Genomic DNA, 121,896 nt, shown 5'->3' with positions numbered 1-121,896 from the left:
CATTGGCCCCCTTTACAGTGGGTGTTTAATCAGTCAAAATAAACAAACAGTGTTGGTGGCACCCTTTGATTGGGATATTCTCACAACGTTCTATCTTCATCCAATTTCTTTACATAGGCACCTTTTAAAATAGGTGTTAATTTTCACGTTTAGGATGTCGTCTCTACGACAAGCCTATCTAAACCCTGATGTGTGTAAAAATGACTACGCTCTAGTTTTAGATTTTGCTGCAAATTGTGTGGAATAGGCAGTATATAATAAATCAAGCGGCAGCTTTTCAATTGGGCCATTCGTTTGCCCCGCAGAATTGTCTACTATAAGCATTACAGAAGACATTCGTGCACTGCAGTCGTAGAAGTTTTGCTGATGTCTACGTATTCAGCAGTGGTATCGTGGAGTGCTGGTAGAACGCCGAGCAACTAATCAGTAGGTCATAAGCTTGAACCCTCGTCCAGATCAATGCATTTTTAGGCTATATGTGGAGCCTGAAATTATCCAAGAAATGCCGGGAGGCAGTGGATAGGTGCAACGAAACTAGGAAGGGCCACTACGTTCCTCATGACTCATGCAATTAACCCGTTGACCTTTGACCGAAGCGGAGGCAGAGCAACTGATGAAGGTAGCGGTCAGACCTGCGACGTCACCGACGATGCATAGTATATCTACATAATATGTACCTGGCAAGGTTTAACACGCGAGCCATCTCGATTGAAGCAGGTTTAGCAGGGCTGTTTGCGGAATTATCAGGGACTGCTTGGGATATTATTAGCCTTAGTGAGATCATAAGAACTGGCGAGAATATTGCAGAGCTAATCAAGGGCAACGTAGTGTATTACAGAGGTCTTCTTACTGATAAAGGATAAGGATTACGATTTATATTTCTTATAAAGGACATCGTGGCCAATATTGATGAATTCTACAGCACTAAAAAGATTCTAGCAGTCGCTGTAATAAAGCTCAATATCATATATAGAATAAAGGTAGTACCAGCCTATGCTCTATTCACAAAAAACACCTAATAGCACTCTTCATAGCAAGGGGGATTATCATTTTGCACTTAACTACCAATAAATACTCCATACTTGTATTACTAGGATTGTTAAATACTGTCAAATTGTAGTGACGGTGAAAAAAGCGTTCAAGGGCATCGGCTTTTTATACATCAGTCTTCGAATGTTCCAGAGTAATCGCTGAGACCTGCGTGTCTTCCACAAAGCCCTACGCCATTCGCGTCGCGCATACATTAAATCAGATTACACAAGTTTCGGAGACAGACAGCGGCTGGAACCATCGATAAGATTCCAGAAAGTTCCGATCCATGCAGGCGCACGCTGCGCTGTACGACAACATTTGTTAGGCAGGGAAACGTGGTCACCCGGTAAAAATGAACAAGTACACGTGTCAATACCCCACTTTTGAAAAGCATCGTCCCGATGCTACAAACGTAAGAGAGCGAAACACAAGAAGAGCCTTATTAAACAAAAGTACAACGCGCAACATGGACTATTTTAGGTGGGGAGCGGCGCCGCTGTGATAGCGAAATGCCGTCTCGTACGACCTCATAGTCTAGTGCACCAATGCGTCGGATGATCTTGTAGGGCCCGAAATAGCGGCCTAAAAGCTTCTCGTTAATTCCGCGTCGGCGAACTGGGGTCCAAACTTGAAGTACCCGGCCTCGATTGACTCGGGCAGGACACTTGAACCAAAGGTGATGATTATGTGCTTCGTCTGAATTTCTTTACCATCTCGCCTCATCGGAATTCTTCTGACATTGATCACATTTTGCTCACTGAAGCCCTCCAGGAGATCCGCTTCAGTCAGCTCAAGTTAATCATCATCCGACACAACACCGCGGGTGGTGCTCATTGTACTGTGCCGGGTTTCTGTTATGTTAACAAACTACCGAAACACTAGTTTCAGTAGTTTGTCATATTGCTTCTGGCCGCGGAGCTCCAAGAGGAGGTCACCGCTTGCCATCCTCGACGCCTTGTAACCTGGTCCGAAAACATCAGTCGGTGACGTTGAAACAAGGAAGGAACGCTGAAATGGTTCGCACTGGTTTGTCTGACTTTTCCGAGTGACTAACGTGAAAGCAGTGGAAGTTCTGGATTTGGCATCCGAAAAACTGGAATAAACCTTCGGTGCGCCATCGTTTCTGAGGGCGATCAGGAAGTGGGGGGAAAGAAGTTTCCATGAAAATATAAAAATTCGGCAACAGCGCTGACCGCCCACCACGGAGCCAAACGAGGGGACGCGGCAAAGCTTGCGTACAAGTCTGCACGACGCCAGTCGTACGCCATCACTATAACTAAATATGGTGTACCCGAGGCAGGATAGCCACACAAGCTTAACCCTTGCCGCCAAGGAGAAAGGAAGTAAAAGGAAGGGAGAAGAAGACAGGAAAGGTCAAAAGTGAGGGAGAAAAACGAAGAATTGAGTAGAGAGAGACAGGAAAAGGCGACTGCCGTTTTCCTCCAGTGGTTTAGTCTGGAGGGGCCGTCTATGTAAAGCAGAGGAGAAATAGGTGTGTTACCTCCGCCGGTGGGTCATAAAGGATCAAACACCCAGTATCGGCTCAACCCCCAGGATCCCCCTTGCGCCAGACACGGCTAAGCCGCGCACGGCTACACGCGGGAGGGTGCAACCCTCGTGTGCTCGGGTACGTGGTGTCGCAACACACGAAACGCCTGCTGACGCACACGCCCCTGCGGGGGCGTAGGAAAAGAGCCAGAACTATCATTCACAGTAGATATGCACTATTCTTATAGCACATCATATCATGTTATCAATGTCACTTTCATTACAGATGCGAATCGCGTCGGCGGCTTCAGTTTTTCGTGCAAATATGTGATGTTCTTTTGCCACACAAACCGATAGTTTATTCCCTGCCTTTTCCACTTGCTAGCCAAAGAAGGCGTTTCTTGAAAGGTATCAGGTTGTAAAAAAAAATTCACGTTTGTTGCTTCACTCTCAAGGGGCGTGCGATTGTGCATCCACATTTCCTTAAGTAGGACGGATGAAAACCAAGCAAGAAGGATAGGCTTCTTTCCCTTTCGTGCAGATAGCCTATGAAGTGCATCAAGGTTCCTGTTTTCAAGCTACGGTAGCTGAAGTTTGCATGCAAGATCATTCATTTTCGCGAGCGGGTCTTCGTTTGCCTCTACTGCGAGGCCATGTACTTCCATGTTATGCCTGCGACTGTACTGTTCCAGCTCATTTAGCTGCAGTTTGACTTCGTGCTTTGGAACGTTCCCTTGTCTATGGTCTCGACCCTACTTTGCAAGACTGCAATGTCGTAGTTTTGCTTGTCTAACTTAGTTAATATTGTATCATATTTGTCAGAAATGTGCTGTATCGATGTTTCAATGTCACTGACTGTTTTCAATAGTTGTGTAAAATTGTCAACTTTAGTGACGAGGGGAAGCATGAGAGTTATCTTGTCATCTAGCTCTTTCAATCTCTTCTGAATGTTTGAGTCTTCTGTTGGTGTCACGGCGTTGCCACATCTTATTTTTTTCCAAGTTCACAGGTTGCACAATTCCAGCTAGATTTTAGTGAGTCACCCTTGGGAGGGAAATTGGATGTTTTTACTCCCGAGCATTTCTCTAGATGGTACGAGTACTTGCAACCACTGAATGTTATATACATGCCATCCTCAGGCAATGCACTATGACATGTCATACACTCTTTTCCTTCCATATCCGAGATCACCAAGACAGCTCTAATAAACACCTCTTTGTGGCAGCAGTGGACACAATCAGATCTACATTCCTTACAAGAGAAGCTAAAAATACCACCAACCTGTGAACAAGTGTAGAAGTTTTTTTAAAAAAGCGTTCAGTCTACCGTACACTGCTGTCACTGCGTGAGTGCCAGCAGAGCCGGTGGAGTCCATCTTTTTTGCAACCAGCGTGCGGTTACGTGGCTTGTCCGCAGTTATTGATGGGAAAGTCGACACGATGATTCTTCGGCTGTCGGCCAGGCGTGCAGGCGCAGCTCCGATAATATCCCAAGGCCTTCGTGATACCCCATTGTCTTCCTGTGAACAAGTGTAGAATTTTTTAAGAACATGTTCGGTCTGCCTTCCGCTTCTGCGACTGCGTGAGTGCCAGCAGAGCTGGTGGTGTCCGTCTTTTTGTAACCAGCATGTGGTCACGTGGCTTTCCCGCAGTTATCGATACGAAGATCGGCACGATATTTCTTCGGCTGTCAGCCAGGCGTACAGGCGCAGCTCCGATTAAAGCCAAGGTCCTTCGTGATATCCCAGTGGCTTTCTGTGAGCAAGTGTAGAATTTTATAAGAACGCGTTCAGTTTACCGTCCACTGCTGCCACTGCGTGAAGTTCCACATCCACAAAGATCCATTATGTACGTACTTTCCACAAAATTGTTCTCCATTACGGACTGCGCTGGAGGACAGTTCCACCCCTTCAACCCGCTATCGAACAAACCTCAGGCTAGCACACTCAAACTTCTGCAAAGCACTTCGAATCCCACTTCTCGGTCCCTTAACAGGATAGATCCTAACCACTCACAGTTTTGCCCCAAATGTGGTCATGACTCCTGCTCTTTTGAACACATTCACTAGCTGTGCCCAGCCCTTAACGCCTTTCCAGCCACCACGAAAGAACAATGGGAGGAATCCCTCAAGAGCAGCAATCTCCACATTCAGCTCCAGGCTGTCCAGAGGGCACACGATATTGCGGCGAGACTTCATCTTCCCGTCCCATCGTGGACGGAGCCACCAATTTGATCTTGAGGTCTCTTCAGCTCCCCTAGATCTTACTTCGTCAGGACTCAATGACAGTTCTTGTCAAGTCATGTCACCGTGGCGCGCAGGCGAGTCTACATAGCAGCATTCAGCTGACTGGGCGCTTCATTCAAAGCGCTGACTAAATTTACGCGTGCTTGTGGTGGATGGGAGGAGGAGTTGAAGGACGGAAAATAGGAAGTAAGAAAAGTTATAAGGAAAACGTGCTGCGCCAGAGACAAGCAAGGACGAGAGAGTACAGATACAGACAAGTACAACGTCGTCAGAGGCGTCCATATAAGGGCTTTATCAAACAAGCGCAAAGAAGCCAAACCCAAACTAGCCATTGAAATATGAGCACGACAATCACATCGGCACAGCATGCCGCGCATGAATCTGTCTTCGCTGTTGAACAAAGAAACAGAAGTTTCATTAATGTATGCGTTCCCTGTCGAGGCCACAGAAAACGCTTCAATCAGCTATCTGGCCGCGGAATTCTTGATTCTGCCCGAAATATTGATCCCCCAAAGCCGCGTAGCACGTATGCAAACTCGACAACGTGCAGACAAATGCACAATACCGTTTTTTCATAACGAAAGCTTATGTTCCCTTGCACGATCTTAAACGCAGCGGCCATTTGGCCCAAATTATCACCTGCTCTACATCCTTCGGTGTGCGTTCCCTTTCTTTTAGGTCGGATTTTGATGGGGGTAAATTGCGAAAATGCCCGTGTACCATGCATTACGTGCATGTGAATAAAGCCCACGTGATCCAAACTAATCTGCAATCTATGGCATGCCTCCTAGTCATATCGGGGATCTGGCTAGTAAAAATCCAGAATTTAATCTAGTAATTCCTTTTTTTTAAAGCTTCATTTAGGGGTAAGTCGTACAAAAAAATACTTTAAAGATAATCAGGAGCAAAATCTGCCTATTACAGGCTCAGTGTTGTCTATAGAGAGGCAACTTAGCAATGTTGGCAAGTCCTAAGGAATGTCGGTCTAACAATTGCGGCCTTGTTGCGCGGCAGTGTTCATATGTCTATTGCATGTGTAATACGAGTCAGCATTGGATCTCTATCAGAATGTCACAGCCCATATTTGCGCCGCGCTGTTAACGTAAGGTCATCATGGGACCATGAATTAGAATGACACAGCTCATATTGAAGCCACGCTGTTAACCATGAGCGTTCATTGTTCCAAGAACTACCAATTCGTATCAAACACTGGCCCGAGCTAAGGTGCCGCGTGTAACAGTTCACACTCTAAGGGTGGCGTGGTGTCAAAATTTGAAAATTTGCCTAAACTTTTCGGGGAAAGCAAATCATTCAAAGCGAATCATTTACCCGTGTTTATAATGATTTCAATTGACTCACTTTGGAATTTTAACATGAAGCGCATTTGAACACCTACCGTTTTAGTACAGGAACATGCGCAAAATTTGAGCCACAGAAAATTTTATTCGTGGAAGAACGGGCTAGCTTCTCAGTAGAGAGCGAGCCAGCGCTGGTCTGTTGACTTTTGCCGTCTCCGTCTTTGGAAATGAGTCCACAAAATAAACACCCCCATACAGGTGCTTGTGCACAGCAAGGTTACCTGCAAGGTAGTAGAACAAAGCGAGCAATTACTTAAAGACTGCTGGGTAAGAGAACATCTGCCATGAAAGGGCACAATTCTAGCCAGTGCTAATCATCTCTTACAGCAAAACAGAGGCGATAAAAGGACTTGCTGAGGGCCTAGTTGGCACATACCAAAGCAATTATTCTGCGCAAAAAGCAAACACAGCACGACAGAAAATCCGGTGGAGACGGAACAAGCTCTACTCGCGAGCGTTTCTTCCACGACATCTTACCGAAACGTACTTACATATATACAAGTAAGCGCAATAATGTCATGTGTACAATAGACGCGTGTGCAAATGCAATAATCAAAAACAACTGCAAATGAGAGGTTTGACAATTTGATATACGTTTCAAGGAATAATGTTTCTTTAGCGCACAAACAAACAGAATTCCCACTCAGGAAACCCTCTACATTTATTTATGTGTAATTCGTCAAGTATGAAGCAGGATAGCTCGTTGCAGCTTTTGTGAATGAGCAGATTTTCGAAGAAATTCTGCTCGAAAATAGAAATTCTGCGAAGTAAATAGCCGTAAAAATTCACGTCCTTAGTCAGACGGGTGCATTAATTGCTTACTTTGTTCAAGGCTTTCTCTCGGAAGCACTCCTTTGCACACCTTGACATTGTCCTGAGAAGCTTCTGTCAAAGGACAATGGTTAACATAGCTTCTACGTAAGCCATATTACGTCATGACCACCTATGTGTTCTAAGTGCAACAATTAGGCGTTCTCGAGCGTATCATCTTTAATAAAGCGAATAGCTGTGCAACAGTGCTCCGCTTACCTTGGAAATCATTCCCCATGGTTAAAGCACAATGTTCTTTAACACTGCAGAACGAGCAGCGCCATCCTCAATTTGTGTCCCCTATCAATCTTGTCGTCCAAAGCTTCGTGAAAGATGATTCATCTTTCACATTTGCACTATCGCGCTCATCAATCGTACCACGTATCCATTGTTCCTTGATTTGTATGATTTCGTGATGAGGCCTCGCACTAAGCCATGGGGATTGTTGCATTCAGTGATCGTTTTGAATTCCTCTTATAGCATGATTGTGGAATCTGCAGCTATCGAACAAAACAAAATGAAGTGAGACAACCGTCTTCGCTCAGTAGGGTTTTCAGTGTCTAAGGAAGGGATTAAGTTTGTGCTGAGGGCTTGTGCCGAATGGAGCAACGAAGCCCCTGAGTGCACATTTCCAAGCATGCCCATACGTTACGTTGTAGGGAGCATGACTTTTTTGTTATATTTAAAGAGAGTAAGGCCCGTGCACACAAAAGCTGTTTGTGGCTGTTATGCAGAACACCTAACGAACTTTCTCTGAATGTATCGCGCATTCAGACTACCAACTGGAGGCACACGAGTGTCCATTGTACACGTTTAAAATAGCGATGCCAATCATCCTGAATTTAGTGGCATAGTTCCGACATTTGAATCCCGACTACCGACTTGAACCGCACAAGGCGGGTAAATGTCCTGACGTTTACATCATTCCGACTGAGCACCAGGCAATTAACCAAAGTTCCCCTTTTTGCAGACAGGTGGTTGCACATCATGTTGCACATCCTTCTATTTTGTCTTCTGTTGCATTGTTATAAGCATAGGGGTGGGTAAATTTTTGTTATGGATTTAGTTTACTGCAGACTCTGACCTTTACTGCATCTTTATTCTATTGCTAGCCGTGTTGATAGCACAATAAAGCTTGAGAAATTTTACTGCACTTCAAGACTAGCGGCTCTTAGCAATGAAAGGGTTGGCTGCTGCCGCGAGCCCCTACCCCTTACCCCGTCTGTTCCAGCCTCGTCAACTTGAGAGCTGGCAAGCATGTTGGAACCCGCCTTAACGAATACTGGGGGCTCTTAACCAGTTAGAATCATAAACATTTTCGCTCTGGAGCTGGACCTTAACCGAAAGAAGAAACGAAAACCTGAACCGAGTGCCAGAAAACGTTGGATCGACAACCCGCCAAGAATTCAAGGGCAGGTCAAAAAAAAAAAAAAAAAACATGCGGGTCCCACACAATGTAGCAATCAATTGAACCGAAGATTTCTGTCCAGCTTGCCTTCATTGAAAATATTTGCGCGGGATGGGAACGGCTCACGACAGTCGTTATTTGGTGTTAATTTTTATTTTGAGCATACCGCATGTGTTTGTCCAAATAGAACACAAACACACAGCGAGATGCCTTTGCTAGAGACATTGTACACCATTCTTCGTAGCATGCGAAAAAATGTTCTCATTTTGGAACAAATCTACATTGCATTGTGGCTAAGTGTTTGTTTGCTGGAGAGCCAATTGGGTGTTCTTTTCTTGGTGCTGAAGTGCTATAGAGGAGCTTTGTATGGGCACACCCTGCGTCAGTTGTCTGCATCTGCAAACTTGCAATGTATTTATTTTTTAAAATAACTGAAACAGGTCATTCATACCTTGACTCAAATCTTTTAGTTTGTCCGGAACTGTCGCATTGTCTACTAGTAGGGTTTCTTTTATATAACAGACACAAAACGAAGCATGCTTTCTGAGGTCGTCATTTCCCTACCGCGCGATCATTCCATGTCTGGAAACTGCCAGGAGCAACAAGTGGCTATTATTAACCCGTTTCATCATTGCATTGCCTTTGCATATTCTCTGTCTCCTCTTTCTACCACTCTTTATCTGTTCTGGGTTGTTGCACGTATTTGAAATGTAAGCGCTACAGCTTCTGCAACATTTTTGCGGGCGACTAATGCTTAATTACCGCCGCAGTCCAGAGGGCACAGGTCAATGGCCAGGGAGTTACAGAGAACCTTGTGACAATGACTACGAAACTCTAGAGGGCAGTGTGGCGATGCCCATGAGGTTGTCGCTGGATAGAGCTCAAAGAAGCCTGTCCCGCATCCCTGCCATACGCTACATACAAATTCTCAACTCCCCTCCCCCCCCCTCGCGGCGTGCAACACGACGACCACAAAGACGGCGGTGGCTGTGGCGGCAGCAGCAGCAGCAGCAGCAGCAGCAGCTGTGCAAAAGTGGAGAGAAAAGGGAAGGAAAGCGGGCTTTAAATATTTAATAGGACGTGCGCGATTGCGGAGGACTGCACTCGCTCGTGATGATGAAGAAAGAGCTCACCAGTAAGGCTGCGTTGGCTGCTTAGTAAGTCTTTCTTTAAGCACCTTTAACTTCAAATATTCTTCTTTCTAACTAGAATGTGGAATAGCATGCGCAGTATGATGATTACATTTCTTGAAATTATCAGAACTCAGAAACGAAGGCGCAGAGTAAAATTCTTAATTATAGCATTGTTAGCAGACATATTTCTACGATGGGGAAATTTGCATCGCCAACATACAATAAATTGGGAATAGATAATACCATGCAGCCGAATATGAATCGATAAATTTGCTGTTAAGTCAGTTATGATTCTTTACTGCACTCCCTCATATTCAGATATTTTGCAGACTAATGTTCTAAGGGCTCCCTATAGCTCCTTGCTTGTCATTGTTGGGACTGATCTGCACAAATCAACGAGGGCATCGTTTTTCGTCAAAAACAACTCACTGGCAACAGTGGCCTTGATCCTTTCGGCGAGAGTCAGCAGGTCGTGCCTGCTGCCCACTTCCGAGGGGACAATGGCAGCCGCAGGTGCCTCGCCATAGTCAGAGTGCGGAAGGCCCACCACGGAAACCTCGGCGATTTCTTCCGCATGCTGACGGAGTAGCAGTTCTTCCAACTCTGCGGGGACGACCTGGTTGTCCATGCACTTTATCAGCTGTTTCAGCCGCTCGACGATGTACAGGCGGCCGTTCTCATCATAGTAGCCTGCGTCACCTAGGTGAAAGTAATAATTATATCTACACCCTCTAATATAAAACAACCAAATCCTATTCTGGTTACTCTAATTTGTCATCGCAAGCCCTTTAATCTCTTCCAACTGTTATGCACGAGCGAAGAAGGGAAACCGAACTGCGGATTTTTTTTTTATGCAGGAGGGTACAAACCCAAGGGACAATGAAGCCAAAGAAGGCCTATTAGAACATAGCTCTGTTCAAATTGAAATCTATAAAACAATGACGATAAAGGAAAGTAAAGTGAGCGAAACGATAACTTGCTGTCGTTTAAGACCAAGGCCACAACCTCCACATTATCTTGGGCATTTATGCGTACCAGATGTAGCCCTAGGACCATTAGCCAGCGCTACTCAAAGCCATGACGGCCGGAATTGGAACATCTATTTTTGACCGATGGTGTCACCTAACACATGAGCTTGAGAGAGGGGTCACGTTGCTAATAAACCTCTTAAGCTACCTATTGGCATCAAGGTTGGCAGATATGAGACTGTTTGTATGAATGAACGATAGCAGGAGGGAAACTTATGGGATATATATTTCTTAATCTAGACGATATAACGCTAAAAGTTAATGAAGCCAAAAAAAGCATATCACAAATAATAAGTGGTTGAAATCACCCTAAGCAGCTCTGGTTTACATTCCTTGGGCTAGCTCTGGCACACACACATAGTGGAGATAATGGTCAGAATCATAGCTACTACTCTAGCAAAATGGGTGGCGAAACGTACGCGTAATGCGGAGGTTGTGGTTTTGGCTCCCACTGTTGTCCAGTTATCTTCTCGTCGACTTTTATTTGCATTTTCTTCATTTTTCCATAGCATGTTCCTACGCATCGGCATTGATATAAATTGCCAGAGCTAATAAGCAGATAGTTGGTGCGCCCAAACTGTGAAGCCATGACCACGGATGCAAAAATGATTTTTAATGATTAGGGTTAGGAGAGTGAAAGTGTAATAAATTATGCAGATCCCACGCACTGTGGGAATCCATGTAAGCGAAGCCTTCCGTGCTGGATGCTTATATTGACGATAATCAGCGCTTATGTTGACAGCTAAAGTTCAACTTCTTCAACGTTTAGTCGAACACGAGAGTGGTGAGTTGATGTCACACGTTATCTTGCGTTCAACACTGCTGTTTGTCTGCGTAGTACACAGGACACACAGGGAGAGGTGTTTCCTTGAGGCGTTGTGCGCCATATTTTATAACATCTAAGAGGCTAAAGAGTTCCCGTTTTCTCTCATGGCACGTCGCATCATGACAGAAACATTAAACTTGAATTGGATTATGGGGCGGTACGTGCCAAAATTTGACGCCGATTATGAGGCAAGCCGTAGTGGCGGACTACGGATTAATGTTGACACCGTGATGTTCTTCCACGTGTCCCGAAATTTAAGTGCACGTGCGTTTTCTGTTTCGCCTCCGTCGAAATGCAGTTACCGCGATTGGGATCAAATCCACGACCTCTAGCAATGCCATAATTTCAAACCTACCTCCAGCTTCTGATTACATGTACATTTTTGGAGATGTTAATTATCCCAAAATTAATTGGTCTTCCCTGTTTTCTCCCTGTCGTAAATGTATGGACTTCAATAACTTAGCTTTAGATTTTAATATATTTCAGGTCATTAACAAACCAACTGGTGGTCAGGATTTCTTAGACCTAATTCTTAACTCTGCTCCTGATACAGTCGGACAAGTACTCATCCTCGATGAATTCAGTGATCATAAATTACCACAAATACCTCTTTACATACCACTTGAAAAGGCCAGCTTTACATCCAAGAAAATACGGTACTACAATAAATGTAACTATAAAGATAGTTACGACAGCTTGGGTTGAGTACAAGAACTCTGTAAAAAGTTACTGCTCTGCTACATCTGCGGGCAAAAATAAATATTACGACCATGATTTACCCTCACTCCTGAAGTAGGACCCAAGGAGGTTTTGGAAAACAATTTCACCGGACAATGGCTCAACTTGCATTTCCCTTCATGGAGCCAACAATATACTTCTAGCTGACCACGACTTCCCTGTCGCTTTTAACAAATTCTTTTAATCAGTATTTGCGACGGAGGATCAGTCCACTGTACCCCTTATCCCTGATCCCGACTACACTTTCATGAAACCTATTCACACTACCATCGAAGGTATTTCTCTTTTAAATACGAACCTTAAATTATCTACTTCTGCCGGTATTTATAACATTAGCTCCAACATACTAAAAACAGTCTCCATTTCCAGCCAAAAAATATTTCACATATTCCGAGAATCATTATCATCCGGTCTCCTTCCTTCTCAATGGAAAATTGATAAAGTAATGCCTGTATTTAAGGCGGGAGATAGAAATTCGCCTGATAACTACCAGCCTACCTCCTTAACTTCCGTTTCTTGTAAATTACTTGAACACATCATCGCTTCTCATGTCTACAGCCACCTTGAGTCTAACAATTTTATTTTTACTACCCAACATGGCGTCAGGAAAGGGCCTTCATGCGATTAACATTTATTTGAACTTACAACCGACCAACATTTTAGCATGAATAACAACAAAGAATTCTATTGTATTTTCCTCGATTACTCAAAACCCTTTGACCATGTCTCTCATTATCGTCTAATCTCGAAATTATCTTCACTTCGGCCAGATTCGCTAGCACTCTCTTGGTTACAGAATTTTTGTCACTTCGCCAGCAGATAATGTTATTAACAATTTGTATTCACCCCATTGCTTTGTCACTTCCGGTGTTCCACAAGGCAACGTTTTAGGACCCTTACTATTTTAGGTATACGTCAACGACCTGCCTACTAAAATATCTTCTTCCATCCGTCTTTTTGCGGACGGTTGCATAATTTACAGTACCATTAGTTCTATCGACGACCACATTGCAGTTGAAAATTACCTCAAAAATGTTTCTCATGTTTCGCAGTGGCGTCCATTCCTCTCGTACTCACGCCTGTAATCTATATACACGCTCTGAACCACACCCCGAGGCGGTGTGCGTCACAGCATCAGCCACAGCAGTCCACAGCAGCTCACAACACCAGCAGCAATAGTGGGAAAGTCGAAGGAAGAGCCAAAGAAAGCTTCGTTTAAAAAACGTGCATTTGCGTGAAGTGTCGAACACCGGTTGTGTGGTAGAACCCTGCAGATGATGGGGAGCTTAAGCAATCGTGTATGTGTTCATGTATATGTATGACTGCTTAAGAGTATGTATGTGACAGGCTTGTACATGTTACAAAGAAACGTAACCCATCGCCATTGCAATTACTTCTTTCAAAAATGCAACTCATTACGGTTCTCTATTACTGCCCCATGAATTTAACTGAGCAACTATTTAAAAGTAATTTAAGAGTATTTAAAAGCGTGGAGACCGGTCGGATGGGCTCCACATCTGCTTTGCACAGAAGCTACATTTTCGGCGAAATCACCTCCGCATCCAGATTCTACGTAATGACCATGTGCCTGAAGTCAGCCAGAGCACGTCAACACCAAACTTGAGGATGTAAATGCAATATTTTGCATTTTACGGCCACATCAAGTTTCGAAGCGGGGTCGCCCCGCTAAACCCACTTCGCTAGTGGCGAGGCCTGGCAAAGGCTTCGGCTGCCGCACCGCTGCAGATGGCAACGCGCTGCTCAATTTCAACGCCGACAAAGCCCACCAATCGTCCACCGGACCCTGGAGGAAGAAGACATGGAAATTCGCGAATCCCAAGGACTTCTTCCGGCCGCTGAGTAGAACGAAGAAGACAATGAGCCTTGGATCAATGTTACCAGTCGTGTCCGTCGCCGTCGGCTGCAGACACGCTTCACCATGTCCCAACTTTCCCGAACACCCCCGAAGCCCGTTCTCCGCCAAAGACGACCGGCGATGCGCAATCCCCGACAACTCCCCCTTCCTGCCGATGATTGCAAGTTGGCGGTTCGTCCACGGAACGGCCTCCAGCTCAACAAGGTGAGCCCAGGGAAGTTAGTAGACGCCATCACAAATGAGGCAAAGCTACAAATCGGCTCCATCGGATTCAAAATACGCATCGACGAAGACCAAAACATCCTTGTCCTGAGCACTGCCTCAGAAGCTACGGCATCAGCGCTAAGCAAGATGCAAAAAATTACAATTGATGCAACAACATATGATATTGCATCATACGGAATTTCCCCCGATAACTCTTGCAAAGGGGTAATATACAACATCGATCATGACACCACGCCCGAAATATTACTTAAACGCATTGAATCTCCCCGATACGAGGCGCTAACATGTAGAAGACTGGGAAACACAACCACCATGGTGATCACATTCCTGGGGAAAACACTGCCACATTGCATCGAATTTTCCGGCCTTCTTCAGCGGTGCTACCTCTACAAGAGAACCGTGCCACATTGCCGAGCCTGCAACGAGACAGGCCAGAGAGAGGACGTCTGACCGCAGCCCCCCACCATACCCAAGTGCAGAGAGTGCGGCACTTCGCTACCAACGGAGCAGCACGAGTGCCACCCTCGTGCCACCCGACGGCAGCGTAAACCTGCCGCAACAGGTTCCTGCCTCCCGTCAACCGCCGGAAACCGCAGCAGGCCCTGAGAGCAGGCTCCTCGTTTCCAAGGCCACGTGGCGAGCACTCAGAATCCCGCAAGTCGCGGTCCCCGAAACGACGCTGAGCTGTCCACGGGAGGCGCAATTCCAGGCCGCGTTCCGGTTCCGGTTCCAGGCGCAGGACCTCATCGCAACGACAGACGCCATCCCATGGCAGGAGCTCGAGCCGTGGTGGTTCCGCAAGCGGCAGGAGGGGAAGCAAGCGAGCAGCGCAGGTCATACAACAGGTGAGCTGGGCACAGGTGGTTTCTCCCAAAGCTCGCCCCCCCCCCCCCCCCTGTTGACACAGAGCTGGCACAGGCACACGCCCAGATAAGGCGTCTCACTGAAGAAAACGCAAAACTCAAATCAGAAATCACTAGCGTACACGCAGAATTCGTAGCACTTAAAGATGAATTGCTTGGAAGAAATAGCACTACCCCTACACAAAACACTTCAACCCCACCCCGGAGAAGCGGAAACGGGAAGAGCAGCCCGCTCACACAGTCACTTCAAATCCGACACAGCAACGAGCAACCGCACAGCCCCCTGCACCGCAAGGAGTCATACCCGTCCAATATGCCACTCTCCATAAAGTAGAAGAGGTAGTAGCAAAGGCAATTCAGAGCCTTCAGACATCCCTACAAGCTACTATGCAGCAACAACTCACAGCAATAAGAAGTCAGCGGCACAACAACAATTAGCAACTCAACAACAACACTCTAACACTCAGTTGGCGGACCGCATTATGAGATTAGAGGAACGCATACTAGCACTGGAAGCTCGTCAAAGCCGGCGCCCCAAGAAAACAGCTCATCAGACCCTACCAGAATTGCCAGATTCTCTGGGCTCCCCAGAACCCCATCTTGTGCACGCATCACCACCCCTTGATAACCAAGATGACTCCTCAACATATATGCAGTAAGCGCGGTGGCTCCCCAGGCGAAACCACGGTGTGGCAGTGGAATTGCCGTGGTTACAAGAACAAGTATGGATCACTGATACAATACATCGCTACATGAACAAGACCACCTGAAATCATTGCACTGCAAGAAACGAACACACACGTCCGCCTACCCGGATACGTCACGTATGGCACCGATACAGGCGACAGCCTTCACACCCTGGTCAGTAAGAAGCTAGTGGCCGTTCAACACCATCTCCAGCCATCCGACCCGCTTGCCGTTTTGCTCGAAATTAACCCACAGGCAACAAAGAAGAAGGGTCCCATGTTTGTTCTGAAGGTCTACTGTCGGCCGAAAAGCGTGCCATCGGTCCTCAAACTGGTTTTCGAGCAAGCCACGCACGCAGCAGGCAACCATCCGCTTCTAATAGTAGGCGACTTTAATGCAGCCCACCCTCTCTGGGGTTATACGTACACCAACCCCAGGGAAACATGCTTCACAAAGTTATTGAGGACATGGATCTCACACTCGTCAACGATCCAAGGAATAGCACGAGACTCAGCACAAGTGTTCATAGCGAAACAAACCCCGACTTAACCCTCACCAGAAGTATCTCCCAAGCTTGCTGGACCAATCTGGAGGAGTACCTAGGCAGCGACCACGCACTGCTAGCCACCACTCTCCATGGGCTCGAATACAAAGCCAGGATAGGCACTTCTCGCCTCACGGATTAGACCAAGCTGCGGGTGATAAGAGAAGAAAGAGCTGTAAACGAACAGAGCCAACAGCTTCAGTCAATTAAGGACTGGATCACTCAGCTTCACCAGGATGTGAAGGCGCACACCAAAACGCTTGAAACATCCACCACTACTCCGAGCATCGACGCTCGCTCGCTCAACATGTGGGCAGCCCGGCGTAGCCTGTTGAAGCGTTGGAAAAGGAAAAGATTAAATCGCAAGCTCAAGAGGCGAATCGCACTATTCACACAAGAGGCTGCGGAATACGCTGCCACGCTATGCCGAGAGAATTGGCTATCCCTCTGCGACAGCTTGAGAGGAAGACTGAGTACTTCCAAGACGTGGATGTTATTGAGGTATTTAATCAACCCGGCCAGCAGCAAAACGGAATCCTACCACAATATGGCCCGAGTAATTCCCCAATTTCCTGGAAATGAGGTGGACCTCCTTTTGACTCTCAAGGCCCCGTACTTCCCCACACAGCCATTGGAGCCTCTGCCACCCTACACCGGCACCCCTAACGAGCTCCTAGATGGGGACATTCGTCTACATGAAGTAACAGCGGCGATAATGGGCTTGAGATGCCACACAGCCCCGGGAATGGACCAAATTACCAATAAGGCACTTGTAAATCTTGACAGCCCCTCGCTACTAGAGCTTACCGCTCATCTTAACGAAGTATGGAGGAAAGGTAACCTTCCCGAGGACAGGAAAATAGCCGAGGTTCGTCTGATACCGAAGCCTGGGAAGCCACCAGCCATTGAGAACCTACGACCGATCTCCCTCACTTCGTGTGTAGAAAAGCTCCTAGAGCACATCGTTCTCAACCGGCTAAAACCATTCCTGGAGTACTCGGGAAGCTTCCAACAACGATGATAAGATTCCGTCCACATCTCTCAACTCAAGACATCCTACTTCAGCTGAAAGAGGAAGTGATTGTACCAGCGACACGCAACTCCCCCACGGCTATCCTCGCCTTAGATCTTAGAGGGGCGTTCGACAACGTCAAGCATACAGCAATCGTACAGAGGCTAAACGGGCTGGGCTGTGGGGCCAGGACGTACTCCTATATTAGAGGTTTCCTCTCAGATAGAAAAGCCATCCTAAAGGTCGGGGACAAAGCCACGAACCCCTTCCTCCTTTTCAATATCCCCCTAATAGGCCTATCGCCGCTCCTCGATAACATCCCAGGGATCCGGCATGGCCTATATGCCGACGACATTACCATCTGCTCGTCCACAGGGTCCATCGGGGAAATGGAGAACCGCTTGCAGGAAGCTGCAGACGTGGTGAGCCACTATGCTAAGTCATGCGGGCTCAGCTGCGCCCCCCAAAAGTCGGAGCTACTCCTGGTCTCACCGCGAAAGAAGCACACATCCGACTCGCCCACTATCAACATACAACTGGAGGGACACACCATTGTTCCCTCTCAGAGCGTAAAGATATTGGGAATGGTTTTCCAGTCGGATCGCACCAATACAATAATAATTCAAAAGCTTAAGAATATAACAGCGCAAGTTACGCACATGATCCGGCGAATAACAACCAAGACAAGAGGCATGGGGGAGGCGGACACGCTTCGGCTTGTCCAAGCCTTCGTCGTGTCTCGAATGACTTACGCTATTCCATACGCACTACTCAAGGCAACGGAACTCAATAAAATCGACACAATGATCAAAAAGGCATATAAGCAGGCGATCGGCCTGCCAATCAGTACGTCCACAGAACGCCTACTACGACTAGGTGTGCACAACACGGCCCAGGAGCTGATCGAGGCACATTTATCCAGTCAGCGAACAAGGCTGGTGGTTACGGAAGCAGGGAGGTCCATTCTCTTACGCCTGGGGCTCTCTGCCCCTCTGAGCCATCCGCCGCCTCAGACTGCGAGCTTACCCCATGCCATCCGGAGCAACATCACCGTACGTCCTCTACCTCGCAAAATGCACCCAGTGCACCACGCAGAGCGAAGGGAGGCCCGCGCCCTGGCTATACACAAGCGATACGGGACTCTACCCTCTACAGCCTACACTGACGCGGCTTCTTACTCCAGACGCACAGCCACAACAGCCACCGTAGTCGTCAACAAAGAACATCGGAGCAGCATTTCGCTCACACGAAACAATCCCCTTCAAGCCGAGGAAGCGGCCATTGCCCTCGCGCTCTCCCAAACAGAGGTTGAAGTCATAGTCACCGACTCTCAACAGGCGTGCCGCAGCTTTGCTAGCGGCACAATTCATGCCACTACGCTCCGGATTACCAATCAAAAGCCGCCAACGAGATCAGTAATGATCATCTGGGCGCCAGCTCATCAAGGCATTCCTGGCAACGAGGTCGCCAACCACGTGGCTCGAGATCTGACCCACCGAGCCGACGCCGAGGAATCTGAACCCGAGCGCATGCACCCTCTAGTCTCGTACCAAGACAACACAAAACACTACAAGCTAACCCGCAGAACATATGCACCCCCACACAAGTCATTACCTAGAGAGCAGGACCGATTCCTCCGAGCTCTACAGGTTAATACATTCCCCCACCAAACCAGAAATCACCTCATAGACCCCACACAATTCCCTCCGTAATGCCGCTTCTGCGCAGAGCCCGGGTCCCTCAGGCACTTAGTAGGGGGTTGCAGAGTGGCACCAATAAATCCTCCGAACCCTTACCCCACTAACGAGCCTTGGGAGAGAGCCTTGGCCCGCTCAGACCTCGAGGAACAGCAACGGCTGATTGCGAGGGCCCAGGACGCGGCCCGAGCTCAAGGCATTCTGGAATGAGGACGTCTCTCCAAAGCTGCATTCACCCAATGAAAATGTTCCTTCTATCTCTCTCTCTTGCCTCAACGCTATTGCCCTCCCTATTTTACTAACATCGCAGAAATACCGTGAATAAAACTAGCCGCCCTGGCTGTTTGATTGCGTCCCCTTCAGCCATTCACACGCTATCGTCCTCACTACGCATTGATTTTCGAAATGCGCTTCGATACTCTTCCCGAGTGTTTTTCTGGAGACATAAGCAGAGACACTGAAGACTTGCTTTAAGTGGTCGTACACGATGAGGGTTGTGTTGTAGCGTACAAGAGCCTTGCTTCCGATAGCGGGGAGCAAGATCGCGACAGGGCAAGTGAAAAACTTAAAAATAAGCTCTAGGTGATTCACTGGCTTCAACAATGGACGTTACTATCACTCCATAGAAACAAAGCTTCAGTTGAGGTGATTCACTGGCTTCAACACTGGACGTTACTATCACTCCATAGAAACAAAGCTTCAGCTTCATCATATGGACCTTTCCTGTACCCTTTACTCGTTTTAGGTGACATACCAATGAATAATTGTAGCAGACGCAATCAAAGGTTCCCGTTTCACGAAAAAGTGGGAGAATATGTAACAATGTAATATAAAGCTGCATAATGTTTAGCCCCACAATAATGTTTGCATGTTTCATTCGCAAGAATAGGCGGATGTAAGTCAGGTACGCGGGGGTTATTTTTTCTGGTAAATCAATTTGCAGACATCACCGTTGGCACGTAGAACAAATCCGCTTCGTTAGATACAGCTCAGAAGCGGACATTAGTTGCCTGAGAAATCAAAGTGAATATATGTTTAACAAAGTTTCGCTAATTCGCTGTTTACTTATTAACTTATTCGTATATATTACCATTTATGAGTTGTAGCTGTTTACATGAAAATTGACATCCACATGGAAAGTATTCTGAGAGTGACACCAGTTTCGAAATAATCGTTCCCAAACTTTGCAAGGAAACGCGTTGCTGTTCCAGTAACTTCGGAGTTTCAATGCATAAAACAGCCGTTTTATTCAAGTATGCGGAAGAACACTGCATTTTTACCGCAATTTTAGCTGCGGATATGTCAAAACTGCTGATACGTACAAAATTAGTTCTAAGTGAATGTGCCTAGTGAAATCACTGGCTTCAGTGCCTTCCCTCGAATATGTGCTCTGAAGGTATCGTTAAAAAGCAGATTAGCGAAATAATCGCAATACAATATAGTTCGATGCACATAGAATATAGTTTGTAGCTAAGCTTCCGGGATGGGTTACTTGCGCACGACTGTTTATACGTTCCCCGGGTCTGGTGTTTAGGCATCTTGATGTTTCTCCGATATACTGAGCTTCACCTCTTAAACGTCATACTCATCAGACCTCGGCGCATGTTCAACAGCGCATTTCTTTAACTTCCCGTATGTATTTTGTACCATTGGCTTTTTAGATAAGTTTATCAATTTTTCTGTACGGAGAAGTTGACGGGTATACCGCGTTTGCATTTCTTTTTTTTGCAGCTGAGCTGATATACGCTAGCTTCTGAGGGTTTCTGTGCATGGGCAAAAGCGATTGCAACCACCGAAGATTTAAAGAGCTAACACATCAAGCAAAAACGTATTGCCGGCTATGTCCCCAACTACGTTTAATCGCGAGAAACGTCAAAACGTAATGTGATAAAAGTTATCGTAATAAAAATAGCCAGACCACGTAACCCTATCTCAGTTTTTTTGCACCCGTGCAATGGGTAGGCCGCGTGCGGTGGGCTTGCGGCAGAACAGTGTGCCTACGAAGAACACCGTCTGCTAAGCATGAGTTGTCGAGATCGAATCCCGGACACGGCGGGCGCATTTCGATGGGGCGAAATGCGAAAATACCCGTGTATTTACATTTATGTGCACCTTAAAGAACCCCAGTAGGTCCAAATTTCTCGTGTCTCCCATTACAGCGTGCTTAATAATCGTGTCCTGATTTTGGCGCTTAAAACACCACAATTTCAAGAACACCGCCGTGATCAGAAGCGGAAATGGGCGAGGCGACGGCGTGTGACACGTAATACGGACGAAGATCATGCCGCAGGCGACAAGCGTAGGCACCTTTGGTTTCATCACCCCTACTAACAGCACTCCCACCATTATAGTGGGTGATTTAACATATACATGTCTCGGCCAGACGGAAAGTGGTTCCCGGCATTTCTCGTGGGAAGGTTCGGCAGTCAATGTCACACAAACATCAGGGTCTCCACGACGCGTCGTTGGTCGCGTACACAGAGCTCACATTCACCAACAACTTTTCCAGCGTCACCGCAGAGCCACTGGCCGCATGTCATAGCGATCATAGAGCGGTAGCCACTATGGTGACAGACCATTAAATAAAAGAAGCAAAAAAAAGTAAAAAAAATAAAAGATTGCGAATGTTACTTAATAAAACAAAAAAATTAGAAAAAAAAAGATTCTTCGTGGAATGTATCTCATTTTCAGTCAACATATTGATTACCAACACATCTACTTCTCCGCTGCTCATCCACCTTCACAGAGTGGATTGCCTCTGTGCTTTTTCCGGAAAAGCTTTCGCACTCTGTTATGGATACATGGGTTAATTACCACCTTTTGTTACAATCTTCCTAATCCTAAGTTTGTTGTCTTTTTCCCCGAATCATTACTAGGCATCTTTTCAGCGATAGAAACAACCGAAAAAATCATGAAGCGCAGTAGTCATTAACCTTGTCTCTTGCACGTTGCAAAATTTTGAAGATAACGTTTTCACATAATTAAAGATGCTAATAATTAATATTGAAGTGTAGCTACACGTATCATCACAATTGCTTTGTTAATGTTATTTTAATTTATTTATTGTTAATGTTGCATTGTTGTTAATTAGGAGTAGTGCGCTACCACATTGGCAAAAGTATCATTTTTGATTCGCTTGTATTTGGTAACTTAAAGTGCTGATTTATCCACTAGAAACTGACAAAATATTCGTATTAAGAATTATGTAATGCTGAAGTTATGTTTGAATTATGTGCATCTTAGTTGAAAAAATAAGAAATATTAAGATAATAAGGCATGATTTGACGAACATGACGTTATTTGTATAGGAATGTTTTATCAATGTGCAGAAAAAAGCTAGTTGACCTCGTTGTGTCCTAGGCTTGAAAAAATATGGAATTAGGCAAAATAAAAAAATCGGCAGAGACACTTTCGGCAATTACGACGCTGTTGGCGTCGCCGTGAAGTTAAGTATGAGTGAAAGCGTGGGAGGGTGAGCCGGCGAACGCGGTTCAATCTTGCGTGCGTGAGCCAGGAACGCGGCTCGGATGCTCGCCCTTACCGCGCAAGGCAGGGGGCGAGGCGAGAGAGGGGGGGCGTTATTCTGCGGCGCCTGATACGGTGCCTCGATCTCCTCCTCGCCTGACGCTCCTCAAGGAGTGGAGAAAACCGCGGCGTTTACTACGACGTTGGCCACGCGAATCGCGAACGCCGTGGTACACGGCTTTGGCGGACACCGTAAGGACGCGTTGCCGGCACTCCTGTGTCTTGAAAGCGGCCTGAGACGCGGCCAAAGTGCGCGCCCGCGTGGACCTCGTCTTCAAAGCGATCTGCAATGTTTGCAGATTGCGCGTGGTTCTGGTGCCTTCGTATGCGCTGTGCTTTCGACGTCTCGCACGCATTGAAGCCACAGATGCACGGAGGTCAATTGGATCGAGGCTGCTGCCGCGATTTCTAACTCCAGCGTTTTTAGAGACAGTTTCCTCTGTCATTGAGCAATGTGCGTTTATGTTTACCTGTGCGCACGTAACACCGTGATGGTTCATTTAGTTAAAACACGTTGACGGGCTAGTTGGTTTGAATCCATGATAGAATGTGTAAGTGCGACTGAACAAGGACGTACAAAGAAGCAGACACACAAAGACAGCGCTGTTTTTTATGTGCCTGTTCCTGTCTACGTCCTCGTTGAGTCACGCTTGCACATTTTATCACTGTTAATTTAGTTAGTAATCGAATGTTCACAAGTTTATACGGCCGATAAAGCTACCATCCTGATTTCGTACAGCTATCTACAAATTTGCTATCGCAATCAGTGCGAAGCAAAAACTGGCAAGTTTTTACTCTTTGCGCCGTCAGCCACTTTTGGTACCCCCCCTAGGTGGCGACGACGACGGATGCCCGCATACTGCGGCATATTATGCTTTCGCATCAAAATAGTGTAACTTGCTCGATGCAATAGCTGAGAAGAAATATTTGGCCGTCCTTCCACAGTGCTGTGGCATATTTCTGTTCTGGGCTAGTGTTAGCAGGGGCACATTGTTTGTGCCATCAAGCATTTAACAAAACTTTACAAGGGCTCAAAAGCGCGCCGCTATTGGTAACGGTGTGCCTACCCGAGATACACCAGCCCTCTTCGTCGAAGAGTTCGGCGCTTTGCTTTGGTCGCTTGTGATAGCCCCTCACCACAGTCGGTGAGCGGTAACAGATCTCGCCGGTCTGGTGGGGACCCAGCTTTTGCCGCGTGTGCACATCCACAACCTGGGAATGAAAAACAATTTTTTTGCTTTGGAATATGTGAAAATAAAGTGAATTCGACATATTTTATATATGTATGCGCAAAACCTAACCTTTGTGTCATAAGGCAGGCCACGATGAGCAGAATGCGATAGTGAAAGTATGCTCCTGATAATGAAGGGCAAAGCATAACTTGCGAATGGCTTAACTGTATCCAGGCATGCCATGTGTGAAAACCACGCCCGTGTAATGTAATTGTTTTGAAAGATAAGGCATACAGCAACAATTAACATTATTCAAATTCGGTGTAGGTGTCAGGTCACGATGTTATCGCATGCGCGCGGAAATGAACAGTTCTGGTAAGAACACACAAAATTACTTTGAATGATCTGCGAAGCTAGGTTCAACACGAAGATGATAGTAAATACCTGATGTGTTTGAAAGGTATTGATTATCAAAATTTGCGACATTTAGTGAACGCCAACAACGGAATACAGAAGAAAACTGCATCCGAACGCCAGCCGATACGCAACAATTAATTGTCATACATGTTTACAGTGTAATAAAACCACGGGACAAATAGAGAAAAAAACTCCTACGCAATGCAGAGAATAATGTTAGTAAGCCAACTTATTCCGAGAAGGACATTGCACCTGGAGCAGACGACGCAGAAAACGGGTGTGTCTGGTGTGCAGGTTGTCCAACATCTTGGCTGCTGCTGTGTACCTCGGTGTTGATACATTGGAAATAGTCACACCTCGTGTCATTTTACGGAACAATATTCTTCGCGAGCAGCGGGGCATAGTGTATGAGACCCGCTACAGAGAAGACAAAGTGGCGAGAAGAACGTGCGGCTGGTTTGGGCAACCGTATTGCGTATGCATCGTTGCCGTAGTTTTCACTTGTAAATTACTTGTAAGTACAGCTGTCATTCACTAATTCAACCCTGTAGCGTTTTGGTGGAGGAGCGTGGTAGCCCCGCGAGCGCTACCACATGGAAGTTCGTAGTGGTCGTCCCCTTGGTATTATAATATTATGATGGAGGAGGCAGGACCTGCGCCATCGCCAACAACCCCAGCCGTTGTTCTGGCCCACGAAAGACCCACGAACGTTCTGTGGTACACGTAACGTCTAAGTGGCAGATTGGATGGCCATGCATGAACGTGTGCGTAATAAAAACATATACGATGCAACTGTCATGTTGGCCAACCTGATGTTCAACTTGCGAGGCACAGCGAGGTTTTGGTTTGACAAACACGAAAATGAGCGTGTTGACAGGAAAAGCTGTCAGCAGAGGCGGAAGGACTTCTTCGGTTCTTCGTTATTTTGACGGAAGACCGCCGCTAATTGTTAACAAGAAAGTAGCCAAAAGATTACGCACACAAGAAACATACAAGAAGAGAGGAAAGAGGCTGGAAAGAGGCCGCTATTCTAGATCTCGCGACGCGCGCGCGAACGTCCATGGAATCGTGACCTCGCTTACATCCAGGCATGCTTTTCTCTGTGCCGCAAGGCTGACAGGGACTAGTGCTTGTCGAAGGAGGTCACGGCGTACAATGCTTTCAGCTTTCTAATGTGTAAGCTTTGTGAGACAGTCGCCGATAACTTGAAGGAGTGCGAACTCTTTCAGAAAGCAAAGAGCGGCCCCATTGCAACATTGTTCGCCTGCTTTTTGAAGGAAGGCGTGACTCCCTGACCGGAGGACTGCAAGCTGCAGCGGCCATCGACTTCAGCAGACGTGACACCAATTGCTCGGCGCAAAATTGAAGAATCGCAGCTGCCACTCTTTTCCCGCGTGTCAAAGTTCTCCACAGCTCACGCGATAGCGTTAACAGGAAGCTTTAGCTCTGGTCCCACTCGCAAAAACGCGTTTCTTGGGTAACCTGTGGACAATTGTCAATGAAATTTGTCGCATTTGAGAGAGAAAGCTTTGTTCTAGTGACTGTTGGAAGCGAAATTTCGATTTTGCCTGAATTTTGTTGAAAGAATTTTTACAACGTCGATAGTTCGAAACAAAATAGAAGCACGAAGTTTACAAATTAACAGCCCTGCATCAAAAACAGATATCGCGGTTCTGTAAACGGAATTGATTAGAACATTCAAAGCCGACAACTTTGATGTGGGAATTTATAGCGTACGTGAATTCTTTGCGTTGTGCACTAGGGTGCCGCAAAAGCTGTATTTCCATATCATCAACTTTTTTTTATGCCAAGGGCCAACAACCCTTGGCTGAAACCTAGGCGGGGTCCAGGCCTACCCCACCAAATCGCAGGGCACTGAATAAAGTTATTTGAATGAATGAATGAACTTTTTTTTTAGATTCGCGTGTAACATATCAATTTCGCCCGCTTTAGATCTACTATGACATGTAATTCGCATAATTGTGATATCATTTTTATTGCTGTGTTATGGGGTTGAAGACTTGCTAGTTTCGTTTTCTGAAAATTTTTGATTTTTGCCAGCTTTTAGTAAAAACTTGACGACCTAAATAAAAAAAAATTTAACACAGTCACTACATTATCATTATTTTTTTTTAAATGCAGCAAACCTCGTCATGTTTGGTGCAGTAGTTGCCGAGAAGACGAAGTTTACTTTTACGTGTCTTTAGATAGGAGCACCCGAGCTAAAGCTTCCTCTTAAAGGCCCGTCTCGCAGGAAATCCGGTGTCACAGTGAGCGACCGTGGTCATGAAAACCATGCAGAACGACCGATCCCCAAACACGCAGGCCCTCTGCGTGGCCCAGGACATTACTGATTGAACTAATTTCTTATGGTAACATGCGCCACAAAATAGCAAAATACGACTTACACACAATCTACAGACATTCTAGCGTTGGATTGTAATATGAATGTACGAAAAAACATAATTCTCTTACATGGAAACTCAAACACAAACTTATTTTCCAGCGGCCAACTTCATTGCTTGCAGCACCATCAAACAAGAAAAGAAAACCAGAAAGCAAGGTCCATCTAAATAGGTCGCGAAGCTTGAAACGAAAAGCGTGCGTAATACTATCGCCAGAGATATCATTTAGCGGTACGCGATTGACTCACGACCAGGTTAGGGGTGGGGGAAAAACACTAAATCTAGAAAACATATGTGAAAAAAAAAATTTCAAAATTTTAAACCAGAATGTGTCCAATGAGTACACACTCCGCCTCAAATATTTTTGCTGTGCGAAAACTACAAATGTTACCTTTTTTGATGTCAGCTATCAACCAGTGATTATGGCGCAAGACCTAGCAAGACCTCACTGTGCAAACGAGCGGGCTTTTATGCCGTGCGCAATGGCGTTGCTTCCTTTGACGCGGCGGACTCCTTCGTGTTTCTTTAGTAGCATGCGTTTCTGTTCAAAGTGGGGCTTGCGCTTCACTTGAGATTTTGCCTGACCTAGCGGACAGCAGTCATTGCCGCAATGTGTGAGTTCAGTTTTTTTGTTAACGTGCGAGTTCCCGCTTCGGCATCCGACGCGCGGTGTCTCGTCGTGACAATATATGCGGAGCGCTCCGTGAAGAAACGTCGCGCTATGTTGGTTTGCTATGCATAACACAGGCTCTGACGGTCCGACGGAAAGCAAAATTAGTAAGTCTAATATTTTTTAAATTTTAATTGGGACAATGCTGTTTTCTCTGATAACTGCTGGATAAGCATACATGTTGTCACACGGAATTGCGGATGATTCGGTGACAAGCTTTCGCATATGTTGCTATACATTACAACTGTGTGCTGACCGTAGTACTATTTCATCCTTTAAAACATGTTTTGTTTGGTCAGTTATATGGGCCGCCTTATTCTAGACTAATAAAAGCAAAGTTGCTTTTGAAACCTTTGTGCCACTGTCATTTGTTTCCATCCTATTTTTTATCTCCTTCTGGAACCTACTGAAGCAATCGCCATCAATACCACCCTTATTATGTTCACATTAAGACATATGTCACTCCTGTAGTTTAATGACACGCTAGCGCTTCAGCTGAGGCGCCTCGGAGCCTCGGAGTCACAAGAAAACGAATTCCTGGCGTAGCGGTCCAAATGCCGGACGTTATAAAAATTCAAACATTCGCTCCAAGCAGCATGAGATCTACACAGCATTGCCATTTCCAATAGTGACGTCGCTTTCTTTAATTTTTGCTTGCTCTTCGTTGTTCTCCATCATAGACAGATGGCGGTGGTTGCAACTAGCTGCCAGTTTCTTGACAAGTGGACTTCTATAGAAGCTTCGCTACCAGTTTACATATACCTTGCCGAAAACTCTCCTGGTGGTTTACCACCAGCGTTTCAAAGAAAATATATGGTCACTTAAGCTACAGCTGACGGGCAGCATGAGCCGCAGTCAGAGATGTTTTAATGCTATCGCGCTCCACTCTAACAGGCGAGCATTGAGCGTCCTTCAAAATTTCGAAGTGTTAGTTTGCGATGAACATCAAAATCTCGGAGTTCATTTTGTCGGCTCTATTGGCACTTTGCAACTTTCTGATTGACCTTAACCTTCGCCTAGCCAGTAAAAAAAAAAAAAGAAACGGCCGAGAGGCCTACTGCAGAAGATATTTTAACATGCGTTGACTTCCGTAGCATGATACACATTAGTTTTTCAACGCTCTAAACCTAGCCTTATCCGGCCATCTTATCCGCGCATTGCGCACGCTGTGGATGCAAGCCTCTGTTTTATCGCACGCGTTCGAAGGCGCGAAACCCTGACCAGCTCCCATGAGAAATAGTAAAAGCTGCAGAGATTAGAAACAGGAATTGTGGAAGTTGCCCATTTTTCTCTTTATCGGATAAAGAAATGTTCTTTTCACGTTATCCGCCTGTGTCAGTTGAATTTGCTAGATAGATTCGTTTGTATCTTCCTCTTCCCTTCCATTCATGTGGTGATATATATATATATATATATATATATATATATATATATATATATATATATATATATATATATATATATATATATATATATACATATATATATATATATATATATATATATATATATTGTGAGACAAGGCTTAGGCAGCCAGCCTGTTCTTTATTATCCCGAGTGAGATCCTCACCACCAGGCCCCAAAACAGTGATGATTGGTATGTACAGGTGAGAATATGAAGCGCATGAATAATGCTCACACTAATTCCCCGCGCGCGCAAGCGGCTAGCCAGACCGCGACTTAGCCAGGAGGGTAACGCCGAAAGAATCGTTTGAGGCACGAAACGTGAACAATCTCCCAACTACAATAACGATGGTCCGAAGGAGCGTCTACGGGAGTAGCGCGATAGTTCACGGGGCATGTTTGTTCATTAATAATGTAGGGCCCAAGGAAGCGCGATTCAAATTTCTCACACAAACCGGGTGTATGAATGGGCGTCCAAAGCAGCACTTCCTCTCCAGGACTAAAGAAGACGTCGCGACGAGAGATGTCGTAACGTTGCTTGCGATACAGCTGACTGGCTTTTGTGATGAAGCGAGCACGTTGGCGGCATTCCTGAAGCGTTGAGACGAACTGTTCGGGTACACTGACCGAGGGGTTAGTTGGGGCATTGAAGAAGGCGGCGTCGATGGTGAATGTCAGGGAACGGCCGTAAACTAGGTAGAAAGGTGAGTACCCCGTAGTTCGTTGGATGGCGGTGTTGTGAGCAAACGTCACAAAAGGTAAACGTTTGTTACTGTTGTCGTGGCTTGGCCCGACGTAGATTGATATCATATCTTTTCGTGTGCGATGAAATCGCTCAGTTAAACCATTTGTTTGAGGGTAATATGCGGATTTCATCTTATGAACTGTTGTACAAGCTCCGAGTACTTCTTTGATCATTGTTGACAGGAAAGTCTTGCCACGGTTACTTCACAGCACACGAGGTGCACCATGATGCAGCACAATGGCATCCAGAAAGAAGGTGGCAACGTCTGAGGCCGAACCAGAGCGTAGAGGAGCGGTCTCTGAGTAACGTGTGAGCTCGTCAACAGCTGTCACGATTCATATATGACCTGCCGGCGTTATGGCCAGAGGGCCGACTAGGTCTATCCCAACCATGGCAAGGGTGTCTCGGGACATGGGATGGGCTGTAAAAGCCCAGCAGGAGGCGAAGTCGGTCGATTCCGCCGTTGACATTGGACATAAGAAGCGACGTACTTGGGCACAAAGGTAGGCATGCCTGGCCAAAAGAAACGGCTCCGAACGCGGTCGTATGTTTTCTGGAAACCCAAATGGCCAGCAGATCGGTCGTCGTGAAAGGCTTCAAGGACTTCTGTACGCAGCAAACGGGGAAGAACAGGCACCTAGCGGTGTCCAACGGAGTACAAAATGTAGCGGTTCAGCAAATCGTTGTCAAGCTTAAATAGTCGCAGTTGTCGACGTAACCTGGTATTTGGTGCAGAAGTAGTTTCGCACAGGCGTTGGATAATGCTGTTACAGTAGGGATCAGAACTTTGACACGAGGTGAGCTGAGTAAGGCGATTGGAAGATAACATGACAGTAACCGCTAGAGATAATAACGAGAGTGTAGACTTCGTCTCATCAAGTGGCGAGCAATGAAGAGATGTACTCGAAGGTAATAGTGGCAGGGGGCAGCGAGAGAGAGCGTCGGCATCTTGATGCTTTTTCCCAGACTTGTAAACAGGGTTAAAATCGTGCTCTTGTAAGCGGACCACTGAGCGACCAAGGTGTCCAGACAAATTTTTGGTTGACGACAACCAGTATAAGGCGTGGTAGTCGGTTATGACCGTGAAGTGGCGTCCATAAATATATGGTCGAAATTTTTGTATCGCCCAAACTACTGCGAGACATTCGTGCTCTGTGATCGCGTAGTGCTTTTCGGCAGCAGTTAATGCGCGACTGCTATATGCAACAAATCTCTCTCGTGAGGCGGTATCACGCTGTAGGACAGCGTCGATCCCATGGCTACTAGCGTTGGTGTGCAAACAAGTTGGTGCGTTCTCATTGAAGTGACGGAGGACACGGTCAGTCGTTAATGCTTGCTTGAGCGCTTGGAAAGAAAGTTCGCAATCCTTTGTCCAAGGAAAAGCAGTGCCCGACGTGATCAACTTGTGCAGCGGTGACGCCACGGCAGCGAAATGACTGATGAAGCGGCGAAATTAGGATGCCAGGCCCAAGAAACTGCTCAATTGCTTTTGATTTTCAGGGCGAGGGAAGCAAAGCACGGCCGCCACCTTTACGGTATGTGGTCGAACGCCATCTTTACTGATAACCTGGCCCAACACTTTGATGTTCTTTCTGGCAAAATGGCATTTCTTCATGTTGAGTTGGTGTCCAGAGTTGGAAAAGCACGTGAAAACTTCGTTGAAACGCTGAAGGCGATGACGAAAAGTAGAAAAAATAACGATGTCAACTAAATAGCACAGACAGGTCTTTCACTTAAGGCCACGTAAAACTGTATCGATCATAAGTTCAAATGTTGCAGGAGCATTACATAACCCTAAAGGCATGACGTTGAACTCCTAAACTCCGTCTAGTGTTGCAAAGGCTGTCTTGTCCTTGTCCGCTTTGTGCATGGGGATTTGCCAGTGCGCGGATAAGAGGTCTAGACTAGGGAAATATTCTGCACCCTGGAGGGAGTCAATGGCATTGTCAATTCTTGGCATCGGATATACGTCTTTGCGCGTGATCTTATTAAGGGCTCGATAATCGACGCAAAATCGAACAGAGCCGTCTTTCTTGCCAACCAACACAACAGGAGATGACCAAGAAAAAAAACATCAAAATCAAAATCACATTATTTCAGGGCATTTCCTGCGGAGACAGAGACTAGAGGCTGGAATAGCCTGACTGGGCCCTGCCCCCGTTCAGATCATACAGCATGTACGCGTACAATAACATATACAGTAAGGTGCACATTATATTAAAATTACAGTTGCACTGAATGTACAGCCGATGAAGGAAAAGAAAGTGACTTCTAATACATCAGATAAGAAGTATGAGATGCATACATGTGCACAAAGACCACGCAGATAGATATACATATAGAAAATGTCACACCGGATTCATGTGTTAGATAGCTAGTAGACCCTTTATCATGTTACAGATATGTAGAGAACGATTATGTACCAGTACATTGTGCTTACAAAACAAAAAAAGAAAACCAGAAATGCCATGGACATAGTAGAAAGTAATGTAAAAAAGTCTACAATACACATGCTGTTCTGACAAGGAACGTTTGGTACATTCTTTTATGTTTACCACAGCTGTCCGCCCAATTTATTATGTCTTTCTGTTTATTTAGAATCTGTCTAGCTTGATACGTTACCGATTGTTTCCCGTAATTTGTCCTAATCTTCGGAAGCGTCCTCCTATGCTGCCTAAACCCGTACTTATGCTCAACTACCATATCACTGTCTTTGTATATGTTTGTGGTGTGGATATGTTGCACTAACTTATACAGATAAATTTGATTGGCCATAAGCATGTCGTGTTTCAGAAATAACTCCCTGGTACGTAAGTCACGGATATCTCCTGCATAATTTTCAAGAATACGTAGCACGCGCTGTTGTAGTACCGTTAATCTATTGTAGTTGCGCTGAGTGGTGGTGCCCCATACTAGCGAGCAGTAGGCAATCTTAGAATATACTAGAGTGTAATAAAGAGTTTTTTTTAGCCGAAGCGGTATTAATGTAGAAATCTTTCTAATACTTCCTATTGGTCGAGCTATATCGACTGCCAAATGGTCGGCGTGACATGACCATACCAAAGACTCTTGGAACCAAAGACCTAGGAATTTTCGCTCAGGTGTTTGCTCAGTAATCTCGGTTCTATACGTAATATGCATGTCATGTCGGACGCGTTTATTTGGAGGAGAAAAAATGATGTATTTAATTTTAGAGGCATTTAATTGTAGACAATTATAATTTAGCCATTTGGATAGGTTTTGTAGATAATGATTAGTTTTTTCTTGAAGTACACGTTTCGTCCGGGAAGTAAAAAGTACGTTAATATCGTCCGCAAACATTACTATATCAAGGGTGTTGTCAATCTGAGTTATGTCAATAATGTATAACAAAAACAGGGTAGGACCTAATACTGATCCTTGGGGTACTCCATTTGTTACATTTAATGACTTCGAGGAATAATTATTAACATCTGTAAATTGGAAGCGTTTCTCAAGATAGCTGGTTATTAATTTCAATGACATGGCACGTATTCCATAACACTGCAGTTTTAGAAGTAGAATATCCTGATTTACCGAATCAAATGCTTTCCGCAAATCTAGAAAGAGACCTAAAGTAAAATCCTTATTTTCAATACCTTGAATAATTTTCTCCTTTGCACGAAGTAGTGCCTGTTCAGTTGGCTTGTGTTTTTGAAATCCGGATTGCGAACTAGATATGATATTATATTTCTCTAAGAACTTTGTTATGCGATCATTAATTGCCCACTCAAAGACTTTTGATAAAACAGGTAATACCGATATTGGCGGATAATTTGCAATGGCGTTTTTGTCTCCGGATTTGTGTACCGGAATAGGACGATGGCAAAATTAGGTCTCTTTTGAGCGTCTCATTAACGTTATCCGCAATGATTTTCCGTTCTCCGGAAGACACGCGATACGGGTGGCGGCGTACAATCGAATCGCCTTCGGTTTCAACGCGATGTACAGCGATGAAAGTGCGCCCGAGAAGCTTGGAGTGAACGTCAAATAAGGCACTGTGTTTGTGCAGGAGTGCCAAAAGGTCTTCTCTCTGCGCAGCAGTCAGATCTGGATTTATCGCCGCCGTTAAAGCAGCGGCGGCAGTATGATCATCAGTTGTGGTAGACAGAGGTGGTGATTCGGTGCGAAGCTGTACCAGCGAAAGAGTTTCGGTGTCAGTGAAGCAAGTCACAGTAGTACCCTGGGAGAGCACAACTGGCGAAGGAAACCGCACCAGGCTAGAAGTAAGGCTAAGCCCACCAGAAATGCAGCGACCGCTCGGCGCAAGGAACACATCCCCATTAACAACTGTGTCTAAAGTCAGTGTGAGAATATGCTCATGGCCAGCGCGAACGAAACAGTCGGTAGACGTGACGAAACGTAGGCTGTGAGCATCGAGAGCGGACGAAGATTCAGTATCCGTCATATTAATAGTTCGCTGACGGCAAGAGATGAAAACTGAGGCGCAGGACAGGAAGTCCCATCCCAAATCGTATGTACACCAAGACATCACAACAAACTGAATGTGGTGAAGCATGCCATCGATGAAAAGATGCGCAGTGCAAATACCGGAGGGCTCAACCAGAACTGCATTGGCACAATGGTACAATGGCACAATCAAGGCTTCGGTTCGGACACCTTCGACACACACCATATGTACAGTTGACGGGCGCTCTGGAGGAGTTTCACGCTGTCCAAAGGATGCAGATTTCCCTCCTGGAGCTGTACCTTTTGGTTTTCCTAGCGGTGATCGGAGGACGAAGTAGCCGGTCGAAGAGGGGAAGAGGAGCGCTGCATCGGTGATGGAGAGCGACAACGCGGGAAACGCAATGAACCGGCAGCGTTGAAGTCCTGCGGAAATGGGGAACGTCGTGGATAATAATCGTAGTAATAACGCCGACGTTGTGGTACAGGGCTAGAAAACTCATCCCTGTCAAACGCGTCATAGGCACGCCTTTCATCTTGTTGACGGCGTCGGCAAAACCTGGAAATGTGGCTACGAATGCCGTAATAGTAGCAAACCGGTCGAGGTGGGCTCCATGCGTTATAAGACGGAGGAGGTGATGATCTTGTAGTGATAGGACTCAGGGGAATGTGCGGTGAAGGTGCCTGTTGTTGTGGCTGCTCGGAGTGTGGCACTACAGAGGCAACCTGAGCGTATGTTGGCGTAGGGATAGGGTGTGGGCTCGAGACTTGCGGGCAGGTCAAGCCAGCTATATCTACCCTCACAAGGTGGCGTAGGCCGCCACAAGGAGGCGTCATATGGACCTCAGGAGGGATTCACGAAGTTTGGCCGTGCAGTTCCTCACGGACGATGGAGCGAATCAAAGCGCGTAGCTTACTGTCATTGGACACCTTGAAATCAGAAGTGTCAGGCTGTAAGAGGAGCATTTTAAGCTCGTGGAGACGCTGACAGGTACTGATAATGTCTGCCACGATATTGGGGTTCAGCACTACAAGAACATTGAATGCCACAGTCCTAATACCCTTGAGCAGGTGGCGTACGGGTCACTCTCTGCCATCGAATTGTTCACGCGCCGGCAGAGGGCGAGGACGTCCTCTATTTACGAAGTGTGCGACTCGCCCGAGTGCTGAACACGCTCAGCAAGCTGCTTCTTGGCGATATCGGAGCAGACAGACAAGTTCGCGAAAATCTGGCGTAGGTGGTGTTTAAAGGTGCTCCAGTTGAGGAAATCGAGCTCACGATTGTAAAACCAAGGTTTTGCTTCGCCGGTTAGGCAGAAGGCGACGTGAGGAAGTTTTGAGGTTCGTTCCAGTGGTTAAAGTCCCTCACGCGCTCGTATAGCTCTAACCAGTCTGGTTAGAGCTATACGTCAATACCTGGAAGTCGCGGGATCAGGGATCCACGAGGTCGCGGGATCCAATCCCGGCCATGGTGGCCGCATTTCGATGGGGGCAAAATGCCAGAAAACCTGTGTACTTAGATTTAGGCGCATGTTAAAGATAATGCAGTACCCGTTCAGTTGGTAGCGCTCTGACCCGTGTGTTTTTTTCGCCGTTGATGTGCTTCTACACTGCCATGCAAATAAGATCTATTATTATGATTGTAATATTGCGCCGCTGCTTGAACGAAGTTCTCCCACCTGCCGCTTCAAGAACTCTCCACGTCACCGACGTAGGAACGCCCACCTTGATCGGAATGTCCATTGCTCACTTCAGCTTCTCAGGTCACCTTACCACATTTTGTTGCATGAAAAAGCAGTTTTTTTTTTTTGAAAGAAAAGAAAGTACCTGGAAGGCCACTACATTTGGTCGGACACATTGAAAATTATTATTTCGGAACTGGTGATGTCGATAGAATTTGTTCGAAGTGAATACATCCTGCGAACTCAGCAGCTATAACCCTTAGATTGAAATATGCGGTGCGATGTAATTACCGTAATTACGGCAAGCATTATATTAAAGATTTTCATTTCTCGATGGTATAATGGCTGCCTCATCGATTAATTTTAATCAAGGGTTAGAATTGTGCTGGCTGGAATAGGTTATTTTTAAAAAGTTTTGTGCAGCTAAAAGAAAGCACCCTGTATGTTGTACTAATTGCTTTCGTATTCCTCATTGTCTTGTAATTGTTGTGTTCCAGTTGAGTTCGCGATTACGTATAGTTGCTGTGACCATATGGGTGGTAGGTTTATAGAGTTTTCATATATATTACTTCCAATGAGTGTTTTCCTGTATTTCATGTATTTTAAAATACTGAAAGTACGGCATTTCGTGTTTCCTTTACCTGATAATGAGACACCTTAGTTCTCAAGTTTGTAGCATGTGTGCCACTCGCTGTATTTCTGTTAACCACATATTGTGGAGTGTTAAGGTGGCTTCAAGCCGCTCTTGTGGCTTTTCACCCCTAACCGGTTTCATTTCCTATAAAACCAATGAATAAATGCAGTTATACAGCACTAAGTCGACAAAATACTGGCTTAAGGCGTCTTCGTAGATTTTTCTAGTCTGTTGACCAAGCCTGTTGTCCTTCTTGGGAGGAAGGGTGCAAATTGGCGCTTGTGCGTCGATGAGCGACTTCTGAATGAGGTGACGCGCTGAGACGTCTACCCGCTGCCACGTATTGATGACGCCTTCAACTGCATTCATGGAGGCAAGTACTTCCCGTCCGTAGACTTTCGCTTTGGGAATTCGCAAATCTTTTTAGATGACATGGAATGTGAAAAGACGTTTCATAACAGACCACGATATTTACCAATTCAATTTACTACTTATGCCGCTCGGTCATTGTAATGCCCAGGCAACCTTTCGCGGAATGATGTAGTTGAAGTATGATGTTTATTGACCACATAAGAACATTGATGTAGACAAGTGGTGCGGATGGCTGTATAAAAGCTGCGTAACGGCAGCTTGACTGGTCCCGCCTCCCCGTGAACGACAGGCACGAACATATACGCACAGACACACAAGCACACACAACACACACACACACACACACACACACATATATATATATATATATATATATATATATATTGTCACGTGTCTTCAAAGAGGACTCGCGGCATTTAAAGCAGACAGCTGGATCCCATAAAACACGGTGGTGCGGCCTGGCTATCGAGCGGGCGCGGGTTAGCATGCGCGCTTCCTTCTTGTTCTTGCCTTTTCTCTTTCACCATGCCCACTACTGCAGGCGGCATTTTCCCCCTCGCTCGAAAAGAGAATCGGCTCTGCCCACACACAAGTCACTACCTAGAGAGCAGGAGTGACTCCTCCGGGCTCTACGGGTTAATACACTCCTCCACCCAACAAGGAATCACCTCTCTGCCCCTACACAATACTCTCCGCAAGCCCGGATCCTTCAGGCACATAGTAGGGGGTTGCAAAGCGGCACCATTAAATCCTCCGAACCCTTACCACACCAAAGAGCTTTGGGAGAGAGCCTTGGCCAGCTCCCACCTGGAGGATCCGCAACGGCTGATTGCGAGGGCCCATGACGTGGCCCGAGCTCAAGGCATACTGAAATGAGGACGCCTCTCCAAAGCTGCATTTACCTAATAAAAATGCTTATTCTCTCTCCCTCGATGGTGAAGAAGTGGTGTAAAAAAAGAGGGGGCAAAGAAACATGGTTAAGGCAGATGCTCGAGCAAAGAATACAGTCACAGCGACAGGAGAGCCATAAGTGCACCAGTGGCGAAACGTGACATGAACAGTCTGTAGAACCGGAGGGGTAACTGCATTAGCTGGAAGTATGAGCAGCAATATAAAAAAATAAATAGATGAAGGAAAAATAATAATCACGAACGCGCAACATATGGCTTCATGCGTACGACGTTAACAATATTGACACTTGTAGTTGTGTCTTTATTGAGCGACACGTTTCACCGCCTAACAAGTGTTATCGCACAGCGCAGGACACGCCTGCATGTATCGGAAGTTTCTGAAATGTTATCGATGCTTCCATCCACTGTCTGTGACCGAACCTTGTGTAATCTGACTGCATGTGTGCGCGACGCGAATAATGTAGAACGTTGTAAGGCACGCGGGCCCAGCGATTACTCTGGAACATTCGACGACTGATGCATAAAAGCCGACGCACTTGCCCCGCTGATAAGATTTGTTATGTACTGGGAATTGCTTTATTCCGCACGTAGTACACATAATGGACGTAGCCTTGTCGGAGAGATGGCGACCACACTATATCACTTGGCGCGAACACACTGTCCACGTGACTGTCCTACTCCAGGGCCTGCCAGGGATGTGGCGCCACCCATCGGCACAGTGGCGAACGTTACCATGTAGTTCCGGACACTCCCACTACGCGGCTGCACCCGTCCGCATCCGAAGACCGAAACCCGAACTCTTCACGGACACAACAACATTATCGACGATCGCAGGCTGTGTTCGCAGCTACCTTTGTTCTTTGAGTGTAGCCTATTTTTAGGGCACACGTTCGCCCGATCAAATTTCGTCAATCCCAGTTTTGCTGCTCTCTTCACCGTCACAATTACATGATATCTGGTGGAGGTTCTTGTGCGCTCATGTACCGAGTGCCCCCACAAGACCGTGACCCAAGCACGAACGCGGAAGACAACACCAACGTAGCCAAGAAAGGTAGCCGCTGGCTACAAGGATTGCCCCCGGAGCACGGACTTTTGCCTGAGACGACAAGGAAGATAGTCGCCAAGTCAACCACAATAGCTGCCCAGCGTTCCCAATCGTGCTGCAGCCGCTCAGGGAGCCACCGGCCCTCCGTGCATCATCGTCTGAAGACTCAGAGACCTGGCTGGAGACCTATAAACGAAGCGTGACTTTCAACAACTTGGACTGGGAAAATGCGGCGTGTATATACTTTGCCTTAGAGGACGCCGCCAGAACGTAGTTTGAGAACCGGGAGTCGACCTTCACGACATTGGACATGTCCCGTAGTGGCTTCCTGCGGACATTTATAGACCTCAGACTCTGCCCAGGCGGCGCTGCGGAAAAACCCGTCACCAGCGCCCCCATCGGAGCCTTGGCGTGAACGGAGTAGTGCAAGGAAAGCTGTCCGCAAGCGAAGGTGCATAGGCCACAATGGACCCTTCTCTTTCGTTTGTGCTGAGGCACGGTTTCCTTAAGATCAAGGACCTGGAAAGCTTCTTCCGCCCATCTACGCTTCGAAAAGGAAGCTTAGCAGGGCGAAGTCCGTGTACAATATAAAATAAAGTCTCAAGTGTTATTTCGGCGTGCTGCAACTCGCAAGTACAGAGAGCATCAGGTTTGTCATATCAGCATAAAAATCTAAGCATTTCAAATTGTTTCATATTAAATATGTCCTGAACACAAGACTTATTAAGTATCTCCTATATTTTTATGTATTTTATCGTAATGTTTTGCCTCGTAATTATTTACAGAGAGTAAATCATTTCATAGCCTTTTCCAGGGCAGCAAACAGAAAACGTTTTCCAAGGCAGCAAATAGCGTGCGATCATAACGAAAGTAAGCTTCCTACAGTGCCTACGCGCTGCATCTTTCTTTCTCGCAGGAGCTACAGCATCGCTCAGTACGTTAATTTGAACTTTTTGCAGACGCTTCGAGCAACAAGCGCGCACAAATAAATATAAATAAATGCGAAATTTTTTTCTTTACACATGTGCGTTATTTCGCAATTACTAATCTAGTGCTCCTACAGCAACTTTATTGCTCAGATTTGAAAAACGCAGTCGAGCAGGCTCAGCACGTTGCGAAGCGTGCTTGTTGTATCGGCGCAGGACATACAAAATACCGAAAGTAGAAATGAGCTCGCGATGCAACGATGCTCTAGAACAGGATTTTGAATTCATAAACGAACCAAAATGTTTGGTTAAGCTGACCTGCCAGATATCTCCGTTCCACTTGTTGAGTCAAGCGGAGACGGACGTCTGTTAAAAGGCGGAGATATCGATGGCACATAAGCAAGATGGTTCGCAACGTTGTTTTTTCGGTTACCAACGAAGTCGCGGCTGCAGATTCTTGAGTTATCGCTTAGTTACGGTCTTCCGTCAGGGCTACGCAACAGAATTACAGAAGAACAAAATTGTCGCACTTTCTCATGCGAGCCGCTGTGTTGTGGGGAATGCAAGTAATCCGATTACCCAACAGGTTGAACGGCCCGTATCGAGCGCTCTCACCTTTCCCCTTCATACGATCACGATGGAAATCGGTAAAACTGAACGTTGTTATTCCGTCCTTCACGTTCATGGCAATTTACAACACAACAGTAGCGTCGATTGCGGCGTTTCTTTGTAGCGCGCGGAGCTATCGCGGTTGCTGTCGTTTCTGCCATCAGTCTGACGAATGAGCCAGCAAGCGCTTTATGGCAATTCGGAGGCGCGTCCGACTAGCGTTGAAATTCATAGCTCTCTGTCTGGGTGTTAAATGCGCAAAACGCTCGCCATATGGACTAAAATCTAGTTAAATCGCTGTTTCGCAGTCGCTAGCTGCATAGGCAACTTAGCAAGGGAGTCGGGCTTCGCACTACTCAATTACTGACTCTTCGCACAGGCAGGTGGCGCTACGCGTCGTGCAAAACTCCAGAGTCTGACGTCCATGAGCGTCGTGCGCAATAAAATGACCGAAGCTATGCTGAAAGCCCCAGCACAACTACCAAACGAGACCACAGAGATCTTCACCGAGATGACGGGCCTGTTCGGTCGCGCATACCCGGATATGTCTGAGAAGGAAATTTGGTTCCTCATGCGTGGGGTAAAGCAGGAGCTCTTTGCCGGATTGATACGCAAACCGGCCAAGACTGTTGGCAAATTTATTTCAGAGGCCACAACTATTGAGAAGACGCTAGGCATGCGGACAAGGCAATATAATCGCCGACCGCTGACCGCAAACGAATAGCGACGTTCAAGCACTCGGCCGCGGCAACCTGAGGGAGACCATCAGAACGATCGTTCGCGAGGAACTGCAGAAGCTTTTTCCAAGGTCGCAGCCTGAAGTGGCCTCGATCGCCGACTTCGTCAAAGAAGAGGTACAGCGATCGTTTAATTAGAGTTTCTGAGGTGCAACCTCAATTACGGCATCCCCATCCAGAAACGATGACATACGCCGCCGTCGCACGCCGTCAAGGTCCCCCTCCGCGACCGCGGCAGGGCCCGGCAACGCCGATATTCCGTCGTCCGCCGCCGCCGCCACCGCCAGTACGCCCAACCGTCGTCCAGCGCACCTATGCGAGAAAGACGGACATTGGGCGAGCCCCGGACAACCGCCAGCTCTGTTATCACTGCGGAGAAGCCGGCCATGTGTGCCGCCGATGCCCATACCGGGAGGTGGGACTGCGAGGTGACGACAGAATGGCGAACGACCTCGCGATATCGCCGACTACCTCGCCACCACTCAGTGGAGCCCTCGACGACCGTCCCCTTCGCCGTCACCAGGCCGCTACCTGTCGCCGCAGCACCGTCCATACACTGACCCAGCCCTGGGCCGGTCCGTCAGCCCATATCTGGAAAACTAAAAGCAGCAACCGATGGAGGTGCGGTTGCTGTGCGCCGAAGAAACTACCTCCACGACATAATGACACGCCGCCGTCCCGACGAAGTCTGGAAGCAAAGAATACACCGACGACAGACGTCCTGACAACGCCACGTACCAGCCGCAGGTCATCGCAACGCAGCCGTGATCCGACGCCAAGACCTAACTGTAACGCAAGGCAAAGAACCACCGACCTCTACGTGCTTCCCGACGGCCACGCAGTCACCGCCTTAGTAGACACAGGAGCCGATTACTCCATCACGAGTGGTCCCGTCGCCGCCCAGTTGAAGAAAGTTAAGACTGCATGGGAAGGCCGTCAAATTCGGACCGCTGGTGGACACCTCATCATGCCGACTGGAATCTTCTCGGCAAGAATTACCGTTCATGACCGGGCTTAGCCTGCCACTTTCGTTATCCTCCAACAGTGTTCACGAGACGTCATTCTCGGCATGGACGTCCTGAACGAACATGGCGCAATCATCGACCTGAAGTTGAAGTCGATAACGCTGTCGGAAGATCGAGTGATACCGCCGGAGAGTTCTCGTAGTCACCTCAGCCTAAGCGTGCTTGAAAGTCAAGTCAGCATGCCGCCCCACTCCTGGATTGTCATTTCCCTCGGCACCAAAACACCTGCCGACGTGTAAGACATCATCGAGAGTGACCAACGTCTATTGCTAGACAGTGAAATTTTCGTCTCAAGAGGGATCGCTCGACTGCACGGAGGAAAAACTAGTGTTGCTCACAAACTTCAGCCAGGAGTTCAAACACATCAACAAGGGCGCTACGACGGCGTACATTGAGGAAATTCTGGAAATCAGTAATGCGTTTTCCTCTCGGATTCTGCCGCATCTACACCGACGACCATAGTTCCCGAACCAGACTTCGAAATAAATCCAAGTCTCCCCATGATTAAGCATCAACAGCTCAGAAGTCTGCTCGGATGATACAAAGGCTGCTTTTCAACGTCATCGAGGATTCGGCAAGCACCAGTCGCAAAGATATCGCATAATACCGAAGAGTGCTCTCGACCACTCCGCCAGAGCCCTTGCCGAGTTTCGACGCGAGAACGTGAAGCTATATGACAACAAGTCGACGAAATGCTGCGCGATGACACCATCCAGCCGTCGAAAAGCCCGTGGACATCCCCTCTAGTCTTGGTGAAGAAAAAAAAAAATATGGGGTTTAACTTACCAAAACCACTTTCTTATTATGAGGAGGCCTCCGGAAATTTTTACCACCTGGGGTTCTTTAACGTGCGCCTAAATCCAAGTATATGGGTGTTTTCGCATTTCGTCCCCACCGAAATGCGGCCGCCGTGGCCGGGATTCGATCCCGCAACCTCGTGCTCAGCAGACCAACACCATAGCCACTGAGCGACCACGGCGGGTCTTCGTGAAGAAAAAGGACGGAACCCTACATTTCTGCGTCGATTAGCGTCGACATAACAAGATCATTAAAAAGGTCGTATACCCCCTTCCACGGATAGACGACGCATTAGATTGGCTCTGCAACGCAAAATACTTCTCGTCAATGGATCTCAAGTCTGGCTACTGGCAAATAGAAGTTGACGAGAGAGATCGCAAAAAGATCGCCTTCGTCACCCCAGACGGCGTCTACGGGTTCTAGGTCATGCCATTCGGACTGCGCTCGGCGCCTGGAACGTTCCAGCGCGTCATGGACACGCTATTAGCAGGATTGAAGGGCAGACCTGTCTTGTTTACTTGGATGACGTCGTCATCCTTGCCAGGAATTTTGATGGCGGATTGCGACAGTATTAGAGGCCATCAAGTCATCAGGGCTCACTCTGACGCCAGAGAAGTGCCGCTTCGCTTACGATGGGCTTCTGTTCCTAGGCCACGTCATCAGCAAGTCTGGAGTCCGCACCGACCCGCAGAAGACAGCTGCCATCGCAAAGTTCCGACAGCCCATCGAAAACAAGGCAGTGTGTCGATTCCTTGGCATGTGTGCTTACTACGGGCGCTTTGTCAAGGACTTTTCACGCATTGCTGAGCCGCTGACACAGCTAACTAAATGTGATGTCTAGTTCAAGTGGAAAACGCCGCAGGCCGGCGCATTTGAAGAACTCAAAAGACACATGCAGTCGCACCCAGTACTTAAGCACGTCGATGAGGACGCCGATACCAAAATCCACACTGACGCCAGTAGCCCAGGGCTTAGTGCCATCCTAGTCAAGAGAAAAGATGTACTTGAACACGTGATAGCTTAAGCAAGCCGGTAGTTGTCAAAAGCGGAAGGCAATTATTCTGTAACTGAAAAGGAATGCCTCCCCATCGTTTGGGCTACCGCGAAATTTCGCCCTTACCTATATGGCAGGTCATTCAATATTGTCACCGAGCATCGCGCCTTTGTTGGCTAGCGAATTTAAACGACCCTTCAGGACGGCTCGCGTGGTGAAGCCTAAGACTGCCAGAATGTGATATCACTGTAACCTACAAGTCCGGACGAAAACACTCTGATGCCAGTTGGCTATCACGCACCCCCATCGACTCGCCGCTGCAAGATGACGAGGATAACGGCGCCTTCCTTGGAATAATAAGCGCGGAAAACTTCGCTGAACAGCAACGAGCAGACCCCGAGCGGACAAACCTCGTCGAGTATTTGGAAGGGCACAACGACGTGGTCCCTAGGGCATTCAGGCGAGGATTCTCTTCGTACTCGCTTCAGAACAACCTACTGGTAGAAGAACAACTTCTCACCAGTACGCGCCAACTACCTTCTTGTTGTTCCCTCAGGGCTACGTCCAGAAGTATTACACGCCCTTCATGACGATTCGACTGCTGGACACCTCGGATTCTCCCGGACACTATCGAGGATACAGGAAAGCTATAATTGGCCGCGCCTGACCGCCGACGTCACCCGTTATGTATGAACATGCCGAGACTGTCAGCGACGCAAGACACCGCCGACAAAGCCAGCGGTATTACTACAGGTAATCGAGCCTTCTTGCCGACCGTTGCAGCAGATCCTGATGGACTTGCTGGGATCTTTCCGACGTCAACAACCGGAAATAAGTGGATCGTCGTGGCGACGGACTACCTCACCCGCTTCGGTGAGACGAAAGCATTGCCGAATGGTAGCGCAGCCGAAGTGACGAAAATTTTTGTCGAGAACATCCTGCTGCGACATTGCGCCTCAGAAGTCCTCATCACCCACAGAGGAACGGCCTTTACAGCGAAGCTCACTCAAGCCATTCTGCTGTACAGTCACACAAGGCACAGGAGGACAACTGCCTACCACTCACAAACGAATGGTCTTACGGAGCGCCTGAATAAGACCCTCGCCGACATGCTAGCAATGTACGTCGACGACGTCGAACACAAGACCTGGGATGCCTTCCTGCCATACGTAACATTCGGTTACAACACGGCGGTGCAAGAAACAACACAGATCACGCCGTTAAACTGGTTTACGGCAAGAACCCGATGACGACTTTCGACGCCATGCTGCCGCACGTCACTGACGAAGAGCATCTTGACGTTGCTATCTATCTCCGACGCGCCGCAGAAGCACGACAGCTCGCCCGCCTACGGATCAAGAACCAGCAGCGTACCGACCGCCGACACTACAACCTACGACGAGGTTTCGTCGAGTACCAGCCAGGCGACCGCGTTTGGGTCTGGACCCCGATACGCCGACGAGGACTGAGTGAGAAACTATTGCGATGCTATTTCGGACCCTACAAGGTCACTCGACGTATTGGCGCACTGGACCATGAGGTCTTGCCAGACAGCATTTCGCATTCACAGAGGCGCCGCGCACAATCAGAATTGGCCCATGTGGTGCGTCCTAAACCATTTTACGGACGCTGACGAAGTTCCTTATTTTGTTGTTCTCTTTGCTACGGGTGTTTTTCTCTATTACTTTAGTTTGCAGCATCGGGTCGATATTTTTAAGAGGAGGGTATTGACACGTGTACTTGTTTGTTTTTGTTCAGGCGACACGTTTCACCGCCTAACAAATGTTATCGGCCAGCGCTGGACGCGCCTGCATGTATCGGAAGTTGATGGAATGTTATCGATGGCTCTATCCGCTTTCTGTTGTCACCGAACCTTGTATAATCTGATTGAATGCATGCGCGACGCGAATGGTGTAGAACTTTCTGGAAGACAACCGAGCACCAGCGGTTAGTCTTGAAAGGTCGATGGCTCGTGTATAAAAGCCGACGCGTTCGACCGCCAGAGCAGACTTTCGGCTATCGCCGAATATATCTAGTCGTTCGCACAACAATGCCGACTGTCATTGCCCTCTCCCATACGATAGTCCAGACGGTGGTGCCCACGACACCGATGCCAGTGTCCTCACCATTTCAAATTTGGGTGACATTCACAATGAAAAATTCTGTTATAACTAATTAGATCTCCTCATTGATCATGTAGCTTCCCGAAACCTTGACTCGCTATTAGCATCTTCGTAGTCCGCGACGACGTTCTGTACCGATGCAGCTTTCGCCCTGAATGCCCGTAACTCTTGCTCGTTCTATCTCGACAACTTCAAGAACTAGTTTATGAGCAGCTGCATGACGCACCAACTGTCGGTAATCTCGCTGTATCCCGTACCTCCGACTGTGTACGATGCCGCATCTAGTAGCCCGGCCTGTCCCACTTCGTGCGACGCTACATTGCTGCATGTACACTCTGTCAGTGCCGTAAACTTCGTGCTGTACTGCCCGCTGTACGCCTGCAGAATATCGATTTCCCTTCCGAGCCATTCTTTAGTGTTGGCACCAATCTCGTAGGCCCTTTCTCTACGTCTCAAATCGGCAACAAATGAGTCGGTGTGGCGGCTCACTACACGAAGTGTTACGCTATCACGTAAGTATAGCTGTCAGACTGCGCTACTGGCGTTGCGTATAGTATGCGGTATGACGTCATTGTACATATCGACGCGCCAGCTAGCTGCTCCCTGACCGCGGTTAACTGTTCTTGTTTCGCGTCGTGGAAGATCTCTTAAGTTGGGGTTCTTCTGTGCACGAACCATCCCATGTCACCCAAAGATCATTCAACTAGATTAGTGGCTCAATTGGACATTGATGGAAATGCTATACATTTACGTTTCTCCAGACCACAGTTACACATCATGTGTTTGCATACAATTCTTCCCCTTACAAGCTCACTGTCTTTCTTCATTTTATCTGCTGTTGGTCGTCGGATGACTGTGATGTGACTTAGTGTAGATGCATTGCATGTGCTGAGCTGGTATGTGGCTATTATTATCAGCATTGCAAATGATGTTCCAGGTTTTTCCCCGAATATTCACAAATTGCGCATGGTAGCACCCTATATTTTTATTCCTTCATGGCTTCATGCATAAACTGTTGTATGTCAGCGCTGTATGCTTGTCGTTCTCTCGTGTCCTTGCGTTGTTTGCGCTGCGTCCTTTTTGCGATGTCCTGTGAACCGCTCCTTCCACCCGCGACCAACATTCCAACTGAATGTGATCGCGATATTGTTCTTCCGGGCGCACACAGCCCGCACGCGGCTCACGGCCTCTCAGGTTGCACCCAACACGAGGCATGACAGCCGCCACCGGGACGTCGTTGATTTGTCCCCAGGATATCTTGACACAATTCCACCGCATTGACGTGTCTGAAAAAATTGCTCACGCGCTACACATTGCCTTACAAGATCCTGCACAAGGTCTGCGATGCCAACTACGAGATATCTCCGCGGGCGTATCTCTCATCGTGTTCCCCTGTACCCACTGGTGTTGTGCAAGAGCATAAGCGGAAATCTTGACCGCGATTTCAATCCCTTAAGCGCACGCTTCGAGTCGACAGCTTCCCGACTCGCGCGTTAAATTATAGAGCAGTGGACCATGGTGTCCAAGAGATGCGGGCTATCGACAAGGAAGACAATTTGAGGAGAGCAACCTGTGGCTGGTTCGGGGAGTAATCTTCTAAATGCAGTGTTGCCAGAGCTTCTAAATACCCTATAAATAGACCTACGCTTCACTAGTTCTGCCTCGTGGCAGAACTAGTGAAGTGAACTAGTATTCACGAATATACGTGAAGAAATACAATGTATTAATCGCTCACATTTTGCACGCATTGCTAAGAGGTAACAGAAACTTGTGAACTGTTGTAGCCTTTGACGTCTTATTCGTGGTACAATACTTGAAATTACATAAAGTTAAAGCGGTTGTGATGTGTTTAGAAATCGCCACTTGATATAATGCTGCTTTACAGCGCAACACGCACATGCATTGCAATATTCTTCAACTGTCGAATAATCTAAATAGGACAGATTTTTTTTTTATAAAAACAATATTATGGTCAGCTATTTTATCCTATTTCCTGGAAAGTTTTAGATTGCTTCGGACAGTTCATTTGGAAAGAAGCTCCAGAAGACATTTCGAGTTACATATGCTCCATCATAAAGTGGACGAACCCACATTACGACATATAAGGTCCGAAAAGTCTACAGTATATTCATTTCATTTATAGCTGAATAGGTTTGTACTTCCTGCCAACAAATAACTAAACGATTGTACAACTTCAGCTATGAAAGCACAAATAAGAAAAAAAATTGAGACCTTATCAGTTACTTTTGTATATATTATGTGTGTAAAGATGAAACTAATAAAAATCATATTTTAAACTTCATTGATACAGAATGCAAAGCGGAAGTTTCGTGTTTCGATGGGTATTGAACACTACAAATGCTTAAGATGTCCAAGGAACTTTTCAGAAGGGTTCTGATTTTACAGCACTGGCGCTACAACATTATATAGCGCTACAATTCTACAACGCTATAATGATGCTAACATACCCAAGTAGCCTTCCGCAGCTTCTATATAGAAAATATATTTTCGTGCGTTTTCTTTCATTTTTTGCTGCTCTTTGCCTTACAATGCGCGACCAATACATATTAGCTACAACTCACAAAAGCAAGCTTTTCTCAATGACGACCTTGACCTTGACTGTAGAAGAAATGGTGAGGACGCCACTTTGCAATTATTACTAATAATTGTCATGTACATAGCTTTATCTAATCTTGCATTACACTACTCTACAGCGCTTCATTTTAGTAAGTTCGAAATTCAGGTAGAACATTTGCATCTTGAGATTTCTATCACCGTAGTGCTGAAACGTGAAGCAAAGGAGAATTTTCCTCACCGTAATCTCTTATTCTGTACAGGAATTGTGTGACAGGTACGGTTACAGCGCTGTGATACCCTGTGTCAATCTTCACTGCTTTGCATGGCTGAGTAACGTAACCACTCACTCGCCTACATTGCTCACGTTAATTGTTCAATACTGTTGCCTGCAGCAGCAACTTATAGATGTGACACAAATGAGGCAGCAGGACAGATCAAGCAGATGCCTCCTTTTTTGTAATATATAAATTTATTGTTGCCCGAGTGTAATATTGAGCCAATTAGGGCAGATAACGTGGTTATGGAATTACTGGTTTAAAATACTTTCCAAATGGGTGTTTAGGACTTTTCGTTATCAGCGGCATTTGCTGCATTTTGTTTATGCCAGTGCTTTTTTACTCAAATGGCTGCCCTTTGTAGCATATGAGCTTAGGGTAAAGCAAAAAAAAATATTGTTTGTCACAAAAAGTACCAAGAATAACCTACCTTTATCTGGAAATTGCTTAGGGGAACACCAACATCAGCAGTGTTGTGGGGCTCGCCTGTCTTTGATTGACAAGTGGCAAGGGCACACGATTCTGTCATTCCGTAGACCTTCTGCAGTACCTTGAGACCACTGAAACATCCATGCACTGCCTCGGCTGTTGCAGCCGTGAGCACGCTGCCACCAACCGTGATCGCTCGCATGCTTGGCAGATCCCGTCCTGTGCGCCGCATCACACGCACAATAGCTTGGAGCAGGGAAGGGAAGAAGAGCGCCGCCGTTGGCTGCACAGATACCGGAATATTTCGGAGGAATGAGATTTGAGGACAATGAGGACGTTAGTGAGACTGTATCACTTTTTAAACAAGTGGGCAGGCTTACTTATTATTCTAAAGCTGCTTAGAGAACGACAACGGTTGGCCATGCGGTACATAAATACATTTGCACCGTCCAACTAAGCTCCCTGGGGGTAAATGAAGGAATGTATAATACATCTCGCATTTTTAAAAATGCGTGCCAAAAGTGAATGCATTATTTGCAACACTTATCTGAGCAAGTGGACAGGGCTGGTAACCGAATAGCGCTGGAAAGCAGAATATTTTTACAATGACGCGTTAAAAGTTATCAGCAAGACACCCGCGACAAGTATTACCAGGGCGCTCAGGAGCTCCGCTTCATTCAGTTTGCCCGAGAGATCCCCGGTGCGCGTAATGCAATTTGTCGAGCCTACCAAAGCTTGAGTTACATTCGCGAGGCCACAAATAACCACACAACCAAAGTCATTACCTGGCAGAACTGAATTGTCAGTGACACATAACTTTATGGTCTTTCAACTGGGGCGTTTTCCTTTTCTCTGACGATGAAAGCTCTCAATTTCCGACATGCTGATTTCATAGAAATGAGCCGTACAGAAGTGTCAAGGTGCTGCGCCTGCTAAGCTGGGGTTCTTGGCAAACTTTTTCCGAGTAGCTTGAGGCCATGGCAACGTCAAATTTATGCATTCCTCGGTGAAATCAAAGGACGTATATGGCTTTAGCCATCACATAGGAAGAGTGGAGACCTGCGCAACACACGCACACACACACAGGCACACACACACAGGCACACACACACACACACACACACACACACACACACACACACACACACACACACACACACACACACACACACACACACACACACACACACACACACACACACACACACACACACACACACACACACACACACACACACACACACACACACACACACACACACACACACACACACACACACACACACACACACACACACACACACACACACACACACACACACACACACACACACACACACACACACACACACACACACACACACACACACACACACACACACACACACACACACACACACACACACACACACACACACACACACACACACACACACACACACACACACACACACACACACACACACACACACACACACACACACACACACACACACACACACACACACACACACACACACACACACACACACACACACACACACACACACACACACACACACACACACACACACACACACACACACACACACACACACACACACACACACACACACACACACACACACACACACACACACACACACACACACACACACACACACACACATATATATATATATATATATAGATGAAAAGAAAGGTCATATGCGTTCGGGTCGTGCCTTATTGGCAGAATATGCAGGCGACACACACTTCAAAGGGCCTGGTTCTGTATTAAGGTCGCAGTTAGTATAGAAGCGATACCGAACATTTTCATAGCGTTTATCTGAGACGATAAAAAAAGATTTAAGCAAAAGCCAAGTAAGACATGTTCGTTCTTAAAGCACCAGCTATGTCCACTAATGTCCAACCAAATTATTTCTTTGAGACGATATAGACAACGTCTGCCAAACTTTTTTCAGAAAGATGGTCTATAAAATAAATATTTTATTGTTCTTCGAATATTTAACTTCTCACCGCCTTTAGGAAATTACCAAAAAGCTGGACTAGGTATGGCTTTTAAAGGTACGGAATAATGTGAAGCTAATTTTAGTATAATCCAGAGAGTGGATCGTCAAATCGTAGGCGTTAAGTACAAAATATAGTGCCTCGCTGGCACCTAGGCTACTATTGCCTACAAAGGCAATTGTGCCGCATGATAGTTAACACGGCTATGAAAAAATAGTTATTCCGGAATATATACCACCTTCAGCATGCAGCAATCATCAGGCATATCAATGTGGGAATGGCATCGTCCTAGGAAATATTGGCCGAGTCTTCAAAGGCGGCCACACCGGGCATGTTGCGCCGAATGTGAATCAAGTGAAAATGTTGTGATAAAGCAATACATTATTCACTGTGTACGAGTTGTGCTACGTTTTCATAAAATAAACACAAAGAATGTAAACGCAAATAAGGGCAACTCACAATGAGTAGAACTCGTATAAAAAGGATGTTTAATGAGCTGCATGAAGTATTCACATAAACAAAAATGCTTAACTGTAAAACTGTAGTAATTATTTGCAAAATCATGGAACGTGCCTAAGATCCTTATCAGCATAATAAAGACCATGTGCTGCCAAATGAATACTCGCAATACCTATTTAGAAATAGATATCCCAGCAAATGCAGGAAGTGTGCAGCCAGCAATAATAATAATCATAATATATGGGGTTTTACGTGCCAAAACCACTTTCTGATTATGAGGCACGCCGTAGTGGAGGACTCGGGAAATTTCGACCACCTGGGGTTCTTTAACGTGCACCTAAATCTAAGTACACGGGTGTTTTCGCATTTCGCCCCCATCGAAATGCGGCTGCCGTGGCCGGGATTCGATCCCGCGACCTCGTGCTCAGCAGCCCAACACCATAGCCACTGAGCAACCGCGGCGGGTGTGAGCAGCCAGCAGAATGTGATACCTACAATCGCCTGCAAACAATGAGAATATGGAAGCTTGAAACGGACACAAAAAATAACTCTACGTATTACAACAAAACAGAGCCATCTCAAACACCAAGGAGTAGGAAGAAGTATTGTCTTCATTGCAGTTAAAATATAGTACTGGCAAGAAAATCAGAAAGAAATTCTAAACGAAATTTATAGAAGAACCTACCCCCGCTGTAGTTCAATTGTTTGCATGCTTTCGGCGGTGGTTATTTGTGGCAAAATAATTGCATAGTCTCTTATGGGTGACGCTCTCCTAAAGAGTGGGCCTTATCTGTACACGGGAGCCAACCAAAGGCGTCTGCGAGCGCCTCTAGTCGCAGATGCAGTGACCAAGGGCACGGCGTATCAAATGGTAGCAACATCATCATCTACCACAGGCTCAACGAAAATGTCTGTATAGGATTGATTTTACTATGGGTGATTGTCAGAACGCTTTCTTGACGACCGTGCCACCGCGTGGCGCTAACGAATTGGGACCTCTCGCATCCCTTTGTCCGCCGGTAAAGGGCCAAGAGATCAGTGACGTCTCCCGTCGGGAACATGTTCCTTCAATGGTTTCGACAAGCTTTAGACGTAAATATTCTTTTGAATAGGTTTTCTAAACATAACAAAAAGCCACTTCAAATCTGTCTGATCAGAGGTGTCTGTGTAGCTCGGAAATACATCATACATCTGTTTAAGACAGTTCATCATTCAAAATAACGTAGTTATATTTCGTGTGCTTCTTTGGCTTTTAAGAATGGCATGGCTTTTGTAAGAGTGAGCAATTGGATTACAAAGCTCAAGGGTAGGCCCTACCAATCAGGGAAGTTAATAAAGTAGAGAATAATGATATATCAGTGACAATGAGGAAACATGATTACCCTAAAGTTACATGTGACATTCAAGGCATTTGGAATCTTAACTTGTGTTAACAACGCATGTTACACCCTATACAATACGTGATACAGAACAGTGCAATGAAGAAAAAGAAAATCAGCAAAAGAAGAAGCACCAGCAAGCACTATCACGAAGCAATCATAAAACGCGTTTTATAGCAATGTGTGACAGGGGACCTTGTTAAAGTTTTAGAGGATGGCTAAATGAATGACACCAAATTTATCAATTAAGAAGGACTATATTATTCACCTGTCGTGATTAATTTCAAAATGAGACTGAAGAATAATGGGTGTAATTTTATTAAAGTAGTGACCGTGTATAGACAATGGCAGATTAAGAAGACTGGTGGCATAGGTCCAATGGATACTAAAACTAATTCTAAAACTAATTTATGTTTCGCCGATGTATTGAAGTATTCATGTCGCACATTCCAGAAGACAGACGGCGTTAGCGCTCGAAGACATGCGGTCACCGATATTTGATTGTATACATGCTTGCTTACCTACCTACCTACATACCAACCTACCTACCTACCTACCTAACTACCTACCTACCTACCTACCTACCTACATACCTGCTTACCTACCTGCCCTCCTACCTACCTTCATACACAAGTACTACATAAATACGCACATGGGTACATACATGAATAAACTTGTCGGGAGATTTTACTCCAGCACTTAGGATGACTATCGGCGACCTTCGTGTTCGTCAGTCTTCTCATCATCTTTTACTATGGCAGTGCCACGTAGCATGACCCCGGTGGCGAACTCGCTGTCCCGGAGCTTCATACGTTTGAGTGATATCGCTTCAGTCGAGTGACGTGAACGATATCACAGGAAGATCGTGCTGTGGAGGTATCGAGAGTTATAACTCGTAGGTCACGTCTGTCACTTGACGCAAGATAGTGTATGGGCCTGGATAGGCTGAAACCAGCTACTCTTGAAGCCCAACTCGCTGTGCTAGTTTGTGAAGAAGCATGATGTCACCAGGGTAAAAGTGGGCTTCCGGTGACGAGCGTCATATATCCGTCCTTGCTAGTCTTGGTAAGCGGTCAGACGCAGGTGTGCAAGCGCACGTGCCTCGGTAGTTCTAGATATGGCATCTCGGGCATATTCTGATATTGTATGGAGGACATCTGGAAGGATTGTGTGAAATGGTAGTATAGGGTATCGTCAATACTAGAGGAAAAATGAAGAGGAACCAGCAGAATCATGGCGAGACGTATTTTAGGCGTATGTGACGAACGGACCCGTCACGGTGGTCGGTAGAGACGTGCATGGTGAGCATTTCTGTGGTAGTTATATTGAGCCGGTCTGTGAGGCCGTGAGAGTGAGACACAGTTGTAAACTTGTGCTATGTGGCACAGGTGTGCAAGATGTCCTGGACAACCTATGAGAGAAAGTAGCGGCCCCGATTGGTAAGGAGTTGTTGAGGAGCGCCGTGGTAAAGAATCACAGCGTCGAGAAGGAAGTCAGTGACGTCGGTTGCACAACTGGTAAGAGGAGCCAGCGTGATCGTGTACCGGTTGGTGTAGTTTGTAGCAACAGCTATCCACTTGTTCCCACTAAGCGACAAAGAAAAAGGGCCAAGGTGATCAAGACCAACCCGAAAGAATGGCGCATATGGTATTTCAATGGGCTGAAGACGGCGAGCTGGCAGTGCTGCTTTTTCTGCAGTTCTGACAAGATTTACAGGAGGCGAGATAACGGCAAACGGAACTGTAAATACCAGGCCAAAAGAAACGACGCCAACCATGGTCATATGTCTTTGAGACTTCCAGATGACCAGCGGTTGGGGCATCACGCAACTGTGCCAGTACAGTCTCACGCGCACGCTTGGAAACGACCATTAGCAGTACAGGGCCATCAGGGTGCATGTTATAACGGTACAATAGGCCATCTTACAGCACAAACATACGCGAAGAGGGGGATCTTGTCTGATCCGTCAGGCTGAGAATGATGTCTCTCAAGTAAGGGCCTCGTCATTGCTCATAGGCCATGTCACTAAAAGCGGAAAGTGCGAGGGCGCAGGTTGACCCGCCAGTCTCAGGTTGGTCTGGTGGCTCTACTGAATGACGTGACAACCAATTAGCGTCCTCATGGAGTCGGCCTGTCTTATACACCACTGTGTAAGAGTACTCTTGAACCTATACAGCCCACCGACCGAGACGTCCAGCTGGATCTTTAAACGACGGAAGCCAGCATAGTGTATCGTGATCGGTGATAACGGTGTGAAAGGCCGTTGATAGAGGCAAGGGTGAAAGTTACATACAGCCCAAACGAGGGCGAGACATTAACATTCGGTGATCGAGTAATTGCGTTCTGCTGGTGACATAAGATGGTTAGCATACACAATGACACCCTCGCAACCGCGCTGTCATTGTGCATTAACAGCGCCGATACCATGGCTGCTAGCGTCGGTGCGAACCCCCATTGGGGCGGACACGTCGCACTGACTGAGAAATGGCGGCGACGGGAGTCGCGCCGTCAGCTCAACGAGTGCACTAGCTTGGTCGGGATCCCAGAGATTAGTCGCGTCTTTCATAGGAAGTTCCGTTAGTGGGCGTTCGATGCCAGAAAAATTTTTCACGAATCTCCGGATGTAGGAGGAGAGCTCTACAAATCTTCGAACGTCGGTTGCGCAAGTGGGCACAGGAAAATCCTTAATCGCGTGGACTTTCACCGAATCAGGACGAACACCAGATGAGTCGACGACGTGTCTGAGCGCAATAAGTTGGCGGCAACCGATGTGACATTTCGTCGAATTGAGCTGATATCTCGCCTTGCGGAACACTGAATGAACTGTCAAGAGACGCCCCAGGTGTGTCTCAAAAGTTGGCAAAAAGACTAAGACATCATCAAGCTAGCACAAGCAGATTGACCGCGTTAGGCCGTGAACGAGGGCGTCCATCCTTCGTCCGAATGTGGTGGGAGCATTGCCTAGCCTCAATGGCATCACCTTAAACTAATAAGAGTACATCAGTGGCCATTTCACGATCCATGTCATCAACTGCAATATGCCAATACCTGGAACGAAGGTCTACCGAAGAAAACTATTTGGAACCACTGGGACAGTCAAGGGCGTCATCTGTCCGAGGTACGAGGCACACGTCTTTTTTGTTACTTGGCTAAGATTCTGGTAGTCGATAAAAAGCGCCAACTGTTGTCCTTGTTTCTAATGAGCGGGAGAGGAGATGCTTTATGGGCTTGAAGAAGGTTCAATGTTATCACGGGCAAGCATTTCATTAACTTCTTTTTGTATAATTTGGTGCTCAGCTTAGGAGACACGATCGGGACGTCGGTGTATCCGATGCTTGACAACTGTTGTTTGGCCCAGTGGTCCTTGATGGATATAAAAAATGTCTTGGTACGACATGAGCAGGCCCTCAAGCTACATATACGTGTTCGACCGGGAGGTCAATGGCGATTATCTCTGTTATGTTATAGATCATAGCGAGGTTCGAAGCAATAGCAGCAGGAGGCGGTGCAGCAGGCTAACACGGAAACATCATAGTCGGAGGCTGGAGCTAGGGTTGCAAGATATTCTGGGGAATCACTTGAGGACATAATCCAAAATTCACAATGGGCAAACATGCAGCATTGCCACCTATACTGATGACAGAATGCGGGAAGATGACATTCTGTGAACAGAGGACGGTATCATTGGGCGACACAATGTAATCGCCGTAGTCCGCAGTGGGATCCGGAGAGACATCATTGTACGTCACGGCTAACGAATGTAATCGAAGGAACAGAGCCAACTCGGAGCAGGCTAAGAAGGCTCAATGGCATGAGTAAGGCAAGCTGGATAAGCCCTGCAGAGCAGTCAATAAGAGTCGAATGTGCCAAGAGAAAGTCAAGTCCTAAGATGATTGCATGTGGGCTCTGGTCCAAGACGTAAAACAAAACTGAATTGTGGCATTCGGCAACAGCTACACGGGTGGTACACAACCAAGCAACAGCAAGAGTCGCACGTGGGCTAAAGCGATCAGAGCAGGGGTACCACTTTCTTCAGACGAATACGGAGGTTTGACTACATAGCCGATATGCAGGCGCCGGTGTCAATGAGTGCGATAACAGGTATACCGTCCACGTCTACGTTGATTAAGTTGTGATGTCGAGGAAGTGTGAGATGAGGAATTACGAGTCGGATAGTTGTGGCAGGCTCACCTCCTGGAGCTGCGCCTGTGAGTTTTCCGATGAGCGGCGGCAATATGAGGAAGAAGGAGAGTGACGACGCAATGGTGAGCGGGACAGGTATCTGGATGGCGAAGGCGAGCGGTTTGATAGTGCTCGCTCTGATAGCACAGCGATGTCGTCGTCATTGCGTAACGGCACTCGGGAACTACCACCTGTACATCGGATGTTTCAATAGCTCGGCCAAAGCCGCGAGTTCCAAGCACTGCGACAATGTCGGGAAATGTGTCCGACGCGTCCACAACAGAAGCAGATGTGCCTTTCATCTAAGTGCACCATTCTGCGAAATTCAGATAACGAGGATGAACGGTTGGCATTCTTTATAACTCGAGTGCGGCGGTTGGGCGACAGTCAGGTCCGTTGAATGGTAAAAGCGTCTGTAATCCTGCGTTTGCTAGTTCTTGAGGTACAACTGTTTGGATAATGGAAGAAGTTGCACGGAACTCGTCGGGGTTACGCACATGAAGGGGAACTTTGGAGGCAGCTTCAAGCTCGTGGCGGATGATGCCCACAATATTCCCGGATGCAGCAGGAACGGGTGGAGCAGGTGGGAGAAGGAGGTCATCGCAGGTAGACGTCGCAGTCGTGTTGGGAAGACGTGTGAAGTTCGGAGTAACGCGGCGAATTTTTGCTTCTTCAAATCATCAGCATTCATTGATAACGTCTTGCACTGTAGATGAGTTGTTAAAAACCAGAAGTCTAAATGCGTCATGTGGGATACCTTTGAGGATATGCGCAACCTTTTCCATTTCCGACATCGTGTCATGGGCTTTGCGACAAAGCACGAGCACGTCCAGGATGTACGTCACATGGGACTCTGTGCAAGTTTGAGCTCGGCATGCAAGTTATTTCTGCGCGGCACGACGGCGTCCAAAGGGCTTGCCGAACAAATCAATGAGCATTACTTACATACCTCCCAGCTGATAACTTCCTGTTCATGGTTTAGAAACCACACTTGCGCCATGTTCGCCAGGTAAAATATAATGTTCGCTAGCATCAGAGTCGGGTCCCAGTTGCTGCTAGTGCTCACCCGTTCGTACAGTTGAAGCCAATCTTAGACGTCGGTAGTCAGAGCTGGAAATGTTATCTGGGTCACGTGGTTGTGCTAAGACGACGGCGCGGTTGGCGGAGGATGGTTGAGGCACGGTTGGTGACCTACTCGAAGCATTCTCGTCCCCGCCTTGCACTATCATTGTAGATGCTGCCAAGGAGCGTGTGCTGCGTAAATACGTCTTGAAACATGAGAAACGCACACCTCCACTAAAATGGTTCGGAGTGAAAAGACGCTTGACAATATATTTACAAGATATATACAACCGGCAGAAGACAGGCATACACGATGGAGCTTTTGAGCACGAATATCGGCGATAGCCGTCTTAATCAGTCCTGTCATCATCGTTTCCTATTGCAGTGCCTCGTAGCAATAAAACAAGAAATCCGAAATATGTTTACCTAAGTGTCAATGCCACTTGTGCGGGAAGAAGAACAGTCATTTTGGTTTTGCAGGCACTTGTGCCCCATAATTTCACTCGTAGTCATCGTCAATAAAACACTTAGAGTGAACTTCGGTAATTGGATGCGTTCAAGATTCTTTAGTGCTCTCTAAATAAATCAGACATAGGGATCAAATATTTACGGAAATAACTGAGGGCTTTAGATTTAGGGCATAAGAAAGTGCAAGTGCATAGGAGTTATAATAGAGATGAAATTTTAATAACTATTAGCCATCAATCGGCGTAAGTTAGCTATCAATCACATTTGTAATAGCCATAAAGAAAATCAAATGCTGTGCAAGTGCAAGTGTACTTCACTTTCGTCAAACCAATGAGGACATTAAAAAGTGTTTTTGAATTAATGAAATATATACTTAGTGGCTCGAAATATATTAAGTTGCATAGGGCACCAGCGGCGCCAGCACGAAAATCATTTGGGCGGCCCATCTCGTCGAAAAGAAGCAGTGCCCAGAGGACACGGCCCGTCAATGAGGCAAGATTTTACAGCATAGGAACGATCAGCAGCTTCACTGTACTTTGGTAAATGATTGTGTAAAGCGCCACATATCTCTTTCTTTTTCTGTAGTGATCGAGATAGTCTTGTGGGAGTTAGGTAGTCTTCTCTGGTCTGCTTTCTTGTCGCATAAAGACACGAAGTTCGAGTGCATCTAGAGGCGTGAAATATATGCTTCCCGCTGCACAGCTTTTAATCCTAGATTACATAGACGCAGAGAAATAATGCAGGCGAAAACAGGAAATGCTGTTGAATGTCTTGGGCGGAGGTGTTTCCAAGGTATTTATTTGTCTGTTTCAACCACCAAATAAAGAATCGGCGTCAGAATAATGTTGAAAGCTGCTGATATTCAGGCACTAAACACAACGCCATGGAACGACGGTCACGTTATACACAGCACCCAGTTTTTTAGCGACTTAGCATATGCGAAACCTACTGCTTATGGCTTTGAAGAACGCTGTAGTGAAAGACGGCAGAGCAATTTAAATATATGTTATGAAAATGGCGGGCTGCGTGGGAGGGCGGCACGTTCATACATATAAACGAAATGCATTACACATGCTTTGGCGACTATCTCACTGAAAGGCAATGAAGTGATATGGTGCATGACATATAGAACGTCTTAAAATCCACATAGCGTCATGCCAACGTATACTGGCTCTGAAATAGTAAGGAGAGTACGCGTAATGTTTCATACGACCGTAGCTATAAGAAGTGCGAAATTACAATGTTGCACATGTCCATGCTGGGATTGTGTGACAGTAACAAATATACAGAGTTACAAAGAAAATAATAATTATTCCTAATTTAGCTTCATGTCACAGACAGATGTTAAAATTGCTTTATGGACAGCACAAGTGAAATAACAAAAGACTGCTCACTAAATTCTTAGGCACAATTTTATGAAGTATTTCTAAATAGCAACTGATATTGCCGCTCGGAAAAGCAAAACGCTTCGCTCAAAATTGTTGGCCCTGACCTGTCTTGGACCAAACAAAAACTAAATATTTGCAGCCTCACCAGCCTTTGATATGTATAATTCATTTCTGCATTCACACATTAACGAAGACTTCAGCTAATTCAGTAGCAGTAGGCAAAGGCACAACATAGTAGGTCGAGGTGACTGCAGGAATTCAAAGTAAGTACATATTACATCTAAAGAGACACGGAACTAGACGGTATTTCGTATTATGGAGGAACCGGGCTTCACGAATAATACAGGAAAGAACATTTTGAAGATACAACCCACAATTTGGAATCTGAGAAGCGGGTAAATAAATGCCATCGAACTGATTTTATTTTTCAGGGCGTTTTGCATTACACCAAATACCTGCCTGGCGGTGGAAGCGGCAAGACATGGAGAACCCCAACACGTCATCCACGTGACAGCGTCTCCACGAAGACAGTATCCACGTGATACTGTCTTCAAAAATGGCTAATGAATCCGAACGCTTCCCAACGACTCCGTTTCAAAACACTATCACGAGGCAAGAGTGGGAGAACGCTCCTCTTACCACCGCGCAGCTTCGCACATCACCACCAGTACCAGTGGTACCATCAGTCCGCAGGTACCGAAGCAGGGTTGTACTTTTGGTTTTTATTTTCAGGTTAGGCTGCACTCTCTCCGGGTTCAGCCCACCAAAACGGTTAACACAGTCACAAGAGATCGAAGTTTGGTAAAAATGCTGAACAAATTAAAAGGTAAAGAATCCTCGTGTAGGAGACTGACACTTTCCGTTGACTTGAGCCCAATGTATTTTCGTAGCTCTACCCGCCGTGTTTGTTCAGTGGCTATGGTCTTGGGCTGCCAAGCCAGAGTTCGCGGAATCCAATTCCAGCCCCGGCGGCAACATTTCAATGCGGGCGAAATGCCAAAACATCCGTGTATTCAGATTTAGGTGCACGTTAAAGAACGCTAGGCTTGCCTCTCAACCAGAGTTGTCTTAGCACGTAAAATGCCATATTTCTCGTAGCTCTAATCCGATTGCCGTCTAAACACTAAGGTGAAATTGCTATCGCTGAACCGTTCTGTATAAAATAATAATTCCGGAGAGCAGGTGGGGGTTAGTTTTCCTTTCTTCTATGCTTGCTTTATATAAAATACTTGATACTCTATGTCACACTACTTTTCTTTCTTGCTAATGCGTGCAAATACCCACAACCACTCAGGTACACCAAATCAACGTTGTTCTGCTACTGTACCCACTTCACAAATTAGTTGAGCATAGAGAGTGCCTGCATACATACATGTGCTTAAGTTCCTAATAGGCTTATCTCGGAACAGTTATCAAACATACCTCAGAACAAAAAAGTTATGTGGATGCTTGAAAAACAGCGTGTAAAATATAAGCGCAGCGCATTAAGCACTCGTCCCATTTGAGGATCTTTTTTCCGAAGTAAAGACATAATTATGTACTAACTACCTCACTTTACAGAAGTACTAGAAAGTATTCTTCAATGTCATGATTACTGAGGCGCATCTGGATAATTATTTAATTTCCTTAATAAGAAGCGCACTTCATAAAAATTGGTTACCTTGTACTTGTCGACTGTGTCCAGGATTTCCGTAGGGGTCAGCTTGGCTGAGACGTGAGCGCAACAAGCTCCCTCCAGAATAGCCATCATTGTGTACGCCATGCCTGATATGTGTGTAATCGGCAGCAAACCCAACAAGATGTCTCCTTCACCCCACGGCATGCTTAACCTGCGTAAACAATGAGCACTGAGCACTTCTCTCCCAATGATAACCATTTCTGCCCGACAAGAACTTTGTAGGAAATACTTGGGGTAAATAACAGCCTCTAATACTTTGTGTTGAAATATTTTGTGTGAAAAGCGCAAACGTTCACCAGCGACACTCCAGCACGGTGTCGTTGGTGGAACACTTATTTCAGCGGTACTTGATGCTTATGTCAGAGAGGCAAGTGTTTGAACGCCCTTTTGCACGAGCACCATAAAACTGTGCGAAATGCAAAGCAGGGTTTTTCTTATAGCTTAATTGCAATAATTGTGTCTATTGTCCATCGTGTCAGCTTATTTTTCACGATGTATATGTACAACTTATTTAACGAAAGAAAGCGTGCTCTTTTGTAACGCTTCGATATTCAACTTTTCGGACGGGGTAATATTAGACAATAACACACATATTATATACGTATATATGTTACTCTGGCGGAAACATTAGACGTAGATTCAGGAAGAAGAGAAGGACGACTGGTGGACTGACTGCTGGACTGTGCGATCACGCCATCGTCCGTCGTATGTAAATGAACCCTTTAATAGTAAAAATTTTAGTGGAGGTGTTGCCAACCTCCGAAAACAGAAGTTGACCCATACCTGCCAGTTTTTCGACAATGTTGTCGTCTTGCTGGACCTCCGCTGAGTCTGCCTGGGTTAGGGATCTCCTACGACTCCGAAAAACAGTGGCACGTTCCAACCACGAATTCGGTAAAGCGAATGATATTTGAGTCCCTTCGCAGGAAAACCGGTGAAGTACGTCGTGGAAAGGCTGATTCATTGCAAATGAGTGAGTGACTACAAGCACTGGAATAGCGCTCCTGATCTTAAGAATATCGATATCTTTCCAGCACATACAGCGCTCCCGTGGTTTGGCAATCACTAGGAAACACAACATGAGGCCACTTTGCTTCCAAATTGAAGGAGCGCTTCGGCGATTAAGCGGCGAAAAAGAAACGGGCAGAAGAGACGCTACTACTGTGATAAAAAAGCTTTGCAAGACGGTGGACTCTGCAACATCGGAAGACCATTGAGCCCGGCACGCTGTGAATTCGCTAGTATAGCTACCTATTCGCAAAAGAGAACATACCCTCTGTCGCCAACGCATTCCGGCACTTTCAAACTTTATCACGACGCACATCACGCCGACGTTCGGCAGGCTAGCCAACGACACGACCGTTTCAAGCGCTGACAGCAACCAGTACTCCATGTTTCATGTTGCCACGTTCCAGTCAGAGGTCAACGCGACGCAGCCGTGATCCTACGCCTAGACCTAAATGCAACGCTAGACAAGGGACGGCCGACCTTGAGTTGCTTCTCGACGGCAACGGAGTCACTGTCTTAGTGGACACATGAGCTGACTACTGCGTCATGAGGCACCCATCGCCACCAAGTTGAAGAAAGTTAACACTGCATTGGAAAGCCCTCAAGTTCGGCTGGTGGAGGACACCTATTAACACGTACTGGATTTTTATGGGAACAATTACTGTTATGACCGGACTTACCCCTGACCTCCGCCAGACGTCACGTAGTAGTGATGGCGAACACAGAATGACCGACAAACATACAAAGAACTTTAATGAGGTCCAGAGAAGTGCCACACTTAGAGCAGCACCGCGGGCCACTCCCACGCGGGGACGGGGAGGCCTAGCCTCACCGCCGCAACGTGGGCTCTCTGGACAGCCCGGAGTTGTGCGAGAAGCACAGAACTCTCGATGGCAAAGCTCCACTCCTTCTCGGTGACTTGACTGGGTCTTTATAACAAGGGGCACCGCTAGAGCATATGCCTAAGCTGCTTAACGATCCACAGTCCAGGCAGGTAGCCCTAAAGGCGTCCGGAGCAATAATGCTGAGGAAAGCTAAGCTGGGATGTGACCTAGCCTGCAACCTTCTGAGTGTGATTTCCTGAGGCCTGAAGACTTTACCGTGCGGAGGCGGAAAAACCTACATGCCCGTTTGATAGTGCTTGGTGACTTCATTAACGGTAAATAAAATGTCTTTGAATTCCCCGTACCCATCCTAGAGACCGGCGTCCTCCCCGGCGCGGAGGCTTAGAGTGCGTGCCAGAGAGTGAGCAGTATCATTGAGGCTGGTGAGGGAATCTAGCTCAGAATCGAGACGCGCCGGAGACATAGCAATGATGTGCGGGGATATAATCTTATTGCCGAAAATTTTAGAGGCTTCAGCAAAAATGGAGCCAGAAGGAAAGGCCCAAGCCACCATCTAGAGTCTACACAGATTTGCGATCTACTATCGTTTAGGAGGGCGAGAGCTATGGCCGCCTGCTCGGCCCTCAAGGCAGTAGACTCTTTGAGCCTGATGGAGAGGCCATGCTGGGTGGCATCTATGAAGCAAGCTGAGCGAGATTCATGCGTAACGTGTCTTAGAAGTGTGACGGCCCTGAACCTGCGCCTGCCGACCTTGTGCTGCGGATGAACGCTGCCAGGAAAAGGAGAGCCCTGAAAGCTGGCACTGGGGGTGTCCGAGAGATGATGTCTCCACGAAAATCTTCCTTCCCGCCGGCGTAGACGACAGCCGAGCAACCTGGGCAGATTGCTGTGCATTGATGATCTCTTCCAGGGTGTTGTGAACCCCTAGCTGCATGCGGCGGTCACTACTGACTTGCATGGGAATGCCCGGCACCTTCTTTACGCTATTCCAAATCAGCGTGTCCAGCTTCTTCGTCTCGTGGCCTTGCCAGGAGTTTCAACCTCTCCCTCAGTGCCGGCAGCACACCAGAGGGTGATGTCGAGGCGTAGAGAGTGTGGTTGGTACCATGGACTCTGGAGAGTGATTTGGATAGCTTGCACATGGCAATGTTGAATAAAAGCGGCAAGATTACCGCACCCTGCGCGTACCTTTCGGGCCCAGCTCCAGGGGGTCGGACTTGAGATCGCCAATCTTGAGCGTGGCTTTCTTAGATCGTAGAAACGAACTGATGAACTTGTGGAACTTCTCGCCCAGCACGAGCTCCAAAATGTAGTCGAGGATGTGCGTGTGGGTAATGTTGTCGAATGCTTTGCTTTTTCCAAGTTGAGTCCTAGGATGGCCCTGACATCCGTCATGTTCTTGTTAATAAGTTGGTGCTTGAGAAGCTTTGTAGCGTTCTGTATAGACAGAGAGGGCCGGAAGCCGATCATGTACTGGAACAGAATGTTCCCCCAATGTGCCTTGAGATGCTGTGTGTATAACGTGCTCTGCCACCTTGCCTACACATGACGTGAGGGAGATGGGTCTGAGGTTAGCCATCCCCGGAAGCCAACCCAGCTTCGGGATGACGAAGGACGACGCCGTCTTGCACGACTCTGGGACGGAGCCCTGCTCTCAGATGCGGCTGATTTCTTCAGTGAGGGATTTGATGGAGCATTGTCCCAGGTTTCGAAGTGCCCCGTTGGAGATGCCATTGAGATGCCGTTGGAGAACTTCCCTGACCTCGTTGACGTTGAAAGGATCGCCGAGCTCCAGGCAGGGGGACCCTTATAGGACGGGTAATCCGCCAGGCTCGAGGTACAGATAAGTATGTACCTGTTTATCAGCGCGTCCAAGAAGGCGTCTTCTATCTCGGACATCCTGGCCTCGTGGAGTACTCTGCTAACGGCCTGAGTGGGATTAGATTTGCAGTTGGTCTCGTTCAGCAGGTGCACATTTACACTTCACTTGCTGCCGACTCGCTTTTCGCCATCGACCGATTTGCGCACCTCGTCTCATTGCTGCCTGGTGATGAATTGGCAGTGGTCTTCGATCGTTCTCTAGAGCTCAGCAATCTTCTTACGGAGGCTACATTTGAGTCACTGCCCCTTCCACCTGTTGAGAAGCACCTTCGTGGCCTCCAGAAAACGTGCGAGGCGGCTGTCCATTCTGTAGATCTCTAGGTCCGTCTGGACCTTCTCTGTCGCCGATTTGACACCTTTAAGCTATGTCACCCAGAGGTCCAGATTGATAGACGAGCCCTAGCTCTGCGCCCGCTCCTTTCGGATCTTGCGAAACTGATCCCAGTCCGCTATGGTGAATTTCCTAAGTGGTTCGCTCTTCACGTTGACGCTAGTCGCGACTATGTTGTGATCACTGCCTAAATCCTCGTTCAGGCTGTGCCAAGACACAGCCCCGGCGTTCTTGAGAAAGGTGATATTGGGCGCAGTGTCTCTCAAACATAAGTAGCCGATCCTGGTCGGGAGCGCTGAGTTCGTGACGAGCGTGATGTCGTGATTAGCCGCTGCTTGCCATAGGTCGTCTCCCTTGCGTGTCATTCGCGAGTACCCCACGCCCGTTGCGGGCCGTTGAAGACGCCAGCAACGATTAGCGGGGAACCCCCGCTCTACCAGCTGCCCTGCTAGAGAGCGGTGCAAACTTCTGTTTTATAACCTTAGGTGACTGTCGATGTGGTGTACAAAGATGCTATATTATAGCTTACTCGCGATGATTTCAACGAAGGGATGTTCAACTTTGCTGGAGTCTAAAAAAAGAACATGCGCAACGGATATGCATTCTCTGGAAACGAGCGTACAGATGCCCCTCTTCCCTTCACCCTAATTGACGTGCGAGGGCCAGCGAGTCCTTGAAACGCCCTCTCGAGGGAGTCCTGCTCTCACCCGGCTCCCGGGATCTGCTCCCGGCCAGTCGTTGAACGACCGGTCTAGACGGCGCGTCTATCGGCGGAAAATCCTTGTTGTAGTCGCGTCGCTCTTCTCTGTCTGATATGTAAGGCACTTGATAGCTCTGCTTACAGGACTTGTCGGCCGTGGGGTGAGACCTCACTTAGAGTGCGCACTTTAGTAAACAGACGTGTTGGTCGCTTAGGGAACTGACTCCGCAGCCCCTGCAGACCACGTTTTCGGTAGTCGGGCAGACGTCGGTTCGGTGACAAAGTCTGCTACAAGCGTAGGATACCTCCATTTCTCTTCGGCAGAGCGTCCATCTGACCATGCTGAGAGGCCACACATGACGTAGTTTGGCATCTTGAGACTGTCAAAGAGTATGACAACCATGGTGAAATCCTTGATTCTTCTAGCTTCGAGAGCTTTGGGGTTCTTTGGCAGTACGATGAGACTGTTAAGGCGCTCGTGATCCCGTTCCAGGTCGATGTTTCTGATAATTCCCTTGCACGTGTTGTCGGGCGCACCTAGGTGGGAGCTAATGCCGTAGTTTGCTGAGCCGAAGGAGATGGCTTCAACCCCCACATAGGTCTTTGCGTTGCATTCCGAAGGGGTGCTGATAACCAAAATGTCCTGCATGGCGTTAGGACCGTTGCTGTCTTCCGCGGCATTCGTGAAAGAAAGGTCCTCCGCCGTCGCAAGAGCGTGGGCGATCTTGACTGATATTTCTAACATTTAAGCCTCCCCGAGGCCGTACGATGACTCTAAAGTGCTCCCTCGTATGGCGAGGCATTCTCGAGACAGGAGCAAGACGTTTTCTCACGCTAGAGGGTGTCCGGGAGTCGCCATTGCTACTGTCACTTGGTTTGTCTCCGGGCTGCTCCCTCTCGACGGGCAGGCACTTCTGGGAATATTTACGCTTTGGTAAACGCCGACAACGAACTGGCGAAGGAAGCAGCGAAACGGCAAATGACGAAACTAGCGTGTTATTGGGCGAACTTGTACCCTCAAAACAGGCTACACTGAAAGAACAGCAATAGCGGTGAACGCTGTCGGCGATCATCGGAAATCTGCTCCGCCGTCAAGCACGTCTGCTTTCATAGATGAGTAATCGATGTTTCCAGAGAAAGCGGTGGCGCCCACGTGTCTTCCAGAAAGTACTACGCAATTCGCGTCCTGTATTCGTTTCAAATGTCGGGTGCTTTCGCAGTGAGAATAAAATAAAAACCGCAAGAGCTTTCGTGAAGGAAAGAAATTATTTTTGTTATTTTTTGATAGGGCTCTACATGTTCGTCGTGGAATGCTTATCAAGATCTGTCAAATATTTTAGGAGGAGGGCAATTATTTTTTCGTAGCATATGTTCACAGTAAAAATAATGTGCGCAGTTCTAGGGGGCAGTAAACAATGCAAAGCTGGTCGCCTTCTCGCAGCGCACGCGTGCATTTCTGATTGCATAGAACGCGCTCGCTGAAACGCCCGCGATCAAATTGGGCAGCTCAAGCGCAGGTAAAATAAATAGGTGTACATAAACCACCTTAATTGCATTTGCGAGTTCTATATTGATGCGATGTTAAGCGTTGAATATTCACTCATGATTGGGCGACTGATGCGACAGCTGAATGGAGAAGCAGACGCAGGCGCCGAAGGACTCGTTTCATGAATGGGATCGGTACGAGCGCTATTTCAGCGCTCCGCCTACCACATGTCCAAAGGTAAATCTACAATGTGCCTTAGTAATAATTGAATACCTAACCAGATTATTGAAGACATTGAACAGAAAGCGTTTAGAATTTGGGCGTAGAAATGTTCCACGCTGTGCTACATGTCCTCATTTTATATATCTGCTTTCGTTAAGGCCGATATAAAGTCACTGTGTCTCTTTACTGTTCTAGAATAATAAGTATAAGTTGCAAGGAAGTTGTACCGCGGCATGTCGCTTGATTGGATAGAAAATGCGAAGTGAGCAATATCGAAGGAGAGTCCGTAAAAATATACCTCGCATATAAACAGATGAGCCGGTTTGTCTTTGATGCGTTTTGTTTTAAGCTGTATATACAGCTCAGCATCTTACCTCATCGAATAGAAGGCAGCCACATAGTTGTAGTGCGTGATCTCAGCGCCCTTCGGTAGCCCTGTGGATCCGGACGTGTAGCACAGCGCTAGCAAGGTCTTCTTAGGGTCTGCAATGGGGCACTCGTGGAAGTCTTTCTCGTCAAGCTTCGAAAACTGGGAAGCCGACACGAAGCCAGATGAACGACCCATGCAGAAGAGGGCCTGCAAGAGGAGATGAGTCTGCTGCCAACGTCTCGCTTATGTAAGGTTACCATACGAGCTACACTTAGGGAAGATTTCAGGCCACCAATATCTCTTCGAGCTACCATTACAAGACAGCTTTGGGTGATCTTTTGGAAGGAGGCCTACTGGAAGGCCAGTTTATGCTAATTAACCAGACTGCTACGTGCATCCGTAACAGGGCCTCGCAAGAAACGGAACAGGAACTCACCCAAGTGACGGAAACTATATTTACCTTTCAGAACAACATGCAAAATATTCCAGCCAGTGACGGTAGTAAAATATTGTCGCGTTGTAGCGATGGTCAAGTGCACAGCAGCAAAACTGTGACTGACGAAGACAAAACAAAATTTTTATTAGGCTGACCTGTACGTTGAAAGACAAGTAACAGTCAAGCAGAAAGACAGCGACAAACACAGTCAGCAATCGTCGCAAGTCCCATCTGCGACACAAGCGGGTCGGCTTCTATACATTTCTCATCGAAGGTCCCAGCGTAATCACTAGTGCCCGCTTGCCTTTGAGAAAGTACTACAGAAATCATGTCGTGCATAAAATTTGATTACACCATGTTCGGCGAGAAGATAAACAGGAGATATAATAAATGATAACATTCCAGTAAGTTCAAATAATGCAGGCGCGTCATGCACTGAGCGAAAACGTCAAGTTGTTATGAGGAGAAATGCTCTCCCCGATAGAAGCATAAATAAGTACACGTGACAATATAATACAGGGGTAGTTCAGCCTGAAAAAAAATGCGCCACATGCAGCACTATAAGGGCAATCCCGCCTATATCACCTGTCACCGAGTGTATGTGAATATTGCAAATTCTGAACACAGATCGAATAGCTTTTATATTGGATTGGTATTTAGGTCCCTTGTAACCCACTGTGAAACTTCGGAAAGTTAAACCACGGAATATTTTTGCAATTCCTAACGGATATCGGAACCTTCTGCGGAATAAACGTTATTTATGCAATCCTATGCATATTATAAATAAGGAATATACTGTACTTTTATCGGGCGGTTATTGAAGGCGCGTTACCATTAGCAAGCTGTGAATCTTTCGAATAGGCTAGAAAATAGACAATCAGGCACAGTCATACTTATGGGTCTGCTATTGGGTACGTTTCATGGCAATTTCAAAGCACACAAAAATGCTGGAAACCTATGGATACTGCATTTATATTGGCCCGCTAAAACCATTTCCTGAACTACGCGAGGCAAAGATTATCAGCACTTTTCTGCCGACAACGCAGCGTAATCTTAAGAAGCAGACTCGATGTGAGTCGGCGACGAGGGAAAGCGTTCATCACTCAGTTAGCGTTCGGATATTTTTCCAAGTTATTTGCTATCGTAAAATGTGTGATCAGTTTCTGTAGCCGCGTGTCTGGGCAAACAGTCCTCGAGAGAACATACTTCCGCCTCGAGCATTCACGCTTCAATAATTTTACGCATGCTATCTGAAAATATCTAATAAGTATGCATAAAATTTATATTCGCCTCAAGCAAGACATCGAGGGGGTTAGTCACAAGGCATATTTGAAACTGTGCATTCCCGATGCTATAAATTTTGCCTTGCGCCGAATCATACCAGAGAACTTCGCTAACAGTCATGCCGGCGCTTCTACGGTGAGGCGCGCATAATCATTCGTAGCTGTTCGTACCATGGAGGCAAAATGGGAAAAATCTGTTCCATGAATACTACATCACCACTTGGTTGGCGCTAGATGGCATAATATCCTCTGCATGCGGGATCACCTGTGAATTCTGTTGTAATATGCTCAAAGCAAAAACATTTGTACGCGTCAAGATGAAATCACTCTCTGCTAGAGCGTCCAATATTCTGCATGACAAGTGAATGAACTCCACAAGACAGTCAAGGCACCAGTCACATGTACGTCAGCACAAGTGGTTTGTCTTCGTCATTCCGACTAAGATACGTTGCCGTGCGGGAAGGTCAAGATATCACAGCAATCCTACCGCATGGCCCTAAATATGCATGGTGTCTTATATGCAAAATTTGATATAAAAATGGTGCGTGTCAGACGAACGCGACTAATGGTATAGGGATCGCTATCTTCCGACATACGCGAAATACCATAATAAAGCGTTTCTTCAAGCATATTCTGGCGATTTAGAGCCGCATAAATAAATGATCTAGCTAACGGGTGTCGCGTCATGCTTCGAGCGTACTCTTCTTGCATGTATAAATGCTGACTGCGCAATTCGGGTAGCTGGTTACTAGATATCTATGAGAAATATAAATTATTGCTAAAGTATTCGGATATATCTTAGCACTTTGTTCATGAGTTCAGCAATGTCAAATTTCCTAAAGTAAGTACTGATGTTACTCTACCAAAAAAATTATCTAGACATATAAAATACAACGTGAAACACGTCTACCGCAGTGTGTAATATGGGTGAAACATAGAAGCCCTGTAGTTGCCTGTAGAGCTGACGATGCAAGGTGTGATTTCGGTTTGGAAAACACCAATGTATATGCACCTGTACTGAAAGAGAGCATGCTGAAAAGAATATGCGCTCGTTGCTGCTTACCTTCATATTCAAGTTTGCAACTGCAGCGTTGACCTTTGTTGTATACTGCTCGTCGGTGATGACATGCGTGCAATCGCCGTCTTCTGCCTGGTAGCGGAGTTCTCCTACGAAATATGCAATCACGTCGCTAAGCTCCTCCTCAGTACTACATGCGTAACATGTTTAGTTAGCCAGGCCCTAGAAGTAATTGTTTAGCGGTTAGTGCATTCTGCGGCGTATGACGCTAGGATCCGGATATAAGCAACGTTGCTTCGAGCAACTAAGTTTCGCCGCTACGCCTATTGGCCAGTGCAAGCATGGGGCCCACGCGGTGGTCGCGACAACTAACCGCCCTGCGGTCCAGTCGTGTTGTTCCGTCGGTTGCTGCTGTAGTGGCGTGGCAGCTTGGTAATGCACACACGTTCACTGGTCTAGGTCGATTTATTACTACACTGAAAAGATATACTCCCTTAGTAATTAGAGTTTGCGGTTCTCACTATAAGTGATAGCTACGGAAACGCAATACAAATCCTAAGAGCGATGTGTACGCTTCGGTTTCAACGATTATGCTACACTGCGAAGCTAGTCCCACAAGTGTGATTGTGCCTGCTGGATAAAGCCATTCATAATCAATTATGCGCGAGGAGGATAAAAGCAGAAATAGCCAACGATGGACGAAGCTAAAAAAAACTACCGGATAGTACAAAAAAGCTTTATAAGTTGTTCTTTCCTGTGCCATCTGAAAATGGAGAGCTACTTTGCGTCTTATATGTGTTGTCCCTTTCCTTGAAGAAATTCACAGTCATATTGCGCGATTACTGACCCCATATTTGTGTTAGCCCAACCTCAAATTTCGATCAGCCCACCTCCCAATTTCAAGTTGGCCCACCCAGAAATTCCAAGTTGGCCTTTACGCTGGCGCATTTCCAAGTTTGCCCACCCCCAAATTGCCTGTTGGCCCAACCGCGCATTTCAATTTAGCTCTCTTAGAAATTTCAAGTTGGCCCCCTCCCGAATTTGAAGTTGGCCCAGCCCCAAATTTCTTTTGGCCCACCCATACTATATGCTTCCCCATGCATATTCTATGCAGGTTTATAATCACTACGTTTATTCTCTGTGGCCTGTTCTATTTATCTTTTTCTTGAAATTATTCCTGATCGCTTATAAAGCTACCAATCAGCAACAATTTTTATATTACTACAACGACTAAACGTCTTCGTAAATTACACATTTTCGTGCAGGTACAAGGCATACAGCTTTCGCGTGACGGAATTGTAGTACCCGTCAAAGAATACCTGCCCAATAAAGGAGGCGGTTAGCTGACGGCTTGTAGCTGCTTTTTCAACCTGGAGTAAATAGAGCACGTCGACATACTGCCTGCTTGACACAAGCCAGGTTTCACACTTCCGCAGACCAGCGCGAGCTACGAATACTCACATCTCCAAACGAACTTCTGCAGGGCAGAACAAATGCACATCAACAAAACAAGTGCACGGGACGCAGCCGCAGCGAGAAGCCCGCAACCAAAAGCGCTGCCGGTAACGCGATGCGATCGCAACGCAAGTTATGACGACCTCCACGCGGCCCATGTTTTAAGCGAAGCTGTGAAACTGAGTTGGTTCTAGTAACGTTGGCACAAGTGCCTGGTGGAGTAGCTGGATCATGATACAACCGGAAGTGTAGGCTCCACATGCTTTCGTTTCGTTTGTGTAATATTGCTGCACGTTGGACAAGCAAAGGGAGATTGTTGATCGAGGAGAGCAAAATATCGCTCTACTTGAAAGCTCCTTTGTCTGAAAGTGCCAAATAGATCATTTCACCATCTCGGCACTCGCCATCGGAGATGCACGATAACGGTGTATGCATGAAAGCAGCGTCAAAATTATTTATATGGCGAATAACAGAATTAAATCGATACTTTCTCTTTCAGTGCCACTGAAGCATGCCGATGCATGAGCGCTTCGAATGAAGTCAGTTATTTTATGTGAGGCATAAAAAAAATTATGCTGCCCTTGAAATTATTCTGCATTTATTAAACTGGGTAGAGGGCAGCATGCGTTAAAAGGCACGGCTAGCCATTCTCAACGGCGAATGCATGAAAAAATAGAGCGACGGGACCGATTATCACAACATTTAATGTGGAATTAGTCCAACATTTTGCAAGAGAAAAGCCCAAATAATTCGGCAAACTAAGCTGCCTGATACACTATCACGATTTCTTTATGAGAAGCTAGTTCTAAAGATTGGCAAAGCATAGTTAGATTATTTGCATACGTAAAGTTGTTAACACATGCACTTTCCATGTTATTTATTTGTGTCCACGGACACAAATAAATAAACAAAAGTCGCTGACGTTTGCGATACTCTTAATCCTAAATTTTAGTGCACCTCTATACGTGTTTTCATTTCCCGAAATATTGACTGGCACGGACAATTTGTCTCGTGCCGCACGTTGCAAAGGAAGCGAAGTGTGGCGCGACTGCCTCGCTAATTGGAAGAGTCACGACAGGCAAGGCGTGGGTGACGCGTGGGTGCGATTCACGACAACCGTTATCAGCAGACCTCCCAGAAGAACCACTCTACTCTGGCGCCATCTCGTAGTCATCGTCTCAGCGCCAAGTTTTAACGCGAGAGTTAAAGAGTCCGTGTCGCAGAAAATCCAGCAGACCGCGTCGGCGTCCACCGCTCGGCGTCAGACGTCGCACCGACAAAATATGATTTTCAGACCGCGCATACTGAGGCCGTTCATGTGACGCAAGGAATTGACTGAACTAATAGTATTAGTCAAGATAAAATGCGTGGAAAAATTGTAAATTACGACTTGCACGCAACCTACAGACACGATAGCTTTCGCATTCTAATATGCACATAACAGAAAACAATTTTGTTACGCCAAAACTCAAACAAACCCCTTTTCCAGCGTTTTTACAATGAAAAGACCGGAGACGGCGTCAGCCATTTGAGCACGCCGGCGCGCAAATGTCTCAGCCCACTATGCAGTCCACAGAGCAGCGCGCGCTTTTCGTTGAAAGATTTCGATCGCAGCCCCTGCAAGAGGCCGCGTTTCGACCGGAAAACCTACAACCCCTTGATAATTTGAAAGTAGCGACACTCTCCTCCTTGCAGCGCTTTACTCCTCGATTCTCCTCGCCCACCGGCTGCGCACGGCACGCTTTTTCTCCAGGGCTCCCGCGGACGAACCGCAGCATTCCAGGGAGGCGTGTTATATTGGGCCAGTTGCGCACCCCAGTGGTGTTGAAAATTTTGAGAAATGCTGAAACTGCATCGATAACGCTACAGGCAACACTTATGAGGAGGTTCACTTTTTCTTAATGCCGTATGAACTGGACATACTGATGTAAAAGCAGCTTTGGTGCGAGTTCTATACTCCAGACAGTTTTTCTGCCATATGATGAGATGCTTTACTTCGTCTGAGCTAGAATCGCTTGTAGCATATCCCTTTGTGTGGGGCTTATAAGCTAAAGCGTTAGATCCCTGTTTCAAGGTCGCGTTGTGATGGATGGATGGATGGATACAACTTTCTTGTACGTCCGGCAAGGTTCAACGCTACCCGGGCTCAGGTCTCCCACGGAGGAACGTCAAGGCGCTGCCTCAACGCCGCCTCACGGGCTTGCTGGACTGCCCACATCTGGATTCCGAGGTCTGAGCTGCGCAGAGCGGCGGCCCACCTCGACGACAGGGTCTCCGGAGTAACTAATATCCCTCCTATAACTACAATGCACTCCCACAGCATGTGTTTGAGTGTTGCTGGTCCTTCCTGGCACAATTTGCACGTGTCGTCCTGATGCTTATCTGGGAAGATACGTTTGAGACGGAATGGATTAGGGGACGTGTTTGTCTGGAGTTGTCGCCAGGCGACGGCCTGCCTCCTGTTCAATTTGGGACTCGGCGGTGGGTATATCCTTTTGGCGTTCAAATATGCACTGGTGCCTGTCCGTTCTGCTCGAGAAGCGTTCGCTATCGTGCGAGAGGCGTTGCCCTGTTCGGTGCGGCGGGTCATGTCTCGCGCCGTCCGGTGCGCCGTCTCGTTTAGGTTCGGGAACGCGTCGCCTTCCGTGGTGACGTGCGCGGGGAACCATATGATCCTCGAGCTCGCAGTTTTGGATCTGCCCGCTTTGGCCAGAATGGACAGGGCTTCCTTGGAAATTCGACCTTTGGCATAATTCTTTACTACCGTTTGCGAGTCACTTAGTATGACTTCGCATTCCTGTTCTGTGAGGGCCAGCGCAATCGCTACTTCCTCCGGTATTTCCGAGTGTTTGGTGCATACACTGCATGTGGTTCTGATTTTTGACTCTGCGTCTCTGACTACGGCGGTGTATCTTTGGCCGTTCGCATATTCGGCTGCGTCGACAAAGCGCGCGTTTGTCTCCCTGGCGTTGTGAGCCACAGAAAATATCACGTGAACGAAGGAATGCCGGAAGCAAATGAAAGCATGTGCAGCCGTGTATAAGAGATGATTACTTAATAGCAAAGTTAAGTAATGGTTTATTAGTGATTGAATTAAAATGAATTAAGGTGTATTGAGTAGGATTAAGGTGTATTAAAGAGAATTAGGGTGGATTAAAGTTGATGAAAGTGGATTAGAGTTAATGAAGGTGGATTAAGGTGCATTAGAGAAAATTATGGTGGATTAGGTTTGATTAACGTGAATGAAGAAGGAGTATGGTGGATTAAGGAGGATTAAGGTTGATGAAGGAGGGTTAGGGTGGATGAAGGTTGATTAGAATGAATTAAGGAGGATTATGGTGGACGAGGTTGGATTAAAGTGAATGAAGGAGGAATAAAGAGGATTAGGGTGCATTAAGGAGGATTAGGGTGGATTAAGGAGAATTAAGGTACATTAAGGAGGATCAGGGTGGATTAAGGTACATTCGGAAAGATGAGGCCCGATTAAGATGGACGGATGATTAGTGTGGAATACGGTTTATTACAGTGGGCCTTACAACTTTATTCCTCTTTCATCCACCTTAATCCACTCTAATCCTCCTTAACCCTTGTTCATGTACCTTAATACACCTTAATCATGCTTAATACACCCCTATCCACTTTAGTACACCCTAACTCACCTCCATCAACCCTAATCCACCTTAATCTATCCGAATCCATCATAATCTGTCTTATTCCTACTTGATCAACCCTAATTCACCCTAAACGACATTAATCCTCCTTCATCCACCTTAATCTTCCCTAATGCTTGTTTATGCACCCTAATCCATCTTAATCCACTCTTATCGTTCTTAATACGTCATCAACACTGGTTCACCTTACTCCACCATAATTCGCCTAATACACTCTAAGCCACCTTAATCTTCCTAAGACACTCTAATCGACCCTAATTAAATCACTAATGAATCAATAATTACCTGGGCTAATCATTATCTTATACTGGGGTGGACATGCTTTGGGTCACCTCTGGCCTTCCTTGGGTCACGTGAAATTTTCTGTTCACAACGCGACCTTGAAACAAAGATCTAAAAGCTTTCGCCTTAAAATTTTAAAGAAATGCAATGTGGGCTAGCTAGTGCTCATCACCTGCAAACCACGGATATACTTGCCACTAATTCTTTCAGGGCTTGCATTCATTGTATCTGAGTGTCGCGCAGTACGACGTAAGCTAGAATAGCTCCTCTACAAGCCGCTATTTCAATTTTCACTAAATGTGCAAAGGCGAATCTATAGTGCTGCGTTTCCGAGTGAATAACAACTGTTGGCGACGCGCGAGGGGATGGAGCCACTGCAAAATATTGCTACGGGATAGTATTTCCAATGACGAAGAGCCGAGCAGTAAGAAGACGACGACGACGATTGGAAGCTAGCGCGGGCTGTTGCCTCTTAGCCAACTGCGGCGTAATGGCTTGTAAATACACTTGTAAATACCTTTTCGTCGGTGTCTTCCCACGTAACATATCTGGTGGAGGTGGACGTACCCTGTACCTCGTCACGCAGCTTCGCAGTGGACGGTACGTCGAGCCTTCCTTCATGGCTCCCGGCGACGACAACTCAACACCGCCGGCTCCGACACCTGCTGCCACTTCGACGACCTACATCACTCTCCCCGCCCCCCGTGATCCTGGCGTATTCTCGGCAAAAGATGGGGAAGACGTCGAAGACTGGATCAGCCTGTACGAACACGTCAGCCGCAATAACCGGTGGTACCCTACTATCATGCTTGCCAACGTAGTCTTTTACCTCGGTGGCACACCTCGAGTTTGGTATCGGACGCACGAAGATGAGCTCACCAGTTGGGATTCGCTTAAGCAAAAGCTCCGAGACTGGTTCGGCAACCCCTACGGTCACGAACTTGCCGTGCAGAAAGCGCTTTCCGGTCGTGTGCAGACGTTAACGGAGCCCTACGTCACTGACATTCAGGACGTCTTGGCTCTGTGCCGCAAAGTTGACGCACACATGACTGAGTCCGACAAGGTCTCCCACATCCTCAAAGGCATTGCCGATGATGCCTTCAACTTGCTCGTATTTAACAACGTGGCGACGGTGGATGCCGTTATGAAAGAGTGCCGCCGTCTGGAACTCGCTAAAAGCCGACGTATCGACCAACAGTTTGCCCGTCTACCCAACACCCCAGCGACATTTTCCTGTGCCGACGCTCCTTGTCCCAAGAACACTGGCGATGTTACCAGGATTGTCCGGCGTGCGATCGAGGCCGCCTATCCGGTTGCCTTCGACTCCAGCCCCTCCAATGCATCTGCAGTCACTGTTTCCCTGATCCAGGCAGTTGTCCGCCAGGAGTTCGCCAACATGGGTATTCACATCATCTGCTCGGCCCATCGCCCTGATACCCACCCGGCTTCTTCGATTCCGCCCCGTCCCGCACCTTCTTACCCACCACCTTTCCGCAACCCCTCTGAATGGCACACTGCAGACGACAAGCCAATTTGTTTTCTCTGCCATCGAATTGGGCACATTTCTCGGCACTGTCGCAGTCGCTGGAGTTCCCCGAACCAGTCTACATATACTGCCTACTCTCGCCCACCAGGTGGCCTTTCTCGTCCCTATGCTGCCCGCTCAGATAATGCCGCCACCAATTCTCCTGCGCTGAACCGCCCCTATTCTCGTTCGCCTTCGCCCCAACGACGACAATCTCGCTCCCCCCAGCCCCGTCGCTCCTATTCGCCGACTCCCTTCGGACGCCACTGCCAGCCGGAAAACTAGACGATGCAGCGCCTCGAGGTGACGCTGCATTTCTCCCTACGCCGCCCAATCCTCTCCTGACGTTGCCCACTCATCTGAACCTTCTTGTCGTGCAAGTCGACGGTGTTCCTGTATCTGCTCTCATAGACACTGGGGCGCATTTGTCGGTAATAAGCGCTGACCTTCGTAACCGGCTGACAAAAATAATCACGCCCGCCACGACGCCTGTTGTCCGTGTAGCCGATGGCGGAACAGCCCCTGTAATGGGTATGTGTGCCGCCCGCGTCTCCTTCGCCGATCGCTCCACTACCGTGCTATTCACAGTCATCGCTCGCTGTCCCCACGACATCATCCTCGGCTTAGACTTCCTCTCCGCACATTCTGCTCTCATCGATTGCTCCGCCAGTACTCTCCGCCGCGACCTGCCTGTCCTGGATCCCGCTGAACACCCTACTCGCCTCAGTTCCGTCGACTTCGTTCGCTTGCCACCTTCGTCACTGACTTACGTTGACTTCGTGTCATCCCGACCAGTCCCCGACGGTCACTACATCGCGGCTCCTATGCAAGACGTCCTCCTTAAACACGGGATCACAGTACCTCATGCAGTTTTATCTGTCACGGCGAATTGCGTCTGCCTGCCAGTGGTCAATTTCGGCTTGACGACACAAGTGCTGCCACGCGGGATGTCTCTGGCCCAACTTTGCTCATTCGAGGATCACTCTGTAGCATCGATTTCAGTAGACGACAATTCAGCCGATCCTCCTCTACCATCGCAGTCGGCAACTTGTACCATCGCCAACTTACAGAAAATGATCGCACCCGACATGCCGTCCGAGCACGCTCGTGCGCTCTACCGCGTTCTCATTTCCTACCAAGATATTGTTTACTTTAATGATCGTCCTTTGGCCCAAACAACAGCTGTTAAACATCGCATTAATAACGGCGCAGTACTGGCACAACGCCAGCGTGGCCACGACCGTGTTATCGCTTACGCCAGCAGGCTCCTCTCGCCCGCGCAGCGCAACTTTTCCATCACTGAGCGTGAGTGTCTGGCCCTAGTTTGGGCGGTTGCGAAGTTCCGCCCCTACTTATATGGCCGACCATTTTCCGTTGTCAGAGACCCTCACGCGCTTTGCTGGTTATGCCCATTGAAAGACCCTACAGGAAGACTTGGTCGCTGGGCCTTACGCCTCCAAGAATATTCGTTCTCTGTCACCTACAAATCTGGCCGACTACACAAAAACGCTGACTGCCTGTCTCGCTACCCGGTAGACGAGCCTGACGACTCCGACAGTAGTACCGCCGACGGTATTTTCTCTGTGTCTGCCTTCGCTAACATCGCCGATGAGCAGTACCGATACCTATCGCTGCGAGTACTCATCGATCGTCTGCGCTCTACACCCACCGACGCATCCGTTCGCCGATATGTCCTCCAGGACGGCATTCTGTACCGAAGGAACTTCCTCCCTGATGGCCCTGATCTTCTTCTTGTCGTGCCAAAACATCTACGACAGACTCTGCTCATTGAGATGCATGACGCACCCACTGCAGGACATCTTGGAGTAACCCGCACGTAAGACCGCGTCCGCCGTCGCTTCTATTGGCCTGGTCTTGCTCGCTCCGTCCGACGCTATGTTGCTGCCTGTGATCCCTGCCAGCGTCGGAAAACACCTCAGGTGCTACCTTCCGGTCATCTCCAGCCGATCACCGTCCCTGTGGAACCGTTCTTTCGTGTTGAATTAGACCTCCTCGGTCCCTTTCTCACGTCATCCTCTGGGAACAAATGGGTAGCCGTCGCAACTGATTACGCCACCCGATACGCTATCACGCGGGCTCTCCCTACCAGTTGCGCCACTGACGTCGCGGACTTTCTCTTTCGTGACATTATCTTAGTGCATGGCGCCCCGCGACAGCTGCTCACTGACCATGGTCGTAACTTCCTCTCGAAAGTTATCGCCCACATTGTGCTTTCCTGCTCTATTCAACACAAGCTGACTACCTCATACCATCCTCAAACCAATGGCCTGACAGAGCGGTTAAGCCGTACTCTTACCGACATGCTGTCCAAGTACGTTTCGAAGGACCACCACGACTGGGACGTTGCCCTTCCTTACGTCACATTTGCTTATAATTCTTCCCGGCACGACACCGCCGGATTTTCTCCATTTTATCTACTCTACGGTCGCGAACCGACCTTGCCCCTTGACACGGTACTTCCTCCTGCTGCGACCTCAACAACCGAGTATGCGCGCGACGCCATCGCCCTCGCCGACCATGCACGCCAGCTTGCCCATGCTCGACTGACGAACTCGCAAACCACGCAGCAGCGTCAGTACAACGCCCGCCATCGTGACGTACAGCTTTCGCCTGGTGCACTCGTGCTCCTGTGGTCGCTCTCTCGTCACGTCGGACTTTCAGAAAAGCTCCTTTCGCGGTACACAGGGCCCTACCGCGTGCTGCGCCAGGTGACGCCTATGACGTACGAAATTGCTCCTGTGAGCTCATACTCGTCATCTACTCTGGCATCTAGTGATGTCATGCACGTCAGTAGGCTCAAGACCTACTACACAGCTTCAGAGTCCGGCCTTTTGCTTCAGAGTCGGGCCTTTAGTCGCTCCGCGACAGCGCTTTTGCCGCCGGGGGTAGTGCTACGGGATAGTATTTCCAATGACGAAGAGCCGAGCAGTAAGAAGACGACGACGACGCTTGGAAGATAGCGCGGGCTGTTGCCTCTTAGCCAACTGCGGCGTATTGCCTTGTAAATATACTTGTAAATAGCTTTGCGTCGGTGTCTTCCTACGTAACAATATTAAGCCTACTGAGGACAACCGCATTTTTATTCAACGTACAAATTGCTGCAACAAAAACGTTGGTGAGAAGGCCGGAACAATGAAAAAAATGCAGCATTACAGGATGCTTTGCTACGAGCCATAAGAAATACGCTTCTCCTCGCAAACAATGCTATTCTTTGTTGAAACAAAGTTTTTTCGGCGAATGGTTATGCACCCACTGCTTCCTGCGCAAGCCGTCACGCTTCCCTTGTGGTATCATAAAAACGGCATAACCATCTTCAGGCTTCTTGCTGCAGTTACATGTGCAACAGCATCGCATAGCGCTAGCACAAAGAGCAGGAAACACAGCGTACAAGGTTCATTACGCTGAGATAAAGCGCCGAGCCAGCCGAGCTGACGAGAAAAATGGCGCGAACGCAAAAGAAAAACACAAGGAAAACGCAAGTGCCGCGCGTTTCGAAGGACGACAGCAGGGAGACCAATCGTCGTGAAGAAAAACGGGGGCAGAACTGGTTGCCGTGGGGGGGGGGGGGGGGGGGACGCACAAGGGGTGAGGAGGTCACGCGGCAGCGGCAGAGTTCAAACAGTGGCGCTGCTTTCAAATTATCAAGGGACTTTAGGAAAGCCCGCCTTCGTACATAGCGTTCGCCGCGAGAGTTTACTGTCACTCATTGCGGTTACATACGCTGCAGTTGCCGGGAAGCGTGAGAAGCAGTCAGGAGCCTTCGAATGCTATCGCGTTCCGCTCTTAAAGGGAAGCTTAGGCGTCGTCAATTTTTTTCTTCACACGCTTTCGCAATACCATCGTCCGGTTTCAGCCTGACGCTTCCCATGGACCCACTTCTTCGCATTCCTCCTCGCGCCTTTCAGCCACCTCGGCGGTCCACATTCGCTTTGATTTTCCGCTCTGCTCGTTGCCTGGCTTACGCCATCACCGAAGCTTGCCGCAGGTATGGGCGCCAAAGAGCTGCACTAACCCTCAAAGATATAAATCTATTTTTCTTTGGAAATTACTGCTAAAAGCGCGTTTTCATTTTTGTGTTCAAAGGTTACGAGATTTTATTTCAGGATATCTGATCACCCTTCAACCTGATTTAGGTGATCATATGTTTCACCTATTATTCATCCTACACCATTTTCAGAAACACAATGAAAGAAAGATCTTATTGGCCAAAAGAACCCGCCTTCTACGCAGCTAACTGTTGAGACTGCTGTGCAATTTAACTAAGCTCATGACTATAAGAATGCTTGCTCTAGTTTAATTGAGAATAGACGTAAGTATGAAATGGCTACCGGCAAAAGCAGATTGATTGGAGATCATACTAGACACAATCTTAAAATGGGTGTAGTGCATATTCGCAACGGCAGACACTACCACAGCACAATGCACTGGTTTATATGGACGCAATTAGCCCCGACAACGACCTAGAGGGGCGCTGCGAGTGCTGCGAGCGTGACGTCACAGCACGGATTCGCGCCTGTCGTCTGCTGCAGCTCGGGCAGTGTTCTGCAGTGTTTCCGTTTGTTCGCTCTCGTTCCCAATGATTGTATATATATGACGGGTCTCTCAAATATATATTTTACGATACCGTCGTTCGCGAAAATGAAATCAAGGAACCTATTTCCTAGACGAAAATACATTTCTCGAAGGCAACGCTATAGTGCCACCCGAGGGAGCTCGACCAGCTCATTGCGGGTTTTTCATGCGCGGATCTACATTTTCCAGCGGTTCTTCACGTGAACAATAAAAGCATAGACGCAAAAGCACAGCACAAAAGTATCTAGTTAAGATTCCATAGCCACCATGGTGCAATATCCCATCATCATCTCCCATCTAACCTCCCACCATATTCTGGAGGTGACAGCACGTCTTAAATGCAGCCGCGCTGGGAGCACACAATGTTTCTGCAGCCAGTATCTGAATCGGAATTTGTTACAACGTACACGAGTTTAAAAAACAGCACAGCCACAGATAAGATGGATCTGCAGATAAAACCGGTAAAATTCGTTATTGACCTGATCGCACATTGCTTAACGCATATAATTATCAATTGTCTTTCATGTGCGGTATTTCCTCGTAAAATGCAACGTGCAAAAAGTACAGCAATCTACGAAAAATGTGTTCTATTCTACCAGTCTTCTCATAAGATCTTAAAAAAAATAATTTTAACGCGTTTAATTTCATTTACTGATCGGTACAACTTGCTAACTGGCTCGCAGTACGGCTTCAGGAAAGATAAATCTACAGAGCTGGCATTGCTCATGCAAAAAGAAATAATACTTGAAATGTTTGAAAGTCAGAGCTTGGTCCTTGGTATCTTTCTAGATTTCACAAAAGCATTCGATCATATTAATTACTACATACTTGTGAAAAAAATTGAGAACTATGGCATTCGAGGAAAAGCTCTGTCACTCATTTCATTATACCTACAGAATCGGTCACACTTCGACATGATTAATGGTCACTCTCCTTTAGTCAAACCAGTTAATTTAGGTGTTCCACAGGGAAGCATTTTGGGTCGTTTTCTCTTTGTTCTTTACATTAACGATATTGTTAGCTTTGATCATATTGCCAAGTATATATTGTACGCTGATGATACTAGCCTATTTTTCACCGGCTCGGATGTCGCATGCTTATCTTATCACGCAAATGAAGCACTTCAACGCATTCACTTGTGGGCTACAAATAATAAATTGAAGCTAAACATTAGTAAAACCAAAGGAGTTTTATTTCATCTGCGAAAGACGTTCTGCAAAATCCCACGACTATTGCGAAACGATTTCGAAATAGAAGTTGTAGAAAGTTTCAAAACCGTTGGCATGATTTTATCCAATAATTACCTAACGTCAATAATTACCTCACATCAATTACCTAACGAAAAAAACTGTCCAGAGTAATCGGCCTCATGCGTTGACATTGCTTTACGTTCCCCCTTTCTATTAACAATATTTGGTACAATGCTCTATTTTCTTCTACGCTAAACTATGGTTCGTTAGTTTGGAGAACAACAACTAAAGAAAATATAACGAAACTTCTATCACTTCAGAAGCGTGCAATAAGCCTTGTTCTCCCTACCTAAGTCACACACAGGACATGTTTAACAAGCTTATGCTTGTAAACGTACAATCTCTATACAATTTCAGGCTACTTCGACAACATAAACTGGAAACAAGCATGAAAAACAACCTTCTGAAATCACTAGCGAAGTTTCAAAAAAATTCCCCTGCATACCACACGCTATCCCGAAACATGGAAAATTGATAGATGCCGTACGACCTACGGTAAGCAAATGTTAAAGTACACGTTACCGACCTTGTTAAATGAGTTGGCCAAAAATGGCACGGATTTAGAATTTATCTCTTTCAATCAGGTACCTAACATATATGTATAACTCTACATTGTTCCATTTTTGTTGAAACGCTACTTGTATTTTCCGTACTTTTTTTCTCGTTTTCTGATCCAATGAATTTCCCTCGATGTTTCTGTACATTCATGCATTGGTTCATGATTCATTTATTATCTTCGTTATGCATATATTTGCCTGTTGTTTTCATTGTTTTGTATTTTCTGTAGTTCTTCAATTTTCTGCAAGTTGATTTTTTCCTGTGCTTTTGTATGGAATTGTTGCCACTGTATGCCATGCTATAGTGCACAGACCCAGTCAAGCTTTTTCAGGCTTTTTGTCCGTGCTCCAAACATCTGACAGATGTTGAATAAAGCTGAATTGAATTGAATTAAATATGCGCGTCACAACTAAACGCTGACTATAAATGACTTCTATACATTTATCTTGATTTTAACCCGCTAAAGCATGTTTGCTCCCGACGAATACTTCATGGTATAGTATCAAAATTTTCTATTTCTTTGCAGGAACCCTTGGTAGTACCACGAACACTTAACTCCCTCTGCAGTTTAGATTTGGCCAGCACCACTTGCGTTTTTAACTGGTTCTCAAAATTAGGCCGTTCCTCACCGGTTAAATTTGGGTGGCGGTAACTTGAAGCAAAGTTGATTGAGGTTTACAGCTGTTCGCAGCACACAGAAAGGAATGTACCAATAGTTATTCCCTTTCCGTGCTACACGTTCAACTCACTTGAGCAGTTTACTGGTGCTTCTTGCTTGAGAAACAGACATGGTGAATCTGTTTGGAGAATTGACACAGGCTGCTCCGGTCAAATATTTGAGTGAAATATGCCTTTGGGATGGTTCGCTGCATCCAGCAAGAAGCCAAAGGCCCATTCATTAGTAGTGTTGTACATATTGAAGATATCATGGTTCCCCAGTGGAGGTGAAATTGTCGTGTGAGACTTGTGGTGTCTTTATTAAGAGGCGGATACGCAAGGTTTTCGTTTATGCACTTACCAAGCAAATAGTTTTCAGTCACAACGCAGGATCGAGACATGTTGAAGCAGAATGTGTTTGCATTTTCCATTTCAACGCAGCCTAAGCTGCGCTGTAGTGCCTCGACTATGCTATAGGCATTGTAATTGGAGCTGTGAAGAGCTAGTTCATGGTTTAAATTCGAGGTTGTAATGAACTGCTGGGTTTCGCGAACAATGCGCGCCTCGTTGCTGGAGGGGTGTGCCATATCGTCGATAAAAGATACTGAGGGTCACTATGACACATTTCATTGCTTGCATTTCATTGCTTCGCGATCTTAAACGCAAAATTTTCTTTCATATGCTTGCTGTTATGGTATTCGCAAAGTATATATATACTATACACAATGCGCCGTCGTGTTAACAGCCAATGCGTTTCAGGGTGCCTATTTCAGAGAACGGTGAAAGTCGCACCAAACCTTTTCACACAAAATGCGCGCCTATCTCTTCCATTTAGCTCTTTATACAGTTGCCACATTTGATTAAAACAACTCACCAGAGTGATAAGAAGTATGATGAAAGCTTCGCTCGGCAGTGTCCTTCTAACACGGTTTTATAATGTTGACACCAAATATCAAGGTATTTCTTCCATGTAAAATGCTGTCTCTCATACTTAAGTAGTAAGGAAATGTTAAGTGTTTAGAGGAGCACCATAAATAACATTGCGTGTTGAACTTGCAGACGTTATTTTTAAGCAAACTTTATGAACAAACAGGGTGCATACATGCATTGCAAGACCAGTAGACCTCCTCAGCGCTACATAGCTTGTGATATCCAAGTCGCAAATTTTCATGACTCACGCGGTTTCGAAGAAGAAACTGCGGTCCACGTATGGCAACAGAAATAATCCTAAATAACCTTCTGTAAGTATGGCTCAATCCGCCAATACCCCAAGCACGCACCAAGAAAACAAGCGCGCGCGGCAGCCGAGTGAGCGGGAGCGAGCGGCGTCCTGGCCGTCACGTCACTCGCGAGAGGGCGCCACTCCGAATTCTCGCCGCTGATAGTTCCCGGTCACAGAAAAGCCTCGTTGCAAGTCTCCTCTCGGCCAAACAGCCATCCGCGGCGCGCTCGACGCTGCCGCCACGCCGGACGCGCCGTGGAAGTCACGGACCACTGGCGTTGAGAAGATAACAGTAAAATCCGACTCAGCACCAAACGACCACAATAAAGTGCATCGTGCCCTGTATCTGGAGCTTGAACGTGGCTATTGCAAATGACAAATAAAACGTAAGCATGCTATAAGTTACAGCTTGTGTCATATTGTGAACAAATATTATGAAGAACACGCAAGCACTATTTGTTGTTACTTGTTTGGGCAGGTTATGGCCTTTGTAATGCGGTCTTGTCTGGCTGTCTGGACGATCTCGTTTCCTTCTGGGAACGCTGCCTACATGTTCTCGTTCTATTCTCGTCTTGAGTGCCGGGATAACGGTTCAAGACTTTGGCTCAATGTCTCTTCATGTACCCTGACAACGAGAACCCAAATTAAGCACTTGATGTCTAAAACTGCTGTCTTATTTCCCCAAATATAACCCCCATGCTTATTGCAAGTTTCCCCAGCATCTCTCATGCCTACACGGCCGACCACGCAAGGTGATAATTAAAAATAAATCTTGCCAGAAATTCCCAATATAAGCGAATAAAATTCTGTATAATCTGCTGGTGAGCAAGCGAAATGGCATACTCTGCTGATGTGCTTATAACTATGTAACGCTAAAATAGCAGGTAACGCGATTTCTGTACCTGCTATCACAATTTCGTCGAAGCTCCTTGCAGCGTTATTGCCAGCTGGTACCCTTAGCATTCCGGGAACGATTACAACTTACCGCTATTTCCGTCTGCGGAAAATTGAGTAAACCGTTTGTCAACAGCATCGTGGTTTCTGAACGCACGAACAAAGAGGTAATCATGCCGTTTCAATAGCTGATTACGCAGCGCTTATGAAGCTCCCAGCGTAAGCGCTTGAGAAAAGTACAGTGGAAGCGCACAATTGGGGACTAGCATAATTCTTTCTGTTCACACAACCATACCGACTTTTTCGAGCATTACGCTACCTTTTTGTCGTAGGAACAACACACACAGTTGAAGTGCGTTCGGCTAGGCGGGGGTGTCTTATTGCTCATCTGAGGTATCCACGGTGCACGCACGCCCCGTGGCTGTAGTGCCATAAGGTCACCAAAGAGCTGCCCACAGCGAAGCCAATTCATAGCACCGTTTTGCTTTCGGTCCCTGGGCATGAACGTTGTGCGCTAACATGTGGACATTCTTGATGAACCGCAGCTTGCAAGCCACGCCGCGCGCGGTGCATACGCAAGTTTCAGTCGAGCGGACAGCAGATGTCAAGCTGAAGACACATAAACTTTTCTGTCCGGGTGCTGACAAAGGCTGACAGCTTTCCGCATAGCTCTAATATTCACGTGGAGGTGCAACACCTATAACGCCACTGCCCGTGGGAGGGAGAGAGAAGCTCGGTGGGGAAGGCAAGGAGGTTGAACGGAAGAGACTCTGGTTTGCTACCCTGCACTGGAGTAAGGCTATGAGCGAGCAGATAAAGGAAAGGAACAAGAGACAAAAAAAAACGGAGGAGACGTGGAATGTCCTTGCGAACTAGTCTAACAGGCCGCTCGAATGCAAAATCTTCAAGAGTACCTTGAACGAATTGGGGTGTTACAACTGTATAGGCCTCCGTTACAGGACTGTAAGCTCCGAAAGTGGTCGGTCGTCAAGGCGGGCCAGCGCGTTCGCTGCTGAATGCCTGTGTGCGCTGGGACAACCGCAAAGAACGTGTTCAATACCATCCTCGCTGTGGCTGCCAGCGCTCCCCATTACGATCGCATTCTTATTGACCAAATGTATGCCATGGTGCTGTTTAATGCATCGCAGCAGCAGTTATCTCGGGTGTTCCGTGGCACCAATTTGGCGCTTCTGCGTATTTTTAGAACACTGGCCGGTGATCTAGGGCGCACCGCTAAACCTTGCTAACGCCTTCAATGTTTCACTTTCTGTGAGCAACTGCCAATTTTAGGCGATATTTATTTCACTAAAGCCTCTCGCCATTGTAGTCGTTAATAATTGTTCGACCAAAACCACTCGCACACTCTTTCATGGAAGGTATGTCATAATGGGAAAGACACGCGGTGGGAATTAATGCCAGATACTTGTCCTGCTTACTTTCTGTCAGCGACGTCTTGGCTAAAACAATGGACGCTCCAGCTAGGATGCAGCCATACATTGCTAATAGATTTTCCACTCCGTTATCCAGGTGAATACAGATCCGGTCGCCTGGAAGCACGCCATGCTGTCGGAAACCCACGGCGTAGCGTTCCATGCCAGCCAGCATCTCAGCACGTGTGAGGCTGACGACGTCGTTAACCTGCAAGTATTCACAGGACGTAATAAGTCGCTTCTGCGAACATTAGCGCAATCGACGCTCGGGAAAATCCGGGCGTTCAGCGATTTGTTTCAAAGCGAATAGTTTTCTTTAGCTCTTTTAGTCGTTTCTGTGGCGGTAGCTAATACTCGGGATTTTACCGCCGATTCAAAGTGCCCATGCTCTCACACAACCAATTTGCTGGCGCATTCGTCAGCCAATGCTGAGCATTACATTACGTTTAGCAATGCAGTGCAAAGCAATATAATATCTTAAGTGTGTTTAAGTGCATGTAAATGCCAGCCGTACCCCTAGAAAAACGGCGTTTCCTCAAATGAAGCCGCCAATGCAATGAGTGTTGAGTTGTCTCAACACCTATTTTTTTTATTGGGTGTAACGCCTGCCAATACACTCATTGCCAAAAAGTCATGCATACGTGTGTTACTAAATGCTGCACCTTGCTAACCCAGTGATGACAATAATTAGGTTTAATGGCACCCTCTTGGGGCGTTGAAAAATAGTAACCTAACCTGCTTGATTCAATCATGTTTTACTACATCTGCCACAATCTAGCATACTGACCATGATCACTTTTCTATTTAAAGCCTGTTTCGCTATATTGTGTCGTCACCCATGTTTACATCGAATCCCTGTCTATAAATGTTTTCTGTGCTTTTGTTTACTAAAAATTGAACTTCGAGTGCTGACCAAGTAATCATTCCATCTTTGCATCCCAACAATATTGAAATGAGGACACTCCCTGCGGGTTTCGCTGGATGAATGTCTTGGCAGTACGTTATGATTTGCTGAGTCGTTTCTCAACTTTTCTTTCAGCGAACACCTATTGTCACCAGAGGGAACGGCAAAGCAGTCAGATCGGAGGGGACGGCCCTTTACTTTTTTGACAGGAGACAGAAACCCCACCGAATGTCGTCTTTATCGACTACCGCTAAGACGGAGTTATATCCGCTTCCAAGAAAGAAGGGCATGATGCCAATGCTTATGCACTGCAGTACAGTAAAGAGGTTAGCCAGAAAAGCTGCAGTGATGATCTAAACGGTAGAATGCTAGGTACAAGTACACGGGAACACTACAAAGTTGGAGCATCGATATCAAGATGAAGTGGTAGGGTTTCCTCCTGGCAGCATGAACGTCGTCAGAGAACAATGGCCTACCGGAATGGTGGAACGTTTTTGTTAGTAGAACTTTGTAGTTGACTTCGTTTAGGTAACCAACACTGTAAGGTCCAAAGTAGCGGCGTAATAATTTTTCGGTGTGCCCTCGTTGACGAATAAATTTATAAACCCACACCAGGTCGGCGATGTCGTATGGGATGGCTCTATGGAAAATGCTGTATCGACGAGCATCATGATGTTGCTGAGGCAAAATACGGAACGGCACGAGCGGCCGTGCGTCTTGGACACGTTACACAAAGAGATCGGTAGCTGACGTGGTGACGGGTATGCAGCCCATGGAGTGTTGTGGTGTCGTCGGGGCGGTCAGCCAGGTGAAAAGTAGTAAAACCGGTTGTTTCGCCGAGCACAGCTTTGTGGGCAAATGTGGCATATAAATGAACTTCCTACTACTTTTTGGGATCGTTGGTGATGTATATGGTAAGGATATGAGCAATTTAATTGTTTAGTTGTTCAGTAGAACCATTTGTGCGGGGGTGCATGCAGTGGCAGTTCCGCGGTAAGTACCACTGAGTTGTGGGTCTGCTAGGAGAAGCTGTTTTGTGAACGCAGTGCTACAATCTGCGATAACGACAGCCGGAGCATGGTCGCGAAGCTTGATAATTTTTCAATAAAAGTCAGCCACATAAGAAGTAGTAGCTCTCTGGATGACTTCCGAGAGCTACTGTTTCAACGGTGGCTCCAAAGAAGTCATTAGCCTAATAATAGTATGTTCTCAGAACTGCCTAATCAGCCGTTCCTAGTTTCCAAGCCAGCCTTACATGAGAGAACAGGAATGAATGCCCCGTAAATATGACCAAGTACCTTCCGTGGCTGATGATAGCGGTGCACTTTCTGAAGAAGAAATGTTGCGCTCCGTTTTCAAGAAGCTTCGTTTATTTTATTATATAGTTATTTTCATGCCTGAGATGCAGGGTTCTCACTTTGCATTGATCACTATCTCTTTGAAGGTCTATATAATTGTGACCTCGCTGCTGTTTCTGTATTATTTTGTTTAGGAAAAGTGGTGGTTCCCATTTCATTCTCTGAACTACAATATGCTCACCTTTTTCTACAAGGAAATTGATGCACCCAGCAAGCCTTGCATGCTAAATGCGACATCAAAAAATTAGGCTGGGAGGCCGAGACAACATGGGTGCTGCTTCATCTTCTTGCTCTCATTACTGGCCATGGGACTGATGACATTGGTGTCGCAATGTGGAAATTATATCTCAAACTGAGGAATACAACTGGCATAATATGTGCGCGCACTGTAACAGAGCAAAAGGCAGGATACCTGGCTGTCCTTGTAGAGGAGTACTTCGAAGACAGATGCAAGTTTTTCCCGTAGGAGACAAAAACAAAGAATTCCTCCATGCTTCACACTTTTCAAGATTGCAGCTAAACTTTGGTCCACCAATAATGGTGCGTTTGCTTTCTTTCAAAAGTAAATGTGCTTGCCTCAAGAACTGTGTGCAACTAGCGAAAAACTCTAAAGCCATAACGAAAGCTTTTGCTGAGAAGCATTGGTTATTGGTAACATTTCTTCACTCAAAGCAATTTTTGGTCTACACATAAGCCGCAACACTGATACACCATATTTCTACAGGGACTGCGCCCCAGGTGTCCAGATATGTGTAACGCACCTCGACTTCAATGAGAACAATTGTGCTGGATTTCCGTCCGTGTGTGTAAGGCACAACGTACTGTGTTTAAGATTTTGAGCCAGTTCTTTCAGCAAGCTTTCGTGAATTATATTGTTGCTGAGAGGCTATTCATTGCGAAGTTTTTTTCCACATTGCATATTTCAAACTGTGTGAGCCAAGTTTCTATTTATTAGAGCAAATGGATAAACTTGCTGACTCATTTACACTTCCATCATATGCAGTTGGGACGTGCAGTTCCCAAACAGTATGGAATATGTGCAGCTCGATCTGGTAGGTGCACTTTCGAGTTCGAAGGATGACGGCATCTGTTTAACCATGTTAAACTTTGTTACATTGCTGTAAAATACTGCGCCGACCTTGTCGTTCTAACGGAAGACAACCTACGTGATTTGATCCGCCCTATCCAAAGAAGCAGACTTATTGCTCACTTCTAGAAACGTAAGATTTCCATCTCTTCAGACGGTGCAGAAAATAAATTATGAATTTTTTCACAACTACCCTTCGGTATATTAGTGATTTTCAGGGTTCATTTGTATTCAGTGTCATCTTTGTGTACATGGTAATGTTGATAACCTAACGAACGTCCATTAGCATAATGATGCATGAGCTAACGTGATAAATTTTTACTAGAATAATAAGATGTGGGTCTATCAAGAATGTGTAGTGCAAGTAATGGAATAATGTTCTTGTAGAACGGGTAATTTTACTGTCATGCCTTTTCAAGGAATTTTACAGATGCGAAGACACTTTCATCCCTTACTTGCCTTCAGCGTGGCCGACATAGGTGGTCGGGTGGTCATATCAGTGTGTTCAATGATTACCCAGAAATGGTTAAATATATTTTAGTTACTCTTAGTAAGGACATGTTTTAATGGCAGTAAAGTACGTGGGCACTGAGATAGGCATAGAACATTAAGGTAATTTTAAAAGTGCAATCTCTTTTGCAGGTATTTGTCGACAAAATTCACAATTTGATCACAAAACTAGGCCATTAGAGAGTGTCCCGAGCAGTGCCAATGTAATACCAACCACCTGGTTGGTTTCTTTAGGTCAATCACTTCACCGCCGGTGTATGCCTCGTATATCGCCAAGCCTGTCGGTAGGCGACCGATCGTCACTTGCGTGGTGGTACGAAATGCTAGAGTGGGTGATTCCGCAGGCAACCGAAATGAGGTGTTGTGTATCACGATCATAGTAAGGACAGTGCGTCCCTCTCTGTTTCTGCGACCTATTTTGGAATGGGATCTAGGAAGTAGATTTTTTTACTAATATCTGAACGAGGATCACATTTCTTTTAATCAAGAAAAGGGCCTTAGCATCCTACAGTGCCCCGAGGGTTTACGATAATTGCAACACGTGCCCTAAACGCAGGGTTAGAAAAGCCAAGTACTCATTTTTTGTCAATTACCAAATGCCAATTTGCTTATGACAAAGACAATTGGGGACAAAGACAACTGATGGATAAATAATCTTTGCATCACCTAGGTCGTAATAAAAATTTCTTTCATTAAAAAAACGCTGACAACCTGCGACAGTTATATCATATCTCTGAACTCGCTCTCTGTACCTGACGTCAGGCATCAGCGTCGACATTGGCCTGGTCAATCTGTGCATCAATGCTGCATCCCCGTAGCGCAATAGTGAAAGCGAGGTAGGTCTCGTAAGGCACGCACGTGTCTTTGATCGGCTGACGGCAGACGAAAAGCAACCGACATTGGGCGCTAGCGCCAAACCTTGCTTATATCTATTCTTGTTATCCAGTCTCTGTTCGATGTGCTAAAAGTGTGTCTCCCTTCTGTGCTTTTTAGTCTTGCTGTCGCAGTGGCGCTTAGGCGTTTTTGATCGTTGTTCAGAACAGTGTGCGGGAAATCCTGGCCCTGATGCCATGTTCAGCAGGCGTCAATCCCGGCTTAAGTCCACGTTCCCATTCTAACATGTGCTTGTACAAACACTAACGCCTGCAACCGTGCTTGTGCGTTGCCTTGTCTTCGGTTTGATGACCCGAATATGGATACTTTCGACGGAGCAATGAGAAAGTTTCTTTGTGGCGGTACTTATAGACAGGAAGGAAATAATAGAAAATAAGTGGCGAGATTTCGTGAAATTATGCACGCATTAATAGGCTTGGCTTGCTTTGCTTGCGAATTATTGTACTTTGTGCCATCTTTTGTTTGCCCCTGGGAAAGCTCGGTGCAGGCTGTCACCGCCAGGGTGGTGGCAACTAAGACCTGCCGCTGCATGCTCCCAGCGCTCGAGACAGATGGCGCTCCCGACTAGACTCTAGGAACTTAGCGGCAGCTTTACGGCGAGCTGTCTGTCCCACTTGGGCAGCGATGGGATAAGTATGTAGGGTACAGTTCACTTCCCAACTACTCACAACATCAATATCACTGCCGATTCCACGGTGCGGTCTTTTATCTTTCGGCAACGCTAGTCATTTAGAGTAGCAACACTTCAGATGTATATTTCACGAAAATGTGAAAAAATGCAGCGCTTACCAGGGCAATCTTGTCGGGGTTCACAAGCAACCTTTGTCTTACGAGAGTGTAGAAAGAACACACCGGAATTTCGATGTTTCCATAGGGAGAGTAGATGACGCGATCTTCAACACGAGCCTTCATCTTCCTAGTTAGAGGCAATGAAACGACCCTGCGCAACAGAAAAATGATACCTTGTCACTACCTAGTATTTCATCCTTGCTGAAATTTCTCTTTTCCTACATTTACTATAGAAGAACACCTTATTATATGATTAGTTCAAATCATTCTGCGACGGCTTCACTACATTTTCTTCCCTTGGCATCATTTAAATACTTTCGATTTATCAAAAGCCACTTCCTGATAGATCTCTTAATGTTTGCCTCCAACCTTTATGCAAATAGAACTATCTCGTTCGTCTATGTGTCCCCAAGTGGACATCCGTCATGTTTTCAGCTCTCAACAATAAGCCTTCCTTCTTCATAAATCTTCCTTCTTGAGGCTACCACATGCCGCCATTGGTTAAAGCTTTCGAATGCGCGCTCTGGTTTTGCTCTAAGTCAGTTCTCGCTCTAAGTCAGCTCTAAGTCAGTTCTCTAAGTCAGTTCTAATAGCGTGACCTTTTTTTATAGGCATTTAGGTAAGCTTCTTTTATATTGCTAAATATGTTCCAGAGCTTTATACTGAACAATCTTTGCATTGTGAACCATTCCCTCTCATATTCTAGTCAGTTCGCGGTAGGTAGGTAGCTAGGTAAGTAAATTTGCGTCTTGGATGCGAATCTCTGCCGTCGACCACAGCATGCTGATGCTTGCACCAGAAGTACATAATCGCATGTACAGTTCTCTCATTTCAAAGCCAGCCAGCTGTCTGAAACGTTTCGCACATGCGCTGTTTGTTGTTCATCTGCGCGAGTGGGCACACACACCATATGGGATCAGCCACGAAATGGACGATTTGCACAAAATGAGTAGAAGATCGGCCGAAGAAAATGTTTTACAGAGGTAAAAAATTATGCAGTGTATTGGTCACCCTATTACAGTAAATCGATTAACATGTAATAATCATTGATTTATTTCTTTGGGATTGGAGCAAATTGGTGTCACAGTAAAGCATTTCATAGCATTGCAAACATGTACCCCAACTTGGAAACTCCGAGAGAAAGCAGTATGAGGACATTCACGTGGAGTCGAGCCTTCTTTATAGCATGTTTCGCCTTTCTTAGACAAGAAAATTGCCGACAAAAATGAATTAGTGGTTGTTTTCGGTTCGCCGCGCTTTATATACACAAAGGAGATGCCGTCGAAAGAGACCTGTGTGTATAGAAATGTAGGGGTGGGATGCGGAAGCGTAGCTTCTTCATAATGTGGCCTCCATTTGCATATTGGGCAGAATTTGCGATTCCGGGGTATATTAGGTATTGGATGTGAGGATACGAGGCCAGACTCCATTTACACAAGTAGTTCATTGTTAATTTTACGAAAAATAGCAGTAGCGGTATAGACGGTTGAAGGAAGGGCAAAAATTACAGGGCCACCCTTGTTGGTATTTGGAAAATTACTAATGTTCAAAAGCCATATTTATGCTGGCTTTGCCAATGAGTTGGTTCTTATACAATTACTTTTCCATCCTGTATTTTTTTCTCCCAGTACTACATTGAAACGCATTGCGCCACCCCATTGCGGTTATTACATGTCTGACATCGCTTTTCGAAAATGAGTATTTACTTGCTAAAATAATCAATAATCAAATTTTTTTCTCACGTTATTTGTATTTCTTTCATTTTTTATTTTTGTGTGGCTTCACTTGCGGAGTGTAGCTACCATATCTAGTTTTCTAAGAACCTGCATTTCTGTGATGTATGTTATCAGCTGTACCGAACCCTGAACTAACGCTCCTAGCCAAGGAGCCTTTAAGACAAACAATCTGAACTCAGCAATCATACAAAGGCCAAAATTTGTGTGGAGGTGCCTCAATTATAGGAAGTCGCAAATGAGACGGAGCCAATATATATTACTGGTAATACATTCGGGTCTTTTCAAGAGTCTTTTCACTTTTCACGAGTGAGCAGTTGAATAGAGCTGCTTGAATAAACCTATGAATCCTGCTAGACAAAAAGGAATGCCATCAGGAAGTGTAATCTAATATGAACGATCAAGCAAACACGAGAAATCTGCAACGTCTCCGCTCTCTCTACGCTGTAGGACATTCAATAACATAATGTTGAGCTGAAGATGCTTCAAGTGACCATACGGAAAGTCATCGATAATTCGGGAAGAAAGTTAGCTTCATTCGCGTATATGTTAGAGGAAATAATTTGGAGGGAAACGTTAGTATAATTGTCTGGTCTTATCTAATAAAGCTTTACATTCAAGGGTCAAAAAATAACTCCACAAAGACCACGTTTGACTGAAGATAATGTGGCCCAGTCAACAATTAAATGAAGTTGGCTGGCTATTAAAACACTGTCTGGTGATTTCTAAATCAAGATCCATGCATTGAGCGGTCGAAATGTCGCCATTAAGGAAGGCACACACATTTCAGGAGCCCAAGACAAGCTTGAGGAGGGCGAAACCAAAGCTGAATGCATTCGCTGCTTGGGGAACAAGGAAACCTATCTTACATAAAAGAGAACACACTAAAATTTTACCATTGGGCAGACATACATGCCGTATATCAATAGCAGAGCATGTCTTCGCGTTCTTGAAGAATTATTGCTCAGTCGTGATAATAATCACATACCGCGGCATGCTTTCGCAGCAATGTACTCAATATACGGTGACGAAATGAGTTTTTGTTACTGTGTCCCCTTCCTTGTGACATTTAGTGCTTTGGGTCGCTGTGTTACTACATTGCAATACCATTGCGATTGTTCAACATTTGCCAGTACTTTCCTCGCTGCGACTAGCGCTATGTGAAAATTGTCTGACGTGGCACGGCCTTTATGACCGGTCCAGGTTCACCACGTTCTAAAGCATCTTAGCCGGACAAGTTCCATTGTCGTGTTAACGTAGATCACATTGATCACATTACGTATGTTCTACAACCGTATGCATGGTTTTAGAACATTCACGTCATCAGGTCATTATACAATCTAGAGTGTATATCACTCGCAATCACGTAACACTAAGTGTATATCTCGCAGATCTCTGCAGTACCAATGCAGAACTCAACAAAACACCGGTATATACTTGTGTCGAGCGGCGACCGTAGAATTCATGCCGTTGATGTTATAGGATCAGCGTCAACGTGGCCGTCGTCTTGTTGCTATCGTCGCACACACGTACACTCGTGTCACGCGCACAACTAGACTTAGGGAAACATGTCTTCCCGCCTGGTAACATTTTCCCGAACCACAAACAATGCTACATAGCAAGCTACCTGCAAAATTCTTCGGGCTACATCAATTCCTTCGGGGGGTGGGATCCGCGAAAACCTTTTTTAGATTTCTTTTGTGTTTTTTTATCACCCCGCCACCAGTTATACGAGCTCAATTCACCCACAGATTACATTTCTAGTCTCACGGAGCACGAGTACATTCGTCATGCTCTTTGTTGTGAGTTGCGACGAAGCACATTGTCTCACCGTTGTACTTTTCACCGTTGTACGTTTCAGGAAGCTTCCAGAGAAAATAAATACTACTCGTACTCTGCAACGAGACATGCTACACACCTAACAAGAAAGGTTTTGCGCGCAATCCGTTGTCCTGCATGCTGCGTCGCTGCCCTGCCATACTTGCAACGAAACGATAACATTTATTTCTATATGGCGAAAGGGCACCTTTGTGTATGACCACTAACTCATAAAACGTATGATTACGCATACAAGGAATAAAATTTCCGCGTGCTGCTTCCATACATGTTGTATTCACCACTGAGGAGTTTCCTGTGCCGTAGCGTTTTCAATATAAATTTACTCGCCATCCCGGCAAGGCGAAAGGGGCCGTGCAGCCAAGCTGTTAAAAGCCACCCATGCAACTGCTGAGGGGGGTATGCACTGTTCTAATAATTTAGAGTAATGGTAGTGAAAGTAATTTAGTGCACTGGTAGTAATGAAAGTAGTGGTAATTTTAACAGCACACGGTTGCCCATAGCGGGGCTGCAACAGCACTGAACACAGTTGCTAGGCTGGTTGTTCTATACACGAAAGGCTAGGCACGTCACTTCCCATGTCGCCAGCTGCCGTCATCGCGACAGCTTGGGCAGCCGTAATCTGCACCAGGAAACGTATGCGAGGAGCGCTACGTGCTTCTCATTGTTACCAGGAGTGCCTTAACACAAATTATAGTATAAAGGTTATCAACAGCGATAAGGTGCCTCAGAAAGGCTGGCCAACGCTTCAATAGGAGGACCTATTTTCGTCAAAGGTGGCCTCGTCATCCTCGGCATGTTAGTTTTAAAGTTTTGGTAGAGTGATGTCGCGTGCGCTTGTTGTCTGGGACGGCTTCTTGTAAAGGGAGATACTTAAAAGAGATTGAGCGCTGTCACCCGACGTCAGTGAGCGTGGTTCCCAAAACGAGTGGACAAGAGCGGGAGAGTGGGAAGACGGGGAGAAAAGAAAAGAAAAAGGATTGACCAGAAGAGGAAAAAAAGAACAAGAAAAGAAAAAGAAGGGCGTGGGAGGGTGTTGGGGAAGCAAGATATTAGGGAGCATTCAGGGGTGTCGTTCGCGGCATGTTTTTGTGGATTTAGAAGAGTCGGTCAGGCGGTCCGTGCGCGAGTAACAGAAAAGACCCAAAAAGACATCTGTTAAAATAATGACTTTAGTAGCCTAGCAGCAATGCGTCGAATAATGTTGAAGGAGTTAAGATGGCGACAAGGAGTCTGAGGTGCAATGCATGATGTAACTGGAAGGCAACAGCATGGTCTTTCAAGGGACGTTAGCCCCATTAGGTGTCGTTACGTAGGTGTCCTAGAAGAGTGGATTGTTGAGCTAGTTGGTGGTTCATATTTGAAGTAGTAGCTTAGCGCGAGTAAAACCATGGAAACCAGAAAGACGGGAAACGACAAGCGCTACTCACAACTGTTTATTGGAAGGAAGGATAGTACATACATAAATCCTCTTGTCACGCAGGCGCCTACTAAGCAGAAGAGAAGCCGTTACATGCACATCAAAGGCGGTTGCGCAAGAACTTAAATTCGGCATCTAGTAATGTGATAGAAGGCTCACTCACACATCTATCTCTATTCTTCTTGATAAAGAAGGCTTTATGAGCGAGCCTGGAAGGGGCGTTGCCGCTTCTGCCAAGAATAGTCGTAGCAAAAAATCGAGTGTCACAACCACACGCGCTAACATGAGCAACCAAATGTGCGCCCTTATCCTCTTTCTTTTTCTGTAATTTTTGAGCATGTTCCCTTAAACGGTCATTCACACACAAAAATATTCCTCTATCTATGTATGTTTGTATGTAAATGTTTTCTCTCATCTGTTTGCCTGAGTAGTCCGTGCCTGAATATTTGGTGCATGGGGCTGCTATGCTGAGTGAACAGGTTTCAGAACCAACAGTCAGATCAACTTGGGTCACCGAGCATGTCCCAATGCGTACATCTGTGCCACTCTTTAACGAACCAAGTTTCACTCCAACACGGATCTATGTGCATACGGGACTTGGTCGGTACCCTTGTTCGAAAAAACTCTTGACGCGGACTACTGGGTGCGTACTACTCGCTCCGTTCTGGTCTTCAATGAACCTCTTTGATGCCAACTTAGGTCACTGGGGTTGTGCCATTAGGTGTTTGTGTACTCGTCAATCAACGTCTTTCACGTCAATTCGAGCAAGTATATATGGCTCACTGGGAATGTGGCGTTCTACAATGACAAAAAAAGAGCTCTTAAATTTACCCGGTGTTGAGCGGAAACGAACCAACATCAAAGGGGTCGTTCAAAGACAGCAGCTCAACGCATTAGCTGGCTCCGCTACTGCGGAGCCCGCTAATGAGTGGCACTGGGTGCGTGCCACTCTTCAATGACCAAACCTCTCGCTAGCTTGAGTCACTAAGTATGTACCAGTGCGTGTACGGCAAGTAAAATAAAATTTTTAGCGTTCAAGGCATTGGCTCTCCAGGATTCTCTTGTCTGAATCCACGCGCAAATTTCTGTGCTGTGCTACATTGCGCAGCGTGTTATTATATATTAAGATACAAATATATTGACACGTGTACGCGTTTATGTTTATGGGGTGACCGCGCTTCACCGACTAACGATTGTTATCCCTCAAGGCAATACTCGCCTGCATTTATCGGAAGTTTCTTTAATGTGATCGATGGTTCTATCCGGTGTCTGTTGTCACCGAAACTTGTGTAATTTCATTGCATGTATGCGCTACGCGAATTAGGTAGTATTTTTCGGAAGACACGTGGGCACCGCCTAATACATTGGAAACTTCGAGGAATCATGTATAAACGCCGACGCGCTTGACCCACAGATCAGATTTCGATGATCACCGACAGGGTTGGCCACTATTGTTGTGCTTCGAATGTAACTGATTTTTGTGGGCAGAGGTTCGCCAAATAAAGACTTATTTTTTTAATTCACAGTTTTGCTTTAGTGCTCTGCACCGTAACTCCTAAGGAAAAACATATAGATAACATAGAGCGATATAGATACAACAGAGTACCAATTGTATGGGAAGGCAGAAAATTTAATGAAGTGGCAGAACTTCCACAAATACTGAAGCATTTATGTCCCGTTTTGCAAATGCTGTTCATGCTTTTAGTTTATATCACAGAAAGATGACTGGAAAACTATAAATTAGGGTTTGATTTTTCATACATGCGTAGTGGACAAATGATGTAACAGAAGGTCCCAGAACTAATGTATGCGGACGACATATTGCTACTAGAGCACAGTGCAAGACCTACACTTTCGAATGCGTGGGAACCAAGCGAAAATCCAGGCGCTGGGTTAGCATAGAAAAATCGAGAATTATGATCTTCAATGAATAGACCAGTGATTAGGTGGTGTCAATGGAATATCAAGCCACACCCTAAACCAAGCAAATAAATACTTCGGCGCATACATAAACAAAGTACACACTTTCTAGAGCACACACCAAGATAACCTGCAAATAAAGGAGAAGCGGAATGCAGGAGTAATTAAACATAGAACATTTTGCGGTCGCAATAAATATGGGGTGGTGCGTGTAATCTGGTACTAGCGCTAACGCTCGAAAATACCATTCTTTGCTTAAAATCATATCTGTTGGCAGGGGTGAAAGTTAAGCAAAATAATTAGGCCGGTTGGCTTTGGGAGCCATCGGCAAAAACAATGTATGAGGCAGTTGAGGGTGGCATGGGTTGGGCTGCGTTTGAAATCAGAGAAGAGGAAAATTGATTTTCAAGAAATTATTAGGAGCATGGATCAAGATAAGTTGGTGGCTGAAGTGTACACTTATCAGTACTGAATGGATGAAGACGTCAAGAAAGTTGGCAACCACGTACAGAGTAATTGAAAGCGTAAATTGACAAGCAGCAGGCGTCAGAAAGAATTTGAGAGAAAGAGAAACAATGAATTGGTCGCAAAGAATTAAAACAAGAAAGACCATGGAGATTTACGAGAATGAGAAGAAGGAATTTAAAAGGCGAGAAGTCTACGATAACACGAAGGGAAGTGCCTTGCTACTTGAAGCTCGAGCTTGTTGCTTAAAGACAAAAAAAAATACCGCAGCAAATATTCGCAGTTAGACGAGGTATGTGTACGCTGCTGCAACAAATCCCGAGGCAAATCAGCACGTCTTAATGAAAGGTGCAGGTATTCACCAGTTGAGACCCGTCAGTGACGCACACCTTAGAGAAGCAATCCGAGTTAAAGTGCATGAAAGCATCAACCGGCCATCAGTTCAGATAAGCAAAAGACCTTTAGAGTACAGATGAAAAAAAAATAGGGAAGAAACAGGGCAGGATCAGTTACAGGCATAGGCAGCTGTATAACGTAGGTGGAAATGTTATGAGGAAAAAGAAAACGATTACAGAAACTTTGAGAAAAATTCTAGCATGAAACGCATGTATATCATAATTGAGTAGCTCAAGCAGGCTAGGTGACCATTTGTCACCGCCAGCTTTTAAAGGCGACGCCAATAAATCATCACCATTCTCATCAGAAGCGCGGGAGTGGAGTCCAGTGACCGTATGACCCGTTTCTCAGTTTTCGCATGCACCGGCGCACCAAGCATTTGGAAGGCCAAGCACAGGCTTCGTGGCGTCGGCGCTACATGGCGACGAGTATTCCTAGGGAAACGCGAAAGATCTATCCCGCTGCAGTACGTGCCTCCTATGTAATTGGTTTCCACGGTGGCAATAAATTACGTCAATGTATTGACTCATTGCTAACGCATTAAGGTCCAAAAAACTGTAAGATGGGTTCTACCTCAGTGTTTATGCATCTAACCGTTTTCCTGCGAACTCGCTTGACCCAGAAATCCGCCGGTCTAAAGGCTAGAGCACCGAGCCGGTGTGCTGAGTGAAATAGGTTCACAACCAACCACCGCACCATCCTCTGTGACTGGGTATTTGACCTTAGGTGGGTGCAGAAGAGTGGCTATCCAACTTTACGCCAATTTGTGTGTCCTGTTATGTGGCAATGTTTATAGCCCGCTTTTCAGCAAACTTCACTGACGGCAAGTTGAGTCACTCGGTATGTGCGACAGGTTATGCGCCGCTCTTCAATGAAGCTCGTATGCGCCGATATGGATGACAAGGTATGTGCCACTGTGTAGCACCGCTACTTATTAACTCAATAAAGTTATTTCCTTATCTCTCTCTGTTCGCTCTTTTACGTCAACCGAATCATGATGGGCCGCACGCTATGTGCGTCTCTTCAATAGCACAAAGCACCTAAAATGTATGTGGTGCGAGCGCGGAGTTGGTCAAGCGTCATAGATATTCACACAAACCTTCTTGAATGTATATTCACACAAGTGCATCTCCTACACTTCGCGGCGTAGCCACTCAAGGACCCGGCACGTCCACAGTGAAGCCCGGCTACGTGCAAGCCGTACACATGACTCGTCTCTGTGGTGGCAGCGCGGCATGTACTGAATTACTTCATTGCTAAGCGCATGAATGTGAAATGCAGTGCAATGTCATTGCCTCTTCTGCGTACGGTGGGTTCGGGCATCCAAGCTCCATCTGTAACAAGCGATCAAATTACAAAAGATTTGCAACGCATCTACCACGGAAACGCGGCAGGAGGAGATGAAGTAGGAGGCTATGTAATTGAAGATGAAGGGGTGATTACACTTTATAAAGAGCTTGCCACCCTTTAGACAAAACTTCAGGCAACTTCAAGCATACTAGAGTATTCGGATAATGCCAACAATATGATAATTCGCAAAAAGAGAGTCGCTGAGAAAGTGATTAAAGCATTTTATACCGGTAGCTTCGCCTCAGAACTGTAGAAAATATTTACCAAACCACATTTTATTAGGACCAGGGCTTCACTTCATTTCATTCAACCATGAGAACTGGCTTTCTTCAGGGAAACGGTTCTAAAACGCATCACACTCGTGTCGGCACTGTGAAAATTCAGAACTTTACGTGGTACAACCACCATCTCTATTAGGCTTTCATATATTACGAAATGACGTTTGACTCAGTCATGAGTCATGCCAGGAGTCATGAGTGCGCTGCGGGACGAAAGAGTGAAGCCAGCATACATTTATATTTTGTTAGATGTCTAGAAATACTCCAAAGCTACCCTGTTCTCCAGAGGAAAAGCGGAAAAGCGCCTGCCTAAATAGAGGTCCTATAAGGAGGCATAACGTCGAATGGTATTCAGTGCATGCTCTAACTATTCCAGCTATTCGACCGGAAAGGATTGAGACTGAATATCTCATTGAATATCTCAGCAAACTATGATGTGTAAAATACATTGTCAACTTACTATATGCTGAAGATGATTTCGGAAAATGCATTTAGGATATTGAGCGATAAATTGCAAAAGTAGACTTGGAGATTGTTGAGCAGACGGCAAATATATTGTTCGATAGTTTGGGTATAGAAGAAGAATCCATAGCTGACAGTTAGCCATTGGAGCCTGAGACGTTGCATCTACCCAGGTGCATTACCCACAGCGGGGCCAGTTTATGAGAAAGACAATGTAAGAAGACAAAACATGGGTTGGAGCGCGTACGGCCGGCATCATTAAATCATGACCGACAGCTCAGCGTGATCCTTCGAAAGAAAAGTGTACAGTCATTACATTGTACGGGTACTGTGCACATATTTGGGTTAACTTTAAAGATATTAGGAGTAAACGCCATTAAAACAGGACGCGCCATAGATTAGTTCACAGCTCATGAAACATTGCGCTCTATCGGAGGATGTTATCTGTTCTTACATCCTCGTCACGAATGAGCGCTGTCGCCCTTCACGTACAACGGCCACCTGTCGCCAGCAGTAAACGATGTCGTAAAGGAAGCTGTCTTTAGTGCGTTCCGCTTACCGGACGGTCACTCGCGTTTCAGCATTCCTCCACAAAAATGTCTGGTGATAACTTGGCGCTATTGCACTCACACTTGTAAGGTAGGCATGTCAACTGTATTTTACTTTATGATCTCCATTTCTTCTTTTTTAAGAATGTGTGAGTTTTTATGTTCGGCAGGAGATATCACAGCAGCAATTTCCGCCAGTAATACGCTTTTCATGACAGGTAGAACTGCCTTTTTGAGGCAGGTGCAAAAAGAAAGCAAGAGGCTACGTTTTTGCCAGCCTTCGCTTAATGCGCTACAGGGTTTGTCATGCAGCTAGTGTTCGTGGTCTTGATGTGACGATAGGTCTTTCTTAACGTGTAGAACCTCTTTCCTACGAAGAACTGAAAAAAAAAAAAATCTACCGCCTAATCTCCCCCAAGGGGATTATCGTGGTGCATAGCAATACATAGTGGCCCCTCAGTTACGCGTTTGCGAACTATATAAACGTTCTTGCATCTATTCTTCCGCTGCATTACTGCGTGTAGCTCTGCGTATCCTTAGCTGTTATGGAACATGACGCAGATGAAGAAGGTAAGCATTGTTCACGTTCTGCAGTAAAGCCATGTCAGCAGTCCCGAGAGCCAGAATGGCTGCGGTTAAATCCCCTCAATAAACAAAAAGAAACGTAATGTTTTTAAAACTTCCTCAGTCCTTCAATTCTAAGCGTTATCTCGACGTTCGAACCTCCAGCTATCCACGAGGGCGTGGGATCGAATCCCTGGCACGGCGTCGGCATTTCGATGAGGGCGAAATGCGACTTAGCTGCAGGTTTAGGTTCACGTTAAAGAACCCCAGATTGTTAAAATGTCACAAGACCCCATTGCAGTATGCCTCATAATCAGATTGTGGCTTTGAGACGTAAAATTCCGTAATTTAATTTTTTTAGCATGTCTTCTTACATGTACCGTGTTCCGTATTAGCGACGTCGGGTGGTTCTGCTTTTGGGTGCAGCACCAGTGAAAGTGAAGCGAGCTACTTTCCAGGATTCTGTCGGGGAAGTGAGATGCGGAGAAGAAGAATGTGTCGCTTCAAAAAATCAGCCGCGCTAACTTCAACGTTGCCTTTACAGAGAAACTGTTAGCCTCTAGTTGGTCGGGATTATTCGTCGCGTCGTTGTCACGGAATGAAAAAGCTTCAGCTAGTGAAACAAAACGTGGACACATTCCTTGGTACCGGGCATACAACATACAGCACAGCATTCGTTTCAATAAAGAGCAACCACAAAACAAGAAACCGAACCACATATTTGGTGAAAAGGTGCTCCTGCTTACAAGGCGAAGGGCCTAGCGCTCCCCGTTTACGTTTCTCGGTAAAGATTACTGTTGCTCAAGCTGCCGCCGTGTCGGCAGCTTGCGAGGTGAGTAGTGACGACAATAGCCGTTCAAGTGTAAAAGAGGCAACCTAGCAACCTAGCATCCTACGAGCAGTGTTCGTGTATATTCCCCGCAGGGAGCAGAATTCATAATTATCCGTCGCCGCTCGCACCGTTCTTCGCCGAGCGCTATCACGTGGTGCAATTTTTTTGAATTACAGTTTAATAACTCTGACTAGGCATCAAAGTTCCAGTCAGTGGAGCAACTGTGGCAAAGATTTAAAAGTGTCGCCATAACTTGCCTTGAGCGCTTCCGTTCTACTTGTACTAAGAACAAGCACAAGCGAAATCGCTGGATAACACGCAATGTTATCCATATGAAACGGAAAATTACAAAAAATTACAAATTACCATTACAATTACAAACGGAAAATATTACAAAAACAGAAAGACCGATGGAAGTCCCAGCTATAAAATTTAAGTCAAAGAAGCTCTAGTAAAATGGAAAAATAAAGTTATTTGATTGCACACTTGCCCACATTCTTAAAAGTTCACCCCGCAAATTCTGGTGTCACTTCATGGAAAGAAAGGAAAAAAAATTGAGCATATCGAACATGCCGAAAAAGTCCTCACACGAGTTGAAGACTTAGGTAATTCTTTCAATCGCTTCTGTCAGTTTGTTTATACAACAGACAAAGGTGATTACACAGGCGGTTTATTACTCAACATAAACGGTGATATGAGGACTGCAATTGAACCAGTTATTTCCAGCCGTTCAGATGTTTTACAATTGCTGGTTGAATTAGCCGCGAAGAAAGCGAGCGAAGCAGATGGTCTATCAACTAAAGTTTCAAAATCATATGCCGAATAGGTTTATTTTTACTAAGAGATGATATTTTAGGAGTCAATTGGAACGCATTTACTTCCACTAGACTGGAGCAATGCAATAGCGATCCCCGTTTTTAAATATGGCAACCGTTCGCAAGCATACAATTATCAACCCATATCTTTGGCGTAACTTTGATGCATGGACCTTAAAGAACACGCTATTGCAAAACATGATTACTTCACACTAACGAGTTACTTTCCACAAACCAGCATGAATTTAGGAATGGTCTTTCTACGGTGACACAGTAACCATAAACGCTCCATGATTTCTACATGAACATGGATGCGCACCTTCAAACAGACGTAATAAGTGTTGATTTTAATAAATCTTTCGGTATGGTTTCTCACCGCAAATTAGTTTTTAAGCTTGATAGAATAGCAATAGGTAATGCACTAATAAAATGGATGGAGGCATATTTATCTATTCGTAAAAACAGCCTGTAAAGATTGAGATTTGCACGTCAAGTCCATTGCATGTGTACTCGGGATTTACCCACGGTTCCGTTTCGAGACCAATACTGTTTTTGTTGTTTGTTAACGATAGCAGTGCACTATTTGAACCGCCCTTTATAATGACACTTTTTGCCGATGGTTGGTTCATTAATTCACCAATAGCTTGCGAAGGTGACTAAATTAATCTGAACAGACGCTTACAGGCACTAGATGAGCGGTGTTTCAAATGGCACATGGAAACAAACTATAGAAAAACAACATTTATGAATATTTGCTCAAGTAGGAGCAAACTTTCCTTCATACCACATCGGAAACCATCTTTTGAATAATGCAGCTTGTTTCAAATACTTAGGAGTCAGTATAATGCAGACGTTGCAATGTCACTCACATATTGACAATATGTGCGCCAAGAGAAACGAAAAACGATTTTTTAAAGAAAAGGTTGCAATGTACTACACGGGACGTGAAATTAAGAGCCTACAAAAATTTTGTATGACCAGTCATGGAGTACGCTTATGTTGTGTGGTCCCCTCATCAGAAAGTCCTGAAGGCAAAAATAGAAAGAATACAAAGGATGGCATTCCATTTGATATGCGGTAAATACCGACGCACGGAGTCTGTTAGCGCCTTGTTAAAACGGACATTAACGGACTCCGGGCGTTGGTTTTTGTAGGAACGCAGACGTGAGCATAGGCTAAAGTTTCTTTTTCAAAATCATGAATGGGTGGACAAAAATAAAGAAAAGGATATGTATTTTTATGGTGGGAAAAGAGGGCAAGGTTGTCGACGGTGAAGACGGCGAAGTGGCAACAGTCTCTAGGGATTCAGGGTTTATGTTTATGTACATCGTGTTTATATACATCGTGTAAATGGTTTTATACCCTGACATCTAGATGGAGCTGCTGGGTACGCGTCTTCGCCATGGAGCTGCGAAGCGGACGTCTCACTCAGTCTGCGACCATACTTCCAGAGGAACACACCGCGTCTGCAACTGCAATGCCTACTACGCATACCCAGTAGGTTGGTCTACCTCAGCCACAAGACCCCGGCAAGTTCATCGGCCTCGAAGGCGATCGCGTAGAACAACGGTTGAAGATGTATGAGCTCGCCAGCAAGGTGAGCAGGTGGGATCCGACTATAATGCTGGCCAATATCGTGTTCTAACTCGGCGCAACTCTGCAAACGTGGTTTTATATACTCGAAGAAGAGCTAGCCCGTTGGGACTTATTCAAAGAAAAGCTGTTCGACGTTTTTGGCAATCCGACCGGTCGACAACAAGCCGCCAAGCAACAAATCGCCAGGCTTGCCCAAACTGCTACCGACTCGTATGTCTCATACAGTCCGGACGTCGTAGTCCTCTGTCGTAAAAGCGAAACGTCCAGGCCAGAGGCGGACAAGGTTGGACACATTATCAAAGGCATCGCGGACGACGCATTCGACCTTCTGGTCTTTAGAAACTTGTCGACTGTGGACGCCATTGTGAAGGAATGCCTCCGTTTCGAGCAGGCGAGGATTCGCCGTTTATGCAACCAGCTTGCACGGCTTCCAAATACTGCAGCGACCTCTTCCTGTACCGACCCCATCGATCAATCTAGCTCGCCACCACCAAGTGAAAACGTGACCCGAATTGCACGCCGCGAACTCGAAGCAGCGTTTCCTACCTGGTCTCAAGATATGTCTTGAAACAATACTGCTGAGACGATATCGCTGATCCAGTCCATGGTCCGCCAGGAAATAGCTAATATGGGTCTTCTCAGCGCCTGCTCCTTGAGCCACCCTGACACCCGCCCTGCTCCTATGCTTCTGTCCTATCACAGTCCGCCTCACAGTGTCCGTTATCCCTACACTACCAGGAATCCATCGGACTGGCGCACATCTGACTACAGGCCGATCTGTTTCTGCTGCGGCCAAATCGGTCACGTTTCCCATCACTGCCGGAGCCGTTGGCCGTCCCCTCCTCGAAACACCTTCCAGAATTCCAGTTCGTCTCGAAGTTCCTCACCCCGTCGCTTCTACGACGCTTCCGACGCCACTACCTCGACTCACCGCTGTGCTAACTCGCCCTCGCCTCAACGTCGACAGCCACGTCTGCCCCAGCTTGCCCACTCGTCGTGACCGAGCTAACTAGGACCACCCCAGCATGAAAACTAGGCAATGCAGAACCTCGAGGTGGCGCTGCAATGTCGGATTGGCCACAGAATCCGCCTTTGACGCTGTTTACTAGACATAACCTTCTTGAAGTCCAAGTTCATGGCGCAGCCGTCTCAGCACTCATAGATAGCAGAGCACACATTACGATTGTGACCAGCCGCCTACGCCGCCATTTAAAGAAAAGTGTTACGCCAGCCGTTACTCGGTTCGTACGAATCGCCGACGGTAGCACGGTGCACGTGGTCGCAATGTGTACTGCACGTGTGAGTATTTCCGGCCGCCATACTGTCGTCCTTTTCACTGTGCTTGACCAATGCCCGCATGACCTCGTACTAGGCCTGGACTTCCTCTCTGCCCTTTCAGTGCTCATAGATTGTTCCTCAAGTACTGTGCGTCTTGACCTGCCTCTACTGGACATTCCTCCGACACCACACTAAAAAGCTGTACTTGAAGTTTTTTGCAAGGCTGGTCTAGAGCTCAACTCCAAGAAATGCAATTTCCGCGACCGTGACATTACTGTCCTTGGACATGTCGTCAATGCGACTGGCATCCGACCGGACCCAGAGAAAATTCGTGCCGTGAAAGAGCTTCCTGTTCCGCGGTCAGCAAAACATGTCCGAAGTGTTCTGCGCCTTTGCTCTTACTTCCGCCGCTTTGTTTGCCACCATAGATTTTGCCACCATAGCGCGCCCTCTCACAGATCTCCTGAAGAAACGTGTGCCGTTTTTATGGGGATCCTCTCAGGCCACTGCCTTTTCTCGCCTTATCACCATTCTCACCACCCCGCCGATTCTTGGACACTTCGGTGCTTCAGCCCCCTCATAGGTGCGCACCGATGCCAGTGGCCACGGAATCGGTGCCGTATTGGCACAAGTTGAACATGGCCATGAACATGTCATCGGGTACGCTAGCCGTCTTTTGTCACCTACGGAGCGGAACTGCTCTATTACCGAGCGCGAATGTTTGGCCGTTGTGTGGGCAGGGGCGAAATTCCGCCCCTGTTTTTATTGCAGGCCGTTTTCTATTGTAACGGACTACCATGGCCTCTGTTGGCTTTCGTCCTTAAAAGGTCCCACATGGATTCTTGGACGATGGGCTTTGCAGCTGTAACAGTATTCTTTTTCGGTGGTGTATAGGTCTGGTCGCCTACAAAAGGACGCCGACTGCTTCTCCCGTTACTCTGTACACATGCCCGCCAAAGCTGGCATGGATGCTTCCGCAAATGTTATTTCCATTTCCGCGCTTTTGGACATGGCCGACCAGCAACGCCATGACGCTATTTTCAGGACCCTCATTGACCGAATGGAATGTGCTCCCACTGATCCAGCGCTTCGGTGGTTCTTCCTCAACGACGGGATATTGTACCGACGCAGTTTTCATCCTGATGGTCATCCCCTTCTCCTTGTCGTTCCTCAACAACTCCGCTCAACCGTGCTTTAGGGGCTTCATGACGCCCCAACTGCCGGACACCTTGAGTTTGCTCGCACTTACGACCGTGTGCGCTGCCGCTTCTGCTGGCCCAGCCTCGCCCGCTGCACACGGTGCTATGTAGCTGCTTGCAAGCCCTGTCAGCATCGCAAAAAGCCAGCAACGCTTTCCACCGGGTACCTACAGCCGATCGGCATTCCATATGAGCCGTTTTTCGCGTTGGTTTGCATCTCCTTGGCCCTTTCCCTGAGTCCAGTTCCGGGAACAGGTTGATCGCTGTCACTACTGATTACGCGACGTACAATGCCATCACTCGGGCACTTCCCACGAACTGCGCAACCGACGTCGCAGATCCCCTACTCCGGGTCATCATTTTAGTACACGGCGCCCCGCGACAGCTCCTTACTGATCTAGGCTGCGCCTTGCTATCCCAAGTCACCGCGGATATCCTACGCTCATCTTCTACCAAGCACAAACTGGCTCCCTCTTATCATTGCCAGACCAACGGCCCTACTGAGTGACTTAATCGGACCATTACTGACATGCTATCTCAATACGTTTCACCCGACCATAAGGACTGGGATGTGGCTTTCCCTTATGTCACGTTCGTCCATAATTCACCACGCCCCGATACTACTGGGCATTCCCCATTTTACTTACTCTTCGGTCGTGAACCTGTATCACCATTGGACTCTTGATACAGGATTCGAGGACCGAGTATGCCCGCGACGCCAGCGCCCACGCTGACCTAGTGCGCCCTCTTTCCCGTACTCCTCTGTTGGCATCGCAGGAATCTCAACGGCACGCTTACAATCGCCGCCATCGTGATATGTATTTTTCACCAGACTGTCTCGTGCTACTTTGATCCCATTGCCGCTGAGTGGGGCTCTCTGAGAAACTCCTTCCGTGCTACAAAGCCCCTTACCGTGTACTACGTCAAGTGACCGATGCCACTTACAAGATAATCCCCGTGACATCCATCATGCCGCCCGGTTCCACATCACCAGACGTCGCACACGCCTCTCTAGGCCCTTACCGACGGCCCCGTCTGAAGCACCGGGATGGTGCTTTTTCTGTCGGCGGTCGTGTTATGGTGGGAAAAGAGGACAAGGTTGTCGATGCTGAAGACCACTAACTGGCAACAGTCTCTAGGGATTCTCCGCTGCCGTTTATATAGGCATCGTGCAAATACATCGTGAAATAGTTTTAGACCCGTGACAATACCTCCAACATCCAACAAGAATATGCGTTCGTCTAAATATAATAGAGCTATACAACCTTATTTAGCATGTACTGAACAATTTTGTTTGTCGTTTTTTTTTCTGACACGATTGAAATGTGGAATGGACTGCGTAATTGCAGTTGTGAACAAAGAGGATCTGTGATTTTTGAAAATGCGTTAGATAGTTTCTTTTGCGATGACGTGTACTAAATTCTACTACGAGCATTTGTTTATTTGTTGACTTTTCTTTGTTTAACCACCCTTTGTTCCTTGGTTTTGTTGTTAACTACCAACATCGTTAGTAAATTTAATGTTACATAAAATAGAGTGAAAATTATGTATCATGTATTCTTGACACATAACCATCCCTGTAGTGACCCGAATAATGGGGTTAACAGCATCAAATAAATAAAAAAATGATGTGAAAGGCTGAAGTGCCCCGCGGCGACGCCAACTTTACGGGCGCGCCGCTGACTCGTTTCCATTAGTCCCATCGAAATTGCAATCAGCGGACCATTGAGGGTGCGTTGCACCAATCCGGTCCAGGTTCTAGGTACTGTATTCGACGATATTAAGTTAATAACTTTAGTTAGATGATATAAAACACATAATTTAAACATTTCTCTTCCAGTAAGACGACGAAACCGCACGGAAGGTGGCAAAGCTTCTTCCGGGGTGCCCTGCGGATGGACGAGACCGGCCGGCTCCGAAAGGAACCAGTATATTCAAGGTGTGTTCGCCTTGTTCAACGAGTTCAGGTTGACTTGTTTACGCTTAAGCAGCATTTATCTCAAGTAACACTCCTGTACACGCTGAAATGCGTGCGCCTGGCATGAGAGGTAGTTCAGTTGTACAAGTTTTTGAGTACATGTCCAGCACGACACAGACGCGGGACAACGAATCAACGACACGTCTGTGTCGCTCTGCACATATATGGCAAGAATGTTAACTTCCAAACTCGCCCAATTCACTGCGTTGCTTGTACGATTGTTCTGACTATGCGGCTCCAAAACAGTGGGTTCAAAACATAGTAAATACTAGCAGATACAATTTTTCCGTGCACACTTGTCTTTCTCTACTCTGTGTGTGTATTTTACTTTGTTTGTCGGCGTTCTGATTTTCATGTAAGGTCGATTGATGTGTTCGTGTTCATTGTTTTGTAGCAAGCGAAAACATCGTTTGCCTATGCTGATGAGATACCTGTGACAGCTTCAGCATATACTGCCCGTAATATGTGCATGTTCTATTTTCCTTAGCAGATGTGAGGAATATAAAATTCATTTTTTTTCCTTTAATAAGCGCTTTGTTATAGTAAATTAACCTGAGTAGTATCAAGAGCTAAAGAAAAAATTGTGTTGTCATATTACAGTCTGCAATGTGCGAATAGTTGCTTTGCCAGTTTTCAAATCTTATGTGATAAGTGCAATAAAATATAACGTGTTCTTACTCTCAATAACATTGTTGCCTTTCCAGTGCCTTTGAATTCTGCCCCAAAAGCTCAAAGAACCAGCACTCATCCGCTGCTTCAACCAGCCACTGCTCATTCATTTCCTCGTACGAAATAAATTTGATCTAGAAGCTCGTGCATCTTGAATCTTCTTTCCACTTGCAGATTTGCTGCTACGAAGGAGCTGTTAAGTTTGCGGTATGAATCGTAATAATAAGCTTTGCGTAAAATATGCACATGTGAACATTTGAAATGCGTTTAAATCTACATGTCTGCACTGTATGTATTGAAAACGCTCAATAAGAATTAAATTATCGGGTTTTACGTGCCAAAACCACTTTCTGATTATGAGGCAAGCCGTGGTTAGGACTCCGGAAATTTCGACCACCTGAGCTTCTTTAACGTGCACCAAAATCTAAGCACACGGGTGTTTTCGAACTTCGCCCCCATTTAAATGCACCCATCATTACCGGTATTGAATCCCACGACCTCGCGGTCAACATCCCAACATCATAGCCACTGAGCAACTACGGCGGGTATCGAAAACGTGCAGCTACTGTGAACGACAGTTAGTGATGAATAACGGACACGGTTAACGGTCACTGACATAACTGCAGCTGTGATAGTTCTCTTGGCGACGATCATTATTCGTCTGGTTTCGGTAGCCAAAGTGTGCTCACATAATTCTCTACACGTGTGTGAAGTTTTCTTTAAACACCCTTCAAAAAATTTCTTGCCTCTCGGGCTCCGCCAGAAAACTCTATATGCATGATGAAAACCATTGCACCGCTTTTTGTTGCAAGGTAATGCACGTTTGCATGCTAACTTTCGAGCTCTTCGAGCCACGGGCGCAGTCAGGATTTTATTTATAGTGATCGAGTGAGTCATGCTCCTTCTGTGTACGTTCGTGCGTGTGTTTTACACGTGCGTGTATTTATGTACATACAAACTAAAATTTTCGGGGGGTTGGCAGCCCTCCGGCTACGGCAATCGTTCGAGCGTGCCCTACATTAAAAAGTGTCATCTTGCTCAGTGCTTGCGAACACTTCGCGCATGTAGCTCGCGACCAGCAGACAAAAAAGCAAATGGAACACAGCGTGGTGTTTGCATCGTCCGTGCGCGAGGAGGGGCTTCACTGCAGAGATGGAAAATAAAGAGGACCTATGCGTAACTGTGCTCCCTGCGTAAGTATATTCTGTAAAAAAGTTTACACCCTTTGGGGTGTATATCTGCAACACAACAATAATCGTCATCTGCCTTGCTTGCGTTTCCTTTCTTGAAAACGCCACGCCCGCTGCTTTCCTGTTGGCAATGCTATGTCACCCTGATAACGCGCAAGCCGTTGGTTACTAGGAAGTACCAGTGTCGCAGCGGACGGAAAGAAATGCGGAAGGAAATGCGGAAATTCGCAGCGGAAGGAAATGCGGACAAGACAAATGACGTTTTTTGTAGTGTAGCAAGATGCGACTCAAATGGTGTACACTTTTGTTAGTGTATACAGGGATGCTCCCTGCACCAGTGGTGGCGTGCTGCCGCTGGCCGTATTGCTGTGGAATTCCATCACGGAGGAACTCCGTACGTCCGTATTCTACTCTGGCTGAATAACGCGCCGGGGGAGGAAATTAGTCATTAACCATTGGTATATGTAGTATATATAGTATATGTAGTGGTGGTTTTCAAATGCTTCGCTGAATATAAACTCTGGCAGAACCGAGGTGGCGAGTAAATTTTTTTGTGTGTGTGTTGCAGCCAATAGGTAGACATCCAAAATAAACGCAATGGCTTGTGTTTTACTTCAAGTTCTGTGTTTCCTGTGTGAGTAGAAAGGGCAAAGATTTGTTTCTCTCTTCTCTATTCAACCACTGCAGAACCATGCGAATCCTTATAACCGTATTCACCTTGTGCATCCTTATAAAATTTGCATGTTAGCCACTAGTACAGTTAGAGTGTAGTGGGTATCAACACTAGACACAGTCTTACCAGCCTTTATAGTATGAGAAGGTTTTCATAAATACTGATTCTGATTAACAGCGCCTGACATCCTTTGTGGCACACTGCAATTGGCAAGAAATCAAGAGCCTACCTGCGTGCTGCAACTTGTGAATGTGTCGTTGCACGATATGTGGCACGTCACTTTTAGGTCGCCAACGTGCAACCGACGCGTTCGTTAGGAGACAAAGAGGAAGGCAATGTGGCTTGCTCGGGCTCCGCCTAATGTCGTTCAGCAGAATGACGTTTACTCTTGCTCAAGTTCCAGAGGGGCTCATATTACGGTGTTATAAGCCCAGCCAGGATGCCCTTGTGGAAGAGATAAGGTTCACACTTATGGAACCTGCAGAAGATTACACCACATAGTGAAACACGGCGCAGACACTGCTGGCCTTTTATAAACGGCTGTTTAGAGATAGCAAGTGCAATTTCTTCTGAGATTTATAGCAATAACTGTGAAACGCAACTGCAGCGAAATGTCACTTTGGCTAATTTGGCAATGGGTAAAAGGCCGGATACCGGCCAACCGGTCAAAACAAATGTTTCGTTTTACTTTTCTACGTGGAGGTGCACGTAGCAAAGAACTACTTCATGCTGTTATATATATATATATATATATATATATATATATATATATATATATATATATATATATATATATATATATATATATATAATAAACGAGAAGAAAGGGAGTTAACCGAGGGGCCCTATTTCTATTAGTCTTGTCCACTCTTCAAATTTTCACACCCTTATGGGTGTAATGCGGGTTTACTTATCTTTTCACCCTTGTAAACCCCCTTGAAACACCTTCTTTAACGGAAAAGGGTGTTCAATAAGAAAACACCCTTGGAACGCCCCAGTCTTTCTAATTTACACCCTAATTATAAGGGAGTAAGTGACCCAGCTTACAGTATATGATAAATGAACATTGGCAGTTAACGCGTTGATATTGGCTATACATGAAACGCGCGCTACCTGCGCTTTAATCAGGTCGCTGGAATGGTTAGCTCGGGGCAATGATTCAGGTAGCTGAATCCGGTAGCATCTAGGCAGCAGCGCACTGACTCCGAACAGTGGTTAAAAATGAAGTTTTCCACGAATGTTGATATCGAACGGATGACACTAACGCGCCGACTTTGAACAGCCAAATATCTGCAAAGGCTTCGCATGATCAATTGCAAAATATTTACAATGCTATAACTGAATACTTAAAGGTGTGCAACCAGTTAGACTGGGAATGGTTAGGATTGAGGGCTAACGGTATATAGCTCACCAACTTACGGTTTGTAGATGACATTGGCATACTCAGCAATGCTGCACACTATTTGCAACAAACGTTTGAGGACCTTAGCGCAGAAAGTGTAAAATTCTGATTGAAAGTTAGTATGCAGAAGAAAAAAGTAATGTTCCGCAGCCTGGCGAGAGAACTAAATGTCACGGTCGGCAGTCAGCCTCTAGAACCTGCGCAGAAATACGTTTATTGAGGTTAATTACTCGCAGGGGTCTCTGATCAAGGAAATTAACAGAAATAAAGAATTAGCTGGAGAGCTTACGGCAGGCATTACTAAATCATGACCAGGGAGCTTACTGTTAATCATTGCTTTCTACCGTTACTAACGTATGGGGCCGAAACTTGGAAGTTACCAAAGAAGCTTGGGAAGACCTTGAGGACCGCGCAACGAGCGATGGAATGAAAAATATTAGGCATGACGACAGCGATGTGGATTATAGAGCGAACGGGGATAGCTGATATTCTGGTTGACATCAAGAGGAACAAGTCGTGCTGGGCAGTCATTGCATTACGTACGGGAGATAACTGCTGGTCTATTGGAGTTGCAGAATGGGTGCTAAGGGAAGGGAAGCATAGTCGAGGACGGCAAAGAATAAGAGGGGCGTGATCGAATTAGGAAACTTGAAGACACGTGGAATCAGTTAGCACAAGACAGAGGTATTGGATATCGCTGGAGAGGCTTTCATTTTGCGATGGACATGAAAATAGGCTGTCAATGATGATAATGTCACGACATTCATGCCAGCTTCACGTCATGTCATTCATGTTATGTCATGCATGCGCGTCATGCACGTTCTGCTAGCTCTATTTGCGTCGATTGCGGGGGGGGGAGTAGCAGCGTAGACAAGTGGGGCACGCCGGGCACTTGTAACGCTCACTAACCGCTTTTTTTTTGCTTCTATGGCAATTGCCCGGCTTCTCCCTCTCCACGGCCAATTGGGATCCCCCCCTCACACGAAAGCTATTCTGGCTACGCCACTGTGGGGAGGGGGGTGTACGATTGCTCTGGAACCCTCCCCCTAACTTGTCAACGGAAACAGGGGAGGGGAGGGGAGCTGCCGCCAGGCCGCAAACCTTAGGCAGCCCAATTACCGGCTGCATTTCCTTTTGGACGTGGATACTGCTCTAATGTCATTATACACTAGGATTCATAGCGGTTCGAGGGCATGCGACAATAAAAAAAAACCACATACAGCCATCAGCATGTCTTAGGTTGAGCAGATCTTTGGGAACTGGGCAAGACTCTCATAAAAAGAAAAGCCTCCACCCCTCTTACATGCATTGTCAAATCTGGTTCACCGCCGACTACACATTTTCGGTAAGAAAAAATCACACAGGAAATCCTCTGGGATTTGTCTGAGTATGCGTAAGCATTGTGACTCTTCCTCTTCTACACGCAGTCCATGTCTTTATCAATGTTATGACACTTGATCCGACGTGTATAAGCGACAGCGCTGCGGCGACACGAGCTGCTGTGGGCGGCGGCGCGAAGTGAATGGCGCAAGCAAAGTACTGGAGGTGGCGGGGCCAGGTGCGCTAGTGACGTTCCGTTCAGTTTGAGCCGTTATCACTCTTTAGCCCTACTCATCCGCGTCGAACCGTTATCAACCGTTCTCGGGCGGCTGCTGCTTGTAGCACGGCCGAGCGAACCGTATCATGAAAGCGAACTGCCATGCGGACAGAGTGTGCCCACTGCTGAAAACTTCACGCGCTGTGTTCTCACCATTTACATTGCTTTGAAAACAGACGCCCGTACACGAATCTTGAAAGTGATCGCGCAACGCGCATAGTACGGCATGAGCTGAAAGCTTCGTGAGCGCTATGTTCTCGCCGCTTCTGTCGCGTTAAAGCGAGAGCTCACACGAAGGCGAATTCACTCGCTGCTGCGGGTTCTATTCTGAAAGATATCGTGCGATACGGACTGACACACGGATGGTTTTTCTGGTTGGTAAGTATAGAAATGCTTACGTTATAAAAAAATCGCAGGGTTCATGAATTTCGCGATAACTACCAACACCAACCTACTCTCCCGCCTCCCGCTGAGCGGTGCGGTCTTGGTCGCCCCCTCCCAACCCCCGGGAAAAGGGACACCACGCCTCTATCTCAGTTGAAGAAGCGATGATGAAACGTTAACAACGACAAGAACGGCGTATCCTATGGCCTCCGAGATTTGCATGCGAAGCTGGCGCACGCGAATCAAGGTGGCCATAATTGACCACTTAATCGCATAAAAAGACTAAAAGAATAATGCCAAGTGACACAGTAAAAAAGGGTAAACAAAGAACTGATCTGAACCATACTGTTTGGGGAAAAGAAATAAAAATTTATGCAGCCGCAACACACGCCACTACAGCCACCACCGCAGGCATAACCTCGGAACCGACAGTCGGCAACGCTAGTTCACCGCAACACCGCTGTTTCGTCTCCGCAAAGAGAGCCGCCATCTTCTCGCGCCTCAAGTTTTGTATGATTTTGTTCTCTGCAAGTCCCCGCACGCAACTCATCGGTGGATGTACGGCTGCACGGCGTCGCAATGCGGCCTGCGTCATTTTCTCGTGTTCGCATAATCGGTGTGAGACATGTCGCATATGAAATGTTTGATAGAAGTGCCTCCCGCCCAAGTGAAGCGGCCGTATGGGGTTCGGAAGCGTCGACGGGTTTCCGGCATGCGGATTTCAGGTACGTGCAAATGAGTTTCGCCCTCCTATTGAGCTCCGGAGCAAAGCGTGCAATGTCTCATGTGAAAGATGCAGTGCCCGTCATCGTGGTGTGAATTTCGAGCGGCAAATGAGAACTGCGGCACTTAGCGAACACCGCGGCTACTAACTCAGCGTGGAAATTGTTTTACGTTACCGTAATATGTTGCTATCAGTCTAACCTGCGGCATGTGGACAGCTAGCCCATTGACTTTTGCTTGTGGCAGCGACAGGTATGTAAATGGCAGCGCTAATAATTTTCGAGAGCAGACAGTTGTTCCGCTCGATGTTTGGTCGTGTTCATTGCGGTATGAAGGCTAGAAATCTGGCTTGACCGTGCTTAGTACTAACTTTAAGAGGCGTAACGTTGGCGCTGTATGTGTTTGTTTTCGGTGCCGCGAGTACCATTTCCACGCTTTTGTTGCATGAGAGTGGTAGCTGCTACATGCCGCCTGGGCAGAATACAATAAAAGCAATTTCCTCACTTTCATACGTATGCAATGGGACGTAACAAAATTTGCAGCGTTTTATTCGGAGCGTAAATATCCTGTATAGTTTAGTAGGAAACTCAAATTCTGTCTTAGCTTAGTAGGTGTGAAACAAGTGAAACTCGCATTCCTTTTTGAATTGTTCGCCCAAACCACACCGCCCGCAGATGCGTCATCGGGTATATGGCAGTAGCTTCGCTACGTGAGTTGTTTTATGCGCAAATATTGTCCGGTTAAGTATCCTGTTAATTTATGCCGACGCTCGTTCATCTTAATTTTTAACGATCACTATCCCCAAGCACCGGACAATGCCAAACTTGTTGTGAGCTGTAGCAAACGGGGGAAATTCACAGTGGCGTGGCTGCAAGTCCCTGTGTTTAGGTTTCTTGCAGTGAAAGCCAACAGACACAGTATCACTGATTTATTTCCATTTCTGCTGTAATCGATCAATCTAATCTGACAACTGTATTAGCTCTTTAATATTCTCCATTTATTGTGCATTCAACTTGGCTGCCAGAAAATGCTTGTATTTTTTTCAGTATCCAAGTGACGGAATATTTCACTGACTGCCGCGTGTGAAACACACAAGATGACAAAACAGATAGCAAAATGATGAGATGTTTCTTTTATAGAGTTCGGGCTCGACTTTTGGTGAGGATGTCGATCGACTTTGGGCCTGGTGACAGCACACCGGACAAGGCCAAAGAACAGCCTGTCAGTTGAGTGCCCCCGAATGAACCATCAACATCGAAAAATGAAGCAGAGCCAGGTAGGGGCAATTTTCACTTTGGAACACAATACTCACAGCTGCCTTCTTTTAATGAACTAAATAACATATTTACAAAACAATCCTTTCGCTTTGTGCAGCCTACATATAATTGTTTTTTGCTTGTTATACAGATCTTGAGAAAGCAGTTCTTCTCAATCTTTTTTGCTTGCACAAATAAATAAAGAGTGCACTTTCTGAAGAAATTGATGTACTGAAATGTGCATTCGGCACACACAGAGATGCAAAATAACCAACAACTTTAAAGCGGTAAAAAAAAGCAGGTTTGAAAGTTGTTGTAACATCCTAACGCGCCTTGGCATACAGAACTAAATATAACAGCAACAGAGGTGCATGTAGAGAAGTGTTCGTAAATGCTTGCAAGAGATGGAGATTGTCTAAGAAATTGTTTTTATTTATTCGGAGCTTCTTGGTGCCATGGCAGTGCAGTAAAAGCTCAAGATGATGTCCTGCTCCTCATAAAGCACCTTCAGATTTTAAAATTAAATTAAGGACTTTTACATTCCAAAGTAACGACCTGAAGTTTTGTGAACCTGGCCTTCTTTAATGTACACCTGAATCTAACTGCATAAGCGTTATTGCATTTTAACCCCATTGGAGGGCAGCTGCCATGGCCTACGTTGAAGCTGTGACCAGCATGACTGAGCAGCATGCCATCATAGTAACTGCGCTACAACACCAGGTCAGAATGAGAAATAGTGCTTAGAACTACCAACTTCTTGGCTCACCAACACTTTGCACTAAGTTAAAGGAGTATGGAGTACTGACAGCGACCGTTTATGTACCTATTTCTTTTTAGGCTGTAGACTCCATTATTAGAGTGCAAAGCTTCAATTAGTGAAAACCAGCCAAAATTACAGAACCAGCTCAAAACACGCACCATGTACAGCTAGATTTGGACATGAAAAGGGAGGTAATTCATGTGGCCGAAAATGGAGGTGGCAGTCACACTATTTCATGTATTTTGCCTAAAACATAGTGAATAATACCTAATCAATTTCTAAAATAATCTCAAAAAGTGTTTTTTTTTTCTAGCATGAAAGAAGAAGCCAAATGGTGTTCAGGTGGACGAGTGGTTAGTTGCACAGCACTTCTTGCATGTATTCACAGGCTTCTTTCAAGCTTGAAAAAAAATTGTAT

The 121,896-nt window shown here is 46.4% G+C and overlaps 2 protein-coding genes across 2 annotated transcripts; both read right to left on the bottom strand.

The window, feature by feature from the left end:
• Window positions 1–6,187: 6,187 nt before the first annotated feature.
• Window positions 6,188–65,247, bottom strand: LOC140212829 (uncharacterized). The gene is made up of 8 exons (XM_072287673.1): window positions 65,204–65,247; window positions 64,537–64,718; window positions 64,099–64,222; window positions 61,478–61,646; window positions 48,871–49,152; window positions 23,562–23,706; window positions 9,903–10,172; window positions 6,188–6,343 (listed from the first exon to the last, which is right to left on the bottom strand). Exons 1-8 carry the CDS (start codon window positions 65,245–65,247, stop codon window positions 6,225–6,227), a joined length of 1,335 nt encoding a protein of 444 aa, XP_072143774.1. The 3' UTR covers window positions 6,188–6,224.
• A 381-nt stretch (window positions 65,248–65,628) lies between these two features.
• LOC126530658 (uncharacterized) lies at window positions 65,629–115,672 on the bottom strand. Its single transcript, XM_072287672.1, has 7 exons — window positions 115,586–115,672; window positions 94,155–94,305; window positions 88,619–88,820; window positions 71,121–71,224; window positions 68,343–68,545; window positions 66,599–66,886; window positions 65,629–65,764 (listed from the first exon to the last, which is right to left on the bottom strand). The coding sequence occupies exons 2-7, from the start codon at window positions 94,275–94,277 to the stop codon at window positions 65,629–65,631; spliced, it is 1,056 nt and encodes a 351-aa protein (XP_072143773.1). The 5' UTR covers window positions 94,278–94,305; window positions 115,586–115,672.
• Window positions 115,673–121,896: the final 6,224 nt, after the last annotated feature.

Source organism: Dermacentor andersoni, chromosome 4 (genome assembly GCF_023375885.2).
Source record: "Dermacentor andersoni chromosome 4, qqDerAnde1_hic_scaffold, whole genome shotgun sequence".
NCBI classification, from domain to species: domain Eukaryota; kingdom Metazoa; phylum Arthropoda; class Arachnida; order Ixodida; family Ixodidae; genus Dermacentor; species Dermacentor andersoni.
Note: the sequence above shows the minus strand (reverse complement) of the source record. Positions and strands in the feature narration are given on the sequence as shown.

Coding starts and splice junctions, on each gene's coding strand:
- LOC126530658 (XM_072287672.1), bottom strand. CDS start 94,277: ATGAAGGCTCGTGTTGAAGATCGCGTCATCTACTCTCCCTATGGAAAC. Junction 66,887..68,342: donor GCTGCCTTCTATTCGATGAG/GTAAGATGCTGA, acceptor TTTGGTTATCAG/CACCCCTTCGGAATGCAACG. Junction 65,765..66,598: donor ATGTGTGGCCTCTCAGCATG/GTCAGATGGACG, acceptor GTCTTGGCACAG/CCTGAACGAGGATTTAGGCA.
- LOC140212829 (XM_072287673.1), bottom strand. CDS start 65,247: ATGTCCGAGATAGAAGACGCCTTCTTGGACGCGCTGATAAACAG. Junction 64,719..65,203: donor TTGGACGCGCTGATAAACAG/GTACATACTTAT, acceptor GGGCCATCCTAG/GACTCAACTTGGAAAAAGCA. Junction 23,707..48,870: donor TAAGCAATTTCCAGATAAAG/GTAGGTTATTCT, acceptor TTTCATTCCCAG/GTTGTGGATGTGCACACGCG.